At 46.6% G+C, this 130807-nt stretch overlaps 1 protein-coding gene and 2 non-coding genes across 4 annotated transcripts; 1 reads left to right on the top strand and 2 right to left on the bottom strand.

Annotated features, from left to right (window-relative positions):
* Window positions 1-9658: 9658 nt before the first annotated feature.
* On the bottom strand, window positions 9659-65507 carry KLHL25 (kelch like family member 25). Of its 2 annotated transcripts, XM_027083125.1 has the most exons (4): window positions 65390-65507; window positions 27774-28048; window positions 25175-26979; window positions 9659-11236 (listed from the first exon to the last, which is right to left on the bottom strand). In XM_027083125.1, the coding sequence occupies exons 2-3, from the start codon at window positions 27895-27897 to the stop codon at window positions 25199-25201; spliced, it is 1905 nt and encodes a 634-aa protein (XP_026938926.1). In that variant the 5' UTR covers window positions 27898-28048; window positions 65390-65507; the 3' UTR covers window positions 9659-11236; window positions 25175-25198. The 2 variants fall into 2 exon arrangements, with proteins under 2 accessions (XP_026938926.1, XP_026938928.1); XM_027083127.1 differs by lacking the exon at window positions 27774-28048 and having other exon boundaries at window positions 65390-65506.
* Window positions 65508-87816: 22309 nt separating this feature from the next.
* On the top strand, window positions 87817-87921 carry LOC113607679 (U6 spliceosomal RNA). Its single transcript, XR_003428030.1, has one exon. It is a non-coding gene; the product is annotated as a U6 spliceosomal RNA (small nuclear RNA).
* A 17571-nt stretch (window positions 87922-105492) lies between these two features.
* On the bottom strand, window positions 105493-105598 carry LOC113607676 (U6 spliceosomal RNA). The gene has a single exon (XR_003428028.1). It is a non-coding gene; the product is annotated as a U6 spliceosomal RNA (small nuclear RNA).
* Window positions 105599-130807: the final 25209 nt, after the last annotated feature.

Here is a 130807-nt window from a genome sequence, read left to right as displayed (position 1 = left end):
TTTTTTTTTTTTTTTTTTTTTATTTATTTTTTGTCTGTGTTGGGTCTTCATTTCTGTGCAAGGGCTTTCTCTAGTTGCGGCAAGCGGGGGCCACTCTTCATCGCGGTGCGCGGGCCTCTCACTGTTGCAGCCTCTCTTGTTGTGGAGCACAGGCTCCAGACGCGCAGGCTCAGTAGTTGTGGCTCACGGGCCTAGTTGCTCCGTGGCATGTGCGATCTTCCCAGACCAGGGCTCAAACCCGTGTCCCCTGCATCGGCAGGCAGATTCTCAACCACTGCGCCACCAGGGAAGCCCCCCTACACATCTTTGCTGTAAGAATTTTTACCACATAACTAATTGGCCATAAGGCAATTTTGCTGTAAAAGATAAAATAATGCAAAATAAGAGAGGAATGTTTAAAAGAACATAATAAAATATGAGAAATGAATAACAAAATTAAAAGCGTTGTGAAATACAAAACATTTGAATACATTTAAAATGTGTGTAGATTCATGGCAATACTGCACAAAAAACTGATTTTATTTTGTGAGTTGTATCTAAGCCGTTGTCCTCCAAGTCATAGTATTTTATACATATTTTTATTTGCTGGTTCATCTGTTTTGTTGACATCACACTTTTTCATTAAAATTTCTTCCTTCATTAGGAAAGTATGTTTTCCAAGTACTAAGAGCGTATTCATAGCTGAGCTCTGTGTTGTGTTGTGAAAGCCTCTTTCACTGCTCTTTTGTTTTTTGGCATTTTGTCATATGTCTGCTGATAGACGTTCCAAAGTTCTACGGGAAATGTGGGTTCAACTCTGGGCCTTCAAATCACCGAAGGATTTACGAACTGATATGTTATCATTTCCTAGTATAGCAGGCAGTGTGGCTTTACACTTTGTTATTTCACGCTTCCAGTAAGTTTCATCACCGTATTTCCTATCACGTCCACATACATAATGGTTATCATCCACTATTTTAAGACCCCTGCATCCACCCGTCGCTGTATAAGGCTATTATGAAAATGCTAAATGCCAGAGGTTCCTGAAAATTCCTAAGATTTATGTCATATGTAAATGGGAGTATTGTGTTAATGGAGAAGTGAAACCAAACTGTCAACCAGTTATTTTATCTTTTACAGCAAAATTGCCTTATGGCCAATTAGTTAGGCAGTGAAAATGCTTGGGACAAAGATGTCGATGCCAAAGATTCTTATGGAGAAAGTGCCCAGAACCGCCAGGAAGGCCCTTTGGACCAGGGGGGGCTGGCGGAAGAGCAGTTAGGGGAGGAAGTCAGTGCCCCTCCTCGCCCTGGGAGACGCAGCGTCTCCAGGGACGCTGACCCTCCAGGTGGCCTGTCCTGTTTCCTGCATCGGGAGCCACAACCCACGAAAGCTCTGCTGGTCCTCTTGGGACCGAGGTCCCCAGGATCCCTTGCCTCATCACTGATGGGAAAGCTCCCTGTCTCACCCCAGAGTCGGTCTGGCCCCTGGGAAGCCAAGGAGCCAGTGGGTCAGTGACTGGGTGTGAATCCCACTCACTGCACCCACTCACTGCAATGGTGGTGGCCATTCCCACTGTATCCAGGGCTCTCCAGGTGTTTAGTGCTTTACAGAACTTGACCATTGTTAAACCTCTATCAGAGAATCCAATGGTTTATCCAAGCCTGCACACAGATGAGAGAGCTGGGACCCAAACCCAGTGGGCCTAGCCCCAGAGACCACGTTCTGCCCATTGCAGCCTGGTGCCTCCTACCAGTGTGAGCCTGTGGTGAGCAGCTTTAACCTCTTGGCCTGTTTCCTCACCAGCAGGGAGAGGACAAAGATGCCCACCTCCCAGGGGGTCACTGTGAAGATTAAAGGAGGCAGTTATGCAAAGCACTGGTCAGGGGGCAGCAGAGTTGCAGATGACAAATGCTATAGTACACACGCAAGGGCCGGGCTCTTGAAGTGGCCTGAGAGCTGGGCACGCATGTCCCGCTTCCCCAGCTCAGAGAAGGGGGGAGCAGGTCGGTGTAGGCAGGTTCCACTCCACAGCAGGTGGAAAGATGGAGAGGCTGCTATTGTCTCTCGATAGCCTCCCTCCCCTTTGCTCAGCAATAGAGGTTTACTGACACTTCCCAGCCTCCCTTGGGAGTGTGCAGAAGTTATGTGTCCTTAAAGAGGCTTGCTAGTCATGTCATCTTCTTCCCTTCCCTCTGGCTGGAATGCAGATGAGATGGCAGGGGCTAGGTGACTGTGTTGGGCTAGGAGGTGGAAGCCTGCATGGAAGCTGGCAGAGCCACAAGATAGAAGGAGGCTCCAGCCAACCCTATGCAGCCACTCCAGCCTTGGCTTGTTTACACTCACGTCACGGCTGCATAAACGAGAAATACACCCTTACTTCCTGTCTGGGCTGTTTCTATAGCAGCCCAACCAGAGGCTGAACTCAAGTGACCAGATATCAGGCCTGGGAGGGAGTGGTGCTTGCCTTGGCTGTTCTCACCACTGCAGCAGGAGTGGACAGTGTGATGTAGCCAGGGTGTCCCTCCCAGGGCTGGGCCTGGGGGCTGTGAAGGGCATCTCTGCTCTTGGCTCTTCTACCAGCACCATACTTTTGAGATCCACTCATTCATTCAGGTGATGATCAATTTTATGAGAAATGTGCTGTAATACCCCTACTTCAGCACCTGAAGCATTAATTCACAGTGTTAAAGCCCAGTTTCGGCTTTGGGGGCCTGCACACTGCTGAGGTATAGAGCAGAGGTGCCCTCACCCAACCACTGGGCTGCCCACCGAGGGGCCCCTTGAGATCAGATCACAGACACTGCCCAGCGGCATGTCTTGCCTGTGCCTACACTCTTTTTTTTTTTTAATTGAAGTATAGTTGATTTACAATGTGGTGTTGTTTCAGGTATACATCAAAGTGATTCAGCTATGTATGTATATATATATATTTTTCAGATTATTTTCCATTATAGGTTACTACAAGATATTGAATATAGTTCCCAGTGCTATACAGTAAATCACTGTTGCTCATCTATTTTATGCATAGTAGTTTGTATATGTTAATCCCATACTTCTAATTTATCCCTCCCCCACCTCTCCCTTTCCCCTTTGGTGACCATAAGTTTTCTACATCTGTGAGTCTGTTTCTGTTTTGTATATAGATTCATTTGTATTATTTTTTGGATTCCATGTAAAAATGGTATCATATCATATTCGTCTTTGTCTTACTTCACTTAGTATGATAATTTCTAGGTCCATCCATGTTGCTGAAAATGGCAATATGTCATTATTTTTTATGGCTGAATAATATTTCATTGTGTATATATACCACATCTTCTTAAACCAATCATCCATTGATGGGCACTTGGGTTGTTTCAGTGTCTTGACTATTGTAAATAGTGCTGCTAATGAACACTGGGGTGCATGTATCTTTTTGAATTAGAGTTTTCATCTTTTCTGGGTATATGCCAGGAGTGGGATTATGGGATCATATGGTAGCTCTATTTTTAGTTTTTTAAGGAACCTCCATACTGTTTTCCATAGTGGCTGCACCAATTTATATTCACACCAACAGTGTAGGAGGGTTCCCTTTTCTCCACACCCTCTCCAGCATTTATTATTTGTAGACTTTTTGATGATGGCCATTCTGACCTGTGTGAAGTGATACCTCATCGTGGTTTTGATTTGCATTTCTCTAATAATTAGTGATTTTGAGCATCTTTTTATGTACGTGTTGGCCATTTGTATGTCTTCTTTGGAGAAATGTCTATTTAGGTCTTCTGTCCTTTTTAGATTGGGTTGTTCTTTTCATTATCAAGTTGTATGAGCTGTTTGTATATTTTGTATATTAACCCCTTGTCATTTGCACTGTTTACAAATATTTTCTCCCATTCCCTAGGTTGTCTTTTTCTTTTGTTGGTGGTTTCCCTTGTTGTGCAAAAGCTTTTAAGTTTGACTAGGTCCCATTTATTTTTTCTTTTATTTCTTTTGCCTTGGGAGACTGATCTAAGAAAATATTGCCACAATGTATGATGGAGAATATTTTGCCTATGTTCTCTTCTAGGAGTCTTATGGTGTCATGTCATATTTAGGTCTTTAAATCATTTTGTTTAATTTTGTATATGAAGTATTCTAATTTGATTTATATGTAGCTGTCCAGCTTTCCCAACACCATTGCTGAAGAGACTGTCTTTTCGCCACTGTATATTCTTGCCTCCTTTGTTGTAGATTAATTGACTGTAGGTGTGTGGGTTTATTTCTGGGCTCTCTATTCTGTTTCATTGAACTTTATGTCTGTTTTTGTGCCAATACTCCACTGTTTTGATTACTGTATCTTTGTTGTATTGTTTGAAATCTGGAAGGGTTATGCCTCCAGCTTTGTTCTTTTTCCTCAGGATTGCTTTGGCAATTCTGGGTCTTTAGTGGGTCCATGTAAATTTTACAATTATTTGTTCTGGTTCTGTGAAAATATCATGGATAATTTGATAGGGATTGCATTAAATCTGTAGATTGCTTTGGGTAGTATGGCCATTTTAACTATATTAATTCTTCCCAATGCAAGAGCATGGGCTATCTTTCCATTTCTTTGAATCATCTTCAATTTCCTTTATCAATGTTTTATAGTTTTCAGCATATAGTTCTTTCACTTCCTTGATTAAGTTTATTCCTAGGTATTTTTTTTAATGTGACTTTAAACAGGACTGTTTTTTTACTTTCTGATTTCATTGTTAGTGTAAAGAAATGCAACAGATTTCTTATCCAGATAAACTTGTATACAGATTAATCTTTTATCCTGCTACCCTCCTGAATTCATTTATTCGTTTTAATAGGTTTTTTTTTTAACATCTTTATTGGAGTATAATTGCTTTACAATGGTGTGTTAGTTTCTGCTGTATAACAAAGTGAATCAGCTATATGTGTACATATATCCCCATATCTCCTCCCTCTTGCGTCTCCCTCCCACCCTCCCTATCCCATCCCTCTAGGTGGTTACAAAGCACCAAGCTGCTCTCCCTGTGCTATGCAGCTGCTTCCCACTAGCTATTTTACATTTGGTAGTGTATATATGTCAGTGCTACTCTCTCACTTCGTCCAGCTTACGCTTCCCCTCTAATAGTTCTTGTGTGGAGTTTTGGGGTTCTCTGTATGGAGTATCATGTCATCTGCAAATAGTGAGTTTTACCTCTGTCAGTTTGGATACCTATTATTTCTTTTTATTGTCTGATTGCTGTGGCTACGACTTATACTATGTTGAATAGATGACAGTGGGCATCCTTGTCTTGTTCCTGAATTTAGTTAGCAGGAAGACTTTTAGCTTTTCACCATTGAATGTCATATTAGCTGTGGGGTTATCATAAATTGCTTTGTTCCCTCTATACCCACTTGGTGAGAGTTTTTTTAATCATGAATGCATGTCGAATTTTACCAAATGCTTTTTCTCTATCAAGATGATCATGTGGGTTTTGTCTTTTCTTTTGTTAATGTGGTATATCACACTGATTGATTTGCACATGTTGATCCATCCTTGAAACCTGGCATGAATTCAACTTGACCAGGGTATATGATCCTTCTTATGTATTGCTGAATTCAGTTAGCTAATTTTTTTTATTTTAAATATCCCTGTATTTTTATTAGTCTTATTTATTGATTTTTTTTTTCATTGCAGCAGCAGTGGGGGAAAAAAGTAAACTTTCTCCACACACAAAGGGTGTCCAATTGACAGAAGTTTATATATGAAGGACGTCCTTCTGTTGCTGAAAATTCCTCAGTGTGCTTGTGCTGGCTGAAGGCAGCCCCAGCAGGATGCTGCGGTGAAACTTTGAAGTGAATTCTGGTGCCTGGGACCAGCCCAGCATGGACCAGGAGGCATGTTGGAGAGGAATCAGCCCTCCCTGCCCCCACCTGGCAGTTGTACCTGGCTCAGGAACGTTTGAAAACAAGTTGCCAAGTCCCCTGTTCCTGATCCCCAGCCCCAATCCCAGGCCAAGAAATGTTTACCAGAAGGATTGGGACCACGCCATGTGCCTGGGGATACCACGAGTCCCTGCTGCCCAGTGATCCTGATGCGTCCTGCTCACTAGACTACCGGTTGCCAAGGTAATATTTTGTTGAGGATTTTCACATCAATATTCATCAAAGATATTGGCCTGTGATTTGTTTTTATAGTGTCTTTGTCTGTTTTTGGTATCAGGGTGATAATGGCTTCACAGAATGACTTTGGGTCTGTTCCCTCCTCTTCCATCTTTTGGAAGAGTTTGAGAAAGATTGGCATAAGTTCTTCTTTGTATGTTTGGTAGAATTACCCAGTGAAGCCGTCCAGTACTGGATTTTTGTTTGCAGGGAGTTTTTTCGTTTTTTGTTTTTTTGTTGTTTTTTTTTTTATACGTTCTATTTCACTTCTAGTGACTGGTCTGTTCAAATTGTGTTTTTTCTTGACTCAATTTTGGCAGGCTGTATATTTCTAGAAACTTGTCCATTTCCGCTAGGTTATCCAATTTGTTGTCATTTAACTGTTCATAGTATTCTAGTATTTTTTTTTTTTTTTGTATTTCTGTGGTATCAGTAGTTATTTCTCCCCTTTCATTTCCTATTTTATTTGGGTCCTCTCTTTTTTCTTCTTGGTGAGGCTGACTAGAGGTTTGTTGATTTATCTTCTTTAAAAACCATCTTAGTTTCATTGTTGTTTTGTTTTCTTTTTAATCTCTATTTTCTCTCTGATCTTTTTATTTCCTTCCTTCTGCTGACTTTGGGGTTTGCTTTTTTTTCTAATTCTTTTAGGTGGTAGGTTAGGTTGTTTGAGATTTTTCTTATTTCTTGAGGAAGGCCCGTATCGCTATGAACTTCCCTCTTAGAACTGTTCTGCTGCATCCCATAGATTTTATAAGGTTGTGTTCTCATTGCCATTTGTCTCAAGGTATTTTCTGATTTCCTCTTTGGTTTGATCATTACTAGCATGTTGTTTACTCTCCATGTATTCGGGTTTTTCCTGTGATTAATCTCTAGTTTCATACTGTTGTGTTCAGAAAAGATGCTTGAAATAATTTCTATCCTCTTAAATCTGTTGAGACTTATTTTGTGACCTAGTATGTGGTCTATCCTAGAGAATGTTCCATATGCACTTGAAAAGAATGTGTATTCTGGTTTTTTTGGATGTAGTGTCCTGTAGATATCAAGTCTAACTGTTCCATTGTATCATTTAGGTTCTCTGTTGCCTTGTTGATCTTCTGTCTGGAAGATCTGTTCATTGATGCCAGGGTGGGTGTTAAAGTCTCCTACTATTATTGTATTCCCATCAATTTCTTGCTTTATGACAGTATTTGTTTTATATATTTAGGTGCTCCTGTACTGGGTGCATATATGTTAACAAGTGCAATAGCCTCTTCTTGTGTTGACCCCTTTACCATTATATAATGTCCTTCTTTGTGTGTGTGTTTTTTTAATGGACTTTGTTTTAAAGTCTATGTTGTCTGATATGAGTACTGTGACCCCCCACTTTCTCATCACTTCCATTTGCATGAAAGCTTTTTCCATCCCCTCACTTTCCATCTGTATGAGTCTTTCACTCTAAAGTGAATCTCTTGTAGGCAGCATATTGTACTGTAGGTTGTCTTCTTATCCAATCTGCCACTTGATGTCTTCTGATTGGAACATTTAGTCTATTGACTGATAGGTCAATTACTATCAGTAATTACCGATAGTAATTACTGATAGGTATGCACTTATTGCCATTTTAAACCTTGTTTTCTAGCTGACTTTGTAGTTCTTTGTTCATTTCTTCTTATTTTTCCTTTTGTGGTTTGATGGTTTTCTTTTTTGTTATGCTTGAGTTCCTTTCTTTTTTGGCTTTTGTGAGTCTATTGTATGCTTTTCCTTTGCAGTTACCGTGGTTTTCAAGTATGTTAACTCATAGTTATACCTACTTGCTTTAGACTTACAGTCGTATAAGTTCAAACACATTCTAAAAGTTATAATCACTTCTACAAAAATTTTTTGATTGTATTTTAATGTATGTACTGGTTTATATAAATGATTTTAATCCTCTTATGTAATTTGCCTTTCCCATGGTGATTTTCCCTTTCCTATAGATTCTTGCTTCTTTTCTATTTAGAGAAGACCTTTCAATATTTCTTTTTGGTTAGGTTTAGTATTGCTGTATTCTTTTAGTGTTTGCTTGTCTGATTAACTCTTTCTCTCTCCTTCTAGCTAAATGATAATCTTTCTGGGTACAGTATCCTAGGCTGCAGGCTGTTTTTCTTTCAGGATTTTGAATATATCCCGCCACCCGCTCCCGGCCTGCAAATTTTCTGCAGAGGAATCAGCTGATAGTCTTACATGGGTTCCCTTGTAACTGACTCTGTTTTTCTTTTGCTGCCTTTAGAGTCCTCTTTAACTTTTGCCATTTTAGCTATGATATAACCTGGTGTGGGTCTGTTTGGGACTCGCTGTGATTCCTGTACCTGGATAGGTTTCATTTTTTCGGGTTGGGAAGTTTTCAGCCATAATTTCTTCAAATACATTTTCGATCCCCTTCTCTTATTCTTCTTCTGAAACTGCTATTATGTGTAAGTTGGCAGGTTTTACATTGTCCTATACATGTTTTCTTCTTTTTTTCATTTGTCTCTGTCTGTTGTTTTGATTGGGTGATTTCCATGATTCTATCTTCCAGATCACTTATTCACTGTTCTGCATTTTTAGTCTGCTATTCACTGCTTCTAGATTGGTTTTTATCTCAGCAATTGTTTAATTTTGATTGGTTCCTCTTTATAGTGTCTAATTTTTGTTACAGTGATCTGTATTTCTATCAATAACCTTTATTACTTTTTTTTATTACCTCCTCTTTGAACTCTGGGTCTAGTAGACTGGTTAGGTCTGCTTCATTATTTGTTCTTTCACAGGATTTCTCTTGTTATTTTAATTGGGATTAGTTCCTCTGCTTTTTCATTTTATGTTTGTCTCTACAAATTTAGAAGAAACAATTACCTACTGTGGTCTTGAAGGGGTGTTTTTATGTGGAGCATCCCTGTGTAGGCTGTGTGAATCTAATATTTTTGGTGCAAGGGCTGTTTTTGGAATGGATGCCAGCCTCGTCTTTCTCCAAGGTGTGTTGGCCGTTGTCCCCTTGAGAGGTGGTGTGTTTGATGTTGTGGTGTTCAGAGCCTGTAGTGGGATGTTGGGAAGGGCCTCCTCTTTAATCTGTGGCTGTCACAGCCCTGTGTCCACATTCTTGAGTTTATGGTTCATAATAGCTGTGAAAAGGTGTGAAAGGAGAGCAGGTGAACATGAGCATTAGCATTTGTGTCGTGATAACTGATGCTAGCCACTGGAGTATTGATGATTGTCTTAACGCTGCTTGTGTTATTTTCACACGATTGAGTGTCAACTGGGGGTTCACAGCACACGGAAGAACACATGGAAATCAACAGAACAGAATTACATCTTCAAGTTAGAGTCCACCCATGCATGAATTTTTCAGGAAAAAAGGTATGAGAATCAGTGTAAAGGCTTCTGCTGCTGAAACAATCAATTTGAGGACAGGAAGCCCTCTCCTCTGCGTGCTTGCAGGTGCTTGAGGAAGGTGGATCTCCCTTAACCCCCCAGAGGGGCAGACTGTGAGCCCTGGCTGGTGGGGTGGAAATCAGTCTGCTTGTGCCTTAATGTCCTGCAAGACTGGCCCCAGCACCCAAAGAAAGCAAGATTTTTCTTAACTCTTTTATTAAGTTAGAAACGGATAAAAGCAACACAACTTTTGGGAAAAGCACCACTGCGAGGTCCTCTGTGCTGTGAGATCTGTGCTTAACTCGGCTCAGCAATGCAACAGGCCACAGGGGCCCCTCCAGGCAGTGTGGGCTCGGGACCTGGGGCCGCTGCTTCCCCACCAGCCCCAGGGCCTCCCCAAATCTCAGGCAGAGCCATCTCCTGGGACAAGCCACCTGGCTTCTAGGTGGCTGAGATGAAGCACCAAGAGCAAGAGGGTGGCCTCTCATACAGGTGGGGTCTAAGGAACCTGGAGATGTGCCTTCCGCTTTTGGCTTTTTCCCAAGTGGCAGCTGATGGCCTTGCACTGGGGCAAGCGAAGGACCAGCCCAGAAACTCTAACACTAGGAGTGAGGAGGGCCGCTGGCAGGAGCCAACCTCTCCAGAACCCTAGATGCTGAGGTTGTACCTATGAGGTACCCAACGACTTGGGAGGTGGAAAAAATGAACAAATGGTTGGCAGTTTTCTTGGGACCATTGTTTTTGAGCTCAGGGGGCAAAGGGGCCAGATCCCATTACGCTGGAAGGGCAAGATGTCAGAGGACAGCAGACACTGGATGGGGGGCCGGAGTCATGGGCCTGGTCATCCTCCAAGTTGAGATGTGTCCAGCCTTGGTGGGATCTATAGTGGGCACCCTGGAGTCCCTCTGTGGTCCCCAGCTCATATCTGCTGCTGGTCTTGGAGATTAGTGCCATATTCTAGGGTGACCGTGCTCCTGTCAGGAGATGGGGTCATTGCTGCCTCTTGGGCTGGGCTCTGAGGGGAGGTGATGGGGCCTGGTCTCCACATGCATCTGCACCTAGGCACAGTATCCTGTGGCATAGCTGGCCTGACCAGGAGGTGGTGAGGTCACTGGGGGCAAGGCCTGACTCTGGGGAGGGGCCTATTAACCCTGGGGGTCTGGGTGTCATTTGCTAATGGAGACTGGTGGGCATCACTGAAGGGTTTCCTCCCTTAATGTGCTTTCTCCACAGCACATTCTGCTCTCAGCCCTGATGCACCTGTTTCCCAAAGGCCTGGGATATTATCTGTGGGGAGACATTACAACACCAATAGGGAAGCCCTGAGCCAAAGACCATGCTGTCAGTGCTGCCAACCCCACCCCTTCAGGGACACCCTCCCACCCACCCAGCCCCCCCATCCCAGTCCAGAACTTGCTGAAATAGGCGACCTCAAAGCTCTGCAAACATGTCCTTCTCCCTGAGGCTGAGGGAGTCCTGGCGTCCGTCCACACCCCCCCTTGAAAGGTCCTCTCCCCTGCAAACCACTGCAAAGCAGGAAAGGCCTCAGCCAGACACACAGGGCGCTGGAGATGGATTTTCTTCTCTGAAGCTCAGAGCAGCCCCCAAAGCCACTCAGAGCAGCCCCCGAAGCCACCCAGAGCTGGTGGGGCCGACTTCCAGCTGCTCAGAGTACTGGCCTGGGGCCGGGCTGAGCTTCCCGCCGTGGCAGACAGGGTCAGGGCCACCGTGCAACAGTGAGGGCTGCAGCCATGGGGTGGGGAGAAACACACAGCGTCTGTGGAGGAACCAGAGAGAGAGAATGTGAATCCTGCCGACAATGTTCTGTCCTAACCTGGAACCAGATGATGATCAAGAGGCCACAGGGAAGGGCTGGAGCTCAGGCCCCGAGTGGAAGGCCTGAGTGTGAGAACGGAGCTCTCTCATTTACCAGCAGTGCAGCCCCGAATGGTTCCGTAACCTTCCTGAGGCATGCTTTCCTCACCTAGAATATGGGAACTACTCATGGGTCCATTCAGCCCCTCCAGCCATGTGCACCTGAGCACCCTCAAACCGGCAGGCACCGTTCCAGGCCTGGGGAAACAGGAAGGGCAGACACAGCTACTGCTGTCTCCAAGGATCATCCTTCAGTGGGAGAAACTTCAGGCTCGTACGAATAGATGTATACAGTCATCACACACTAACAAAAGAGCTATATGTTAAAAATAAAAAGTTAGAGATGAGAGAGCCATTTCACACTAGGAACGCTTGTCTGAAGTCCTGGGTGAGAGGCCTCTGTACCGGCAACCTATGAACAAGTGAAACTGAACTAAGCGCAAAGGAAAAAAAGGAGCCAATAAAACATGGAAGAAAGTAGCGTATAAAACAGTGATTAGAGGAGACGGAGACAAGATGGCAGAGCAGAAGGATGGGAGCTCACCTCTTCTTACAAAATCACCAAAATCACAACTGCTTAACAACCGCTGACAAAAAGATGCTGGAACCTACCAAAAAACATATCCTACATCCAAAGACAAAGAAGAAGCCACAAAGAGAGGTAGGAGAGGCGCAACTGCGATAAAATCAAATACCACGCCCACCAGTGGGCAACCCACAAACTGGAAAATAATTATACCACAGAAGTTCTCCCACAGGAGTGAAAGTTCTGAGTCCCACATTGGGATCCCCAGCCTTGGGGTCTGGCAATGGGAAAAGCCCCCAGAGAATCTGGCTTTGAAGGTTAGCAGGGTGTGTTCACAGGAATTCCACAGGACTGGGAGAAACAGAAACTAAACTCTTGGAGAGTGTAGACAAGGTCTCATGCAAAGCAGGATACAGAAAAAAAGCAGTAACCTCATAAGAGCCTGGGCCAAACCTACCTGCTGATACCAGAGGGTCTCCTGTGGAGGTGGGGGTCTGTGGCTCACTGTGGGGACAAAGACACTGGCAGCGATAGTTCTGAGGAGTGCTCATTGGCATGAGCCCTCCCAGAGGCCACCATTTCCTCACTAGGACCTGGCCCCACCCAACAGCCTGTGGGATCTAGTGCTGGGACGCCTCACGCCAAACAGCCAACAAGGTGGGAACACAGCCTCACCCATAAGTAGGTGGGCTGCTTAGAGTCTTCCTGAGCGCACAGTTGTCCGCTAAACACATCCCCTTGACTTGGCCCTGCCCACCGGAGGGACAAGACCCAGCTCCGCCCACCAGTGGGCAGGATCCAGTCCCTCTCACCAGGAAGCCTTCACAGGCCTCTTAGACAGCCTCATCTACCAGGGGGCAGAGAGCAGAAGCAAGAAGAACTACAACTTATGAAACAGAAACTGCAGTCACAGAAAGCTAGACAAAATGAGATGGCAGAGGAATATGTCCCAGATGAAAGAATAAGATTAAACCCCAGAAGAAAAAGTAAGTGAAGTGGAGACAGGCAGTCTACCCCCTAAAAAATTCAGAGTAATGATAGTAAAGATGATCCAAGATCTCAGAAAAAGGAGGTACAGATCGAGAAGATACAAGAAATGTTTAACAAAAACCTAAAAGAACTAAAGAACAGAGATGAACAATATAAAACTGAAATGAAAAATACATTGGAAGGAATCAATAGAATAACTGAGACAGAGGAACAGGTAAGTAAGCTGGAAAGACAGAATGGTGGAAATCAATGCCACAGATGAGAATAAAGAAAAAACAATGAAAAGAAATGAGGACAGTCTAAGAGACCTCTGGAACAACATGAAATGCACCAACATTTGCATTTTAGCGGTCGCAGAGGGAGAAGAGGGAGAGAAAGGACCTGAGAAAATATTTAAAGAGATAATAGCTGAAAATTTGCCCAACATGGGAAAGGAAACAGTCACCCAAGTCCAGGAAGCACAGAGAGTCCCAGGCAGGATAAATCCAAGGAGGAACACACCGAGAAAGATAGTAATCAAATTGACAAAAATTAAAGACAAAGAAAAAATATTAAACAACAAGGGAAAAATGACACATAACATACAAGGTACCTCTCATAACGTTACCAGCTGATTGTTCATCAGAAACTCTGCAGGCCAGAAGGGAGTAGCACCGTATATTTAAAGTGATGAAAGGGAAGAGCCTACAACCAAGAATACTCTACCCAGCAAGGCTCTCAGTCAGATTCGACAGAGAAATCAAAAGCTTTACAGACAAGCAGAAGCTAAGAGAATTCAGCACCACCAGACCAGCTTTGCAACAAATGCTAAAGGAACTTCTCTAGGTGGAAAAGAAAAGGCCACAACTAGAAATAAGAAAATTACAAATGGAAAAGCTCACCGATAAAGGCAAACATACAGTAAAGGCAGGAAGTCATCTACACACAAATATGATATCAAAGCCAGCAACTGTGAGAAGGGGAGAGCACAAATGCAGAATATTGGAAATGCATTTGAAATTAAAAGAACAGGAACTTAAAACAATCTTGTTTATATATAGACTGCTATTTCAAAACCTCACGATAACTGCAAACCAAAATCTACAATACACAAACAAGAAAAAGGAATCCAACACAACACTAACGTTAGTCATCAAATCACAAGAGAACAATAGAGGAAGATAAAAGAACTAGGAAAACAAATCCAAAACAATCAACAAAATGGCAATAAGAACACACATATTGATAATTACCTTAAATGTAAATGGATTAAATGCTCCAACCAAAAGACAAGGACTGGCTGGATACAAAAACAAGACCCATATATATGTTAGCAAAGACCCACTTCAGATCTAGGGACACATAAAAACTGAAAGTGAGGGGAGGAGAAAAGGCAAATATTAACAGCCATAAAAGAAGAAATCAACAGTAACAATAATAGTGTGGGACTTTAACAGCCGACTTTCATCATTGAAGAGATCATCCAGACAGAAAATCAATACGGAAACACAGGCCTTAAATGACACATTAGACAAGATGGACTTAATTTATAGAGTATTCTGTTCAAAAGCAACAGAATACACAGTCTTCTCAAGTGCACATGGAACATTCTCCAGGACTGATCACATGCTAGGCCACAAAATGAGCCTTGGTAAATTTAAGATAATTGAAATCATATCAAGCATCTTTTCCAACCACAATGCTATGAGATTAGAAATAAATTACAGGAAAAAAACCTGTAAAAAACACAAACATGTGGAGGCTGCAACAATATGCCACTAAACAACCAATGGATCACAGAAGAAATCCAAGAGGAAATCAAAACATACCTAGAGACAAATGACACCGAAAATACGACGATCCAAAACCAATGGGATGCAGTAAAAGCAGTTCTAAGAGGGAAGTTTATAGCAATACAATCTTACCTCAGGAAACAAGAAAAATCTCAAACAACCTAACCTTACACCTAAAGCAACTAGAGAAAGAAGAACAAACAAAACCTAAAGTTAGTAGAAGGAAAGAAATCATAAAGATCAGAGCAGAAATAAATGAAATAGAGATGAAGAAAACAATAGAAAAGATCAATGAAACTAAAAGCTGGTTCTTTGAAAAGATAAACATAATTGATAAACCTTTAGCCAGACTCATCAAGAAAAAAAGGAATAGGGCTCAAGTCAATAAAATTAGAAATGCAAAAGGAGAAGTTACAACCAACACCACAGAAATACAAAGGATCATAAGAGACTACTACAAGCAACTATATGCCAATAAAATGGGCAACCTAGAAGAAATGGACAAATTCTTAGAAAGGTACAATCTGCCAGACTGAACCAGGAAGAAATAGAAAATATGAACAGACCAATCACAAGTACTGAAATTGAAACTGTGATTTAAAAACTCCAAACAAACAAAAGTCCAGGACCAGATGGCTTCATAAGCAAATTCTATCAAACATTTAGAGAAGAGTTAACACCTATCCTTCTGAAACTAATCCAAAAAACTGCAGAAAAAGGAACACTCCCAAACTCATTCTATGAGGCCACCATCACCCTGATACCAAAACCAAAGATACCACAAAAAAGAAAATTACAGGCTAATATTACTGATGAACATAGATGCAGAAATACTCAACAAAATACAAGCAAACCAAATCCAACAATACATGAAAAGGATCATACGCCATGATCAAGTGGGATTTATCCCAGGGATGCCCAGATTCTTCAATATCTGCTAATCAATCAGTGTGATACACCACATTAAAAAAATGAAGAATAAAAACCATATGATCATCCCAATAGATTCAGAAAAAGCTTTGACAAAGTTCAACATCCATTTATGATTAAAAAAAAACCTCTCCAGAAAGTAGGCATAGAGGGAACATACCTCAACATAATAAAGGCCACATACAACAAACCCACAGCTAACATTCTCAACAGTGAACTGAACACATTTCCTCTAAGATCAGGAACAAGACAAGGATGTCCACCCTCGCCACTATGATTCAACACAGCTTTGGAAGTCCTAGCCACGGCAATCAGAGAAGAAAAAGAAATAAAAGGAATCCAAGTTGGAAAAGAACTGTCACTGTTTGCAGATGACATGATACTATACAGAGAAAATCCTAAAGATGCTACCAGAATACTACTAGAGCTCATCAATGAATCTGGTATAGTTGCAGGATACAAAATTGATACACAGAAAACTGTTGCATTTCTATACACTAACAACAAAAGATCCAGAAAGAGAAATTAAGGAAGCAATCCCATTTACCATCACATCAAAAAGAATAAAACACCTAGGAATAAACCTACCTAAGGAGACAAAAGACCTGTACTCTGAAAACTATAAGATGCTGATGAAAGAAATCAAAGCTGACACAAACACATGGAGAGATACACCATGTTCTTGCATTGCAAGAATCAATACCATCAAAATGAGTATACTACCCAAGGCAATCTACAGATTCAATGCAATCCCTATCAAATTACCAATGGCATTTTTCACAGAACTGGCACAAAAATTTTTTTAATTTGTATGCAGACACAAAAGACCCCAAATAGCCAAAGCAATCCTGAAAAAGAAAAATGGAGCTGGAGGAATCAGGCTCCCTGACTTCAGACTATACTACAAAGCTACAGTCATCAAAACAGTATGGTACTGACACAAAAACAGAAATATAGCTCAATGGAATGGGATAGAAAGCCCAGAAATAAACCCATGCACCTATGGTCAATTAATCTATGATTAAGGAGGCAAGAATATACAATGGAGAAAAGACAGCCTCTTCAATAAGTGGTTCTGAGAAAACTAGACAGCTACATGTAAACGAATGAAGTTAGAACACTCCCTAACACCATACACAAAAAGAAACTCAAAATGGATTAAAGACCTAAATGTAAGTCCGGATACTATAAAACTCTTAGAGGAAAACATAGGCAGAGCACTCTTTGACATAAATCACAGCAGTATCTTTTTCAATCCATCTCTCAGAGTAATGGAAATAAAAACAAAAATAAACAAGTGGGACCTAATCAAATTTAAAAGCTTTCGCACAGCAAAGGAAATCATAAACGTAAAGACAACCCACAGAATGGGAGAAAATACTTGCAAAGGATGCAACCAACAAGGACTTAATCTCCAAAATTTACAAACAGCTCATGCAGCTCAAAATCAAAAAAACAAGCCAATCAAAAAATGGGCGGGGCTTCCCTGGTGGCGCAGTGGTTGAGAGTCTGCCTGCCGATGCAGGGGACACAGGTTCATGCCCTGGTCCAGGAAGATCCCACATGCCGCGGAACGGCTAGGCCTGTGAGCCATGGCTGCTAAGCCTGCGTGTCTGGAGCCTGTGCTCCGCAACGGGAGAGGTCACAACAGTGAGAGGCCTGTGTACCACAAAACAAAAAAGGGCGGAAGACCTAAATAGACATTTCTCCAAAGAAGACATACAGATGGTCAAAAAGCACATGGAAAGATGGTCAACATCACTAATTATTATATAAATGCAAATCAAAACTACAATATCACCTCACACCAGTCAAAATGGCCATCATTGAAGTCTACAAACAATAAATGCTGGAGAGGGTGTGGAGAAAAGGGAACCCTCCTACACTGTTGGTGGGAATGTAAATTGGTACAGCCACTATGAAGAACAATATGAAGGTTCCTTAAGAAACTAAAAATAGAACTACCGTATGATCCAGTAATCCCACTCTTGGGCATATAGTTGGAGAAAAACACGGTTCAAAAGGATACATGCACCCCAATGTTCATTGCAACGCTGTTTACAATAGCCAGAACATGGAAGCAACCTAAATATCCATGGACAAATGAATGAGTGAACATGTGGTATGTATATATAATGGAATATTACTCAGCCATTAAAAAGAATAAAATAATGCCATTTCCATGGATGGACCTGGAGATTATCATACTAAGTGAAGTAAGTCAGATAGAGAAAGACAAACATATGATATTGCTAATATGCAGAATCTAAAAAAATGATACAAATAAAACTTATTTACAAAACAGAGCCACAGACTTAGAGAACAAACTTATGGTTACCAGGAGCAGGGAAAGGGCTGGGGGAGGGATAGATTGGGAGTTTCGGGTTGACATGTACTCACGACTATATTTGAAATGGATAACCAACAAGGACCTACTGTACAGCACAGGGAACTCTGCTCAATATTCTGTAATAATCTAAATGGGAAATGCATTTGAAAAAGAATAGATACAAGTGTATGTATAACTGAATCACTTTGCTGTACACCTGAAACTAATACAACATTGTTAATCAACTATACTCCAATATAAAATAAAATTTTTAAAAATAATATAATAAAAAAAGAAAAAAAATAGAGATTAGAAGGAGGACTTTCTTTTACTTTGGTGGAGGGTATGGGAAGGAGGTAATATTTAACCTAAGACCTGCAGGACAGACGAGTTTTCTAGAAAGGCAAAAAGCACTCCAGGCAGAAGGAATGGCATGTGCATAGGCCTGGGGGTAGGAATCTGGTATTGATATTTTTGAGAACCTGAATGTAGGCCAGTGAGGTTGGAAATGGTGAGAGAGGGAGGGCAGACATGGTCAGAGAGCAGGGGGAGCAGACATGGTCACGTCCAGTCAGGTCACCAGGAAGAACAGTACAGCTGTGGGCAGCAGCCAACACATTCATTCCTGCACTTGACGTATATTTACTGCACAGCCTATCAACCCAGACCCTGCAGGACAGATGCAGTGGTGAATAAGGTCAGACGGTCCCCATGATCATGAAGCTCACACTCCAGTGCTGGGTTCTCAATCAGTGTGGCATCTGCTCTGAGCTTCGCATTTTCCTGTGGAAAATAAGGACAGATACCTGCCTTCTCCCAGAGAAGGATGGAGCCATCTAATGCACACAAAAGGCTTAGCGTAGAATGTCCTGGAAGCAACGAAGAAAACGCAGTTGGCCAGTGTGATCATTTCTAAAGCCCAACCCACAGCGACAGCTTGGCATAACCTAGCCCAACTCCAAGCAGAGACATGGCCGTGGACGTGTGTCCAGGAGGTGGTGCCCTTGGCTGGGGTAGCAGCTCCTGAGTTGATCACCTAGTGGAGAAAGGATACAGCAGGCGCAGGAAGGACCTAGAGGGGTGGGGAGTGGGGAACACTCAGGACAGCGATGGGCGGACTGCCCACTCAGCCTCCACAGGCAGACACACACCCCTGTGGGATTCTATTTTAGAAACAGGTTCTCTGGAGTACCAGGGGAGGGAGCTGGGGGTTCTTGCCAAGGGTGTTCCCCACTCCCCACCCATCCACAATGCCAGACAGCACACTTACTCTGGCCAGCTCTCTGAGTGCCATGGGCTCAGAGGCAGCCCTAGACCAAGGAGGCAGGTTTGTGCCAGGGGACACAGATGATGTGCCCCCACCTCCACCCACACTGAGCTGCCCAAAGGGGTCTCACGGCGGTTCCAAAAAAGAAAAGAGAAGGAGCCCCCTGCACAGGTGGGCTGAGCTCTCCATAAACCTGCATATCCAGCCATCCAAGAGGCAGAGGGAGGCAACACAACTTCCACAAAGCATCAGTTAGCGGAGACTGCATTCTCGGTCTTGCGTCTTTGGGTGTATTTCACCTGTACAATTGTTAGAGTTGCAGCTGTGAAAGAGCTACAAACACAGGGAGCTTACATCTAGTTGTAAGTCTGTACATATTTAAGTAACATTATAATGAAAAAAATTCAAGCCAGCACTGGGACCTGTGGACCTGTTTCCTTCAAGTAGGATGCGCCCCTCATTCCCAAGGCTTCTGGAAGGCGGACTCAAGTTCTGCTGGAAGCTGGTCGAGCCCAGGGGGTCAGCAAGCTCCCAGATGCGTGGGCTGTGCAAGGCGACCACTGTGCTCTCAGTGGGGCTGGTGAAAGGCCCCCAAATCCCTCCAAGCTCCTCACAGGCCCCTAAACGTCCTGAGAAGCTCTAAGGCGGTGAACCCAAAGCTTGGGGGCCTGCCCGCCCTACCCACCCCCCGCCAGAACACCAAGCAGACATGGGGTTCCCCTCGGGGCAGGCCCCAAGCCAAGCCTCAGAGCCCCCTGTGCTGGGGGTGAGGGACTGTGGGATCCTGACCTGGGGAGTGGCCCTTCTGGGCTGTCCCGAGTTGCTGAGGAAGAGGTGGCACCCTGAAGGCAGAGCAGCTGGGAAGCCGCACTGCCTGGATCACTCAGGCGCGTCCCATGGCCGTCCTGGTCTGCGCCACCCTGATTTCTGGCAGTTGCTTCTCTGAGGCCTGGTTTCCTCATCTGTGAAATGGGATCATGCATCAATGCAAAAATGGTGCCCGCCACGTCAGTAAACAAAGGATGTTGCAGCCGCCCCCGACGGTGCACCCTGAGGAGACTCAGGATGGGAAAGTACAGGATACTGGTCCCCTGACAGCTGAAGTGCATCGTAAAGGAATGACTTCAGTGAGCCCAGACTCTTGCACCTTCCCATACACAGAAAAGCGCTACATGCCTTAACTTGCGATGCCTGGTTTCTTTAACAATATTCTTTTGATGTTCTGACTACCTGGTCTTCGTTGCAAGAACTCCTATATGTGCTGGTTCCCCCCATGACCTCTTGGGAGCAGTCCCTCAGAGCTATCTGAGAAGCTGCGTCCCAGGCTTAAGTCTTCAGTTTTGTCCGCCAAATAAAATAAAACATAATTCTCAACCTTTAGGTTGTGTGTTGTTTTTTTTTCAGTCAACAGGACACTTGTCTAGCCCACCGCCCGTGCACAGTGGCCCCGGCCAGCCCCGTGACTGCCCTCGCTGTCCCGTGGCGTGCTGGTGGGGGCCTGCCATGTGGACCACAGCCACTAACGCCGTCCCCATTGCGGGCCTGGCATGGGGCGGTCCTGCTTAACACGGACAGAACGGGAGGCCGTGCGTGTGCAGGCGGATGGGTGGACGCGGGGTGTTGCAAAAGGCCTGCCCCGGGCACCCCCCCGGCCACACCAGCCCAGCCCTGAATCCTGTGCTCCGGGGTTGCCTCTCGGGCGCAATCTCTCTTAAGGCAGGACAGGATGTGCTGAATCAGCCCTCCTCTGGTGGCAACTGAGTCCCCTGTAGGGCCCCCAGGGGACTGACGGGCTCAGCCCTTCCCAGAGAGGGGCTGGAGCCCGTGCCCCGGCACCCCAAGTGTCTGGGTTCCAACAATGCCCGTGAGGAGAAGACGGCTCCCGGCAACCTGGACCCCTGCCCCGATGTTCTGAAGCCCTCAGGCCAGAGGCAGGCTGGGGGAGGTGGGAGCTCAGCGGGAGAGAACAAGAGAAAAGAACGTTCACAGCTAGTCTACACTTGGCGGGTAACCCGGGGAGATGGGCGCCCACCCCAGCTCCAGGGGCCTCCTGCCACCGCTGGCCACTGTCACCTAGGGACAAGGATCAGATGTGACACGGGAGCTAAGGGCTGTCCCTGGAGGTCCTGCCGGCGTTCAGCTTCCAGCACAGCACTCCACCCCCACTGCCGGGCAGCACCCGTGTGGCCCACCCTCGGCACCAGGGTGCAGATGTGGGGTGCCCAGTGCCCAGGTCTCCAGAGAAGCCTGCAGGCCTGAGGCAGCTCCAGGGCTCAGATGCCACTCCAACCCTCACCAGCTGTTAGTGTGATGCCAGCCACCTACGCTGAGTCTCAGGTGCCAGGTCCATAACAGCAGCCACGATGACAAATGCTTCTGAGAGGGTTAAATGAGCGCACGGCTGGGGCACCTGGCGTGGATGCAGGTGCCACCCAGAGCTCACGAGTGGTGTCCGAGATGGGGGAACAAAGCACTTGGGGACGAATGGGGGAAGTCACTCAGGGTGACGGGGAGGGGCTGCAGAGCGCAGGGCTCTGGCTGGTGGTTCCTGAAGCTAAGTGGAGTCTTAAGAGATGGACGTGGGGTTCGGGGACCAGAGAGGCACTGCAGATAGGACCCCAGGCCGGTCCTATGCCTGCAGGAGGGACTGGGACAGTAGAGCAGGGAGGGGCACTCGGGGGACGCACTGGGTACAGACCCCATTCTCTGGCCCCGGCACTGGGTGGAGAGTGGGGGGCCCATACCGGAGGGGCAGCAGGCGTGCTAATCTCTGCTCGTCACGACCTGCAGCCTTGTCGAGGGTGCGTGGGCCCAGCCCCTTAGCCACCACTGCTGTCACAGGCCCCTCCCATCCCCCCTACCTGCCGTAGCCCCCTGGCTCAGGACCACCCGGTCTGCGGCCTTCCGAGTAGAGCTGCTCCTCCAGCGGGTCCTGGCAGCACTGTGGCGACTGCCCCAGCAGCAGCAGAGCGAGGGAGACTTCCTGCCACAAAGCCCCGCTTCCCAGGAGCTGAGGGAGGCCTGGACGGGCCCAGGCATCAGCTTCCTACCCCAGTGCCCGCCACATCCTCATTCCTGAGACCACAGCACCCACGCCGTGGGCTGGGGAGCACGGAAGGAACAAGGCCCGTGTGGCACTCAGCCAGGCAATGGCAAGTGCGATCCCGACTGTGAGGGATGGACCCTTCCAGAAGGAGGGGCTGGCCCAGGGACATCCAGAGGTCCCTGCGCCCAAAGCATCCCGAAACCATTATCACCACCGTCCCCTCCTCCTCGCAACCTCATACAAAAGCGGACTCTGAACCCAGCCCCTCACTTGGTCTCTCCTCCTCAACTACTGTGAGTAATAGTTTTTATTCCCGTTTTCCAGATGAGAAAGCTGAAGCTCAGAGAAGTTAAGCAACCAGGGTCAAGCAGCCAGCAAGAGTCAGAGCCGCCCCTTCCACGGTCCCTGAAACGGGGGGAAGTCCTGGAAAAGTAAAGGGCTCACTGGGTCCGGCTGACCTACCCCCCACGCTCTCCCGCTTGGGGAAGAACTGCCCTCCAGGGTCCCGGGGATGGGCAAACACCAGACAGGGTCAGAGCCACCTGGGCTGGGTGGCCCGAGATGGGAGGAGCCTTTGGGCCCCACAGGTGACCAGCCTAAGTTCCCAGAGTGTGGGAACAGGGACTCAACAAGGAAACGCCAGTGTTCTCTTTGAAGCCTATTCCCCAGGACCAAGATATTTTGCTGGTCAGATTTTTCTCCCAAAGAGGAAGACAGCACATTAAAACAAAAAGCAGAGAAACCTTAAAGGAGAACAAAGCCTATTCTCATCCAGGCTGGCCTTTATGAGGCCAGACACCCCCTACGGCACACCTGATGCCTTCGCTGGGTCCTGCCCTGCCTGCCTTGCCTGCCAGAGGACATACCTCTTTAAGGGCCTCGAAGGCACGGCTGGATTTGATTTAATAGCTGAGACATCAGATTCCATTCAGAAGCAATCCCAGCTAAGTACGATTGCTTTCGCCGTGCAGAGCTTTCAGCGTTCTTGTCACCAGCCGCCAGGTCATTGAGGAAATTAATTTCTCCGCTCTGGCCAGCTCCTGACGGGGTTCCTGTGACCTGAACGGCACGGGGCTGGCTCCTCAGAGCTGCAGGAGCACAAGGCAGGTGTGGGCAGGGAGGGGCTGGGCCAGCCAGGCAGAGAAGCACTTTGGTGGACAGGACAGCCCGGGGCCAGGTGGGAAGGCTCCCCCTGTGTGACCCTGGGATCTCCCACCGACCCCGCTTCTTAGAGCACCCAGGACCTATGCTTCCTGACTCCCATCCACCGGGGGTCCCCACACCTCACCACCCCAAGGGCCAAGGACCCGAGGAGGGCTAAGAGTTGGGACCTGACCATGGACGGCCTTCTCCAGTGCCCATGAGTCCACCACTCCATTCCAGCCCCTGCCCCTGCGCCCCTGCCAGGCTGGCTCAGGACACCCTAATCCAACCTCAGTGCCTGCTGTGCATCCTGCCCCAGCGGAGCTACAGGAAAGGTCCCGCCCACCCCTCAGAAGAGGCCCTCCAGGACATGCTGGTCCTTCCTTCCACCCTCTCCCTTCCCCTGACTCTGCACCCGTCCTGGGACCTGGGCAAGTCCCTCTTCCTGTCTCCCTGTTCCTCTGTCACCCACAAAGAGTGCCTGAATGTGTCCCTTTGCCCCTGGCATCCACTGTCACCTTCCCTTTTCAGGCAATGATTTCATATAATGATGGCGCTAAGAACAGAGCAAGATAACTTGGGGTAACTGGGGCAGCACTGCAGCAAGCCCTGCTAGGGGCTATTCCCTCACGTAATTGTGACGCCCGCTCTGAGGAAGGCCTTCTCTCCATCTTGCGGAGGGATGGGAGACAAGAGGTTCCTTCGCACACCAGTGAGCACACAGCTGCCCCCAGGAGAGGCAGGACCCAATCCCAGGGCCGTCTGGTCCCAGAGCCCTGGAACTACCGGATGTCCACAGTGGCACCCGACCCCAGGGCGCCAGCTCCCGCCTCCCTTTGAGCCCTCCATCCACTCCCCTCCTGCTGCCTCTCAAGGGCCCCCCATGGTGGGGCTCTCACCTTGGCTGCACACTGGACTCACCTGGAGCTATAACGACTACTGAGGCCTGGGCCCCAGAGGCCCCGAATGGCCTAGGGAGAGGCCTGGGCTTAGCATCTGAGTAGGACAGAAGTTGTGGCCTTTGCCCCAACAGAGATCTGGCCTTTGCCCTTGGCTTCTGGGAGGTGATCTGGGTCACACCTGATAGGAGTGTCTGTTTAGGGTGGGGGCTTTGGGTCACACTGGACCAGCTGACTTGAGAGTAACCACGGGGACATGAGCAATCGGTCATGCCCACGTGATGGGGCCCCGCTAAAAATTCTGGACACCGCAGCTTCTGTGAGCTCCCCTGGCAGGCAGCATTCCGTGCGTGCTGTCACTCACTGATGCTACAAGAGTGACAGTGTCCCAACTCCATGGGGAGTGGACAAGGGATGCTTTGCATTTGGACCCCTGTCCAGGACTCTGACCCATGCATCTCTGCCCTCTGATCTTAAGCTGTATCCTTTGCCCATAATAAACCATAACCGTGCACATATGCCTTCAGCACATTCATGAGTCCTTCCAGTGAGTGCTGGATCTGAGACGGTTCTGGGGAACCCTGACCTCGCAGCTGGTGTCAGAGGGAGGGTGCCCTTGTGTGGAGACTGTGCCCTTAGACTTCACAGGTTGGCCTAGACTCCACATAGGATTGTCAAAAGGCCCCCCGGGGACTCTGACCTGCGGCCATGCCTGGGAACCACCGCCCCAGTCTAAGATTGTCACCCCCATTTGGCAGAGGGGTTATGTGTTTTGCTCAAGATCAACTGCAAGTAAGGGGCAGAGCCAGGCTCCGGCTCCAGAGTTGAAAAAGGGTCCCAGAGCCCCCCAGTCACCTGCTGTCCTGCCTCGCCCGGCCTTCTGCGGAAGATGCAGCCTTTACCTGGGGTGGGATCAGGCCTGGGGTGCGGGGGCTCACCTTGTTGGGCTCTACAGGTGCGCCTCATGCGGGCAGGTGCTTCCAGGTGCTGACGAAGGCCGTGGGGATGAGCGAGTAGGGCACGGTGGTGATGCAGTTCCACGTGTCCGAGGTGGGGTCATAGCAGTCCAGGGTCTTACACCGCTGGGTCCCGAAGTAGCCCCCCACCACGTAGAGCTTGTTGCCCGAGGCCAGGGCGTGGCAGGACATGCGCTTGGCAGTCATGTCCCCGATCCGCGTCCACTGGTTGGTCTCGCAGTCGAAGCGGTAGGCCGAGGCAGCTGTGTACTCCGTGTCGCCTCCCATGATGAATATCTGGCTGCCCAGGACGGCGGCAGCGGTGTACCGCCAAGGCTGGGGACACTCGGCCTTGATCGTCCACCGGTTCTCTGCAGGGTCGTAGCACTGGACTTTGGACACCATGTCCCGGTGGATGCTGGTCCCCCCGAAGACAAAGAGCTTCAGCTTGGCGCTCACGACTGCGGCATTGCTGACGCCATCCCTCAGCGGGGCCACCATCGTCCACTTGTTAGCCCCGGGGTCGTACTTCTCCACCTGCTTCAGGGAGACAGACGGCGAGGCCGGGAAGACGCCAGCCAGGGACGTGTGCCCTCCGACCACGTAGAGGCAGTTCTCCAGCTCGGCCGAGCCGTGGCCGAAGCGGGCGATGAGCATGGGCGCCGCCTTGGACCACTCCTCGTGGACGGTGTTGTACACCCACACGTCCTTAGAGACCCCGTTCTCGGAGCCCCGGCCCCCGGTCACATAGACCTTGCAGCCGATGGCCGAGGCGCTGAACTCCTTGCGGGGGCTGGGCAGGTCCGCCTTGGGGATGATCTCCTTGGCCTTGTGGTCCACCTGGTAGATCTTGTCACACATGAAGGTCTGGCCCCCGAGGATGAGCAGCGTGTGTCCGGCCCTGCGCGGCCGGGCACAGGGGCTGGTGACCACGCCGTCGTTCTGTAGGATGCGGGCCTTGCAGCGCAGCGCCTCGTCCACGATGAGCCGGGTGCGCTCGTCGGCCATGAGCAGGGCCTCACCCGACACGGCCTCCTTCAGGCAGTCGGATGGCAGCAGGGCCAGCCGCACGCCGCGCAGCAGCTCGGGCAGGTGGGCCTTGCGCCGCTCCAGGTCGTGCCTGACCCACTGCAGGATGGCCTCAAAGACCACACGCTCGTCCTCCGCCTCCAGCTCGTCACTCGAGATGAGGTCCAGCAGGGTGTCCTTGGACAGGCTGTTGAAGTCCTCGCTCTGCCGCACGGCCTCGAAGTGCACCAGGCACATGCGCCACGAGAACTCGTAGAGCCGGCGGCACTGGTGGGCGTCCGACAGCAGCATCATGCCCAGGCAGTTGGACGGGAACAGGTTCTTCTCCAGGAACTCGGCGGCTGCATCACGCACGTCATGGAACTGCAGCATGTCACCCGCCTCGAGCAGCGACTCTGCGTTCTCCTCATTGATGACGATGCGGGACGAGTAGGCGAAGTCCAGCAGCAGCTCCAGCACCTCGGGGTGCAGGTTGTCCTGGAAGTTGACCGTGTCGTCGCGGCTCTCCCGCAGGCCGTGGCTGAACATGGCCTCGAAGTAGCGGCTGGAGGCGGCCAGCACGGCGCGGTGGCAGGGGAAGGCGCGGTCGCCGGCCCAGAGCGTGACGTCCGTGAACATGCGGTGCTTGCGCAGCGTGTTGAGGTGCGCCAGCACGCAGTCGGGGTGCGAGGCCTTGTGGAACAGCGTGATGTTCATGGAGCCCGTGCTGCTCCGCGACTTGCGGGTCTCATGGACGCTGACTGACATGCTGAGCCAACCTGCCGGGGGGGGACAAGGCCACAGGTGAGAGGGGCCAGGGCCTGGCACCCCCGCAGCTCCCCGCTCAGCCCCCAAGCATGGCCGGCCCGCCCCCTCCACCCCTGCTCTCTGCTCAGCTCTGCCAAACCCGGCCCAAGCCCCACCCCTCAATCTGCCAGCCAAGGACGACTCAGGTGGTAGAGGCTGGGGTTCAGACCAACCGCTTTTGCACCAGCTCTGGATACGAGCCTCCTTGGGTGACCTCGAGCTGCAGCTGCCTCCCGTGGTTGCTAGAACGTGCAATAGTGTCCCCAGCCTGGTTAAGAAGCCAGCAGGGCAGTGCTAAGGAGCATGTGCTCTGGACGCATTCCACCGTCCGGGGCTGCTACTGTGTGGCCCCATTCTTCAGCCGGGGAAGCCAAGGCTCAGAGATGCAAAGTGGCTGCCCCACGTGCTGCAGCCAGAATTCCCTTGTGGGCTGTCTGGTTCCAGCCCAATCTCTACCCCCCATTGGCCCAATGAGACTGGGATTCCTGCAGGGAGACTTTTGAAAGCCATTCCCAAGGAGCCACAGACCCCAAGCAGAGCCTTACACCCCCCTCTGCTCCCAGCGCACCCTGTCCTGAGCTGGGCTCCAAGCAGCCCTGGCCACACCCCTCACACCCCTTGCCCTTGGAAAGTTCCCCAAGAACTGCTGTCACAGCCCAAGCGCTCAGCATAGACATATTCTGCAAATCCAGGGCTCTCCAGAGGCCTCCGGACCCAGCTGCGATAAGCAAGGTGTGGAGATGAGGCCAGCTGGCCTGTGGCTCACCCTCTGGACACCTGCTCGATTCCGAGGTCCCAAGGGGAGGCCAAGACAAGGTCCTGGGTGACAGCGGGACGCTAAAGCAATCCAGATTTGCCTCAACCAAAGCAGCAGGAAAACCTGTAGCCATCGGAGCCTCCCTGGTCCCGACAGGCGACTCCAGGCTCCCGGGCCACAGTGAACGCTCCACCTGCCCCCTTGTCTGGCGTCCTCTGCCGGGCCCGGGACTTGGGGCTCAGAGTGTGGGTCCCCAGAGCAGACAGACACAGGCTCGTCGCCAGCTGGAACGTGGGGATTCCAAAGCACTTGAATTAAAGTCTGGCCGATGGCATGACCCAAGACCCCACTGTGGTACTATGGGAAAGAGGCTCAGGCGGCAGGCAAAGATCCTAGGCCTCAAGAGAAAGGGGCCAAAAAGTAAAATGCATTCAGCATCCTGACCCCAGAAGCCTGGGCTTCCTCCTTCCCACTGGTAAGGAGGCCAGAAAAACCCCCTTCTGTTTCATTTTTATTTTCAGAAGTGTAAACTCCCCCCACTCCCCACTCCAAGTCAATTTTGTACTTAAGTAATAATCTGGTAAAGGAAGGCTGCGATCTCATGCGTCACTGGATTGTAAATTATTGTCCAAGTGCACTGCTCTCTCCCTTGCTCACTCCTCTCCTGGCAAAGAGCCAGGGAAGCCACCGAGTGACGTGATCAGAGCTGCCCGGGCAAGGCCCCTGCTCCCGGGCTGGGGCAGGGAAGACACAGGGGCTGGGCCTGGCCTTGCTGCTCTGGCCCCCGAGCTCCAGGCGGACTGCGGGCCGATGACCCGTCAGTGTCCCTCAGTGCAAACCTGCCACCGCGGAGCACTGAGCTCCAGGTTAGAGGTTCGCCTGAGGGGGTCCGTGTGCAGCCCACAGGGGCAGGAGAGTGCTGCACCCGACGTCCAGGCTGTACACGGTGGTCCCCACTCTACCACCTGCCCTAGGGCACCTCTCCCCTCCTCTGCAACTTAGTTTTCTCTATTGTGAGACGAAGTCCCTGCTCTGCTCAGGCCTCTGAGAGTCCCTCACTCGTTGGCAATTGTTTACAGAGCTTGACCCCCGAGCCTGGCCCTGGAGCCAGGCACTGCAGAGATGAGAGACTGCGCTGACCTGGCCATAGAGGCCTCCTGAGAAGCGCCCCCCGCCCCCCGGTCTGAATTGCCCAACCTGAATTCCAGCCTTGCAGCACAGCTCCCCAAATCTCACGTGACAGCTAAATCCTCATTCTGGCTTCTGCCTCCTTGATCACCGGGCACTTTCCCAAATGTGGCCATCCACCTGGTGACTGTCCATCTGGCTCCCGTGTGTCTGGGCTGTTGGAGGGACGTGGCCTGTGATCTGTGTGCCACCTGGGGGACTGGCTCCGAGGTCTCCAGTTCAGGGCCCTGATGCTGAGGCTTGACCTCGGTTCCTGCTGTTCCACAGGCCCCACCTGCTCTGGGCCCCTGAGCACCTCACTGCCCTCGCCCTGTGCCCCACCCCAGCCAGGAAACCAGGCTGCTTCTGAGCTCCACGTGGACGTAGCCTTGAATGCTGGGGCTTGCACACCCATGCATGGTGCCCAGCTCCTCCTGGACTCACTTTACAGACAGCCCCGGGTTGGAATGCCAGCTCTCTGCCATGCAAACAGGACGTCACTAGTAGCTGCTCCTGGGGGGCAGTAGGCTCAGAGGCTGCCCACAGGGCCTGGCCCTGGGGCTAGCCAGAGAGTGGACGGCCCTGCTTTCCTCCCACAGTCACATGTGGACACACACTCTCAGCCCGTCAGGCGAAGGCCCTCTTGGGTTTTCTGGCCCCGCGTGGCACGCTTCCCTCCCTTGCGGGCCCAGGTCCATGCTGAAGCAGCTGGCACTGAGGCTGTGGGAATGGGCTGGGCCCCCCTCCACTCTGGGGGGCTGCTAACAGGGCCGCCCTAGGAGGGATTCAGGGGGAGACTCCCTTTGGAGGGCGTTAAGGGCAGGACGAAGCAGGACTCAAAGACTGAGAAGGTGCCAAAAAGCAGGGCAAACCCCAACAGAGCAGCCACGTTTGCCCTGAGAATGAGGTCAAGTTAAGTGGGCAGCCCGGGGCCCCCGAGCTGACTCTGTCTCGCTCAGCACCAGGATGCCTGCCCGCTGACGCCAACTCCCGCCCCGGCCGAGGGCCCGCGACGCACGGACACACCCAAGCGGGTTCCCACCCCCAGACGGCTGCCGGCCCAGGCTCCTCTGAGCAGAGCCGAGAGCAGCAGCACCTGCCAGGAGGGCCGCCTCCCCGTCTGTCCCGCCTCCTCCCAGGAGGCGCCCAGACCTGAGCCAGTCTTCCAGGGACAGCCCCGAAGCACCAGGATTCTGGGGGGGTTGGAGAATCTCACTGGCCCCAGTTAACAGACAAGGAGGCAGAGGCCCAGACACAGGGAGGGGGCTGCAGAGACTGTGAATCGAGTCTCCACCCAGGCCCACGGGTGCCCAGGGCTGCCCTTCAGCTCCAGGCCAGCAGTGTGGGAGGACAGGCCTGAAAGCCAGGGGCCCTGGACGCCGTGCCCCACCTCAGGCTACTCACCTCCACCAGAAATATACCCGGAAGCCGAAGCATTACCTCAGCCGTAACATGTCCAGCATTTCCCCCAAACCTGCTCCTCCCCCGATCTGGGAAATGCCACCAACACGCTCCTTGGTGCTCACATCCCATCATCCCAACAACCAGGCCACCACATGTCCTGTGGCCGCGCCTCCTACACAAGCCCTGGGCCTGACCCTCCCCCCAACCCGTCTCTCCCCTGGACTAACAGAAACGCCCCTCACCAGCCTCTGCTTCTGCTTGTGCCCCCCAGGGTCTGAATTCATCCAGACACCAGAACCTTTTAAACAGCATCACCTGGATCACACCACGCCCAGCTCAAAACTCTCCAGGGCTGTCCCAGCACCCTCAGTAAAATCCCAGGTCCCTACTGTGGCCTCCAGGTCTCCACTGGCTACCCCTGTGTCCTCACATCCTGCCACGTCCCAAAGAGCTGCCCCTCAGGCTGCGCCGGGCTTGTCACTGGCCTCAGGACCTTTTCACGTGCTGTTCTTCTGCCTGGAATGCGCCCCTGCCCACCCCATTTTTCCTGAGTGGCTCACTCTCGCGCCTCCTGAGAGCGGCCACCTTGTTGAGGTCACCCCCTCCCACACCTCCCCTACTTCTGCCTTCGCAGCACCCGTCACAACTTAGCATCATGCGCTTATCTGCCTCCTGCGTCTCTGGCCCCTGAAGGCAGGGACCGTGTGTGGTGCTGATGGGACCCGGCACAGAGTGACCACTTGACTGGACTCAATGACGAAGCTAAGACGCATATGGTGCATAAAGCTCACCTCACTAACATCCGCTGCGGTGCTCGCCCAGCTGCCCTTCTCCAGGCCCAGAGGAGATGCAGGCTGAGACGGCGGTGGATGCTGCCGAGGTAGGTGTGACCATGGGCGGGCGTGGCGGACACGCAAGCCAGCACGGCCCCCTCCTGCTTGCCCCAACATCCAGCTGTTCTCAGGAACCACCCTCCTCCACTCCAGGCTGTTTAGACACGGGATCCAAGGCAGGGCACTGGGCTGGCCAAAGTGGTGCATCCCTGGGCTCCAGCATCCTCCCAGCCATTGTGACGGGCCCACACCCAGGATGGGCCCAGGAGACTCTGACAGGCCCCACACCCAGGATGGGCCCAGGAGACTCTGACGGGCCCCACACCCAGGATGGGCCCAGGAGACTCTGATGGGCCCCACACCCAGGATGCGTCCAGGAGACTCTGATGGGCCCCACACCCAGGATGGGCCCAGGAGACTCTAGTCTACGATGTTTACTCAGCTGCAGGGGGTGAGGCCAGCTCTGTTCCTGGGGCTGCTGACAGACTGAACCGAGGCTGGGAGCGGAAGTGCTGCCCGAGGTGGGAGCTGCACAGAGGAGGAGAGCGGGGCCCTCATGCCTGCTGACCCGAGCCAGTCCGCCCCCTTCCTTTCTGTCACTTGCCACCAGGAGTCCCAACTAGTAAAAGGATCACTGGGACGTCAGTTCCTGAATCAGGGATCAGGACTGCTGGCCTTAGTAAGGGTTCTTAGCTATGCGAGTCCTGCCACCCTTTCCACCTCCAGGGGAGGCCACCCTAGACACCAAGAACGGGTTTCATGAGGTGATTTCCAGTGTTCAGTACCAGTTACACACCCAGCCCTATGCAGGGGCTGGGGGATCCAAAGAGATTATATAAGACAAAAGGTTCCCAGTGGCAGGAAGGGTGAGCACCAAAAGTGTGTGTGCAGTCAGGTCTGTCCAGACTCTTGGAAGCCTGTCTCCATGGCCCCCTGCCTTTGGGGGCCCCCCAAAATCAGACACTCTCAAGCTGTACGTATCTCAGGACTATTTTGATGACCTAAGCGTCATCCCAGGTTTTGATGGATTTAAGGCACATAAATTAACTGCATGACACTGCCACGCTCCTGACGAGCAATTTATTATCCTGCCAAGAGGTACTGATCCACCTCCGACAATAGCTCCGCTTCCCCGACGGCAGTCCTTACCTACAGGAAAGAGGTTAAAACGCACCAGATAGAAGGGGTGGGATCAAGATGGCAGAGGAACAGGCTGGGGAGCTCACCTGCTCCCACAAAAACATTAAAAATACACCTACAAGTGGAACAACGCGCACAGAACACCTACTGAATGCCGGCAGAAGGCCTCAGACTTCCGAAAGGGCAAGGAAACCTCCATGTAACTGCATAGGACGAAAGGAAAAAGAAAAAGAAAAAAATCAGGATGGGGCTTGCGCCCCAAGGCGGGAGCTGTGAAGGAGGAAAGATTTCCGCACCTTGAGAAGTCTCCTCACTGGCAGGGAGATGAGCCTGGACGGAGGGGGAGCTTCAGAGCCTCGGAGGAGAGTGCAGCAACTGGTCTGCGGAAGGCAAAACGGAGAGTAACCTGCAGAGAGGGTCGGCACCGCCACCCTGCGCTCCCCAGCCTGAGACTCTCATCTTTCGGTGCAGGTGGGGGCTGGGTGCTAAAGCTCAGGCTTCAGAGGTCAGACCCAGGGAGAGGACCGGGGATGGCTGCATGGAGACAGCCTGAAGAGGCTGGAGTGTGGACACTGAGGGGGGTACTTGGAAGAAGCCTGGGCCTGCCAGAGAGGCAAGGTGCTATTATGGGGAGGGGGCATGAGGAGAGGAGTTGGACCACCAAAAGAGCTGCTTTCCCTGTGAGCGCTCCCAGGCAACAGGACACCGCCTACCGGAGTTCCAGGGGTGGGCGTGAGTCGCTGCTATGAGACACACAAGTGGGTGCCAAGCGCTGCCCCCAGTCTCCCAGGAATACACGGAGAGCAGCTACTACTACGAGACCTGCGGACAGGCACCAAGCACTGCCCCCGCCATCCCGGGAGCGCACAAGGGCCACGGCACCTGCACACCCCATATCAAGGGGATAACGGCCAGCACACGCTGGAGAAAGAGACAACAAGCATCCAAACTAAAGGAAGCCCCTCTCTTCTGGAAAACATGGTGGAGTAGAAGGACCTGAGCCTACCTCCTCTCACGAAAACACCAAAATCACAACTAACGGCTGAATAGCCATCAACAAAAAAGACAGGGACCCACCAAAAAAAAAAGATATTTTAGATTCAAAGACAAAGAAGGAGCCACAACAAGATGGTAGGAGGGAGGCTTCCACGACATAATCAAATCACATACCCACCACGTGGGTGACCCACATATTGGAAAATAATTATATCATAGAGGCTCTCCCACAGGAGTGAGAGTCCTGAGCCCCATGTCAGGTTCCCCAGCCTGAGGATCTGACATCAGGAGGAGGAACCCCCAGAGCATTTGGCTTTGCAAGCCAGTGGGGCTTGAGTGCAGGAGCTCCACAGGACTGGGGCAAACAGGGTCCACTCTTAGAGGGCGCACACAAGATTTCACGTACACTGGGACCCAGCCCAAAGCAGTAACTCCACAGAAGCCCAGGCTCAACCTACCTATGAGTCTTGGAGGGTGTCCTGGGGAGGCAGGGGGAGGCTGTGGCTGACTGACGAGGGAGCAAGGACACTGGTGGCAGAGGCCCCAGAGAATACTGATCAGCATTACCTCTCCTGGAGGTCACTCTTTTGGCATCAAGACCTGGCCCTACCAAACAGCCTGCAGGCTCCAGTGCTGGAATGCCTCAGGCCAAACAAACAGCAGGATAGGAACAGCCCCACCCATCAGCAGACAGGCTGCCTAAAGCCGTACGGAGCTCACAGCCACCTCTAACCACACCACTTGACACAGCCCTGCCGACTACAGGGACAAGACCCAGCTGAACCCACCAGTGGGCAGGCACCAGTCCCTCCCACCAGGAAGCCTGCACAAACACCAGGACCAACTTCACCCACCAAGGGGAAGACACCAAAAGCAAGAGGAGCTATGATCCTGCAGCCAGCAGAAAGGAAACCACAAACACAGAAAGTCAGACAAAATGAGATGGTAGATAAATACGTTCCAGACGAAGGAAGAAGACAAAAACCCACAAGAACAACTAAATGAAGTGGAGATAGGTAACCTACCCGAAAGAGAATTTAGAGTAATGATAGTAAGGATGATCCAAGATCTTAGAAAAAGAATGGAGGCACGGATTGAGACGATACAAGAGATGATTAACAAAAAGCTAGAAGACTTAAAGAACAAACAAACAGAGATGAACAATACAATAACTGGAATGAAAAATACACTAGAGGAATCACTAGCAGAATAACTGAGGCAGAAGAATGAATAGCTGACTGAAAGACAGAGTGGTGGAAATCACAGCTGTGGAACAGAATAAAGAAAAAAAATGAAAAGAAATAAGGTCAGTCTCAGAGAGCTCTGGAACACTATTAAACACACAAACATTTGCATTAAGGAGTCCCAGAAGGAAAAGAGAGAAAGAACGTGAGAAAATATTTGAAGAGATAATAGCTGAAAACTTCCCTAACATGAGAAAGGAAACACTCAAATCCAGGAAGCACAGAGTCCCATACAAGATAAACCCAATGAGGAACATGATGAGACTCATATTAATCAAACCGACAAAAATGAAAGACAAAGGAAGAATATTAAAAGCCATGAGGGAAAAGAAACAAGTAACATACAAGGTAATCCCCATAAGGTTTTCAGTTGATTTTTCAGCAGAAATTCTGCAAGCCTGAAAGGAGTGGCACCATATATTTAAACTGATGAAAGGGAAAAATCTACAACCAAGAATACTCTATCCAGCAAGGCTCTCATTCATATTTGATGGAGAAATCAAAAGCTTCACAGACAACCAAAAGCTAAGAGAGCTCAGCACCACCAAACCAGCTTTAAAACAAATCCTAAAGAAACTTCTCTAAGTGGAAAATAAATGGCCACAACTACAATAGAATCAAGAAAATTGTGAATGGGAAAGCTCACCAATAAAGGCAAACATAAAGTAAACATCTACACACAAATATAACATCAAAGCCAGCAATTGTGAGAAAATAAGAATACAAATGCAGGATACTGGAAATGCATTGGAAATTAAGAGACCAGCAATTTAAAACAATCTGGTATACATATAGACTGCTATAACAAAACCTCATGGGAACCACAAACCAAAAATCTACAATAGAAACACACACAAAAAAGAAAAAGCAATCCAAATACAACACTAAAGATAGACATCACATCATAAAAGAACAAAAGAGGAAGGGAAGAAAAAAGACCTTCAAAAACAAACCCAAAACAATTAACAAAATGGCAATAAGAACATACATATTGATAATTACCTTAAATGTAAATGGATTAAATGCTCCAACCAAAAGACATAGACTGGCTGAATGGATACAAAAACAATATCCATATTTCTGCTGTCTACAAGAGACACACTTCAGATCTAGGGACATGTACAAACAAAGTGAGGGGATGGAAAAAGGTATTCCATGCAAGTAGAAATCAGAAGAAAGCTGGAGTAGCAATACTCATATCAGACAAAATAGAGTTTAAAATAAAGACTGTTACAAGAGACAAGGAAGGTCACTACATAATGATCAAGGGATCAATCCAAGAAGAAGATATAACAATTGTAAATATATATGAACACAACACAGGAGCACCTCAATATATAAGGCAAATACTAACAGCCATAAAAAGAGAAACTGACAGTAACACAATAATAGTGGGAGACTTTAACACCCCACTTTCATCATTGGACAGATCATCCAGACAGAAAATCAATACGGAAACACAGGCCTTAAATGACACATTAGACCAGATGGACTTAACTGATATTTATAGAACACTGCATCCAAAAGCAACAGAATACACTTTCTTCTCAAGTGCACATGGTACATTCTCCAGGAGAGATCACATCTTGGGTCACAAATCAAGCCTTGGTAAATTTAAGAAAATCGAAATCATATCAAGCATCTTTTCTGACCACAACACTATGAGATTAGAAGTCAATTACAGGAAAAAAGAAAACTGTAAAAAACACAAACATGTGGAGGTTAAACAATATCTTACTAATCAATCAATGGATCACTGAAGAAATCAAAGAGGAAATCAAAAAATACCTAGAGACAAACGAAAATGAAAGCATGATGATCCAAAACCTATGGGATGCAGCTAACAGTTCTAAGAGGGAAGTTTATAGCAATAAAATCTTAACTTAGGAAACAAAAAAAATCTCAAATACACAACCTAAACTTACAGCCAAAGCAACTAGAGAAAGATGAAACAAAACCCAAAGTTGGAAAAAAAGAAATGATGAAGATCAGAGCAAAAATACACTTGATCTTAGCCAAAAGGCCAAGAAGTAATCGAGACCAGAAATAAATGAAATAGAGAAAAAAACAATAGAAAAGATCAATGAAACAAAAAGCGGATTCCTTTAAAAGATAAACAAAATTGATAAACCTTTAGCCAGACTCTTTGAGAAAAAAAGGGAGAGGGCTCAAATCAATAAAATTAGAAATGAAAAAGGAGAACTTACAATGGACACCACAGAAATACAAAAAGATCATGAGACTACTACAAACAACCACATGCTACTAAAATGGACAACCTAGAAGAAATGGACAAATTCTTAGAAAGGTACAATCTTCAAAAACTGAACCAGAAATAGAAAATATGAACAGACCACAAGTAATGAAATTGGAACAGTGATTTTAACACTACCAACAAACAAAAGTCCAGGACCAGACGGCTTCACAGGTGAATTCTATCAAACATTTAGAGAAGAGCTAACACCCATCCTTCCCAAACTCTTCCAAAAAATTGCAGAGGAAGGAACACTCCCAAACTCATTCTACAAGGCCACCCATCACCCTGATATCAAAACCAGACAGAGATACTACAAAAAAAGAAAATTACAGACCAATATCACTGATGAATATAGACGCAAAAATCCTCAACAAAATACTAGCAAACAGAATCCAACAGCACATTAAAAGGATCATACACCATGATCAAATGGGATTTATCCCTGGGATGCAAGGATTCTTCGATATCCACAAATCAATCAGTATGATATACCACATTAACAAACTGAAGAATAAAAACCATGTGATCATCTCAATAGATGCAGAAAAAGCTTTTGACAAAATTTAACACCCATTTATGATAAAAAGTCTCCAGAAAGTGGGCACAGAGGGAACTTACCTCAACATAATAAAGGCCATATACGGCAAACCTACAGCTAACATCATTCTCAATAGTGAAAAGATGAAAGCATTCCCTCTAAGATCAGGAACTAGACAAGATGTCCACTCTCACCACTTTTATTCAATGTAGTTTTGGAAGTCCTAACCACAGCAATCAGAGAAGAAAAAGAAAAGGAATCCAAAGTGGAAAAGAAGAAATAAAACTGTCACTGTTTGCAGATGACATGATACTATACATAGAAAATCCTAAAGATGCTATGAGAAAACTACTAGAGCTTATCAATGAATTCGGTAAAGTTGCAGGATAGAAAATTAATACAGGACTTCCCTGGTGGTGCAGTGGGTGAGAATCCACCTGCCAATGCAGGGAACATGAGTTCGATCCCTGGTCCAGGAAAATCCCACATGCCGTGGAGGAACTAAGTCCGTGGGCCACAACTACTGAGCCTGCACTCTACAGCCTGCGAGCCACAACTACTGAGCCCTCGTGCCACAATTACTGAAGCCCACGCGCCTACAGCCCATGCTCCACAACAAGAGAAGCCATCACAATGAGAAGCACGTGCACTGCAACGAAGAGTAGCCCCCACTCGCCACAACTAGAGAAAGCCCACGTGCAGCAACAAAGACCCAATAATAAATAAATAAATTTATTTTAAAAAAGAAAGAAAATTAATACACAGAAATCTGTTGCATTTCTATATGCTAACAACAAAAGATCCAAAAAGAGAAATTAAGGAAACAATCCCATTTACCATCACATCAAAAAGAATAAAACACCTAGGAATAAATCTACCTAAGGAAACAAGAGACCTGCCTGTACTCTGAAAACAATAAGACACTAATGAAAGAAATCGAAGATGACACAAACACATGGAAAGATACACCATGTTCTTGCATTGGAAGAATCAATATTGTCAAAATGACTATACTACCCAAGGCAATCTATAGATTCAACACAATCCCTATCAAATTACCAATGGCACTTTTCACAGAACTAGAACACAAATTTTTTAAATTTGTATGGAGACACAAAAGACCCCCAATAGCCAAAGCAATCCTGAGAAAGAAAAATGGAACTGGAGGAATCAGGCTCCCAGACTTCAGACTACTACAAAGCTACAGTCATCAAAACAGTATGGTACTGGCACAAAAACAGAAATATAGCTCACTGGAACAGGATACAAAGTCCAGAAATAAACCCATGCACCTATGGTCAACTAATCTATGACCAAGGAGGCAAGAATATACAATGGAGAGAAGACAGCCTCTTCAATAAGCGATGCTGGGAACACCGGACAGCTACGTGTAAAAGAATGAAATTAGAACATTCTCTAATACCATACACAAAAATAAATTCAAAATGGATCAAAGACCTAAATGTAAGGCTGGACACTATAAAACTCTTAGAGGAAAACAAAGGCAGAACACTCTTTGACATAAATCACAGCAATACTTTTTGGATCCACCTCCTACTGAAAATAAAAAAATAAAAAAATAAATGGGATCTAATTAAACGTAAAAGCTTCTGCACAGCAAAGGACACCATAAACAAAATGAAAAGACAGGGGACGAGGGGAAGATGGCAGAGGAGTGAGACGCGGAGATCACCTTCCTCCCCACAGATACACCACAAATACACCTACATGTGGAACAACTCCTACAGAACACCTACTGAACGCTGGCAGAAGATCTCAGACCTCCCAAAAGGCAAGAAACTCCCCACGTACCTGGGTAGGGCAAAAGAAAAAAGAATAAACAGAGACAAAAGGATACGGACGGGACCTGCACCAGTGGGAGGGAGCTGTGAAGGAGGAAAGGTTTCCACACACTAGGAAGCCCCTTCGCGGGCGGAGACTGCGGGTGGCAGAGGGGGAAGCTTCGGAGCTGCGGGGGAGAGCACAGCAACAGGGGTGCGGAGGGCAAAGCAGAGAGATTCCGCACAGAGGATCGGTGCCAACCAGCACTCACCAGCCCGAGAGGCTTGTCTGCTCACCCGCCGGGGCGGGCGGGACTGGGAGTTGAGGCTCGGGCTTAGGTCGGAGCGCTGGGAGAGGACTGGGTTTGGCGGCGTGAACACAGCCTGCAGAGGGTTAGTGCACCACGTTTAGCCGGGAGGGAGTCCAGGGAAAAGTGTGGACCTGCCGAAGAGGCAAGAGACTTTTTCTTCCCTCTTTGGTTCCTGGTGCGTGAGGAGAGGGGGTAAAGAGCTCTGCTTAAAGGAGCTCCGGCTAAAAGCGCGGACCCCAGAGACGGGCATGAGACACTAAGTCTGCTGCTGTCGCCACCAAGAAGCCTGTGTGTGAGCACAGATCACTATCCATACCCCCCTTCCGGGGAGCCTGTGCAGCCCGCCACTGCCAGGGTCCCGGGATCCAGGGACAACTTCCCCGGGAGAACGCACGACGTGCCTCAGGCTGGTGCAGCGTCATGCCGGCCTCTGCCGCCGGAGGCTCGCCCACAGTCCGTGCCCCTCCCTCCCCCGGCCTAAGTGAACCAGACTCCCCGAAGCAGCTGCTCCTTTAACCCCGTCCTATCTGACCGAAGAACAGATGCCCTCCGGCAACCTACACCCAGAAGCGGGGCCAAATCCAAAGCTGAACCCTGGGAGCTGTGCAAACAAAGAAGAGAAAGGGAAATCTCTCCCAGTAGCCTCAGAAGCAGCGGATTAAAGCTCCACATCAACTTGATGTACACTGCATCTGTGGAATACATGAATAGACAACGAATCATCCCAAATTGAGGAGGTGGACTTTGAGAGCAAGATTTATGATTTTTTCCCATTTTCCTATTTTTGTGAGTGTGTATGTGGTATGCTTATGTGTGAGATTTTGTCTGTATAGCTTTGCTTCCGCCATTTGTCCTAGGGTTCTATCCATCCGTTTTGTTTCTTAATAATTATTTTTTATTTTAATAACTTTATTATATTTTATTTTATGTTACGTTATCATCTTTCTTTTTTGCTTCCTCCCTCCCTCCCTCCCTCCTTCCCTCCCTCCTCTCTTTCTTTCTTCTAATTCTTTCTTTCTACTTTTTCTCCCTTTTATTCTGAACCGTGTGGATGAAAGTCTCTTGGTGCAGCAGCCAGGAGTCAGTGCAGTGCCTCTGAGGTGGGAGAGCCAACTTCAGGACACTGGTCCACAAGAGACCTCCCAGCTCCACGTAATATCAAACAGCAAAAATCTCCCAGAGATCTCCATCCCAACACCAACACCCAGCTTCACTCAACGACCAGCAAGCTATAGTGCTGGACACCCTATGCCAAACAACTAGAAAAACAGGAACACAACCCCACCCCATTAGCAGAGAGGCTGCCTAAAATAATAATAAGTCCACAGACACCGCAAAACACACCACCAGACATGGACCTGCCCACCAGAAAGACAAGATCCAGACTCATCCACCAGAACAAAGGCACTAGTCTACTCCACCAGGAAGCCTACACAATCCACTGAACCAACCTTAGCCACTGGGGGCAGACACCAAAGACAACAGGAACTACGAACCTGCAGCCTGCAAAAAGGAGACCCCAAATACAGTAAGAAGACAGAAAAACACACAGCAGATGAAGGAGTAAGACAAAATCCCAACAGACCTAACAAATGAAGAGGAAATAGGCAGTCTACCTGAAAAAGAATTCAGAATAATGATAGTAAAGATGATCCAAAATCTTGGAAACAGAATAGAGAAAATGCAAGAAACATTTAACAAGGACCTAGAAGAACTAAAGAAGAAACAAACAATGATGAACAACACCATAAATGAAACTAAAAATACTCTAGATGGGATCAATAGCAGAATAACTGAGGCAGAAGAACGCATAAGTGACCTGGAAGATGAAATAGTGGAAATAACTACTAGAGAGCAGAATAAAAAAAAAAGAATGAAAAGAACTGAGGACAGTCTCAGAGACCTCTGGGACAACATTAAACACACCAACATTCGAATTATAGGGGTTCCAGAAGAAGAAGAGAAAAAGAAAGGGACTGAGAAAATATTTGAAGAGATTATAGTTGAAAACTTCGCTAATATGGGAAAGGAAAGAGTTAATCAAGTCCAGGAAGCACAGAGAGTCCCATACAGGATAAATCCAAGGAGAAATACGCCAAGAAACATACTAATCAAACTGTCAAAAATTAAATACAAAGAAAACATATTAAAAGCAGCAAGGGAAAAACAACAAATAACACATAAGGGAATCCCCATAAGGTTAACAGCTGATCTTTCAGCAGACATTCTGCAAGCCAGAAGGGACTTGCAGAACATATTTAAAGTGATGAAGGAGGAAAACATGCAACCAAGATTACTCTACCCAGCAAGGATCTCATTCAGATTTGATGGAGAAATTAAAACCTTTACAGACAAGCAAAAGCTGAGAGACTTCAGCACCACCAAGCCACCTTTACAACAAATGCTAAAGGAACTTCTCTAGGCAAGAAACACAAGAGAAGGAAAAGACCTACAATAACGAACCCAAAACAATTAAGAAAATGGGAATAGGAACATACATATCGATAATTACCTTAAATGTAAATGGACTAAATGCTCCCACCAAAAGACACAGATTGGCTGAATGGATACAAAACCAAGACCCATATATATGCTATCTACAAGAGACCCACTTCAAACCTAGAGACACATACAGACTGAAAGTAAGGGGATGGAAAAAGATATTTTCTGCAAATGGAACCAAAAGAAAGCTGGAGTAGCAATTCTCATATCAGACAAAATAGACTTTAAAATAAAAACTATTAGAAGAGACAAAGATGGACACTACATAATGATCAAGGGATCAATCCAAGAAGAAGACATAACAATTATAAATATTTATGCACCCAACATTGGAGCACCTCAATACATAAGGCAAATACTAACAGCCATAAAAGGGGAAATCGACAGTAACACATTCATAGTAGGGGACTTTAAAACCCCACTTTCACCAATGGACAGATCGTCCAAAATGAAAATAAGTAAGGAAACACAAGCTTTAAATGATACATTAAACAAGATGGACTTAATTGATATTTATAGGACATTCCATCCAAAAACAACAGAATACACATTTTTCTCAACTGCTCATGGAACATTGTCCAGGATAGATCATATCTTGGGTCACAAATCAAGCCTTGGTAAATTTAAGAAAACTGAAATTGTATCAAGTATCTTTTCTGACCACAATGCTATGAGACTAGATATCAATTACAGGAAAAGATCTGTAAAAACTACAAACACATGGAGGCTAAACAATACACTACTTAATAACGAAGTGATCACTGAAGAAATCAAAGAGGAAATTAAAAAATACCTAGAAACAAATGACAATGGAGACACGACGACCCAAAACCTATGGGATGCAGCAAAAGCAGTTCTAAGAGGGAAGTTTATAGCAATACAATCCTACCTTAAGAAACAGGAAACATCTTGAATAAACAACCTAACCTTGCACCTAAAGCAGTTAGAGAAAGAAGAACAAAAAACCCCAAAGTTAGCAGAGGGAAAGAAATCATAAAAATCAGATCAGAAATAAATGAAAAAGAAATGAAGGAAATGATAGCAAAGATCAATAAAACTAAAAGCTGGTTCTTTGAGAAGATAAACAAAATTGATGAACTATTAGCCAGACTCCTGAAGAAAAACAGGGAGAAGACTCAAATCAATAGAATTAGAAATGAAAACGGAGAAATAACAACTGACACTGCAGAAATACAAAAGATCATGAGAGATTACTACAAGCAACTCTATGCCAATCAAATGGACAACCTGGAAGAAACGGACAAATTCTTAGAAATGCACAACCTTCCAAGACTGAACCAGGAAGAAATAGAGAATATGAACAGACCAATCACAAGCACTGAAATTGAAACTGTGATTAAAAATCTTCCAACAAACAAAAGCCCAGGACCAGATGGCTTCACAGGCGAATTCCATCAAACATTTAGAGAAGAGCTAACACCTATCCTTCTCAAACTCTTCCAAAATATAGCAGAAAGAGGAACACTCCCAAACTCATTCTACAAGGCCACCATCACCTTGATACCAAAATTAGACAAGGATGTCACAAAGAAAGAAAACTACAGGCCAATATCACTGATGAACATAGATGCAAAAATCCTCAACAAAATACTAGCAAACAGAATCCAACAGCACATTAAAAGGATCATACACCATGATAAAGTGGAGTTTATTCCAGGAATGCAAGGATTCTTCAATATACGCAAATCAATCAATGTGATACACCATATTAACAAATTGAAGGAGAAAAACCATATGATCATCTCAATAGATGCACAGAAAGCTTTTGACAAAATTCAACACCCATTTATGATAAAAACCCTGCAGAAAGCAGGCATAGAGGGAACTTTCCTCAACATAATAAAGGCCATAGATGACAAACCCACAGCCAACATCGTCCTCAATGGTGAAAAACTGAAAGCATTTCCACTAAGATAAGGAAAAGACAAGGTTGCCCACTCTCACTACTCTTATTCAACATAGTTTTGGAAGTTTTAGCCACAGCAATCAGAGAAGAAAAGGAAATAAAAGGAATCCAAATCGGAAAAGAGGAAGTAAAGCTGTCACTGTTTGCAGATGACACGATACTATACATAGAGAATCCTAAAGATGCTACCAGAAAACTACTAGAGCTAATCAATGAATTTGGTAAAGTAGCAGGATACAAAATTAATGCACAGAAATCTCTGGCATTCTTATACACTATTGATGAAAAATCTGAAAGTGAAATAAAGATAACACTCCCATTTACCATTGCAACAAAAAGAATAAAATATCTAGGAATAAACCTACCTAAGGAGACAAAAGACCTGTATGCAGAAAATTATAAGACACTGATGGAAGAAATTAAAGATGATACAAATAGATGGAGAGATATACCATGTTCTTGGATTGGAAGAATCAACATTGTGAAAATGACTCTACTCCCCAAAGCAATCTACAGATTCAATGCAATCCCTATCAAACTGCCACTGGCATTTTTCACAGAACTAGAACAAAAAATTTCACAATTTGTATGGAAACACAAAAGACCCCAAATAGCCGAAGCAATCTTGAGAACAAAAAATGGAGCTGGAGGAATCAGGCTCCCTGACTTCATACTATACTACAAAGCTACAGTAATCAAGACAGTATGGTACTGGCACAAAAACAGAAAAATAGATCAATGGAACAGGATAGAAAGCCCAGAGATAAACCCAGGCACATATGATCACCTTATCTTTGATAAAGGAGTCAGAAATGTACAGCAGAGAAAGGACAGCCTCTTCAATAAGTGGTGCTGGGAACACTGGACAGGTACATGTAAAAGTATGAGATTAGATCACTCCCTAACACCATACACAAAAATAAGCTCAAAATGGATTAAACACCTAAATGTAAGGCCAGAAACTATCAAACTCTTAGTGGAAAACATAGGCAGAACACTCTATGATATAAATCACAGCAAGATCCTTTTTGACCCACCTCCTAGAGAAATGGAAATAAAAACAAAAATAAACAAATGGGACCTAATGAAACTTCAAGTCTTTTGCACAGCAAAGGAAACCATAAACAAGACCAAAAGACAACCCTCAGAATGGGAGAAAATATTTGCAAATGAAGCAACTGACAAAGGATTAATCTCCAAAATTTACAAGCAGCTCATGCAGCTCAATAACAAAAAAACAAACAACCCAATCCAAAAATGGGCAGAAGACCTAAATAGACATTTCTCCGAAGAAAATATACAGGCTGCCAACAAACACATGAAAGAATGCTCAACATCATTAATCATTAGAGAAATGCAAATCAAAACTACAATGAGATATCATCTCACACCAGTCAGAATGGCCATCATCAAAAAATCTAGAAACAATAAATGCTGGAGAGGGTGTGGAGAAAAGGGAACACTCTTGCACTGCTGGTGGGAATGTGAATTGGTACAGCCACTATGGAGAACAGTATGGAGGTTTCTTAAAAAACTACAAATAGAACTACCATTTGACCCAGCAATCCCACTACTGGGCATATACCCTGAGAAAACCATAATTCAAAAAGAGTCATGTACCAAAATGTTCATTGCAGCTCTATTTACAATAGCCCGGAAATGGAAACAACCTAAGTGTCCGTCATCGGATGAATGGATAAAGAAGATGTGGCACATATATACAATGGAATATTACTCAGCCATAAAAAGAAACAAAATTGAGCTATTTGTAAGGAGGTGGATACACCTAGAGACTGTCACACAGAGTAAAGTAAGTCAGAAAGAGAAAGACAAATACTGTATGCTAACACATATATATGGAATTTAAGAAAAAAAATGTCATGAAGAACTTAGGGGTAAGACAGGAATAAAGACACAGACCTACTAGAGAATGGACTTGAGGATATGGGGAGGGGGAAGGGGAAGCTGTGACAAAGTGAGAGAGAGGCATGGACATATATACACTACCAAATGTAAGGTAGATAGCTAGTGGGAAGTAGCCACATAGCACAGGGAGATCAGCTAGGTGCTTTATGACCACCTGGAGGGGTGGGATAGGGAGGGTGGGAGGGAGGGAGATGCAAGAGGGAAGAGATATGGGAACATATGTATATGTATAACTGATTCACTTTGTTATAAAGCAGAAACTAACACACCATTGTAAAGCAATTATATTCCAATAAAGATGTAAAAAGAAATAATAATGAATAAAATAAAATAAAATTACAAGCAAAAAATAAAATAGAATAAAAACGAAAAATAAAAATGAAAAGACAACCCACAGAATGGGAGAAAATACTTGCAAACGATGCAACTGACAGGGATTAATCTCCAAAATATACAAACAGCATATGCTGTTCTGTATCCAAAAAACAAACAACCCAATAAAAAAGATGGGCAGAAGATCTAAATAGACGTTTCTCCAAAGAAGACATATGGATGGCCAAAAAGCACATGGAAAGATGCCCAACATCGCTAATTATTAGAGAAATGCAAATCAAAACTGCAGTGATGTATTACCTCACACCAGTCAGGATGGCCATCCTCAAAATGTCTACAAACAATAAATGCTGGAGAGGGTGTGGAGAAAAGGGAACCCTCCTACATTTTAGTGGGAATGTAAATTGATACAGCCACTATGGAGAACAGTATGGAGGTTCCTTAAAAAATAAAAATAGAACTACCAAATGATCCTGCAATCCCACTATTGGGCATATATAAGGAGAAAACCATAATTCGAAAAGATACATGCACCCCAATGTTCACTGCAGCACTATTTACAACAGCCAAGATACAGAAGCAAACTAACTGTCCATCAACAGAGGAATAGATAAAGAAGATGTGGTACATACCTATAACGGAATATTACTCAGCCATAAAAAAGAAGGAAATAATGCCATTTGCAGCAACATGGATGGACCTAGTGATTATCATACTAAGTGAAGTCAGACAAAGACAAATATATGATATCACTTATATGTACAATCTTTAAAAAATGATACAAATGAACTTATTTACAAAACAGAAACAGACTTACAGATATCGAAAACAAACTCATGGTTATCAAAAGGGAAACGTTGGGGGGGGGGTAATGGTAAATTAGGAGCTTGGGATGAACATATACACACTACATATAAGACAAATAACCAACGAGGACCTACTGTACAGCACAGGGAAGTCTACTCAATATTCTGTGATAACCTATATAAGAAAAGAATCTGAAGAAGACTGAATATATGTGTACGTCTAATTGAATCGCTTTGCTATACACCTGAAACTAACACAACATTGTAAATCAACTATACTCCAATATAATATATATATAGTTTTAAAATTGCAAAAAGGGACTTCCCTGGTGGCACAGTGGTTAAGAATCTGCCTGCCAATGAAGGGGACATGGGTTCGAGCCCTGGTCCGGGAAGATGCCACATGCTGCAGAGTAACCAAGCCCATGCGCCACAAGTACTGAAGCCCACGCTCCTAGAGCCCGTGTTCCACAAGAGAAGTCACCGCAATGAGAAGCCCGCGCACTGCAACGAAGACCCAACATAGCCAAAAATAATTTATTTAAAAACATAATAATAAAATAAAATTGCAAAAAAAAAGCACCAAATAGCAAGGTGCCCAGCTCACCTTTCATCCTCCTTGGAAAGTTAGCCAAATACATAAGTAAACAAACTAGCCAAGGGGCAAGACCTTCAGAAGAAAACTTGCCAAGCTCTCTGAAGATTCCAGTGACTAAGATCTAAAGACCTCCACTCTCAGAGTAAAAGGCATCAGAGGCAATCAAAGCTGCATTTTGGGGGTCACTCTCTGGGAGGCCCAGCTCTGTCCTGCAGCGCTAACGCCCTCCCCCACTTCCACCCCCAGCCAGGAGTTAGCAATTTTCTAAATGAGTGTGTCAACTCCATCACTCTTTGTTGGTGGCCAGAGGGAGCCGGAAAATCCCAGGGCCCAGCTGAGGGGTTGCAGGTAATGTGGTTCTGACTCGCTCATCCACCAGAAGCTTCCCGAACAATTCCTACGTGCCAGGCAGGGAGACAGTGATGCACAGAGACAGAGTTCCTGCCCCCATGGACCTGCACTCTGTGGTTGGCGGTATGGAAGGGGGCAGACAGACCAGCGATAAGCAACCAAACCAGTGAACAGGACACTTTCCCTTCCTGGGAGTTCTATGAAGAAAATAAAATGGCAATGGGCCACAGAGGGACAAGACGACGGTGGGCTCATTTAGGTCCCTGTGAAGAGGGGACACGTGGGATGAAACTTAAGTGATGAGCGGAGCCCAGATGTGATGGCAGGGAAAGGAGGGTTCAGGCAGAGAAGCAGCAGGTGCAAAGGCTGGGTGGAAACCATCGGCCCTTCAGGGAAGAGAAAGGCCAGGGACAGGCAGGGGCGCTATCACACAGGGCCAGTGGCATGTGAACCCTGGGGCCAATCGTGTAAGTGAAGAATTTGCCTTGGACATTCCAGCTGCAGCAGGTGGACCCCAGCCCGCAGAGGGGAGGGGCAGCAAGAATTTTGAATCTGTATCTCCCAGGGGGTTCTGCCCCAGCTGCACTGACACACCTGTGACAAGGCAGCCCCGGGGAAACTCACAGCTCCTCAACGCCAGTGCACAGGAACAGGGCCCCTGAAGACAGCTCAGCCCTTACTGGTGACCCTGAGAAAGTTAATTCACCTCTCTGGGCTATTTTTCTCAATCATAAAGTGATGACGAAAACAGCTGCTACTTTATAGGTTTGTTTGAGACTTAAATGAGGCCGTGGATGACAAGCATATGGGACGGCCTGGCCCTCTCCTGCTTACTTGGTCAGCTGTTTTATTATTGTTGCTGTTGTCATTACCACCGTCACTGAATAAAGGACACAGCAGACATTACCCCAACCTCCACTTTGAATAAGGGGATTTTCACTGTCTACTCTAATCATTTTTAAGTTATTTGATTTTTTTTAAATGAGTATGTAAAACACTAAAGGAAAAACACTAAAGGTTTTCTTCAAGGCTGCTGGATCTGGGTTACTCCAGAACTGTGATAATGAAGGATTCCAACACTATCAGATATCAGGGCTATGCAGGGCGGCGTGCTGCAACAAGGTTCCCAGGAGCGGGGTTCCAAGAGGACGCCCCGTGATACTGCAGCTCAAATCCCCACCCTGCCCAAGTCTGGGGGACACACACACCTCGGGGAGCCCACGGGGTGCAGGGGCAGCCATCCGTCCAATTTTCAAGTGGAAAACAAACTAAGCACCGTATGAAGCAGACAAATCTAATTGTTAAGTGAAAGTAAAATCAGTATGACCACTGTAACTGAATCAGAGCCACAGATCATTCTAGATACAAGTGAATTATCAGACAATGGGTCCTTTTCCTAGATGCTTCTACCTTCCAATGGCCCTTTCTTTTAAAAAGAAAACAAAAAACAACTTCATATATATTTATTCAGAAGTCGTATTACCTGAATTTTTATTGAAAATCCAACAGGTTAAAACTGTTTATATTTTTTACTATGTATTTATTTATTTTGATCTTGTTTTTCAGCTTTTGATTTTGAAAGACTTCAAATCCGCAGTAAAGTCGCGGGAATTGGGTAACGCACGCCTCCTGCTCTCCCGTGGTTAGCCTGCTGGATGCTACTCCACCCTATCCCAGCCCCCAGCCTCACCCCATCCCTGCCTCACTGCAAGCCCGGGCCCTCCTGCAGGCGAATGTGCTGGCCATGCGGGTGGTGGTTCTAGAATGGAGTGAGGTTCAGGGAAGGGGTGACGGTGTCTGCTTCATCCCCTGCTTGGTAATAAATGGGGTTCTCTTCAGGCAGTGCCAGAATGTCCCACGAAGGGTGGAGCCCGCCCCTGAGCTCACCCCCTCTGGACAGAAGCCCAAGCCTTCCACACCCTCTGACAAGGCACAGTGTGAGACAGCCCAGTTCCCACCTGCTGTCCTGAGGGCATGAGCAACAGTGCAACTGTACCCTCTCAAAAGGGTCACGCACACTCACACACACAGTCCCAGGTGGGCACTGAATCCTACACATGGCCCAACTTCCTGCACCCAAAGCCAGGAAGGGGAACGTGGTCCCAGCAGACCCCGAGGGGCAGGCAAATGCCTCGGTGCCTTCTCCATGCGCTCCAGCCTTTTTACTCAACGCACACGAATGTTAGGCACACTCGAGGAAGGGCAGCCACTTTAGCTCCTGTGAGTGATAGCCAGGTCTCAGGCTGCCAGCAGCCTCTGGTCAACGGGGAGCCAGAGCTGTTATTCCGAGTTGATAGATGCTATGGGGATGGATGCCAGCTCTGCCGGAGTGGGCGGGCCACTTCTAGAGGAAGGGTCTGGGTGGTGCACTGCCCTGGCCTTTCCCAGGCAACAGGCTCTGCCTTCCCAGAAAAGGCAGAGGACAGGGGTAAGGGCTCAAGGCCTGTGAAACTCTGCTGTAGGAAGAAGCAACACCTGCTGCAAAGAATCAACAGGGAATTCTGGTTGGGAAGGGAGCCACATGGAGCACATGACTACCATGTATCCATACTGTGCTGGGCATCTTACATGGAAGATTTCATCCTCACAACCAAGCCTGACAAGGTTATGACTCTAATGTTTTAATCAAGATGAGCTAGGTTGTGCTGCAGCAACAAACACCCCCGAATCTCGGTGGCTTTGAGGACAGAGACATTTCGCTCTTATGCTACATGCGCTGTGGGTTAGTTGGTGGTTGAGGGGGGAGGGGAGGAGAGAGTACTCTTCTCATCACTGTCACTCCCAGGGACCCAGATGACAGAGTAGTCGCCATGTCACCAGTCACCATGCCAATGGGAAAATAGAGAACGCTCTGGAAAGTGGCACTGCCAATTCGGTGCTTGGCCTTAGAAAGACGCACATCACTTCTGTCCCCATCTCATTAGCTAAAACGAGTCACGTAGCTTCGTTCACCGGGACAGCACCAGAGGTGCAAGCCTGCCATATGCCCTATTAGTTTTGTAATTTACAGATAAGAAAACAGCAGCTCAGAGATGAATGGTAATGACAACAGTACTACTACCAATAAGTCATAGTGACTGAGCACTTACTATGTACTAGGCACTGGTCTGAGTGCTTTTTTCAGGCTGGGACACCGGGCAGGGATATGTGGGAATGACTCCCTGTAATGACTGCCCAGCCATAGGCCCAGCCCAGCAGATGCAGCCACGGATGGTTGACGCCCCCTTTTCTGCCCAGGACCACCTCTTCTGAGTGTGAGCTCCACGAACCAACTGAGATAGGCCAACAGGCATACCCAGGAGCTCAGTCATTTTTACTGAGAAGAGAACACAAAGGTGAGGGCACGACACAAAAGACGACAAATCCCCAGGAATCACAGCCCCGACACAGACGTCCTCACGGGGGCTGAGGGGGTCAGGAGGTGGTGGGCAGAAACACTGTCCTAAGGAGGCAAAAACTGGTTCTTGGAAGACAGAAAAAAATCTTACTTGTTTTAGGTACAAAGCACAGACATACATACAGACAGACTTAGAGCGTATCTGGTATTAAAATTTATGGCGGGGAAGGGGGTTGAGTGCAATTAGGAATAAAAGGTCCAAAAAGGTTTGTGGGGGGAAGTGATAAGGTTGAGAGGCACTGCAAACACAATGACTATTTTCACTTTGGCTTATTATTTTCTGCTTTTATCCCAAAACAAACATTTTACATTGTTGCAACTACAGAACACACTTTCACATTGTTTTTACCATTCACAGAGTTTGCATGCTCCTATCCTTCATTCACCACTGAACACAGATTGATCAGGGGTCTCCTGCATGCAGACACTGGGATGAACCGGTTGGTTTATCCCAGCATCTCTGGGGTTGTCAGCTATAATTTTTAATGTCTGTGAAGTATATAAGCACCATGACTTACTAATTCATTCATCCACAGTTTTGCATTTGTATCCAATGAACAAATAACGTCTTTGCTGTGGTGTATTATGAATCACTGTATTCTCTTGAGATAAAAATCTTTGGAGAAGAATTACAGATGTGTGACGTCATACTGTCATAGAAGCTCTGGTTACCATGCTTAACGAAACCACCGCTGCAACAAAGAGGCTTCTTTCAGCTACGGGAGGAGTGGCTCAGATGCCTCCAAATTCGGCAGGGAAGGGCCGAGAGAAGCTGCCACCTGGCTTCCACTGCCGCATCCTGCTGCCCCTCAGCTCAGTGGGGCCGCCTGGACTGTCTCTGGCCCCCGAGGCTGGGGGTCTGCAAGCCCAGCTATTGCTGCAGACGGGAGTGGGGCCAATGAAATGGACATCCCTGGTCTAACCACAGAGGGGACAAAGCACTTGGTGCTCAGGTTCGCCCATCTGTTGAGATCACTTGTTTCCTTTCATTTATCCAGAGCGAGACAGAGAGAAACAAGCAGGGGCAGAGAACAGCCCCCGTACAAAGCAAACACCGCCTCCTGGTCCTAGGTTCCTCCCTCTTCAGCAGGACTGGCCGGGCCCCTGGCAAACAGAGGGAGGCTGGGGGCCTGGAGGGAGGCTGTCTCTCTTCCTGTCTGGTCCCCTGAAAGAGTCACAGAGGCCCACAGATGGAGTCATTAAAAGCACTGTGGCCTAGATATCACTTTCAGTGAGCCACCTGGAGTGACAGCCTGGGAGGAAAATGCACACGCAGAACAGGACAGAAGGAAAAAAAAAAAAAAAGTCAAGCACCAGCTACTTGTTCGTGGATTTCTTTCTCCCTGTGCTCTAGAAGCTTCGTTCTACTCCAGGCTGCCAGGGCTGCTGTCGAACCAGAATGGGAATGTGCCTCAATTGCTAAAGCCCAAGACACAGCTCTGTTTCTCCCCTCCCATGGAGAGGGAGGAGGGCAGGGGAGTGTAGCTGGAGAGCACTTTGGTAAGATCTTTCAAAATGACAAAAGCCCTCTGCCCCAGCCTCTCCACGCCCAGGAATCCTGCCCTCCATCACACTTGCACGCTCTTGGCTGCAAGCAAAAGGCTGGAAACAGGCTCAATGTTCACAGGCAAGAGGCCCAGTTAAAGAAATGGTGGTTCATTCATACAATGGAGTACTACAGAACTATATATATAAAAAAATAAGCAACTGGCTTTCTCTGCTAAAACGAGAAGTGCTATGAATAGGATGCCATCTCTTACATCTGTTAAAAACCGACTACCTAGTCATACACATAGACACGTAATACACACACACATGCACCTGCTGGGGTTGCAGACTGTCTCTGGTAGGTTGGGTGAGAAATGGGTTGATAGCCACCACTGGAGAGGAGGGTGGGGAGGCTGTCCCCACCACACACACCCCTGAACCTGCCGGACACTGTGCCAGATGCAGGGTCACTTTTTTGTTTTTGGTGGGGGGGTGGGTCATGCCACACAGCATGTGGGATCTTAGTTCCCTAGCCAGGGGTCGAACCTGTGCCCCGTGCAGTGCTGAGTCCTAACCACTGGACCACCAGGGAAGTCCCGGAGTCACTTTTTTTCGAACCTGGCTGTGAACAAGCTTTTGCATCAGGCCCTGCACGTGCCTTCTTTCATTTCATCCTTACGGCACCTCTTTGAGGCGTCACGGTCCCTATTGTACAGGTGGGCAAACTGAGGCTCAGAGAAGGTAAGAAACGCGCACACATCCTCAGTATTCAAAGTTGTTTTGCTCCAAAGTCCCTGCTCGAAAGGCATAACGTGGGCTGTTTAGAAAGAACCACCTTCCTGGCTGCAAACGCCGTGTGTGCCTGAACAGGAGATGCTGTTTTTAATGAAAAACACTTGATTTCCCAAGTGCCTCCCTGCCACTTAGCAAACCTGAGTCTGCCTTCCTGGGCCTCAGGAAAGGAGGAAGTGTGTGGAAGTGTGCCTCCCCGCCTGCCAGGCCCCATGCCACCCTGAAGAGCTCGCACTACGTCCAACGGCTCGTAACTTGAGGACACAGACCAGGCCTGCATTACAAGCTCTCTCTCAGGCGCCTGCCTTCCTCCCTGCCTGGGGAACAGGGAGGTCGGTCTGGCACCTCCCTGCTTGCTGGCACTGCCACCTCTATACTGCGAGGCCTGTGCTGGGTATTCAAATGCTCAGTGCCTCGGTTTCCACATTTGTAAAATGGACGTGAAAATAATCACACCAACCTCGCAGGATTGCCAAGGGACTAAAAGGGGAAAACAGATGAACAGAGCTGGGTTCAGGGCCCACACCCAGGCCCCAGCTTGCAAGGGCTTTGCCTAGCACTCCTGTTCTCAAATGGTTTGGTCTCAGGATCTTTTTACAATTTGAAAATGATTGAGGACCCTAAGGGGCTTCTGTTACATGGTTTAACCTACTGAAATTTATCACAGACAAAATTAAAACTGAGACAAAATTGAAATGTATACTAGTTACCTGAAGAACAATAATAAACTCATTATATGTTAGCATAAGTAACAGTTGTTTTTCATAAATCTAGTTTCAAAAAAAAAATTTATTTTATTGAGAATAGTGGCCAGACTCTCTAACTGCTTCTGCATTCAATTTGTTGTAAAATGTCGTGTTTTTTTTTTAATTGAAGTATAGCTGATTTACAATATTGTGTTAGTTTCAGGTGTACGGCAAAGTGATTGTTATATATATATTTTTAGATTACTTTCCATCATAGGTTATTACAAGATCCTGAATACAGTTCCCAGTGCTATACAGTAAATCCTTAATGCTTACCTATTTTATATATAGTAGTGTGTAAGTGTTAATTCCATACTCCTAAACATTGTAAAATGTTTTCATTGTGAAGACTAGAAGAAAATCCAGCCTCATACAGACAGGGAGTTGGAAAAGGGAACAGATTTTAAGAGCCTTTACAGATCATTTTGGATATTCCTCTTTGACAAAACACTAAGACTTGTCAAGCACTAGTTTCTTAAAGATTAGCTGCAGTGTGGGACCTGAGCCCGTGCGGTGCCCTTGTGTACTCCATGACCTGCCCGTCTCCTGGTCTGTCTTGCACTCTGGCTCACTTACACATGCATGATTTAGTAACTTCATGCAATGGTCATCTGGAAAACATTGGGTCACGGGGTTATGCACTTGGAGGGAATGGGAAAAAGGGAAAAAGGCAAATAAAAAGGCAAATAATATCTGGGTGTTACTATGAAAACAGTTTTGACCCCCATGGACCGCGAAAAAATCCCAGGGACCGTCCGGGACCACACTGTGAGAACAGTGGGTCAGCAAAACTTCCTCATCCTCCACACATTAACCATGTTTTTTTTAAAAGTACTCGAAAAAGAAACTGCCATGGAAAGTGAAGGGCAGTGAGAGTGGAATCACCTGCCCGGAGGGTCTCAGCCCCTCCCCAGCTTGCATGGACATGTGGGCACAGGAGCTGGCGCCCTCTGATCCCCGCTGGCCGGCCTCCCCTCGAAGAACCCAGCCTGCTCTGCGCCTCCCTCCATCACCAGATGCTTTCTTCTCACCACAGGACCCCTCATTTTCCCCCAAATAACAGACCTTGGTGGTTTGCAGAAGGCGCCTGAAACGGCAAACTACAGGGGGCACGCATGGGCTGCTGCCCTTGGGCTTTGCAGTTGATGATTCTTGGTCTCTTGAAATTACATATGTAACGTGTATTTATAGCCAAATACATGGGTGCCCAGAAACTGCAACTCATTCATACATACATTTTTAGCATATCGTTCGGCCACCAAGTTCCATTAAATCCTCCTTCCTGGGTCCCTTGTGTGGCTAGTCCTACGTCAGAAACAAGGTGAGGACTTCACAGCTGCGGAATGGGCTATGAACAGGCCCTGTCCCCAGTCTCTCTCACTCCAGGCAATCCGGTCTTCACTTTTGACCACCATTCTCTCCTGCTCAAAAGCTTCAAGGAGGCTTGGACATCCAAGTCTTGTGCAATCTGGTCCCCAGCCCCTCTCCCCCACCACTCGCTGGGGCACATGCCGGACTTTCCAGCTCTCCCATCCCCACTCCCTCTCTCCATAAGCCCTCTCTTTTCACGCTCACACCCTCCCCTGGACTTGGCATCTGTCTGGCGTGTACAGGGCCTCGTACATAGTAGATACTGAAAAAATTAACCTGACAAGGAATTTCTGAGCACCTACCATGTGCTGGGTCCTGTGCTATGCACCAGGAACATGGCAGAGAGTAAAGAGAACATTTTTGTCTTGTCTCCTACAATTAACATTCTAATACCCGTTGGCCCTTTGCTGCGGTGCTGTGAGGGTTCTTCTCTAGTCCAGCATTATTTATTTCTTCAGGGCATTGGGTACTCTGCCTTTATTTCTATTTTGACTCATCGAGGACACTATTCTGTGTCATCTTTGCTGCCTGGAATACATTAGATCGATAATATTGCTGAATGGGAAGTAGATTAACCACAAATACCCACTGGAATAAGAATCAAAAAGATCCACGTGAGAGGTCCTCAGTGTCTGCTGTGTTAACCTGCAATATGATTGGTATGTTTCATATTTAAGTATTTTAAATGCTGGATGGGAAAGAGCAACCCTCATCCCTGTCCTACACGATATTCTGCATATCACAGTAATCAAACTGGAGATGCTGGCCTCGAGCACCCTGAGGGGGTGGTTAGGCGCTAAGGTCCTGGTCTCAAATCCCAGCACTGCTGTTTCTACCTGTATGACTGGCCCAAGGTACTTATATTCTCTGAGCCTCAGTTTTACTCATCCGGAAAATGGGGCGGGTGGAATAAGTGTCAATGTGCTATCCTGAGAATTAAATGAGAAGGTCCATGTAAAGAGCCCAGTACAGTGGGACACACAAAATTCACTCTATTCATGAGACCTGCTGTTATCAATACTGTTGCTGTTGTAGCCCCTGTTGGCACAAGCTCTTGGCAGGAAAATTCAAGGATGGCACCCTGATCTCCACCCCTGGTCTTACTCCTGTGACCATGTTACCTACATAGCAAAGGGATTTGCAGATATAATTAATGATGTTACTAACTAATCAGGTGGCCTTAAAATAGGGAGATGCTCTGAGTGGGCCTGACTTAATCACGTGAGCTCTTTAAAGCGGAGTTTTCTTCAGCTGATTGCAGAAGTTGATGTCAGAGATCTGAAGCAGGAAAGGATCTGACACTCCACTGCTGCTCAGAGATGGGGTATCTGGCATGGAATGCAGCAACCTGTAGGAGCCAAGATCAGCACCTAGCTGACAGCCAGGGAGGAGAGAGGGACCTCAGTCCTACAACCACCAAGAACTTGATTCTCCCAACAACCTGAATGAGTCTGGAAGCAGATCCTCCCCCAGAGCCTCAGGATAACAGTCCAGTCCAGCTGGTACTTGACCTTGGACTTGTGACAGCCTAGGCAGAGAACCCAGTTGAGCCAGCCCAGGTTTCTGACCTACAGAACTGTGAGCTAATAAATAGGTATTGTTTAAGGCACTAAGTTAGTGGTGATCCGTTAGGCCACAACAGAAGCTAATGTAAGCCCTGCTTGGCCTCTGGCCATAAGGCATATAAATTAAAAACATACCAGGTGCTTGTCCAAAGGGTTCAGGGATGGCACATTCTGCATCCTTAATGCTGCATGGGTGATGCTCTAGGGCGGGGTCTGTCTGATCCATCTCTACCTCTAGCACTTAGCAGTGTGGCTATCACACCGTAGGGTCTCAATAATTTCATTTAACAAAATTTCAGCTTCCTGAGCAGTCCGGAACAGAATGGCTTACAGCTCCCCAGATTGGCTTCATAATCTCATGACCAGCCAATCATAATGTGTTCAGGTGCACTAACCTGGACAAATCCCAGCAAAGTCCTCTTTTCTGCCTAGAGGAAAACTATATAGACACTGCAAGCAGTTCACAGGAAGCCACCGGGCACCCAGGGTAGGGGTGTGTCCACGTGCAAATGTCTTGCTTTACAGACCCACCGACACCACCATCGTCCCTGCCTTGGCCTGTGGCAGCCTCCCAGGGATGAGCTGGCCAGCCAAACCCTGACATTTTGCTTGTAATTGTACCTTCCTGTAAAAAGTCCTAGTTGGAGCAGTAAAAATAGCAGCTGCAACTTCCTGCAACACGGACAGACCAGTCGATCCTGGTGCCTGAAACAAAACCTGGCGACTCGACCTCACTCTGACTCCACAAACCCCTGCAGGCTGGGCTGGGGGTGGCAGTGGGGTGGGACCCAGTCTGCCCCTGCCCTCACGGACTGCCCTCGAGCCAGCTCCTGAGTGAGATGCTCCCCTCACTCCCTTCATGAAAAACCCAGCCCTCAGAACCATGGGATGCCTAACAAATGCAAAGATGTGCCTGCATCCAAGGTCTCAGCCTTCTCTCCTCCCGCCCACTGGCTGCAGAGGTACAAAGGCAGGATGCCTCCCGACCAAAGCCCTCTGTCCACCTGCTTGTTCGTTCGCTGCTATCACCGCCCCCCCCGCCATGTCTGTCCACCTTCCTGTCTGTGGCCTAGTCCCCCCCAGCTCCCCACAGCTGTCCCAACCAGGTCAGGCTGGTGGGGATAACAGAAGCCTCCACCAGGGCTTAGGTCCCAGGCGGCAGCAGGGCAATCGCAGCCAAGTCTGGATGCTGCTCCCCAAGGTGTGGACCCGCTGTGTTAGAGCCCACTTGGGGAAGGACAGGAGAGCCTAGCTATATATACCCCAGGCACCTGAATCCCAGCAGTGATGAATTCCTCCGGGGCCCAGCCCGCTCCCTGGCTCCTGCATCATGGGGCCTGAGGCCGCCCAGGGACCACATGGGCCTGGTTTTCCTTGGCCCTGATCCCACCTTTCCTTTATCAATCCCCACAGCTTCCCCTCCTTCTGTCTCCAAATCAAGTACAAAGGCCCTTTTGTCAATCTTTTGCTTATCTTAAAGCCTTCTGTTACAAGAAAACAGACAAGGACCCCCAAAGTAACAAACATGGAAATACACAAAGTTCTAGGAGCCCCAGCCTTTGGTCTCTACCAACAGATAAATGGGGGATCAAGTCTGTGGTGACCAGTGCCCCTTTCTGAGCCTGTCCCTAGACCAGCTAGAGAACCAGCTAGAGAACTTTCTCTGCCCTCCTGGCTCATTTATTTGACTCGGCTGGGTGAGGCCCTCCCCATCTCAGGGATGCAAGGCAGACGTCCCACCTAAAGCCAGCCTAGTCCCTCCCCTGGACACACTGGCTGTTTAGAAACACTCACATCCATTCAAATGTTCCAGGCTCCAGACATCTGCCTTTCACTAGTAAAACCCATGATGTCTGCAGAGCTTTTCAGCATAAAATGAACTTTCAGGAATGTTTTCCCATGCCCAAAACGCAGCAGCCTGGCAGGGGGCAGGGCGGGGATTAAAAGGACCTCATTTCACAGATGAGTACACAGGGCAAAGGCTTCGCTGAGTCCCCAGCCGCGGTCAGACCAGCGAGAGGCAGCACTCGCTAAACCTTGATCCTCTGGGAAAAACAACGATGGATTACAATAAAAAGAGAAAGCCTGAATAAACTGGATCACTTTTTTTTTTTTTAAGGAATAATGAGATCCTTTTCCCCCATCACAGTAGCTAAAAGGGGAAATGTGGATAATAACAAGCGTGGTGAGGACGTGGGGAAGTGGGCTCCCAGACACCATCAATGGGAGAGAAAACTGGCTTACTAGTCTTCGCAAACAGCACTTGGTTTTGACAATGAAAATTTAAAGACCAGAAAGACGTATGATCAAGGATGTGCATGACTTCATGGATTGTATAGGGGGGAAGAAAAATCAGACACAACCAAAACGTCTCCTGTTAGGAGACTATGAGCTGAAAGATGGTGGCCTGGCCACACCATGGAATACTACACTGCTGTGAAAAGAGAAAGAGATTCACCACACAGTAAGTGATAGACACTGTACTGAGTGTGATCCAAATTACATAAGCACAAAATCTGTATATGAAAAGGGGGACGAGAACAGTATGCCCCAAACTGCTGACAGATACCAAGGATGGGGCCACTTTCATACCATGCTCCGTTTCTTCTTATATTGTTTGTTTATAAAGGGAACCTACTGATGTATGATTGAAATTAAAGACAATAAAACAACTTAAAAGGAACATGTTTTCCTCAGGCTCCCTACGCATCAGAAGATTCCAGGATGGAATGGCTGCAGCCTATCTCTGGGTCTCGTCTCAACCCCCTCCCCAGCCCACAATGTTCCCAGCCTGTGCACTTGCTGGGCACCCCCTTCCTCAGATCTTCCCACAGCTGCCTCTTGCCGTGTTGGAGGTCTCGGCTCAAATGTCACCAGCCCAGAGCCCCCTCGTCTAAGCAGATGCCCCACCTTGATCCTTTTCCTCACACCTCCCCGTCCGCTTTCTGCAGCCCAACCGCAGCTCTATTTATTTTATCCATCTGTGGTCTGCCTCCCCCAGTTGAATGGGGGCCCCAGGATGGTGGGGACCTTGCCTTGTTCTCTGCTGCATCGCAGATCCTGGCAGAAAAACAGACGGCAAAAAACATTCGTTGGGCACATTAGGAATTGAGACACAAACGACAGTCCATTTCCTCACGTGTCCAATGGCTCTGGCCACGCCGCTCACAGCCTAGTGCTGACCCCTAACCACCTGACTACTTGTCTGTCTCCCAGGCCAGAGGCCGAGCTTGCAAGTACAGACCCTCTTTGAACCTGACTTTCCCTTCCCAGTTTCTTGTCCAGGGTGAGCCATTCAGAAGGTGCTGAATAAATGTCTGTTGCCTGAATGGAGCTGTACGTCTCGCTCCCTCGGAATTCCAAAGCCGCAAATAATACAGGTGCTCACGGGTTAAGGGACTTGCTGCCCAGGGTCTCGCAAGCCCAGCTGGGATGCAGCAGAACTTGAACTCTGGATGCAGGATGCAATCGCCATGGCTTTCTAGAAAAAGAGCTCCTCCGTCTCTTGGCCCTCACTCCTGACCAGACAGATCTGACCTGGCCAACTGCAAATCTGGCAGGCAGCTCATCCTGGGGTTTGAATGAGCCAAGCCTTCCTTATCTTAATTAGGAAATTAATTCCTTTCAGCCTAGATTGATCTGTGGTCAGCCTCTCCCTGGGGGCCCAACAGGAGCAGGCAGAAAATAAGCAAGTCTGAGTTTGAGTTTTCATCCTATCCCCACATCCTACTCTGACGGGAGGGCGGCTGACAGTCCAAGGTGACTTCCTGGCAGACGGAGGTGGGTGGGGAGCGACAAAGGGGTCCTCCCTTCGGCAGCCGCAGACACAGTTCTCCCACGGCCCTGCTCAGCCCCCGCCTACCGCCTCCTCGCAGGAGGAGCCATCAGACTGGTCTTGCAGGCGCCTCCTTGGCAAAGTGCTGCGTGCAGAAGGCAGGGAGACTGGCGTCCTCCTCTGTCTCCCTGGGCTCCCTCAAGATCCCTCTTGCCCCCTAGGAAGCCTTTGTCCGTCTCTCCTTTCAGAGGTGGCCCTAGGCTCTATGCCCAGCGGACACTCCGCAGGCGAGGTCTCACCCCATCTGTTCCAGGCTGGGTGGGGGGTGTCAATTTAAGTGCTCCCACACCTGCTGCCCTTCACACCTGGGCCCCAAACTCCAAGGCAGTGGACAGAGGCAGGGGAGTTACCGGGAAAGTCTGACTCAGTTTCCACTCACCAAGAAAGGAAAGGAAATGGGGCGCCTGCCTACTACACCACTTTCATTCTACAGGTGGAAAAATGAGGGCCCAGAGACGGAAGGTGACCTGCCCAAAGGCCAACAGCACCCATCAGAGGCGGAGCTGGAGCTAGAACGCCAGATTCCTGCCTTCTAATTCAGCCCCTCTGCACTCTACCGGCCACCTCTCCCTCTTCCTGCCCAAGAGAGCTATGCAAGTAACTCAAGCCTTATAAAACTACTTAATACCAGAGGACACAAGACCTTTTGAGATTTTACAGCAAGACATTTAGTAGAAGCATTGTACCGAAGAACATCCACCCATTTCACAGAAGAGCAAATCGAGGCCCATGGAGGTAAGGGGACCTACAGGAAGTCGTACAGCAGGTAGGGGCAGAGCAGGACTCCCAGACCCCCACTTAAGTGCTCTTTCTGCTGACACGGTCCAGGTGTGAGGGTCCCATCTGTGGGATAGCTGGTGAAGAGGTGCAGCTGGCCTTGGGCCTCAGTCACGCTGAAACAAGGTGGGGCCCAGAGAGCCTCATCTAAACCCTGTCCCAGAGGTGCAGGAGACCATCGTTGGGGGAGGGAATGGCTTGGGAGATTTTTATGTATTTGCAGAAAATACAGTGAAATTTCTCAACTAAGCTGGATTTCTGAGACTACAGAGCTGGCACTTTTAAAAACAGGTTAGTGAGCCACACACGCCTACCATTTTTCATCCAAAAGGTCACTGACAGGGCTGGGAAGGAAAGGTTTAGCAGTAAGAAAGAACAGCATCTACTGGCACCAGAGGGAGGGGGCAGGGTGGGTGCAGGTGGCTGGGACCCCCGGAGAGGGCTGACCACAGACACATAAGCAACATCTGAACCCGAGTCCAGTTCAAAGAGCCCATGCTCTTCCCCCCATCCCCCAACCTGGTGCTGAAGAGACTTAGTAACAGGGAACCCTCCCATCCCTGAGCCCTCTCTCTGCCCTCCATCCCACAATCCCCCCTCCATGCTCCTAACAGCTAAGGGAACTGGAGTAAGTCTGGCAAGGTGAGTGCCTGAAGGTGACAGGTATCAGCTTTAGCTACATATCAGATTGGGGTGGGAGCAGTGCTGATCAGGGGCCAGATGGTCTACAAAAGGGGGTGGAACCTACAGGGTACGCTGGGCTGACTTCCATCACCTGGGGACAGACCCAGATTCCTAAGGGAAAAGGCCTGCTGGGATGCTGTGAGTAAAAGCTGTGGATGCATACACTCTCCCCACCCCACCCCCCGCAGCTGTCCCAACTAAGTGTTTTCTGGCTGGGAAAATGCTTCAACAGCCCTGGTTGCCTAAGGCAATTCAATTATGAAATTTACCACATCAGATGAAAAGGAGCATCTCAATCAGCCAATTCATAAAAGAAGCATCTCAATCAGCCAATTCATTTGTGTCTGGCCACTCTGTTTTCTTGTGCCAGCTCTGCTAGGGCCCTCCGTTTTCAGGCCACACCCACACTGAGGGCTGGTACCGCGGCACTAAGGGCTCAGGCGATGGGTTGGTGTTTGGGGCTGGTGGGGTGGGGTCTCCCATGATCCCCTGAGCAGATCTGCTGTATCCAGAAGCCACCCATCTTCCTGGGGGACTCCTGGGCCAGACCACCACAGTCCCAGGTGAACCTTTCCATCACCTCCCACCTGCATGCTCTCTGCCCTCAACCTGCACCTGCCTGGAGGCTGGCAATGAAGTGGCCTCTGGGAGAAGTGTGAGTGGATGGGGGGAGGTGGTAGCCCACCACATGCCTTTCTCATCTTTACTTAATCAAGGCATCATCTCTCCAGGAAGCCTTCACCACCCGCGCACCTCCTGTGTCCCCTCAGCTCCCCTTGCTGCCTTTGTTACTGGGGTACTGTGCACACCTCGATGTGTCAGGGCCTCTAAGCCACACGCATGCCAGCACACCTGGTCCAGGAGCTCCCCGAAGGCAGGGTCCCAATCAAGCCCTTTCAAACCATGAATCAATTAATCGGTTAACGAATGAATGAACAAACCACCACTCCCTTTGACCACCTCCCCCCCAACCGTGCATCACGGTAATGGGATGGGAAGAACCAAGCCTGCTTTCGCTGCAGACCAGGAAGTCCAAGGCCCGGGTAATCGTCCTCTTTCTTCCTGCTCTCCTCTCCCACACTGAGCGCCCACAGGTTTAAGATGCTATTAAGGGGCATCAGGCTGCAGAAGCCACCTCTGAGGTGGAGTGTGCCAGTCGCCCGCGGCTCCTCTCTCTGCACCACATACATAAATCCGGCTGCAGCCTGAGCCCCGGGAGGAAGGTCTCTACCATTTCTCTCTACCTTCCTTTGAGTAACCTGCATGGAGTCACTTCCTGACAAAGGGAATGGCTCAAGACGGAGATAGCTGCCAGGCACAGAAGACTGATTCCGTCATCCTCCAAAGGCACGGCTTGGGGACTCAAGGACCCCGTGTTAGAAGGACACCAAACCTGCCCCCGGTGGGGTGGACCTTGGGTCCTACTCCTCCCAGTCCCCAAATGCAAGCCTTCACCAACACCCCCTTAGCAATACTAACAGCACACCTGGGCTCAAAGAGCATCGGTTCCACCTGTGAATGGGCAGACTGAGGCTCAGGGTCCCAAAGGGCCTGAACCAAGTCAGAGTCACCAGAGTCTGGCCTGTGATCAGACTGTGGGGTTCCTGCCTCCTCTCCCCCTGGCAACTTCCCTCCCTCAGTCACGCCGCCAGAACCAGAGTGAAACTAAAAGGCCCAGACACCTGGCCTTCTCTGCCCTGACTCACCAGGGAGGGCCAAAGCTCAGGGAGCCTTCCCCCTGCTCAAAGCAACCCAGCAGGACCAAGAGTGGCTGCGTTAAACCTGCGGGGTACCTGGGTCGGCCCCCACCCCACCCCCTTTGTTAAGATCTCTATAAAGATTTCTCTGCTCAGAGACAGTGGAAATGAACTTTGGGCTCTTTGAAGCACCAGCACAAAAATGTCTGGTGCCCCTGGGGGCACAGAGTCCCAACCAGAAAGCTTCTCAAGCAACCACGAGGGAGAAAAGGAGTAGGGGGCGTGCCCAAGTACTGCGGGGTCCCGGAGCCAGGGCAAGATGGGGTGAACAGGACAGCCAGGGCCAGAGAAGGCTTGCTCTGGACCTGCTAGGGTGGCGGCCACCCTGGGGGGCAGGTGGGCAGGGCTTAGGACGGGTGACCATTCCTCTGCTGCTCCACAGCTCTCTAAACAGAGACAAGGGGCCCTGTCAGGTGGGACGTAAACGGCCGGGGCACAGGAGACTCCGGGCCGGGCTCGCGTGGATGACCTTTCCCTTGGTTAAAACCCTCGGCCCTCGCTCTGCACGAGGCAGGCAACCATCTGGCCCTCGGCGTCAAGTGCGCGGGGACTTCGCCCGGCCCGCGGCGCAAAGCCGGACTGCTCACATCCTCAAAGACAGGCAGCCTCCACTTTCTAGGATCGATAGTAATTTTTTAAAAAGAGAGTCTGCGGACTCAATGAATCAAGCACTCCCAGGGGAAAGAGTTGCAGCTCCCGCGCGCAACATCCATTTGCAAAACAATTCATTCTCTCGCTCAGAGCTTTCAGCAAATACCCTCGCCGGGTCCCCCGGCACTCGCGAGGAGGGAGGAACGGGGTTGGGGAGGAGACGGCTCTCTACAGACCTCCACTCCCCACCATTGTCCCCGACTCCAGCCCTCCGAGACCCCGAGGTGGCCGAGGCGGTTCCAGACACTCGAGCCCCGCTGTGCTGATCGCGGGGCACGCGGTCCCGCGAGGCTCACTCTGCCGGGGGCTCCCACGGCGGGGCGCGCAGGACCCGGCGCTCCCGATCCCGGCCCGGGGTGAGGGGTGGTGACAAGTGCCAAAGCCGGCGGCCGGGCGCGCGGCTAGACCGGCCCGAGGACGGCGCCCCCAGCCCAGCCCGGGTACTCACCACTCGGGGCGTCGCCACCCGCCGCGCTCAGAGGCCCCTAGCCGCCCGCGCGAGGCTCCGCAGCCCTCGCCGCCGCTGCTCCCCTCCCCCAGCTCGCAAAAGCCGCTGAGCGCGTTGCTACTGAGGTACAGCCCGGGCGCCGCCAACAAACTAGTTTCTCCGGCCTTCCCGCCCCGCCTCCCGGCTCGAAGCCAATCAGAGGCGGCGCCTCTGTGACGGATGGGCATCCGAACCCGTAGTTAAGCCAGCAAGAGGAGAAAGGGGTGGGCGCTGGGCTTCCCCAGCACCGCGAGTGGGGGGGGGGCAGGGAGAGAAAAAGGACTTCGACCAGATTCTTAAAGGAACAGGCCCCTGCCCGCCCCCGCGGCCGAAGTTTGCGAACAAAACCCGACTGTGTTCCAGAGCTTTCCGAAGGAGGGAGCTCTGTAGATTGCAAATGCGTCTTCTGTACCTGGTCTGCGGAGACACACCTTTCACCTAGTTGTGAAAGTGTTAAGGAAACCGTTTCTTTTTATTTGGAGCTCGTTTCAGTGTTTGGGATTTTCTTCAGCCACTGAACCCCATCTGTGCTTGGATATGTATTTAGCTCTCCTACCAGTGTCATTTCTCACTAAGTTCCTTTGTAAGCCGACCTTCAAATATTCATTCATTCATTCATCCATTCATTAATTCACTCCACAAACATTTGCTGGATGCCTGAGCGATGGGCTAGTCTCAGAGTGGGGAAAATTATAATTTCTCCTTCTTGCTTTCTGAGTTTGCATCTCATTCCACCACTTCAGGTTGCTGTATATCTAACTTCATCTATAACGTGGCAGGTAAAAAGTGCTCATCGGATTATCTGAGGGATTAAAGGAGAAAAACTCCTATGACAAAGTAAGTGTGCAACAAAATGTCCTTTCTTTCCTCCCTCCCGCTGAAAATGGATAATTCAGGTAGGATACAAAAAGGATGCAAAAAGCCCTGGTAAAGTACAGAAAATGATAAGTGTTATAAGAGCCAAGCATGGGGCAGGGAGAATTCCCAGGAAGCACAGTTCACACTGATGGGAGGTGCAAGGAAGTTTATTGGGGAGGTGATTCGACTGCCCAAAAGATTTGGATGAGGTGTAGGATTTTGACTGGTGGAAACTGGAAAGGAGAGCCCATGGGTAGGAAGCTGTTTAGATTGGACAGAAGAGATTCCAGGCTTAAAAGTCTGTAAGATGACAGGGAAGACACTAGGCATTTTGGGGAGAAACAGCATGGTACAGAGGAAAGGGTTTGAATCCCAGCTCTACCCTCAAGAGCTGTTTAGGACTGGAGGCAGAGTGCTCAGGCTCTCTGGGTGTTGGATTCTTACTGGTGAAAGGAAGATTCTAGAACCTATTTTGAAGGGTTATTGTAAAGATTAGATAAGAGCACGCATGTAATGGGCCTGGTACCTAATAATTGCTCAATATAGATTTGTGTCTCCATTTGGCCTAGATCTGGAGATGGGTAAGACACGAAGGTTCTGTTAGTCAAGAGCAGTCTTGGTCAGAGGTAAGAAGCTAGCCAAGTGTGCTGCTAAGGTGCCTTCCAAGGAGAAAAGGAGGCATCAAAATAATTGGTCCATTAAAGAAATGACATCGATCACATTTGTAATTTTAGCCTCCTGCCAATTTTCTAGAGCTTGAGTATTTATATAATTGTTAGTTGGATGAAGCTCCACATACCAAATTGATTCTTAGCAAGTTCATAACCATTGCTTATTATTCCATTGAGACTCTCTGTGAAATCATAAGTGCCAACCATCTAAAATCTGGTCCACATTATCATTTTTTCCCCTCCTCAACTCCAAGCTTAAATTAGGTACTGGAATAAATTAAAATTAAATGTAGGCAAGGGAACAAAATCAGACCAAGAACACTTGTTGAGTCATTGAATTTAGATATGATTTGAAAGGAATAGAGAGGACGCAGCTTGCGTTGCCATCTGTCTCAGTTCTCACTGTAGACCCTGGAGCACAACCACCATCATAGCCCCTACCAGCCAATGCTGTAATGACCCATGTTCCTGTTAGCCCTCCCCACCACACAGGGAGTCCTGGGAGGGCACAGACCATGACAAGCTGTGTAGGCAACTTGGTTCCTCACACAAGTTGTGCACACAGTTTTGAAAACCTATGAATAAATCTCAGCTCAGTTAGAATCAGATTTTGCAACATTATGACAGAGAACCTAAAATAACTGTGAATTTTAAAAAGACAGAAGTTTGTTTCTTGCTCATGAAAAATAAATCTAAAGTTAAGTAATCTATGACTAGTTGGCAGCTCCACAGTTTTAAAGAGCATGGGCTCCTGTACTTCCATTCTGCCATCCTTAATGCTTGGTTTCCTTTTGCTGATGCCTCATGATTCCAGATGGCTGCTGGAGCTCCAACTATAACATCTATCTTTCATACAGCAGGAAGGAATAAGAGTAGAAGAGCAGATGTGTGCCTCCCAACCGTGTTAGCTCCATTGAAGCAAGCTGCAAAAGTCCCACATGATACTTCCATTTATATCTTATGTAGACGTTTATATGAGTACATTGCCTCTCCAAACAGAGTCAGGTTTCTTTTATCAAGAAAGAGGGAAGAAATTCCTGGTGTCAACGAACAGTCTTGGCCCACACCTTTTTTTCCCCTCCTGGCATTGCCATCTGTCCCATATTTCAGCAGTTCAGAATCTAAGGTCTTAGAAATTCTGAGGTGATGTTCAGAATTCAATACATATTTGTTAATAGATGATTGAATTCTTGGTTCTCCTACCTCTCTGGATGTTCCTTTCCAGTCTCCTCTGTTGATTTCTCCTCACTTCCCAGATTTCCAAATATTGGAGTGCCTGGGAAGTGAGTGCAGATAAACAAAACCTCTTCCCTCTGTACACTCAGATCTAGGTGATTTCATCCAGGCCCATGCCTTATGCTCAGATAAACATAAGACAGCTCCCATATCTGTACTCCCACCAAACTTCTCCAGGAACTTCAGGCCCACAGGTGCATCTGCTTACTCGACACCTCAGCTTGGATTTCTAGGGACACCTCCTCACCTTAGCACACCTCCATTGAGCTCCCGCTGCACTACTTTGCAAAAGACATCCTGCTCCTTCAGTGGGCTTCCCTATCTCAGGAAAGGACAACTCAATCTTTTGCTCAAATAAAAAATCTTGGCACCATTCTGTTTTACCCTACCTCCAATCCATGTCCAGTCCGAGCACTTCATACCACTGTATCTGCCACCACCAGGCTGGTCCAAACCACCATCATCTCTCCTCCTCTGGGCCATCTCAGCAGCCTCCTGAAGCATTTCCCATCTCTGCTGCCTAGAGTCCAGTCTCAAAAGCAGCCAGAGGGGACTTTTTATTATATAATCTGACTGTGTCCATTGTCCCTGCAAAATCCTCCAATGGCTCCCATCTCACTCAGAATGAAGGCCAAATTCTTCACATTGGTCAACAGGCTTGACCCCATCTGGCCTGGACCACCCCTCACACTTTCTCTTCCACTGCCCTGCCCCTCACTCACTCTGCTCCAGGCCCACTGGCCCCCTTTCTTCTTTATAAATTTATTTATTTTCTTTATTTACTTTTGGCTGTGTTGGGTCTTTGTTGCTGCATGCGGGCTTCCCTGGTGGCACAGTGGTTAAGAATCTGCCTGCCAATGCAGGAGACACAGGTTCGAGCCCTGGCCCAGGAAGATCCCACATACCACAGAGCAACTAAGCCCGTGTGCCACAACTATCGAGCCTGCGCACCTAGAGCCCGTGCTCCGCAACAAAAGAAGCCCCCTTCAAACAAGCCAAACCCACTCCCACTGTGGAGGCCTTTGCTGACTCTAGCCAGGAAGCTCTTCCCCGGATGTCCACGTGGTTCTCTCCTGGCTTCCTCAAGTTTTTGCTCAGACACTACCTTCCCTAAGGCCTCGCTGACCACCTGCTTCAAAGTAACCACGTTCCCCACGCTGGCAACTCCTAGCCCTCTCTATCTCCAAAGCACTTACTTCCGCCTGAAGTTACATATATATTATATACAGAGTGAGAGAGAGCTTGACAGAGAAGCAGCCTTGACATCTGGGAGCTGGCCCTGCACGCACAGCTAGGCTTTGCCCTTCTCCCGTTGAATGGAAACAATTTAGTAGGATGTCACCATCAGACAAGGTCCCTCTGTGACCACGATGTGTCAAGACAAAAACAAGATCACTCCGTTATCACGTCTGAACACAGCAAAACATGAGAATTGTCCAAGCCACAAAATACCCAAATCTGTGTCTCCTGGGTAATAGGAGTGACTGCTGTTTCTTCATTAATTACAGCTTTGACCTCCATCTGGTCTCTCTCCTTTTATATGAGATTTACTAAGATACCCTATCATAGACTCATCACTGCTTTCTGGCAGCACCCAATCCAGGTCAAAGCCCCACTTTCTTAGGCCCTGTCCCACGCCACCCAGCCAAAGTCCAAATCCTGTTCTACGTTCTTCCTAACACCCTTGTGCTGAGGTGCCCTCGGTTCCCCTATGGTGTGTGGGCTCCTTTGTTGCAACAAGTAATAAACCCTACTTGTTCATCTATAGGTATTCCTGGTTGACAGTACAAATACACAAATATTGGCAGTACACACACACACACACACACACACACACACACACACACACACACACACACACACACACCACACTTTATTTGGTGTGGGAGGATCTGATTGGCGGCCTGCTCTCCCAGGATGTAAGTTCCAGGAGAACAAGGGTTTGTATTCACTGCTCCATTTCCAGACGTAGAACAGTGCCTGGCTCATAGGAGGCTCTCCATACATATGTATTCAATCAATTCAGAATGAATTGCAGGTGGTTTTAGGGGCAGTATTAGCCACCATGAAGTCAGTAGTTTCTGATCTCAGTGTTGGATAAATTCAATCAAATCTTCCATTTTTGGTCAAGCTCCCCCGAAATGGCGGGTCAGGTGGGGCCCGCCCAGGGCCAGGCTGTGGCAGGAGATGGCTTTGTCAGCTTTGGTTCCCAAGGGAGAGGCTGGGAGGCGACGACTGCTCTTCTGAGGGAGCAGCTGGGATCAAGGTCACTGGTGAGTCATCACTTCAGCTATGGGTGCACAAAGGAGCAGGGCAGGGCTGTGGTGGGCAGGGACAGAAGCTGCGGGAGGCGGACGGTGTCCTGCCCTCACCTGGTGGTAGTGTGGGCGCTGCATGAGGAAGAAGCTTTCCGGATTTGCTGTTCCTTCTACCCCAAGATGCTGCAGCCACTTGCCGAGCTCCATTGGGCAGTACCCATGAAGCCCCTTCCCCAAAGGCTCTCTCCCCACACTGCCAGAAACGCCACCATTAGCTCTTTACTCGATACAGGGGGACACTCATGCTTCCGTACCAAGCAGTGCATCCTGGGGGTGTGGGAAGGACAAAGAGGGTAATGGCTTTGGTCGGGCACGTGCAGAGCTGTCAGGGAGGATGTTTAGACATCCAGGGCCCAGCAGTGGTGGAGCTGGACCAAGAGGGGTGGGAATGAGCTGCAGGAAGGAAGCTAAGAGAACATCACAGAACAAATGCCTCCTTTGAGAAATGTTGCCCGGGGCCTGCCCTACTCCCTTCCTTCCCACAAACCAGAGGCAAAACACAGTATGGAACAATGGTTCATAAACAACTGTTGAAAATGCAAAACAGTGTGGACAGTGTGCTACCTTTGGGGCCCGAATTGGGAGAAATCAGAAAGGACACTTGTCCATGCGTGGATGTAAATGAAGATGCTCTGGGAGGACATGGGGAAAGTGAGCCCAGTGGTCCCCTGTGGGTGAGGACGGAGGTGGGGATGATGCAGGGCAGAGATGGAGAGAGTGCTGGATAGTTAGAGTTTGATTTCTGAGCTGTGGAAATCTATCGCTTACCCCCCAAAAAGAAAAAAAATCATTTAAAAACCAGTCAGACCCCATGGGGTGAACAGGAATCCACACCTGTCTCTCACTGTCTCCGGACCAACTTCCACAATGCAAGTGGTATAGGAAAAGCTAGCACCCTTCATCACTAGGCTGTAGTCACCAGCCCAGCATCTGGAGCAGCTGAAGAAAGAGCTGCTTCACGCTGGAGCAGGTGCTGCAGGAGCTGCAGGCTGGGCTGCTGCCCCGCATCAGCATGAGAGCCGGCAGAACGGTGACTTCACATTTGAGTTGCGACAGTCCCAGAGCCCTGCACCAAACTTCCTAGCGTTAAAAAAAAAAAAAAAAAAAGGAAGCTGCTTTATTTCTGTTTTCCAAATCTTATGCAAAATGTCTCTATGGCTCACCCTAACAAGAACTAAGCAAGGAAGAAAATTCTGGAAAATAGAAACCTAAGTAGACACAGTGCAAATCCACCACAAGGTTTTAGCATCTCCTCAAAAAGCTCTTCTCCACAATCTAATCTCTGGTTAAGGTCCCTGTATCATCCTTATTCCTACATCATCTCCCCCAGTCCTCTGTTTGTTTCTTCCACTACATTTATTAAAACTTTTAATTATTGTCCTGCATGTTGATTGGCTTAATGGTTTATCATGTGTTTCCATACTACTTGTCTATCAGCTCCCTGAAAGCAAGGACTGTGTGTTATTTACTTCTGAATTTTCAGGACCTAATGATGATGATGATAAACATAATAAAGGCAGTTACTTATATAGCTCAGAAAAAACCCAAACAGTCAGAGGGGACTTCCCTGGCGGTGCAGTGGTTAAGAATCCGCCTGCCAATGCAGGGGACACGGGTTCCATCCCTGGTCCGGGAAGACCCCACAAGCCGCGGAGCAACGAAGCCCATGCGCCACAACTACTGAAGGCTGTGCGCACTAGGACCTGCATGCCGCAACTACTGAGCCCACGTGCTGCAACTACTGAAGCCCGTGCACCTAGAGCCTGTACTCTGCCACAGGAGAAGCCACCACAGTGAGAACCCCGTGCACCACAACAAAGAGTAGCCCCTACTTGCCGCAACTAGAGAAAGCCAGAGTCCAGCAACGAAGACCCAACACAGCCAAAAAACAAAAACAAAACCAGTCAGAAGCTTCAAAATGAAATAAAAGCCCTGTATTTCTATGCACAGATTAGGATGGGAGAAGAGGGAGGATAATAAAGATTTGTACTCTAGGTATATAGTCTGGAATTTTAGAAAAATATATTCAGGTTTTCTTTGTATAATAAAAAATCATGTTTAACAGAAAGGGAGGAAGAAAAGAAGGAAGGGAGGGACAGAGGGAAGAAAAAAGGGCATTTGGAGACAGCACAACCACCTGGGTTTGTATCCTGGCTCTGCCACTTACTGTGTGATCATGAGTGGGATATTTTGCCTCATCTGAGCCTCAGTTTCTTTATCAGTAAAGTGGGGATACTGCTACTGCTACTGCTACTACTGGTACTGCTACTACTACTGCCACTACTGCTGCTGCTGCTACTACTACTGCTGCTACTACTACTGCTGCTACTGCTACTACTGCTACTACTGGTACTGCTGCTACTACTGGTACTGCTACTGCTACTGCTGCTACTGCTACTGGTACTGCTGCTACTACTACTACTATTACTATTACTACTACTGCTACTACTACTGCTGCTTCTACTACCACTGCTGCTACTACTGCTACTATTACTACTACTGCTACTGCTACTACTACTGCTGCTACTGCTACTACTGCTACTGGTACTGCTACTACTGGTACTGCTACTACTACTGCTACTGCTACTGCTGCTGCTACTACTACTACTGCTACTGCTGCTACTGGTACTGCTGCTACTACTGCTACTATTACTACTACTGCTGCTGCTACTATTACTGCTGCTTCTACTACTGCTACTGCTGCTGCTACTACTACTGCTGCTGCTATTACTACTACTGCTACTATTACTACTGCTACTGCTGCTGCTACTACTACTACTGCTGCTACTGGTACTGCTGCTACTACTGCTACTATTACTACTACTGCTACTACTGCTGCTGCTACTACTACTGCTGCTACTACTGCTACTACTGCTGCTGCTACTACTACTGCTGCTACTACTGCTACTATTACTACTGGTACTGCTACTACTACTGCTACTACTGCTGCTGCTACTACTGGTACTGCTACTACTGGTACTGCTACTGTTGCTACTAGTACTGCTGCTACTACTATTGCTACTACTACTACTGCTGCTACTACTAGTTCCTACTACATAGGGTTCTTGAAAAGGTGAAATGAAGAAAAAAAATCTGTGAGGAGCACTTAGCCCAGAGCCTTGGACCTAATAAATCCTAAAATATTAGCAGCTGCAAGTATGACCAGGTGTTTGTCAAGTGCCAAGGGATGTCCCTGGGTTACTTACCCTAAGTGTTCAATTAATTGTAATTATTATTTGGGAATTCCATAACTTTACAGGTGGTCTCTGGTGACTCCCCAGCTAGACGGGCAGAAGCCCTGTACCTCTCGCTTGCCACCCCTGAAAATCTGTCCCAATTAGGGGTCTGATCCCTTTGGGTTTGGGGGTCAGGGGCCTTCCCCCCTCAGGCCCTCACCCGAGCATCCCTGAAAGCAGTGGGGGCCACGGCCAGGGCAGGCCTGGAGGATTCCTGAGCCTGGCTCTTGAACAGCTTCTCCAGGAAAATAGACAATATGCCCTGTGGGATTTTATTCCATGCTCAGATGAGTCCATGCCTAGCCGAGTGGGAGTGGTCTCTATAAGTTGTTTAAAGGCTACAGGCTTTGTTCATTGATGTGCTGATTTAAAAAAATGTTGATTGAATGCCCAGCAGATTCTAGAACAATGCTGGGAGCTGAGTAGATCTGGAGGGAGATGGGGCACAGAGGTGAATAAATCATAGTCCTTGGGGTGAGGAAAATTCAACACGGGTAGAGAAAGCTTCCCAAGGTATAAATAAAGAGTTGGCATGGAAAAACTGCAAAGACAGATTTCAGAAAAGAAGAGGAGCCCCGGGAGGAGTATGGCGTTTAGTGGGGAGGACAGGGAGAAGGGAGATGGGTGGTGTGGGGAGAGGAGAAAAGACCAGAAGGTAGGGAAGAGAGTGACTAACTCTCGCTTAGCTGTCCTGCCAACTGTTCGCCTACAGAGCCTACCCAGGCCCACAGAATAATGAAAACTCAAGACAGGAAAAACCAGGCGTGGGAGTGGATAAACTGTTAATGTGTATTCACACAAAAGGCTACTGCACAGCAGTTAAAAGCAATGAGGTATCTTTATGTGTCAACATGTATACATCTGGAGAAGATGACGTTGAGTGAGGAAAGCAATTTGCAAATGGATACAGAGGGTACAATCACGTTTATGTATATTATAAAATCTTCCAAAGCAACGCTATAAAGTACATATAGTGTTTGCACATAGTTGTTTATATTATGTAAATATAAAAATACCTTGTATGCATAGACACACACAATATGCTTTGGGACAACAAAATATTTTGAGAACTTCAATGCCATTGAAGATTTTCTGGGAAAATATAGGTTATTAAAACTACCTCGAAGAGGCGTAGGAACCATGAAGGGCTCAATGACAACAAAAGGAGTTTAAAAAGTTATTAAAAAGGATCAATCCACCAGAAAGATAGAATGACTTTAAATGTGTATAGGCCAAACAACAGACCCTCAAGATAGGTGAAGTAAAAACTGATAGAGCTGAAAGGAGAAACAGACAAATGCACAGTTATAGTTGGGGACTTCAGCACTCCCCTCTCAGGAACTTATAGAGCTACTAGAGTTCTGGTCAGCCTCTAAAATCAGAGATATAGGAGACCTGAACAGGATAACCAATCATCAGGCTCTAATTCATATTTATAAAACATCTCACCCAACAACAAAGTATAAATTATTTTTCAAGTGCCCATGAAACATTCACCAAGATAGATTATCTCTTAGGCCATAAAATAAACCTCAACAAACTTTTTTAAAAATGAAATCAATTAAACAATAGATAAATAAAATGAAATCATACAATGTTCTCTGACCATAATGGAATCAAACAAGGAATCAATAACAGAAAGACAATTAGAAAATTTCTAAACACGTAGGAATTAAACAACTCAGTTCCAAAAAACAATGGGTCAAAAAAGAAGTCTCAAAGAAAATAGAATACACACACCCACACCCACCCCCCCACACACACAATCGATTTCCATAAGACATCTTTTAAGACATCTTTTCAATGTTAAAAGGCACAGAAATCCAATTCCCTGTAAAAGTGTTATAAGCAGAGGACCCAAGGTCTTGGTAAGAAGCTTTTTGGCATAATGAAAAGAGGATTGATTTGATGTGCACCAGTTAGTAAATGCCCCATATTTTCTCCCTCACAGGAGCAGAGCAGATCTTCAGGAAATGCACACATGGCTGGACTGACAGCATCTGCTACACCCCCTTCTTCCCACATAATTTCTTACTGACTTTCCTCCAAGGTTATCATGGTATCTTTGAATTGTTTCCAGATGCACACTTGACTTTGAGAGCGTTTCTACTTTTTGTTTGTTTGTTTTTTCTTTTTTACACCGGACATGGCTGAGAACTGTTTGTAAACTGAAGTTCTTCATGGCATCATTTGTATAAGAGTGAATCATGAACAATGAATAAAGTACACTTCTGACAATTACTTGTTATAGAACTGAATGAAAACAAAAAGTACAATGTATCAAAATATGTCGGGATGACGCAGAAGTGGTGCTGAGAGGGACATTGATAGCGCTGAATGCTTATATTAGAAATGAGGAAAAGTCTCAAGTTAAAAACCTGAGTTGCTACCTCAAGAGATTAGAAAAAGAAAAGCAAAATAAACCCAAAGCAAGAAGAAGGAAGGAAGGAATAAAGACAAAAGCAGAAATCAATGAAATGGAAAATAGGAAACAATAGAGGAAATCAATGAAACAAAAATCTGGTTCTTGGGGAAAAAAAATCAATAAAATCGATAAGCCTGTAGGAAGACTGATGAAGAAGAAAGAGAGAAGACATAAATTACCAATAATAAGAATGATATAGGGGACATCACTACAGGTTCTGTCAATCTTTTAACATTCAACAGAGTAACAAACTTTTTCCCCCCTTTTTGTTAAAGAAATAAGGGATGAGTTTCTAAAACTCAGTATGGAGTGTTACAGAAATAATTAAAGGAAAGAAATGATAATCACAGAAGTTATAATTCTTGTTTGAGGCTCCAGAATAATAATAACTTAAAAAAATTCACTGATACCATGCTTACAGGGTACACACCTTGGTGTGCCTGTGAGCAGAAGTTTTAATTTTTAATACCAAACAATTCCAAGATAAAACCAATTTTGAATTATGGCAGTGCCATATAATACAAGGTGCTTGTTGGCATATGTCATCTTTAAACTGCATTCCACAATCTATAATTCTTTTGTAACATACAATAGAGTAGCAAACTCTTTCTTTCTCTTTTTTTAAAAACAAGGGGCACTGTAGATCTTTTACTATGAGGATAATAAGGTTATACTATGAACAACTTTACAGTGATAAATTTGACAACTTAGAAGAAATGGACCATTTCCTCAAAAAAACCACAAACTACTCAACCAAGATGAAATAGACAATTTGACTAGTCTTGTAGCCACTAGAGTAGCCACTACAGTAACGGAATTAGAAATTTCAAAACTCCTGAAAAAGAAATCTCCAGCCTCAGATAGATTCACTGGCGAATTCGACCAAACATTTAAAGAAGAATTAATACCAATTCTACATAATTTCTTCAGAAAACAGACAAGAAGGAAGCACTTCCCTATTTGTTTTATGAAGTTAGTATTACGCTGATACCAAAAACAGTACCAAAAATGAAAACTATAGACCAGGATCTCTCATGAACTCAGACACAAAACTCTTCAACAAAATACTAGCAAGTAGAATTTAGCAAAATGTAAAAAGAATTATGTACCAGGACCAAATGGGATTCATTCCAGGTATGCAAGGCTGGTTCAACATTCAAAATCAATCAATGAAATCCACTATATCAACAAGCTAAAAAACAAAAATCATATGATTATAGCAATTGACATAAAAAACATTCAACAAAATCCAACACCCATCTGTGATCAAAACTTTCAGCAAGTTCAGGATAGAGGGGAAATACTACAACTTGATAAACAGCATCTATGAAAATCCTACAGCTAACTTTAAACTTAATTGTGAAAGACTGGCTGCTTTCCCTCTAAGATCAGAAACTAGGCACGGATGTCCACTTTCACCACTCTTACTCAGCATGGTACTGGAAGTGCTAGCCACTCCACAAATCTAAGAAAAAATAGATAAAAGTCATACAGATTAGGAAGGAAGAAATAAAACTACCTTTATTTGTAGATGTCATGATTGTCTGCATAGACAATTCCACCCCCCCTCCCCCATTACAAACCCTCTGAGAACTAATAAGGATGTTTTCCAAGGATAAGAGATCATTCATAATAATCAATTGCATTTCTATATAATAACAATGAACATGCAAAATGGAGTGGAACATGATACCATTCACAGTCACTCTAATGAAAATGAAATACTTAGATTATACACTTAACCAAACATGTACAGGATCTGAATGCTGACAGTTGCAAAATGCTGATGAAAAACATCAAAGAAGAATTACATAAATGGGGAGACATACTGTGTTGTTATTGATTGGAAGACTCTATATAGTAAAGATGCCAACTCTCCCCAAACTGATGGATAGGTTTAACACAACACTTATCAATATCTCACAAGGTTTTTTGTAGACAAAGACAAGCCTTTTCTAAAATTTATATGGAAAGCCAAAGAAAGTAGATAGCCAAAATAATTTTTTAGAAGAAGAACAAAGTGGGAAAAATCAGTTTACCTGATTTCAAGACATTATGTGGCTACAGTATTCAAGACTGTGTGTTGATGGCAGGGGGATATACTTAAGATCATAGGGAACCCAGAAATAGACCCACAATGCTCAACTGTTTTTTGACAAAGGTACAAAAGCCATTCACTGGAGGAAGGACAACCTTTTTAACAGATGGTGCTAAAACTGTTGGACATCCAAAAAGAACCTCTTTCGACCTAAATCTCACACTTCATACAAAAATTAACTCAAAACGGATTATAGACTTTAAATGTGAACATAAAGCTATAAACTTTTAGGAAAAAATAGGCAAAAATCTTTAGGATTTAGAACTAGACATAGAGTTCTTAGACTTGACACAAAAAGCATGAGCCATAAAAGGAAAAATTGCTAAATTGGACTTAATTGAAATTAAAACTTTTGTTCTGAGAAAGTTCACGTGAAGAGGAAACATTACATACTGGGAGAAAATACCTGCAAACCATATCCAACAAAGGACAAATTTCTAGAATGTATAAAGAACTCAGAACTCAACAGTAAAAACAACAAACAATCTAATTAGAAAATGGGTAAAAGACATGAATAGACATTTCATTGAAGAGGGTATGAGATGACAAATAAGCATATGAAAAGGTGTTCAACATCATCAGTCATCAGGGACATGCAAATTAAAACCACAATGAACACCTGAAACTAATATATTATTGTATGTCAATTATATCTTAAAGGAAAATAAAAACCACATGACCTCTTATTACCTATCTATCATAACGACCAAAATAAAAAATAGTGACAACACCAAATGCTGGCAGGGAAACAAAGAAACTGGATCACTCCTACATTTGCTGGAGGGAACATAAAATGGTACCATCACCCTGGTAACAGTCTGGCAGTTTCTTACAAAATTGAATACACACTTACCATACAGCCCATCAATTGAGCATTTATCCCAGAGAAATGAGAACTTACATTCTTACAAAAACCTGTGTGCAAATGTTCATAGCACCTTTATTTGTAATAGTCAAAAACTGGAAAAAATTCAGATATCCTTCAACGGATGGATGGTTAAACAAACTGTGGAACATCCATACCATAGAATACTACCAGAAATGAAAAAGGAACCAGCTGTTGCTACACACAATGACTTGAATGAATAGCCAGGAAATTATGCTAAGTGAGAAAAGCCAATCCCGAAAGGTTACACACTGTATGGTTCCATTCATGTAACATTTTTTAAGTGAAAAAAAAAAAAAAGAAATGGAGGACATATTAGAGATTTCTAGGGATTAGAAAAGGGGAGAGGGAAGGGATATCAGGAGGGTTGTGGGTTTGATTATAGAAGGGCAACATTGGGCCTCCCTGGTGGCGCAGTGGTTGAGAGTCCCCCCGCCGATGCAGGGGACACGGGTCCGTGCCGTGGTCCGGGAAGATCCCACATGCCGCGGAGCGGCTGGGCCCGTGAGCCATGGCCGCTGAGCCTGCGCGTCCGGAGCCTGTGCTCTGCAATGGGAGAGGCCACAACAGTGAGAGGCCCGCGTACCGCAAAAAAAAAAAAAAAAAGGGCAACGTGAGGGATCTTTGTGGTGTTGGGACTGCTGAGTAGCCTGATTGTGCTGCTGGATACACGAACACACACAGGTGATAAAATTGTATACAGCACGCACACATGCGCACGCACAGACACAGACACACACACACACACATACATACACAGAGTACAAGTAAAACTCAGGAAACCTGAATAAGACGGTGGATTACATCAATGACAATATCTTGGTTCTGGTATTATACTATTATTTTGAAAATGTTACCCGGGGTGAATTGGCCAAAGTGCACAGAGAACCTCTGTGGACTATCTCTTACAACTGCATATGAATCTACAATCACCTCAACAGAAATTTCAATTTAAAGGGTTTTCAAAAAGTTACTGACCCTTTCACTCTTCCGCCTGTTAAAAAGATCTGATTTCATATGATTTTACAGAACAGATAATTTCCCATGCTATTTAAAGTGTCTCAGCAAATATGAACAGATTGAAAACCACCCAATTCATTTCACTCAAATAATGTCAACTCTAAAACCACACATGGAACCCTAGTGTATAAAAAAGATTTTAAAAACAAAGCATTGGGCTTCCCTGGTGGCGCAGTGGTTGAGAGTCCGCCTGCCGAGGCAGGGGACGCGGGTTCGTGCCCCGGTCCGGGAAGATCCCACGTGCCACGGAGCGGCTGGGCCCATGAGCTATGGCCGCTGAGCCTGCGCGTCCGGAGCCGGGGGTCCGGAGCCTGTGCTCCGCAACGGGAGAGGCCACAACAGTGAGAGGCCCGCGTACGGCAAAAAAAAACAAACAAAAAAAACCACGAAGCATCTCTGGTTGAGGAGGAGAGGAGAGCTTGTACTCACCTACTTGCTTTTCCGTCTTCCCTCCACCCCAATTCCTCACCCTCAAATACATTTGGGGCCTCCGTGGAAACTAAGGGCCATACAACTCACTGTTTGAAAATCACTACTATTGTAATGCCCTAATTATTGAGAATCATAGCTGTGAAAATTCCTAACAAACTGAATTCAATTTAAAACAATTATCTGCTATGACAATGAAGTAGGGTTTATCTCAGGAGGGTGAAAATGGCATAAAAATAGAACACATATTAATATGATATGGCATATCAGTAGATCCAATAAGAATTCCACATGCTAAGTTAAGAGCTACTAAAAAATTTTAGTAAACTTAATGCTTATTGCTGATTTTTTTAAAAAATTATTTATTTATTTATGTAATTGAGGTATAGTTGATTTACAATATTGTGTTAGTTTCAGGTATACAGCAAAGTGATGCAGTATATATACTTTCAGTATATATACTTTTATATATGTATATACACATATATTACATATACATATATACATGTATATATATATGTATACATTTTCAGATTCTTTTATAGGATATTACAAGATATTGAACATAGTTCCCAGTGCTCTCTGATTTTTAAAAGTTGCTAATAGAAGAAAATTTCCTTAACCCGACAGTCGATCAGGTAAGGAACTATTTCTGGCTCTTAATGACATGAACTTGGGCTTGGGAAGCATCATCTTTTGGAGTGTCTGGTAAGGACTTGTATGGATAGGGCTCCAGGTTGGGGGACCAATCACAGGGCGAGGATTCACAGCATTGCTTGCCGGGGAGAGGTAGTTCACTGGAGCGGTACCTGACATTGGCTTGATCCGTGAAGGTAGAAGAGATGTTGAAAGTAACTGCAAGGTTCAGAGGGTGAATTGATGAGCAGTTTCAGACTCAGAAATGGAGCAGAGGAGGAAGAGCAGGTTTGGTGGGTAGGGAAGAAAATTCCTGTTTTTGTCCATACTTCCACAACTCCACAGGTGATATGAAGTGTGGAGAAATACTACTTCCTCAAAGAACACCCATTGTTTTAGATTCAAGGTCTTCTAATACCCCAGGGAAATTTTTTTAATCATGAGCAAAACTTGGATTAATCACATGTCCTCTAATAAATGCTAGAGTTTGAGAATATGGATTCTAAATTCCAAGTGGCTGCTGGAGAAATCTCAGACACAAAGTGCGGTCTTGCATCCCTGAAAAACAACTCTACTACGTGAGGCTGCACAATCAGAACAGTGAGAAAATTAGGACAGTAATTACTAGTATCATAATTATCATTACCATCCTGTGCCCATGAACTAACAATAATGAGAGAATATACTGCTTTTGCTGAAAAGCAAAAGTCAAAAGATAGGGAGGAAAAGAGAAAGAAACACACTTTTTCTTCAGTCATGGAGAAAATTGGGAGCTAAGTATGCCAGGAACATTTTAGGGGTAAAGGGAAGGGTTCCAGTAGGACAGATGACAATGGGCTAAGGGCACTGAGGAGACCCACTTGTCCCCAAATTTGCCCCTATTAATCCTGGTTCCCAAATCTTCCTAAATCAATTGTTAATACTTTTGGCAAGGGTGGCATAATAACATTTGTGAGCCTTAGAAAAATCAAGTTTCTATGGAGCACAAGAAATGACAGAGAAAATTTCCCTTACTTAGATTTTGTCTAGGCTCCGGTGGCAGATTTAGAGTGGGATTGGATTAGCGGAGGAAACAGGAGTAGGAGTTGGGGATGGAAGTGGCTCTGGGGAATCGTGACTCATTCTCTGATATTGGAAAAGGAGAGGATAAAAGAATGACAGAAGAGATCCTCAAAGAACCTAAAAAATCTACTTTCAAAGTACTTTATTTTCTGTGATCTCATTTAATCTTCAACTTGTGAAGTTCCCTGCAAGTCCACCTTGGAAGGCCATAGTATAAGACTTCAGAAGGCCACTGGGCACTCCTAATTTTAGAGAGACCACCTCCCCGCAAAGCACATTAAAATCTATCCATGAGCCAAACAAAATGTAATTCATATAAAGCTCAGAAAGGGCTGAGGGGAGTTGAAATTGATGCCTAGGTTCCATCTTATAGACATTTAAACACATATTCATATTGATATTTGAGTTGCCTTTTTCTATTTTAGAGCCCATGCATTTCCCCTGGCTTCTAACATGTCAGTAGGTCCTTTAAAGCTCATCAACCTTAGTTAAGGAAACCAACGTGCCTTGTAGATAAAATGACCAGGAGCTCTAATGTGACAGCACAGGCTCCTGAATTCCCAGAGAATGTCCTGGCAGAATGTGACAAAAATGTGGGACCAATGGTGGCAACACCAAACTTAGAAGACTTACCTTAGGCAAACAAACAAAATGGGGCTGTTGGCAAAACGAGTGGAGGGTGAGAGGCAAGGGATTTGGGGGGGAAAGTGGGTGATGGTACTCAAATAGTTTGCAACCAACCCCAGGGAAAACTTCACCCAAATTCCTCAAAAAAAAAAAATAGTTTTCTTTTGCTGTGGGTGAGAAAAGCTCTTCTCCGTTTTGACTGACACAGCTGTAGAGCAGATTCTCCCAATACCAAGCCTGAGTGGAAAGAAAGGAGGGTCAGAAGCTCCACCACTCAATTTGTAAAGCTTCTCACCTCTTCTTTCAGATTCTGGCCTCCAGGTGCACTTCCAGTGTCCAATCCCACCCAGGGAGCATCTTTGGCTTTTCCCAGGAGGCCTTCAGAGTGGTCTGGTGGCATTAATTCTACCACTCATATTTATCTTTCAGTTTATAGAACAGGTCTTAGCACCTTTTCAATCACACCTCCCAGGGAGGGATACTACTTTACACAGGACCTGGGCTAGGCTGGAGGGAAATTTACAGCATGAATGAAATGAAACAGAAATGGAAATTAACAGCTCCAGAGCCCATTGGGCATTGAGTATTTTTGTTTTGTTTTGTTTTTTTGCTTTTAAGTAATCAGCCTTGAGCTGCTCATCCATGGGCGCCAGAGCCAAGCAACGTTTGGTGTTTTTTAGTGTTGTTGTAAATGACATTTTTTTAAATTTTTCATTTTCTATTGGTTTGTTGCTCCCATGTGGAAATAAAATTGATTTTTAAACAGACCCTTTTTTCCTCCATGGTCCCTTATAAATTCACTTATTAATTCTAATAATTCATCTATAGATTCTTTTGAATTTTCAAAGTACACAACCATATTCTCTGTGAATGATAACAGCTTTATTTCTTCCTGTCCAATCCTTATAGTTCTTATCTCCTTTTCATGCTTTATTGAACTGCCTCGGAACCAGGTACATTGTAAGTAGAAATGGTTCTCATAGCAACCTTGTTTCCTTTCTGACTTCATGGGAAAAGCATTTGATACTTCACATTTAAGTGTACTGTTTAGTGTAGGTGTTTATTATTTGTTTATTTTATTTATTTTTGATGGTGGCAACTTTCCATTTTATTTTATTTATTTTTGAAAAATCAAAGTGTAGTTGACTGAAGATGGTGGTGTGGGAAGACACGGAGTTAGCATCTCCCCAAAAACAAGGGGCCTGCCAGCGGCTGGTGGAGGACTCTGATGCCCAAGGAGACAGTAGGACCCCCAAAGTGAACCGCTGCCCCACACCGCTTGCAGGATCTTGGTTCACGAGCCCAGGATCGGGCCAAAGCTCCTGCTGTGGGAGCTCCAAGTCCGAACCACTGGACTAACAGAGAACCTCAGACCCCAGGGAATATTCATCGGAGTGAGGTCTCCTGGAGGTCCTCATCTCAGCACAAAGACCCATCTCTACCCAACAACCTACAAACTCCAGTGTTGGAAGTCTCAGGGCAAACAACCAGTAAGACAGGAACACAATCCCACTCATAAAAAAAAAAAAAAATGAGATGGCAAAAAAATATGTTGCAGATGAAGGAGCAAGGTAAAAACCTACAAGACCAAATAAATGAAAAGGAAATAGGCAATCTACCTGAAAAAGAATTCAGAGTAATGATAGTAAAGATGATCCAGAGTCTCGGAAATAGAATGGAGGCACGGATTGAGAAAATACAAGAAATGGGTTTTTTTTGTTTGTTTTAGGTCCCATTTATTTATTTTTGTTTTTATTTCCATTTCTCTAGGAGATGGGTCAAAAAGGATCTTGCTGTGATTTATGTCATGGAGTGTTCTTCCTATGTTTTCCTCTAAGAGTTTTACGGTGTCTGGCCTTACATTTAGGTCTTTAATCCACTTTGAGCTTATTTTTTGTGTGGTGTTAGGGAGTGTTCTAATTTCATTCTTTTACATGTAGCTGTCCCGTTTGCCCAGCACCACTTATTGAAGAGGCTGTCTTTTCTCCATTGTATATTCTTGACTCATTTATTATCAAAGATAAGGTGACCATATGTGTGTGGGTTTATCTCTGGGCTTTCTATCCTATTCCATTGATCTACATTTCTGTTTTTGTGCCAGTACTGTACTGTCTTGATTACTGTAGCTTTGTAGTATAGTCTGAAGTCAGGGAGCCTGATTCCTCTAGCTCTGTTTTTCTTTCTCAAGATGGCTTTGGCTATTTAGGGTCATTTGTGTCTCCATACAAATTTTAAGATTTTTTGTTCTAGTTCTGTAAAAAATGCCACTGGTAGTTTGATAGGGATTGCACTGAATCTGTAGATTGCTTTGGGTAGTATAGTCATTCTCACAATATTGATTCTTCCAATCTTTAGTCATACTTATCAAGAAACGAAGGGAGAGGATGCAAATCAATAAAATTAGAAATGAAAAAGGAGAAATCACAACTGACACCACAGAAATACTAACGATTATAAGAGACTACTACAAACAACTATATACCAATAAAGTGGACAACCACAAAGGAATGGACAAATTATTGGAAAGGTACAATTGTCTAAGACTGAATCAGGAAGAATTACAAAATATAAACAGACCTATCACAAGTAATGAAATTGAAACTGTAATTTAAAATTTCCAACAAACAAAAGTCCAGGACCAGATGGCTTCACAGGCAAATTCTATCAAACATTTAGAGAAAAGCTAACATCAATCCTTCTCAAACTCTTCCAAAAAATTGTAGAGGGAGAAACACTCCCAAATTCATTCTACAAAGCCACCCATCACCCTGACACCAAAACCAGAAAAAGATATCACAGAAAAAGAAAATTATTCATATTTCCTCCCTTCTTACACAAAAGGTAACATACTCTAAACATTTTTCTGTACTTTGCTTTTTCCTCCTGTTGGCAATGTATCATGGAGATAAACTCATAGCAGTATTTTTTTAAACTAATTAATTCATTTATTTATTTTTGGCTGTGTTGGGTCTTCGTTGCTGCGTGCGGGCTTTCTCTAGTTGCAGCGAGCAGGGGGCTGCTCTTCGTTGTGGTGTGCAGGCTTCTCATTGCAGTGGCTTCTCTTGTTGTGGAACACAGACTGCAGGCACCTGGCTTCAGTAGTTGTGGCACACAGGCTCAGTAGTTGTGGCACACGTGCTTAGTTGCTTTGCGGCATGTGGCATCTTCCCGGACCAGGGCACAAACCCATGTCCCCTGCATTGGCAGGTGGATTCTTAACCACTGCTCCACCAGGGAAGTCCCTCATAGCAGTTTATAGGCAGTTTCCTCATTTCTCTTTATGGTTGTAAAGCTCCCCATTGTTTAGATGTACCAGTGTTTATTCAACCTGTTCCTATGGAGGATATTTGGGTCCAGTCTTTTGCTATTACAATACAGTTGCAGTGAACATCCTTGTGCATGTGTCTTCTTCATATTGTTTGGATAGATTCATGGAAGTGGACTTGCTGGTCAGAGAACAAATGCATGTGTCATTTTGCTTGGTGTTGCTAAATTCCCCTTCATAAGGATTATACCCTTTTGCATTTCCTAGGTGAGGCTTCTCGAGGAAGATGATCAAGAGAGCTGTTGTCCATTATCCTGGGCCCTTAAATACAAGAACACAGAGTTTTTTCCCCCTGGAACATTCCATTTCTTTAAGGAGAAGTTGTCTGATTGTTTGCATGAAGGGAATACGTATTGCTTCCAGGTGTCTGTGTTTCCACGTGGGTGTGTGATAGGCGGGGTGGTCAGGGGATAGTGGCAGTGAGTCCACTGGCTCTCTATGTACATCTTTGAAAATATTCTATTTCAGCCTAACATTTCACTTGCACCAAGCATTTCTGAATCCCGAGCCTCTCTAAGTGTCTGCAAGACAGGCTGAGATCCTCTCAGAGTGTAATGCTGTCTAGGTTGCTCTTGGTTGGGACGTCTGCTCAGCCAGTAGTTACTCTGGTGTCTCAGTGGGCTCACCATCTTGCAGGACTTTGCTGAAATCTCTTGTCTCTTTGTGTCCCACCTCTTAATCTCTTTTCTATTGAGTGTTTGCGTCTTCTAAATTAATTTAGGACCATCTTATTGGCTTGAGGATGGAAAGGAGATGCAGTTGTGGTATTATTTCACCACTGTGTTCCAGAAGTGCACCAAAAATGTGTAGAGGGTGATGCTGAAACATTTGTAGGATATGAGGGATAGGGTTAGGAAAAGAGAGGATTTTCTAATAAGGGCTTCTCTGGACCATACATTAAGCTGTACTTTATGGTTTCTGAGAAACACTAGTGAAGGATTTGACTTATTTTGAAATTGCTTTTGGTTGCCAGATGGGTGTATCATTGGCTGGGCCACCCGGGTTCTCAACACATAAAGGATTAATGAACAACTGAGTTAATTCTGAAAATAGAGCAGATTGTATGCTTAAAATTTGGGACCTGCTGAAATGTTTGATTCAGCCATCCTGTTACCGACATACATAGGAGGTTTGAATTTTACTATAAAGCAATAAAACAACCCCCCAAACAAAAAACCACAAGGCATCTGCAGAATTCTTTTACACTCCTGACAATTTGCTTGGGCCCCTGCATATGCCATACATTTTCTCAGACAACTTGCTTCTTCTAAGACTAAGATACGAAATGAACATTTGTTATTATGGACAATGCACGCCTCATTTACACAATCAACGATCTAACTACTGTCTATCCAGGGTCATAGTTGTATCAGCTTCTGTGCTAGGTACGGGGAACAAGACAGTCCTTGTTGTTAGGGAATTTACAGTCTGGTGGGGGAGGAATGGGAGACAGGCCACAAAGAGATAATTATAAAATGTTGTGATATATGCTATTATAGTGGAATGTACAGAGGAGTCCAGGATTTCATTATCATAGTTAACAACGTACATTTTTATACAGGCTCACTTTGACAGTGCATACATTAAAACTGGAGAAGTACAGAGAAAATTGGCTAGGTTCCTGAGCACAGATGACTTGGAAACTCATGAGGCACATATATTTTTGTGAAGCAGCCTGTTGTGGTGGAAATTTGTCTGTACTTAGTCTCCAAAGGTCTGGGTTTGATCCCCATTTCTACCTTTGGTTCCTATTAAACAAGTCCCTTAACTGTCTCTGGTTGTCAGCTTCCCCACTTTTAAAAACAAAGAGGAAGGTTAAATGATGACTGAGGCCCTTTCTTGTTGAACATCCCGAGGGATGAATTCCAACTCTTCCCTGATGTGAACCCAATAGCCTGGTGAGGACATCACTGATCGCATTGCAGAGTTGGGCTAGATGTATCCAAATGACCAACCAGGGTCTTCGTTAGGCGTCAGTGTTAGATACACAAAGTACCTTTTTGGAGGATAAACTTGACAAGTTTAATGGCAGTGGGGCTATGTTGCGCTTCATTTCTGAAGCCAGAGTTGCAAGGCTGTCTGGACCATACACGCAGAGCAGAGAAAGTGCACGCTCCCCAATATTCATTGGCCAGGACAGGTTACCAACTCCAGCTTAGGCTGGGGAATCAGTTGGCTGTTAAAACATCCTGATCTCTCTAGATGTGTGGATGGAGGCTCAAAGAAAGGTTGGGAACCTGGTGCTCAATATGATTTAGTCACTTGAAAGGTAAAATGTATACTTTGGTTTAAAAAACATTTTTGAGGATTGAGCATCTACCTTGCCCACATCCATGCTCAGGTTTATGGGAAACTCAGAGGTGAACCCAGGTCTATCTCATTTCAAAGTATATGCTCTTAACCATTCCTTAGTAGTCTAGTTGGGGCAGGAATTGAATGATGCTCTCAGTGGAGACTTATTTATTATTTTAAATTGTAGTAAAATACACGTGACATGAAATTTTCCATTTTAATCACTTTTAAGTGTACAGTTCAGTAGTGTTTAGTGCATTCACACTGTTGTGCAAACTGTCTTCAAAACTCTTTTTATCTTGCAAAACTGAAGTTCTATATCCATTAAACAATAAATGCCCATTTCTCCCTTCCTCCCAGCCCCCGGCAACCAGCATTCTACATTCTGTCTCTGTGAATTTAACTCTCTGGTTACCTACTGTAAGTGGCATCATACAGTATTTGTCTTTTTGTGACTGCCCCAGTTTCCACACTGCAACAGAGAAGAGAAAAATCTGCAGACACAAAGATTGAAGCAAGCACAGTTTCATTTGGCCACTTCTCGAGATCCCTTTTCCACGGGGCGGAATGCCATCAATTCATCATTCCAGGCAGACAGCATGGGGTAAGGACCATCAAATTATTTACTTTATAAGATGTGCCATTATTCCTTCCAGGAACACTGGGGTCCATCTTCTCCTTGACATTGCACATTGCCAAAGTTTTCCATTGGTCAGCCTAGATATCTGGCTTTTTAAGATTCAGTGTTATTTCTACATTTTACCCCATTTTTCATTGACAGATATGCATGAAAATACTAAAGGACAGATGAACATGGTCCAGAGAAGCCAGTATTTCTGGAATAATGATTTAAGGATATCTGCAGTGGACACTTGATACTCTAGAAATTCTCCTTTATCCCTCTTTCTCATGGCTACTTTGGGAGCTGCCATCCTGGTGCGATGTCACTTTCCCTGTGGCCACAGTGGATTGGCCTAGATTTATCTACAAAGTTAAGCTGGGCCAGTTTGAGTTCTTTCCCAGAGAATTTCATTGAAGAGACAGAAAGGACTGATGCACTCTCTCTCTCTCGTTGTTTTCATGTGGACCATTTTTAAAGTCTTTATTGAACTTGTTACAGTATTGCTTCTGTTTTATGTTTTGGTTTTTTGGGTCTGAGGCATGTGGGATCTTAGCTCCCCGATCTACACCCCCGCCCACACTGGAAGGGGGATTGAACCCACACCCCCTGCATTGAAGGTGAAGTCTCAACCACTGGACCACCAGGGAAGCCCCTGACTCTCTTTTTTGAGGCTTGATTGACAAGTGTCCAATCTGCAAGCTATTGGCAGCTTGGTGGATTAAGGGGTAGAGGGGTTGATCCGTAGTGGCCAGATGGAAAAGAGAAGCCAACATAAGCAAGAAGAGTAGAGGGTATATTTGTCTCCAAGGGCTGCTGTAACAAATTACTACAAACTGTGGAGCTTAAAACAATTGAAATTTATTTTTTCACAGTTGGAGTTTAGAAGTCCAAAATTGAGATGTTGACAGGGCCATACGTCATCCAAAGTTTCTAGAAGAGGATCCTTCCCTTCCTCTCTTCTAGCTTCTGTTGGCAATCCTTGGTGTGTCTTGGCTTGTAGACACATCATTCCAGTATTTCAATCTCTGTCTTCACATAGGATTCTCCACTGTGCGTCTTCACAACATCTTCTTTCTGTGTCTGTTCTCCATGTCTTATAAGGACACCAGTTATTGGATTAAGGCTCACCCTAACCCAGTGTGACCTCACCTTAATTTTAATTAATCACATCTCAAAGATCCTATTTCCAAATAAGATCATATTCTGAGGTTCCAGGTAGACATGAGATTTTGGGGACACTACTCAACCCAGTACAGAGTGGGTGGCCTGAGGGCATCTGGAACCTTGATTCCAATGTGATCACGAGATCAAAACCACACTCCACGCTTTGGGTGTTGTCAGACAGGCCCATATTCTGACAATATATTCTCATTTGTGTTTAAACCTTGCTCAATTTGGGTGACTGTTACATGCAACCAAAAGAGTTTTTAATATGCATAAAATAATACAGACCCCCATTGTTACAATTCTGTTAGCTGCCACTATAAATAAAGTAATAAGATCTTTTCCTATGGGCCCTAGTAGGAGTGGGCGCCATATTAATCAACTTGACCAAGCACACATAGTGTATCACGCAGATGCCTGCACGCCCAACCTCAACTCAACCAGCGTAATAGGAGGGTCATAGGCAGGACAAACCCAGGGTGACACCGGGCTCCCGTTCTGTTTCTCTGTGAGTCTCTTGGCTTTGCGCCTCTCCATGTGTCTGAACCATTCGTGGGCTGGAGTTCCTATGTGGTCACAGGGCGGCTGAAGCAGGTCCAGGCATCATACTCAGGTACAAAGTTCTGAGGCAGGAAGTGGCCATCTCTCCCTCAGGTCTCTTTATAAGACCAAGGAGAACTGTCCCAGGAGTCGCCAGCAGGGACAAGTTTCCCACCCCTGGCCTGCCCCTCCGCCAAGTGACTTCCCCCACCCCAGTCCAGAGGCCCTTGACCCAGCCCTGCAGATCACAGGAAAACTGGGCTGAGGCTCCCCCTGTAAGGACTGGGTCCAAAGGAGATTCTCTTCCTGTTGCCGGGACTTAATGGCTTCCCACAAATTGACATAACAAGGCCTGAGGTATCATTGTGGTGACTCATTTAGAGCCTCATTTAGATGGAGACTGACCACAAAGAACAGAGAGGTTTGGTGGACCTTTGCATGTAACAGCTGCTTACCACCTGATTTTATGGCGGTAAACCAACTGACCTGATTGGAATCATCCTTTCAGGCCCTTTTGCCCAGCTGAAAAGGCAGTGAGTGGGGCTTCCCTGGTGGCACAGTGGTTAAGAATCTGCCTGCCAATGCAGGAGACACGGGTTCGAGCCCTGGTCCGGGAGGATCCCACATGCCGCGGAGCAGCTAAGCCCGTGTGCCACAACTACTGAGCCTGCGCTCTAGAGCCTGTGAGCCACAACTACTGAGCCTGTGCACCCTAGAGCCCATGCTCCGCAACAAGAGAAGCCACTGCAGTGAGAAGCCCTTGCACCACAACAAAGAGTATCCCCCTCTTGCCGCAACTAGAGAAAGCCCGTGCGCAGCAACGAAGACCCAACGCAGCCAAAAATAAATAAATAAATAATTTTTTAAAAAGGCAGTGAATGGGATTTTCTGCTGAGGGGCCTACATGGAGGGCATCTGAGAGGATCTGGCCAAGGAAAGCAGCTGTTGAGTCCCTCAGGAGGTTGGGGGGTGCATTGTCTGGGTCCTGGTCCATGGACTTACAGCAGGAAAGTGTGCCTCTTCTTTCATAGGTCTCCTAAAACCATCTTTCACAAAGCCGCTTCCAAAGTTATGCAACCATCAGGAAAGCTGACTGAGCTGTTTTCATCCTTTATGCTACTGACATCAGAAGCACAGATCCGAACACTGGTGGGATGCTACATTATGGTACTTCCTGCCAAACTTTGCCTATGACACACAGATGGGTGTTTAGGTGTGATCTAAAAAATCTGGTGGAAAGAGCCCTGCGGCCATATGGTATTTGGGGACGATAAGCTTGCCAGGTGTAGCTGATACTGCTGGCTGCCCACTCGACATGCATTTCTCGCCCAGCCCCCTCCCCTTTGGATTCAGAACACGCATCTGTTCTCCTTCACTCAGCTTTGGGTTTCAAGGGGTGTTCATCTGAGCCCCAGCCCAAGGGCAAAATCCTGATAGGTCCAAGTCAGTCATGGGTTTCCAAACCCTTTGTTGGTGATGTGTGTAGATACGGGCATATGGCATATTTTGGGCCAAAAAGACTTGAGAGAACGTCTGCTGGGGATTCCTGGGACAGTTATAAAGATGTAAAGGAGAGATGACCCCTTCCTGCCTCACACTCCATCCTAGAGATTTCCTGCCACTCAGGAAAAGAGAAAGAGACTTTTCTATTGATCTCATGGAATCATCCTAACTGCCAATGATATGGCCGTACTGCCCTCAACCCCGCCCCACCAGTTTATATTTAAGGAGCCTGAGGTTCAGACAGGATGAGAGGTATACCCAGTTCACACTGCCACTGAATGAATTCAGAGTCCACGCGAGTCCTGAGGGAACGGGACATGAGAGACAATCACATGATGGAAGAGGAAGGTCAAGGGAGACCTGGATTGCTACTCGGGAGGGCAGGCTGAGTGGTCGCCGAAGGAGAGGATAGCCTGGGGGCACAAGAGTTAGCAGGAGGCATTGCACTGGGAGGACAGAGGGGCGAGGAGGTAAACGGCGCCCGCCTATGTTCGTTTCTGGGAAAACATGGCGCCATCAAGGCTGAGTTCTCTCACCAGAGCAGCAGAGCTAGCTGGCTGGCTGGGATGGCAGACAGGCGGGGAACGGTTCTCGGGAAGCAGGAAAGCCCTAGGGGATGCTGGGAAGTGGGCGGAGTCTGGGTTGCAGTTACCTGCGGATGGGGGATGCAGTACTGGGTCGGGGAGGGGAGTCATGGCCGGGGGGAAGCCAGGCGTGGTCAGGAAGATAAAAGCATGCATCAGATTTAAGGAGTGAGGCAAGGACGGACTGGGAAAAGGAACAGTGAATTGGAGGCCCAGTTGAGGAAGAGTTGGGCCAGCCAAGAGGTGAAGGCTGGTCACGGGGGGCGTGGAGGCTGCTTGAAATCCCCTCAGTACCCTGAACAGCTGGGCCTGAGGTTGCTGCATGAATCAGTGAGGATCTGGGCAGCTCACAGAGGAGGGTCCCCTTTGCATGTTTAATTTGAAGAGGTTTCATGATCTAGGTTTCAAATTCTCCATTTTATAGCCAACTCGCGGGGGGGGGGGGGGGGGGGGGGGGGGCAATGGGGCAGGATCCCAGGGGCTCCCCCACGTGGAGATTCCACATACGTACAGACGTGAGCCTGTGCTGACCCCATCCCTTTACCCACGTGGGAACTCTAGGGAGAGCTGGTGGGGTCTTTGGGCCTAAGAAGGCTGGCTTCCCTTATGTCTGAAGCGAAACAAAGAACCTCTGGGCCAGATGGAAACTCAGTTCCTTTTCTGGCATGGCCAAGGGACACCTTTAATTGCAAATTTCAAGACCAGTCCTTGATGGAAATTGCAACGAGGCCAAGGCCGTATGGGAACATTTCTTGATGGAAATGAGCATCTGTTCTCTATAAGAAATGCAAATGATGCTTAATTGTGCCTTCAGAGGGATGTGTTCCGCCCCCAGCACGCTGCCCACAGGCACGGTAATCTGACTACCCTTCAAAGTCCTCAGCTCCTACCCACCAGACTGAGGCAGCACAAACCACATTAGACCAGGCAGCGCCCTCTGTTGATGGTCCATCCAAATACTCAGGGTACAGAAGGGGACCAATGCCTGCTGGGTTCCTACCACGTTCCAGGTTCTGGGCAAGGTATTATTGTTTCGTTTAATGTGGGCAACCCCCGCGCCCCCTCCCCCCCCGTGGGATCTGCTGCTTTACAGACAAGGAATCCAAAGCTCATAAAATTTATGTAGTTTGCCTGATGTCATATACTATGTGGTGGGACAGAAGCACAGGCAGGGCTGACAGCGTGAAAAGCCCCACAGCGTGCTCTAATATTTATTGAGTGCCTAGGTCATGTCTTTAGCAAACATTCTCTTATTCTGTCTGTCTCTCTCCCTTCTCACTTTCCTGTAAATGGCTGAATAAAGGGGGTCTGCAGAGGCAAGCGGTATTCCTTCATAATGAACACCTCATTTCCTTCCCAAAACATTAGAGATGTCTCACACAAAGAGCACGTACAGTAGGACAGGCAAAATGCAATATAAAAGGGTTAAGAGAAAGCAGCCATTCCCTGCAGGATGCTGAGGGATAAGAATTTCTGCATTATCATCACCATCATTAGATTTGACGGCTCTGGAGTCAAGAATACTAAACCTTGTACTTCACAGTCTCCAAGGAGCTCACGGGACAGCTCAGCACAAGTCCTGGCTCCGGAGTCAGCTCATCTGTAAAATGGGATGATAGTTCCTATCTCAGGGGGTTGCTGCCAGAGTTAATGTGCTCATGTTTTTAGAAGAGCATCTGGCCCATGGTAAGTGGTTAATAAACACTAGCTGTTATTACTTTTCAAGATCTTACAGTTAGCCCTGCTCAGGGTTTGAAAACTCCCTGGAGGTCCTGGGGTGCTGTGTGGTTACGGCTCTTTCTTCTGCAACCAGAGACACCAGAGCTTTTATCTTTTAGACACAGCAAGATAGGCTGCCTACAAGATATTTGAAAACTACCTTGGATTATAAGGGTCATATAACCTCTCTGAGCTCCCAGAAACAGTAGGGAATTTTTCTTACTTAGGCAGTGTTATGGGCTGAATTGTAACCCCCAAATTCATATGTTGAAGCTTTAACCCCCAGCATCTCAGAATGTGACCGTATTTGAAGATGAGGTTTTTAAAGAGGTGATGAAGTTAAAATGAAGCTATTAGGGTGGACCCCAATCCAATAGGACTGGTGTCCTGGAAGAGACACCAGGGACGATTGTGCACGGGAGTGACTATGTGAAGAAGCAACAAGAAGGAGGCCGTCTGCAAGCCAAGGAGGGAGAACTCAGAGGAAACCAAACTGCCAATGCCTTGATCTTGGACTTGTAGCCTCCAGAACTGTGAGAAATGAATGTCTGTTGCTTCAGCCACCCAGTCTGTGGTATTTTTTCTGTGACAGCCTTAGCACATTAAGACATAGTACATCTTCAATGCCTAGAAGATGTCTGGCATGAAGTAGATGCTCAATTAATCCACGCCGAATTGGATGCAACCTCATTTTCCTTTTCTATGAAATGCAAAAGGACTCCTGGGTTCCAGGACTCGTGACCCCTACAAGAGAGACACCCTCCAGGAAAGTGTCTCATGCACATTCAGAGTCTCTGTGCAGATGCTCTGGAAAGTGGGCGCGAGACCCTCGATTGCTCCACTGTCCTGGGTTCTTCTCTAACCCCTACCCTCCCACCTTGGGCATGTTGCCTAGCTGAGGAGAGGAAACCAAGTCTTTCAGGAAAAGTAGACCCTGGTTGTGGCAAGGAAGCCAGAGGGAGTGGCAGGTGGGGCAGGAGGAGAGAGGAAGGGGCCAGTGTGCTCAGAGCTGGTAAATGGGAGCAGAACCTCCAGCTGGCTCTCAGGAGGACAGGCAGATGTCCCTGGCTGGTGCAAAACGCGATCATGCTAAAAGAAGAGACTTTGTAGCAGCGGCTCCCCACCTCCCCAGCTTCATCCCACTGGACACAGTTTGCGGGAGAAGAAATCATGGCATTGAAGTTACTGCTCGTGATGCCACTCAGGGGTTTTCCTGGAGCTTTGAAGACTCTGTACTCAGAATGTCATTCCCCAGGGACTTCCCTGGTGGCGCAGTGGTTGGGAATCCACCTGCCAATGCAGGGGACACAGGTTTGAGCCCTGGTCTTGGAAGATCCCACATGCCACGGAGCAACTAAGCCCGCGTGCCACAACTACTGAACCTGCGCTCTAGAGCCCGCGAGCCACAACTACTGAAGCCCGTGCCTAGAGCCCGTGCTCCACAACAGGAGAAGCCACCACAATGAGAAGCCTGTGCACCGCAACGAAGAGTAACCCCAGCTCACCGCAGCTAGAGAAAGCCCATGCGCAGCAACGAAGACCCAATGCAGCCAAAAATAAAGAAATTAATTAATTAAAAAAAAAAAGAATGTCATTCCCCAGAGGAAGGTTGTGGGGATGTTGGAGGTCAGGGTGGATTGGATACATAGACCTCTCCTCCCCTTGTTTGCCCTGAGGAAGAGAATACTTCTGTCTTACAGATGAAACAAACCAGGCTCAGAGACGTTAAGTGACTTATCTATGTCACACAGCTAGGAATTTCAACCAAGTCTGGATGAAACCAAAGTCTGGGCATTTTTTTTCTGGACACAACACAGCATTGCCTGCTCTCAGACCCACAGGTTTGTATTCTGTTTATCAGGCTCTCCCTTCCTGGATAAAAACCACTTATAGAGTGAAGGCAAACCCACTTCCTCCATCCTCATGGTCTGCTCTGGGGCTCCCTGGACTGCCTCATCATGCGGATTCCAGGCATTGAGCTCCCCGGCCCCAGACAGCAGAGATTTGGAGAAATACAGAACTCATGGGCCACGGGGACTCCTCTGTCCACCTGTCCGTGATTGTGAAATGGGGCCACATTTACGCTGATGCCCAAATGACAGAGGCCTCAGGCCGCTTATCTCCCCAAACAAGAAAGTTATCTACTCTCTTCGCCCCGCCCCATCCAAGTGCCTCTGGTCATTTTGGGGAGACTCAAAGGGAGCTTCACTGGTGCCCAGGCTGTTGGGGGCACCGCCAGTGTCCACCCCTTTTTCCTTTCCTATTCTGGTTTCCACTTGCCCACTCCTCACAGCTTTTCTGCTGTGAATTATTAATCATGTTCTGGTTATAACCACGTTACTATTAATCATGGAAGCGGACCACCTGAAGAGTGATGTTTGTGCCAATGTCTGTGCCATTGGGGCTCATCCACTGCCTGGAAGGTCCTCGTTCATTGGCAGAATCTCACAATGACTCTCATGGGGATACTTGGAGCTCCCACCTCAAAGGTCTTGTCCAGAGGGCTAGGTGGGCACAGGTGCTCTGCCATTCTCCCATTAACCTCCAACCTCCTGATGGCATCTAGCTATAATCACACTCCCTCCCATGGCTGATCAGTGGATACAAAGAAATCTTAGGGGACACATTGTTAAGGTCTACACAGGTCTCCAGAGTTTTTTTTAATTGCACATTCCTATCAGTACATCTAAGAATTGTGTACCTCTCCAAGATGCAAATCTGTTTATTCATGTGTCACATACACATAGCACTGCATTTATATATAACGTGCACTGCATTTATATATAACGTGCATTAAAACCATGCACAAAGTAGAAATGCACAAGGATGATGTTTCTTCATAAATTAGAAACATTTATGTATTTCTGTGCTATGTCCATGAAAACCATATGTAAAAATAGAAATGTAAAGGGAAGAGGTAGAGTAAATAGAAAAAGAAGTTCTTATCTTTTCTTCCCCCTCACCCCCCATGCATCTGTTCCCCTCTGCACCCCAGGTACATGCACCTCATTTTAGAGATTACACTCTGTCCACATCTGCACGCTTACTAGACGCCCATGTCACATGCACGAGTCACTCGAGCTGCTGCTGCTCTCTGTTTTATGCATCAGAAGTCAGGCTCCAAGACGCTGAGTCCTTTGGGACCCAGTGAGGAAGTCTGGAGCCTGAGGTTGACTCCTGCTCAGGCTGCTCTAACAAAATACCTTAGACCAGGTGGCTTAAAGAACAGACATTTAGGCTTCCCTGGTGGCGCAGTGGTTGAGAGTCCGCCTGCCGATGCAGGGGACGTGAGTTCGTGCCCCGGTCCAGGAGGATCCCACATGCCGCGGAGCGGCTGGGCCCGTGAGCCATGGCCGCTGAGGCTGCGCCTCCGGAGCCTGTGCTCCCTTCCCTCTGTTCTCAACAGCTCCCTTCCACCCCACCTCCCCCATCTCCACCTACCAGTGTCCTATCTGTCCTTCCAGCAGACTCAAGGGCTTCTCCTCCATGAAGCCACCCATAGGGAAGCAGGCTGAGTCCTGCACCGGGATGTCCAGCTGAGAGGATGAGAAGGATGGTGTTCAAAGCCAGCTTGCTCCTTGTTTGCCAAACCCCGGGGCTGTTACGCAGTCCATCCTCCTGTGTGGCTTGCTGCACGGCAGGCCGATAAATTGAGAGATGAGTTTCTGGGGCAAGGAATGGCGACTTTATTTGGAAAGCCGGCTGACTGAGAAGATGTCACACTAGTGTCCCAAAGAGCCATCTTCCCTAAGTTAGAATTCAGGCTTCTTTTATACTAAAAGGAGAGGAGGGGAAAAGTCCTGGTTCCAATGAGACTCCGGATGAGAAGGAGAGTTTGTGTTAATTTCTTCCCACCTACAGCCAATCACAGGTGGGCCTGGTCAGGAGGTTTCCTGGGAGTCAAACAAAGGTATTTTAGCTTAACACGCATTACCTGGGAGGCAGTGGTTCCCAGAGATGGGCTATTATGTATAATTCAAGCTTGTAGGCAACATCCCTGTAATAGAGTACAAAGGTTCTTCCCTATCACAGACCCAGGGTGCCGGGCCTGTCAAGGTGGACTTCTTCCGATGTGCACCAAGACTCCTATGGGCTGGGAGGGCCCTGACACCTTGCACCAAATGGTTTTTCTCTCTCCTTTTTCATTCCCATAGAATTTTATGGCATCTCTAATACACAGCTGTATCACAGGTGTTTTGCACTTGAATCATCTTCCTGTCTAGGTGAGTTCGGAGCATGCAGGGATTCTATTTGTCTTATCCGTGTCAGTACAGTAAGTCTTTTCCCTGTGTCTAGTCCAGGAAGTCCCCCTACCCATGAACCTTCAAGCTGCGAACTTTCAAAGATGCGAACGTGCGTTCCATCAACGTCAGGCACGAGTGACATTGCAGCTCGCCCTCTGTCTCCTATTGTTGACGACCCTTCAGCTCTACCATCTCCCACCTCCTCTCCCTCCTCCAGTCAGTAACTCTGCTTGCCTGTTCACTCGATGCCAGCCCCTCGATGACAGCTGTTGTACCGTACTACTGTACTTTTCAAGGTACTGCACTGTAAGATTAAAAGTGTTTATTTTTTGTGTGTTTATTTTTTATGTGTTATTTGTGTGAAAAGTTTTATAAACCTATTCCAGTACAGTACGATAGAGCCAATCTTGTTAGTTGGGTACCTAGGCTAACTGTGTTGGACTTACGAACAAATTGGACTTACAAACACGCTCTTGGAACGGAACTCGTTCGTATGTAGGGGACTTACTATACTTTGTCATTCATTTGCTCACCCATTCCATACATATTCTTGAAACTCAATTGTGTTAATTCAATTCAAGTTTGTTGAATGAACGGGTGAATGTAATGTTCCCTCTGGAGCACGTGTTCTTCCCGTGTCCCGCCTCCCCAATCCTATCTGCTCTTCTAGCCAGTCTCCAGGATTAGACCCCTCCCATAGAGCTGGCCTCAGGTGTGGGCGGATAGGCAGCGTCTGAGGTGCATGAACATGGCCATGCCCAGGGGCTCCTCTGGCCTCTTCGTGACCCTCAGGTGCACGCTTTCCCCAAGCTGACCCACCCTCCTCTAGGAGCACTCCATACCAATGCTCCACCCACCCTTCCCACCTCCTAGGGTAGGCAGTTTACAGCAGGTGAGCTAGATAGAGCCTATACAGTCCCTTGTTCTTTCAGAGGGTGGGCAGAAACTTGTGGGAGTGGGAGCCACCCCTTAAAGAAAGGAAACAGGCAGAGACGTCTTGGGGTGGGATCCTGGCTAGGAACAGATGCACCTCAGCTATGACTGGGAGTTACTAGGAACTACTCCCAGCTGCTAGCCTTGGGGCGGGGGGTGGGGGGTTGGGGGGGAGAAAGGGGTGGGGAGAGAGAGAGGGGAGGGGGGAGAGAGGGAGAGAGGAGAATTGCACTCTGAGTTAAGAGAAGTGTGTTAAAAGTCCCCCATCACTCCCACCCTCCTGCCCAAAACCAAACAAAAAACAAACCAATAAGGAAATTGATTTTGTTCAAGCCGTTGCAATAGGTAGAGTACCCCAGATCCAAAGAGAGTAGAAAAGTCCCTTAAACTTGTCTAGGAAGGAGCAGACAATTTATCCATGGGGTAATTGTACAGTCAGTGTTGTTTTGTGATCAGGGGGAGTGTCAGTCAACCAGACAGAAAATGTTCACCTCTGTGTCTAGCTAGTTTCAGGGGGACCAATAGTTTGGGCAATCACTTCTGAGACAAAGAACAGGAGGTTGGAGGGACTGTGTCTGGCCTCATCACAGGTAATTAGGGGGGTGTCTGCGACTCTTATGAGGAGTCATGGGAGAGAGTGGACCTCAAGTCTTATCTAAGTCACATGGGGAAGGTTGTCCTTTGTGGTAAGCTGTTTCCCAGAATGCAAAAAGATAGGTGGACTTTGGAACACATGGGTTTGGGGGGTTTCTTCACCATCTTTGTTTGTTGGAAGAAAAGGGCTTGGGTAAATTTCAGATTGTCAAATTCTCCCAGTGACCTTGCCTGATGGGTGTTATCAGACTAATTTTATAACAGGCTTGGTAGGATTGAATAAGACCCCCTAGATCTCTTCTCAGAAGTGCTGGGAAATCACTCTAACTGGGAAGAAGTAGGGGTGGGAAAACTTAGGTCTCAAGGCACCAGTGGTCTGAGGGACTCTTTTCTCTCTGCTTCTGAGGAGAGGGTGCTGTGGGGGGGAGAAGTTCTGTGTGGTTTTGGAGATGGGGAGGGGAGGGTGTTATTAGGAGCAGACTATGAAAGAAGGAATTTGCAGAAATAATGGCTTAGGTTGACTTATCTGCACATTTGTTTGAATTCTCCATTGACTTCACACCCTGTAGTCTTTTCCTTCATTAGCAAATAATTTTACCGAGAAGTGGAATGAAATTTCTGTGCAAGAAATCATTTCTTGCCAAAGGAGCTGTTAAAAATTAATAAACAGAAACCTCAATTAAAATAGAGTCAGGAGAGCAGAGCGGGGAGCTCTCAGGCTCTGCGAAGAAGAAAGAACTCACTCTTCTTGCCTGCAGGAGCACAACCGATGAGAGACAGTCACAACTTAGTAAATGAAAAGCCACAGACTCTGTTTACAGCCCTCCCACTTCCTTTTCCCTCTATAAAAGGGTTCTCCTCTCTGTTTTTGCTGGGGACTTGCATGTGGCTCACCACGGTTGCAGACCCTGAACTGCAATTCTTTGATGATCCTAAATAAACCCATTTTTGCTGGAGAAATAACTGGCAGTCTATTTGTTTTACGTCAATAGCGCATAAAATCTCTGAATCTTAAATCAGACTTGAGAGAGTTTGGACTTGAGGGAGGATTCAAAGTGGGTTAGAAAGATGCTTATAAAGGCCATTTGTCAACAGGCAACAGACACCTTGGAAATCTGCACATCCTTCCACAGTTTCATTTCTAGGAATTTATCTGAAGGGATGAATCAGATAATGTTCAAAGATGTTTGTAGTGAGGGAACTACCCCAGCATTGATTATACTAATGAAGAATTAGAAGTCCAATAACAGTTTGCTAAATAAATTATAGAAACATCAACATAATAAAAATGTGACCATTAAAAAGAGAGCATGGACGTATATTTGTTTATGCAGTGTAGTGTTTATGTGTACCTCAGTTGAAAACTAGGCCTTGTGTGGAGCACAGCCACCTGGGTTAGGTGATTCTGATTCTATGGGGTTCTTCACCTTTCATGGCCTTTGGGCTATTTTGTATCTCCACAACTGATAGCAATGCAAATAATTCTTTATAGACATGCAACTAAATTCTGTCTGGTGGAGGTTCATGTGTCTAGCTCCTCCCCAGTGGAAGAAGCCACTTTTGTGTTCATTTGTAAATCCATTTCAGTATTCCTCATCTATAAATGTCTCTGCTATCTTGACTCCTCTGTTATAACCTCTTAATTGTCCCCTCGTTAATAATGAATTAAATAAAAATTTTAACATGTGTTCATTTTATATATGTAGGAGAGTCATAATTTCATCTTTAAATAATTATCCTTTAACCATTGAATGGTACTTGTGATCATTATTAAATAATAAAAACAAGTTACAAATAGTGTATCAAATAGTGTATCTTATATCATTCAAAGAAAAATGGCATGTTTTAATTGATGCACGGAAATAAAAAGTTCAGTGCAGTACACACCAAAATGTAGGAGTGGTTAGCTCAGGATGGGTTCATGGATGAATTTAATTGTCTTCATGCTTATCTTATTTCTTAGGCCTAACACGTATTATTGTGAATAAAAGTATTTAAACACCAAAGAAGCATTAATCAAAATCTGGGACATACCAGCCTTTCTAACCAAATTCCCGTGGGATTCAGATCTCCCCTTCTCCCAATCTGGCAAGTCTAAAGTCAGGAGGTAACTTTTCTGGAATAGCCCTGCTTCCCTTCTAGGGGAGGGTAAGTTGGCTGACATTTAAGAAGCCCCAAGGAACATTTAGGGCTGGGGCCCCCTGCTGGGCTACACGCCCAGAGGCTGTGGGTTGGTCTGTTGGGTGGGGACATGGGGTAGAGGCTTCTGAAGATAATATTTGAGACGTTTAGGCTGTGACTATGCAAAAAAGAAAATCTGAGGAAACTACTGGTTTGTATAGAGTGGCTTTGAATGATTATGATTGAAAAATACCGAGGGATTGATAATTTATGCCTACATCTCCGGTAGCTAGGGTACCAGATAGTCTCAGAAAGTGCTTCCATTAGAGGGAGCTGTGGATGGTTTGAGCTAAGGGTTCAAGGTTAACACTCCCCACCCCCTTCCCCAGTCCCACAGGAAGAAGCTGGTGGGCAGATCTGCGTGGGGTGGCCAATCTCCTTGAAGATGCTGGGTGAGGTCGCCGGAAGCCACCACGAGGTGCTATGTCAGCCCAGGGGACACAGCTACTCTGAGTCCCTTTGCTGGAGAGGGGTGCGGTAGGGAGGAAAGTTGTCCCCCGAAAAGCTGCTCTCCCCTCGGAGAACCAGGAATTCCCTGGGCAGTCTCTACCAGGAGTGAAATGTAGATCCTTTGCACTTCAACTCCTGTTCTATTTTCAGACTGATTCATAACTAAAACATGAAATAAATGATGGAAGGCACGGAGCACTGTCTGACACTTGCTCAACGCACGTTACTTTCTTCCCTCCCTCCTTCTCTTCTTCATCAGAATCTGCGGGGCCAGACTGTAGGCGCTGACTCAGACTGTCCTGTCTGAAGGGCTGTTTTCTGCAGGTAATTACAGAGGCGGCGGGTCCCTGGGCTGATTCTGCTCGAGGGGAGGAACCCGGCTTCCTGCCGCGCTGTCCACGCCGCCTGTCGAGCTCAGGACGCCACGAGACCGCCCTCTGGCGGCGACAGCCCCGCATGTTCTCAAGCGGCCAAGGCTCCGCCCCGCCGGGGCTTCACTGCAAAACTTCGTTCCTGACGCCCGGTCACTGTCCCCGCACAGTGGACACATGTCCCGCTTTGGACCGAATTACTAGGCAGGACCGCAAGGTAACTTGCTAACGCCATCAGACAAGAAAGGAGAGCATGTGAAGCTGGAGAGGGAGGGGAGAAGCATTTGCAAATTCCTTAAATTTTACAGTGAACAGACATATATCTATCACCCAGATTCGTTAACATCTATCACCCAGATCCATTAACATTTTATTCTACTTGTTTCATTACATACCTACCCATCACCCACCCTCTCTCTCCACCCATCAAAACAGCTTACTTTTCTGATGCATTTCAAAGTAGGTTGCAGACACTTCCCTCTAAACATCTCAGCCCTCAGTTTTTAAAGAAACACATGGAAGAGGTTGCTAATATTTATTTTCCTGCGCAGTACATTTCTATTTTCATGTTGTGTTCTTATAACCCTGTGAATGAGTTATTTATTCATTAAACTGAGATATAATTGACATATAACATTATTTTAGTTTCAGGTGCCCAACATTATGCTTTGGCATTTGTGTATTTGTATATATTGTGGAATAATCACCACCCTAAGTCTAGTTAACATCCATTACCACACGTAGTGACAACTTTTTTTTTTCTTGTGATGAGAACTTTTGAGATCTATTCTGGCAGCAACTTTCAAATATACAATGAGGTAGGAATTTTTAATCCCATTTTACAGGCGTGGAAACTGAGGGTCATGATGGGTGAGTAATTTGATGGAGCTGTGATTCAATCTGTGTCTTTCACAGCAGATGTCCTCCCCTCCCTAACTTTGATGGCTTCACATTTTACTTGGAATAAAAGCAGAAGTTCTCATGCACATGACCATCCAGGACCCTGCACTGTCTGTCTCCTCCCTCCCTCACCAAAGCAGTCCAGTCTGCTTGGAGATGCATTCCCAGATCACCCTGTCTGAAGTTACCTCCCCCAGGGATGCTTTATTATCACCATATTTTATTTCTTTCTTAACACGTTTCACAATTAGGAATTACCTTGTTTTTACATTTGTTTGCTCATTATCTGATTCTCCGAGGAATGTAAGGATCTCCAGTACCTAGAAGTGGGCCCAGAATGAGTCAGCGCTGAAGGAATATATTCATTAAGTGGATGAGTGTAGAATTCTGCTCAGCTCACTAATTGCTAAGTCTCTAAGATATGAGATCTTGGGACATTAGGATGTCAGGCCTACAAGCACTGCTGCCATCTTGCTTCTGGTCTGAAGAAAGAGCTAGCCCAGGGAGGGGTAGACCCGAGCAGGAGGCCTGACTGGACCTCCTGGTCCCCACTGTCCTTCAGGACTTGCAGTTTTGTGAGAGTATTTTCAGTTATTTGCAGCTGAAGTCATCCTTTGCCGTTAGCTGACCACTTACCATGTACCCTCACTTTGCTTAGCATTTTAGAAATAATATTTCTAGGCTTTGTAACATTGGAGGCTGGCATTAGCTCCAAGGGTGCCCTTGTGACAATTAGTAGCAGAGACCCCCCTCTGAGCAGATGTAGCCGTGGCTCCCACTCACCTCCGCCCAGGATGTCCCTGGTGAAGACGCAGCCTGAACCCCATTACAAGGTAGCATAGGTGCCGTTGCTCCCGTTTTGCAGTGAGGAGACCCAGACCCAGAGCGGAATTGACTTGCCCAACATCACATGGTTTAGCCACAGGCAGAGCTGGGAATCAAACCATGTCTTTCAAAAGCTCATACCAACTTTTAAAAACAATGTTTAGTTTTGACTTTAAATGACACATTTGAATAGAATGAAATAAAACCAAAAAATAAACATTTAAAATTGAGCTGTGTTGGTGGATTCTTTCCTCAGGCAAAGCCTACCGAAACGTTTTCAATATTTAATTTTTTTTTTTTGGCTTCGACAATAGACAAAATATGGAATGTGTCATAGATGTGCGTGTCATCTTGCACAGGGGCCGTGATGATGTTCCTTGTATTGTTCCAATGTTAGTATATGTGTGGCTGAAGCGAACACAGTATGGGTTTTTTAAAAAGGCTTATTGAGATATAAGTCACACACCATACAGCTTACTCATTCCAAGGGTACAATTCAATGGTTTTTGGTATATACACAGAGTTGTGCAACCACCACCATAATGAATTTTAGAATTTCATCACTCCAAAAATAAACTTTGTACCCCTTGGCCCAGTCTTCCCTCCCCCTGGTCCCTGGCAACCACTAACCTGCTTTCTGTCTCTACAGAGTTGCCTGCTCTGGACATTTCACGTAAATGGGGTCACACACCACGTGGTCCTTTGTGACTGGCATCCTTCACATAGCATAAGAATTTCAAGTTCATGTGTAGCTTGTATCCGTACTTCATTCCTTTTCATGGCTGAATAATATTCTACTGTATGGGTATATCCCATCTTATCTATTCATTCATTGGTTAGTGGGCATTTTTTGTGTTTCCACTTTTCTGGCTGTTATGAATAATGTTGCTATGAATATTCATGCCCAAGTTTTTGTATGGACATATGTTTTCATTTCTCTTGGGTACATACCTAGGAGTGAAATTGTTGGATCATACGATGAATCTATGTTTAATCATCTGAGGAACGTCCAGATGGTTTGCCAAAGTGGCTTCACCATTGTATGTTCTCACCAGCAGTGTCTCAGGGTTCCAATTTCTCCACATCCTCACAAACATTTGTTACTATCTGACTTTTTGGGGGGTTTGTTTGTTTGTTTGGGTTTTTTTGGCTGTGCCGTGCTGCTGGCAGGATCTCAGTTCCTCAACCAGGGACTGAATCCAGGCCACGGCAGTGAAAGTGCAGAATCCTAACCACTAGGCCACCAGGGAATTCCCTGCTATCTGACTCTTAATGACAGCCCTCCCAGTGGCTGTGAAGTGGTATCTTGTGTGGCTTTGATTTGCATTTCCCTGATGGCTAATGATGTTGAGCATCTTTTCATGTGCTTAATGACCATTTGCATATCTTCATTGGAGAAATGTCTTTTCAGATGCTTTGCCCAGTTTTTAACTGGGCTATTCATCTTTTTATTATTGTCTGGGTGTGGGTTTTAGTAAGGGAATACGGGGCTGGCTGAATTAGCTCACTGTCTGAACCACCTGGATATAGTGTATTGGAGAGCACTGTCTCTCATCTTAGAAAATCAGATTTTTCACATACAGTCTCAAGTAGATCCCAGGTCAAATAAAGAAAATCGGAGTAGGATACGCCAAGCCTTGGTAACACTGAGGAAGAACGCTTTCTGGCTGTGTGATCCTGGGTAAATTACTTAACTTTTTTGAGCCTCGGGTTTGGGTCCATTTCATAGGCTGAGACTCTTCCTCTCAATCTGTGCGTGTCAGATGCTTAGGAAAGCAGCACCTCTCACTCAGCACTAGCCCTGCGGCAGGCAATGCGGTCAGTGCCGCTCCAGGATGGATGAATGCCGTTTCCCTTCTCTTCCTGCTTCTCAAAGCTCAGCTCCACTTCTCAGGGCTCAGAGGCTGAGATCACTTGAAGGAAAGTCACAGTTATTTCATCAGATTAACCACAATAGCTAGAGCTCACAATGGTTGGAGGAGAGGATGACATATCCAGATCTGATTTGGCCATGAGAGGCACTGGAGCCCTAAGGATGTTTCAGCAGCATCTTCTGAGAGAGGAGACCTGGTGGGCAGAGCTTCCTGTACCAGGGTCTTTTCTTTCCACTAGGGATAGCCTGCAGGGGATGCTGGCCGCCCTGGGGAAATGCTGGCCCCCACCCCCTCCACCTATAGCCTGTTGGAAGGAAGGGCAGAAGAGGAGGCCACAGGGATGTGCACAGCGTGTGGACACACGTCACCCTGTGCGCTAGCACACGCGACTCAGTCAACGCCTTGGAATCGGACTCAATAAGATTTTACCCCTTTGTGAGGAGCATTCAGGGAAGCAAGAGATGTGCAGGCATTTCCTCTGTTCCCTATAGACTGTTTCTCTCATCACCCCAGCCTGGATTTAACTCAGCATTCCTTCCTTCCTTCCTTCCTTCCTTCCATCCTTCCTTCCTTCCTTCCTTCCATCCTTCCTTCCTTCCTTCCTTCCTCCCTCCCTCCCTCCTCCTCTTTCTCTCTCTCTCTCTTTCTCTTCCTTCCTTTCTTCGTTCCTTCCTTCGTTCCTTCTTTCCTTCCTTTATTTCTTTCTTCCTTTCTTCTTTCTTTCTTTCTTTCTTCTTTCTTTCCTTCTTTCACGTTTGTGGAGCATTTCCTCTGTGCCAAGCATTGTTCTAGCCACTGGGGATTCAAATATCAATCCACCTCCAATGTGCTCATCACCAAGGAAGGGAGAAGTAGATGTTTGTGTATTGAGGTACCAGGTGAGCTTGGATTTAGAAGCTGTGCCAACATCTTCAATGTCTAGGCAGATAGAAAAAGTCACCTCAAGATGGGTTCTTCTGATCAGGGAAGAGCCACGGGCATAATTCCTATAGATATGCAAGGGGATGGACAGTGGTACTCACATCCTGGGGGAAGAAAGGACAGGAGGCTCGTCTGACCCCCACCCCCGGGCTGCCTCCCCCTCCAAGCACAGGTCTGTGGGGGATGCAACTGGGGCAGGGACAGATGTTGGGAAATGCACCAACTTGCCTTAGAAGCCTGGAAGCCTTGCAGAAAAAGAAGGACTGACATTACAACCCTCTCTGGAGTTCAAGGACAGGGAAATTGAGGAGGAGGGTCTAACAGGGGGTCCCGACCAAGGCCTGTGAAAGGAAGGACACCAAGGGTGTCAGAGTGGGAGCTCACAATGAGGGGAGGAGACACAGTGCCTAGTCCTGCCCCAGGCCCTTGGAATTTGTGAGCAGGTTCAGGCTGTCCCTGAATTGATGGTGACTGTGATCCAACCTCCCCAGTGTGTCCTTGTGCTTTGGGGAAACGGTGGTAGAGCTTGTGAGTGTGAACTAGCACAGTATGACCTTGAAGTTCGAGTGTGGAACCCCACTATTTTTTATTCTATTTTATTTATTTTTTATTCAGCATGTTCTTATAAGCTATACATTTTATACATATTAGTGTATATATGTCAACTCTAATCTCCCAATTCATCCCACCACCACCCCCCCTGCCACTTTCCCCCCTTGGTGTCCATATGTTTGTCTTCTACATCTGTGTCTCTATTTCTGCCCTGCAAACTGGTTCATCTGTACCATTTTCCTAGGTTCCACATATATGTGTTAATATACGATATTTGTTTTTCTCTTTCTGACTTACTTCACTCTGTATGACAGTCTCTAGATCCATCCTCGTCTCTACAAATGACCCAATTTTGTTCCTTTTTATGGCTGAGTAACATTCCATTGTATATATGTACCACATCTTCTTTATCCATTCGTCTGTCAATGGGCATTTAGGTTGCTTCCATGTCCTGGCTATTGTAAATAGTGCTGCAATGAACATTAGGGTGCATGTGTCTTTTTGAATTATGGTTTTCTCTGGGTATATATGCCCAGTAGTGGGATTGCTGGGTCATGTGGTAATTCTATTTTTAGTTTTTTAAGGAACCTCCATACTGTTCTCCATAGTGGCTGAATCAATTTATATTCCCACCATGGAACCCCACTCTTGCTTGGACAGATCTGGGCTAGCAAGACTCTTAGCTGGAAACAGGCAAGTGTGCCTTGCAAGCGTGCAATGGGTCAGTGTCCTACAGGGACAGCAAGTGTCAGTCCAGAAGCCATTGTGCCAGTGGGCCAGTCGGACTCCGCATTCTCTCCTCTCCTTTCCTCTTCTCCTTGTCCTCTTTTTTTTTTTTTTTTTTTTTGCGGTATGTGGGCCTCTCACCGCCATGGCCTCTCCCGTTGCAGAGCACAGGCTCCGGACGCGCAGGCCCAGCAGCCATGGCTCATGGGCCCAGCCGCTCCGCAGCATGCGGGATCCTCCCGGACCGGGGCACGAACCCGTGTCCCCTGCATCGGCAGGCGGACTCCCAACCACTGCGCCACCAGGGAAGCCCCTCCTTGTCCTCTTATTCCTCCTCCACAATCACCTCTTTCTCCTCCCCTCTCTCTCTCTCCCTGGTATTAGAAGTAGAATATCCCTTTGGATCAAGTAAACCCTTAAGTCCTTGGGCAGTTTAAGCCAGGGGAAGGGGAGAATGGGGGTGAGCCTCAAAAACAGATGCTGGAATTCCAGTAGGATCAGGTGGATGCTTAAATGGGTCATTAGAAAGGCAAAAACTAAATATAACTGTTGTTCTTGTCATCTGTGAAATGATTTTGCCAGAAATCCAGGCCTATGATTGAGTAACTTGGCCACTCTATTAGTCAGAAAATGTTAATTTCTTTAACAAAAAATACTCAAGTCAGTGGGGTTTAAAATATATATACATGTAATATATGACAATAGTGGTACAAAGAACTGGAGGTGGTTAATGGAACCATAATGTTGCAGGTTTCCCACATTTTATGTGAAACCACTAAAAATGTGGTTTTTAAAAGCCAATAGGGGAATTAAAATGGAATACTAAAAAATAATTGATTAACCCAAAAGACAGTAGGAAAGGAGGAATAGAAGATCAAAAAAGAGATGGGACAAGTAGAAAACAAATAATAAAATGGTAGACCTAAACCCAACATATCAATATTTGTATTAAATGTAAGTGGACAAAGCTGACCAATTAAAAGGCAGAGATTGTCAGATTGATGGAAAAGCAATATAGGTATTCCCACTTTTGGAAAGTTCACTTTACCCCACTTTGCTTTTATGAAAGCCCTGTATTAGTACATGTTTCTGCTAACTGAAAGAAAGCTGAAGAGGATTTTCGCTTTTATGAAAAAAGGCAAAAAGTGATAATAGTGTTCAGCATTTGTTCTGCAGTGAGAAGTTATAGAGGCAGCATGCACCCTGAGCAGTGACAGGGGCACTGCCAAGCTCCTTCCCTGGAAGCTATACTCAGCACCTCAGCATCAAGCTGCCACAGCTTTGAACTGTGTCTGTGAGCACTCTGTGTTTTATCTCAATTTATCTTGTGCATCCGTTAGCAAGATGTGTCCTGAGGTAATTGCTTCTTTGCTTTATGCCATTTCAGCTTACAAAGGGTTTCATAGAAATGCCCTACTTTTGGATAGCAGAGAAAACCTGAATTCCTCTTTATGCTGTTTATGAGAGACACTTTTTAAATGGTTTATTACAGGATATTAAATATAGTCCCCTATGCCATACAGTCGGGCCTTGCTGTTTATCCATTCTACATATAATAGTTTGCATCTGCTAATCCCAAACTCCCAGTCTATCCCTCCCTGACCCCTCTCCCCCTTGGCTACCACAAGTCTGTTCTCTATATCTGTGAGTCTGTTTCTGTTTCATAGATAAGTTCAATTGTGTCATATTTTAGATTCCACATATAAGCGATATCATATGATATTTGTCTTTCTCTTTCTGACTTACTTCACTTAGTATGATAGTCTCTAGGTCCATCCATGTTGCTGCAAATGGCGTTATTTCATTCTTCTTTATGGTTGAGTAGTATTCCATTGTATATATATATACCACATCTTCATTATCTGGTCATCTGTTGATGAACATTTAGGTTGTTTCCATGTCTTGGGTATTGTAAAGAGTGCTGCTATGAACATAAGGGTGCATGTATCTTTTCTCACACTTTTAATTTAAAGAAATAGGCTGAAAGTAGAAGAATGGAAAACAATACCTTATGAAAACAGTAGTAAGTATAAGAAAGCTGGAGTGCCTATAATAATATTAGCCAAAATAGATGTCAAGGCAAGGAGTATTACAAGGGCTTCCCTGGTGGCGCAGTGGTTGAGAGTCCGCCCGCCAATGCAGGGGACACGGGTTTGTGTCCCGGTCCGGGAAGATCCTACATGCCGCGGAGCGGGTGGGCCCATGAGCCATGGCCGCTGAGCCTGCGCGTCCGGAGCCTGTGCTCCGCAACGGCAGAGGCCACAACACTGAGAGGCCCGCGTACCGCAAAAAAAAAAGATAACAAGGATCATTTCATAATGATTAAAGGACCAATTCATCAGGAAAATGTACCCATTCTGTATGTGTATGTGCCTAACGACAGAGCATCCAAATGTATGGAACACAAACCAGTAAAATTGAAGGGAGAACTAGGCAAGTCCACAGTTGAAGATTTTTAACACTCTTTTCTCAGTAACTGATAGAACAACTAGACAAAAATATCAGTAATGATACAGAAGATTTGAACGCTATTAATTGCCTTGACCTAACTGATATGTAAAGACACCACATTCAACAAGAGCAGAATACACATTCTTTTCAAATGTATCGGGAAAATTTCAATAAAAGTCAAAAGACTAGAACAAAATAAAAACTCAGCAGTGCAGGTTGCTGGGCTGATATTCAAACAACTCACTGGGTCATGACCTCAAAGCAAATGTGGGAGAGATGTGTAATTGGAAAGGGACGTTTGCAAGTCATGAGTTGATTCAGGCAGCATTTTGCCTAAGAGATGAGTGGACATAGAAACTGGATTTGAAATAAATCCCTCATATTGTCCAGTCTGCCTGTTTCAGTCCCTGAGAATATTTGATAATTTACTTATCACTGATTCAGGAACAAAGGGAGCTTAAACTGGCCTGAACCTCAAATTTCCAGCTCTAGACTTTTCAGGTTTTTTTTTTTTCCCCCAGCGTCTGTGAAGAGTACTAATTATTCATAAGGAATCAGTCACGTTGACACACAATATTAAATAATATATGTTCTACTGAAGGGGCACATTGGGTTATAAAATGTGACATTCCATATCTCTCTATATGCAGACCTGATGTCTTGTAACTTCTAGTCATGGTAAGCCTGCGCAGGTTAGGGATGGTTGATAACTGCCTCTTTCTTCCAGAGTGGGACTTTTCTGCCCCAAATCCCACCCATTTCCTTATCTTTCTGTGCTTTAATATCATCATCAGTGTGACTGTGAAAAGTGCTTTGGTTGTTTTAGTAATAAAACAGCTCAGTGTGATTGAGGCCATGAAAACTAATTGTTAAGGTTACTGGAAATTCATAGGACCAGCTCCTTGGAGTAACTGTAAAGAACAATTTTATTCTGACACTTGAGTATCACATTCTGTCTTCTTTTTCTCCAGGTTTCTCTTTCTCCATCTATGCCCTTCCTACCCCCACCAGATGCAGACTCCTCAGTCACTGTGATAATGTGGGAAAGTGATAGCAGGGAAAAGTAGAAGTTCAAAGATAATCTCCCACCTGGGGGGTCAATCTGTCTAGTACTGGGGAGTTTAAAAAGGTAGGAAACAAAAGGAGAGTCTGAGTGTCTAATATTTTTTTTTTTTTGCAAAAAGCTTTGGAATTTGCCTGTGGTGGGTGCAGGATAACCTCAGAATGTCAGCTCAGCTGTTCAGCCTTGGATCTCTTCTCTTAAAGATGCTTTCCCTGTAAAGTGACTCCACAGATGCCTTGTGCTTGATTCTTTATCATCCATGGCACTGGTGTCTGAGAGGTACTTGTCTCTTCCATGACCTGTCTGAGTCTTATTCAAAGTCATTTGCAGTAGCTATAATATGATCTATGGACTATTTCCAAATGTGCATAATTGATATCATGGTGGCCAAAGAATGACCAGGTTACCTCAATGATTCCTTTTCCACACACACTCTTCAGGATCGTGTAGACTCTACCATTATTGCCATGTTAACCCAGACTTCAAGTATAGCTCCCTTTTGGAGGCTCCAGTAGTAGGTAGGAAACTCACATGTTATCACAATAATCGCCCAAACCTATTGTCTACCTAGGCAAATTTCTTATTTATTAGAATATATCAAATGAACACAGGGCAAATTTTCATTATGTAAATGAAGTATGTGGCAAATGGTACAAATTAGACTATTAAATGAAATAAACTTCTCTCATTATGTTTAAAAAAATAGTTCTCTTTTTTTTGAGTTCAGGGCCAGCTTCTTAAGCTCAGAGTGTTAAAGTGGCATTATCCTCATTTTACAGATGAGAAAATGGAAAGGCAGGGAGTTTAAGTGATTTGCCAAAATTCACCTAGTAAGTTATCAACTTATCCAGACTCCTTGCTTTTTCCACCACACCATGCTGTCTCAAAGGGTTAAAGTGGGAGTTTGTAAGTTTTTTGTTTTTTTTGTTTTTTTGTTTTTTGTGGTACGCGGGCCTCTCACTGTTGTGGCCTCTCCCGTTGCCGAGCACAGGCTCCAGACGCGCAGGCTCAGCGGTCATGGCTCACGGGCCCAGCCGCTCCGCGGCATGTGGGATCCTCCCAGACCGGGGCACGAACCCGTGTCCCCTGCATCGGCAGGCGGACTCTCAACCACTGCGCCACCAGGGAAGCCCTGTAAGTTTTTTGATTACACAAGTCAGTGGACATGGCCCTTGATGAATTATGAGTCATGAACTCTCATCTGGCAATTCAAGCCATGAAATGTTCCAAGATAAGATATGAGTTGGTAGGGTCCTTACTGTGCAGTATTTGTGCATTTGATCTTCACTGATGTGCCCAGCACTGTTAACCCCTTTGTGACAAATACAATGAACCCTATTCAGTCTATGAACTCATGCTGTCCTGAACATCATTTTGATTGTTATCTGTAGTTGGGGTTTCTTAAGCGGAACAGTGCACATCCCTGAAGATGCGTGTGATCTGACTCAGCTGCTCAGTCGACCAAGAGAATCATCCAAAGGTGCAGAGTTGTGCCTCTAAAAATGAACGGTGGTCCTTCCACTTCTTTTGCCACCTGCTTCAAAGCTTCACTGCCTTGATTCCATTTTAGCATTTAATCTTCCATCTTTCTGCATAAAGAAAACACAAGCCAACAGTGTGATTTCCCCCAACTTCCTGCCCACTTCATCTCTACCCAAGACACATCTGCATCTCCACTCATTCTTGCTTCTTTCTCTCTAGTCAAAGTGAAAGAGGTATCCCTCCTCCTGGATGCATCAGTAGGGTCCAGACAGGAAGTGGAGTTCATTCAGATGGTTTAAACGAGGAGACTTTTAAGGAAGGGTCTAATTATAGAGGGCATTTGTGGACAGGGTTTAAAGGAATAAACAAAAGATGTTGAAACACCCAGAGCTAGCAAAAATGAAAGTAATCACATTCAGCCCTAGGGTTGAAGACACCATGGGAGGAAATTTTGTTACTAGAGTCTCTGAGACCTGGAGTTCTTTGAGGGGTCATAGTCATGGGGGGATGGGGTGCTGCCAGAGGGAAGGGGCAGAGGCAGGTCTTGGCTGACATTGGCAGAACCCAACTGAAAGGTAGCTGTATTAGTCAGAGGAACAGAACATTTATTTACCTACTATAGGAATTGGTTCTCACGGCCATGGAGGCTGAGAAGTCCTGAGATCTGTAGGAGGCAACCTGGAGACCCAGGAAAGCTGATGGTGAAAGTTTTAGTCTGAATGTAGGAGAGGACTGCTGTCCCAGCTCAAGCAGTCAGGCTGGAGAAGTTCCCTCTTATTCAGCCTTCTGGTTCTATTCAGGCCTTCAACTTGGATGAGGCCCACCATATTGGGGAGGGCAATCTGCTTTACTCAGTTGATTCATTCAAATGTTAATTTCATCCAAAACTGCCTTCACATACACACCCAGAATAATGTTTGACCAAAGATCTGGGCACCTCCTGGTCCAATCAAGTTGGTAAAATTAAATCATCACAGTGGCCATCTTGGGAGACAATATGCTGCTCTCTGTAGGAATGAGTCTCTGGGAGCCCTGAGCAGAGCAGGGAAAGACACAGGCTGGATCCCAGTGGAGAAGACCCAGCATAACTGTTTTACTAAATGGATTGAACTCTGTAGACTGGTTTCCGTTCTCCTCCTCACTATTTTCAGTTATGCTCCAACTGATCTTGGGCAAAGCCTATTCTTTTTTAGTCACTTTGGGGTCCAATTAGCGTCATTTTCAGGTATTAAAAATCCAGTCCAATCTTAAACAAGACAGTGATTTCTCAGGCTATTCAAATATGCTTCCTTCCTTTCCTGACTCAGCTTCATCAGCCATCAGGGGGAAGTGGGCTCATGCCTGCCCTTTCTCTCTCCTGTTCCGTGTCACACCCTCTGCCTCATGGCTGGCTTTCCCAGGGTGGGTCCCAGAGGAAAGACGCGTGGGACGCTGGTCAAAGGTCTTTTGACTTAGCTGAGCTTTTGTTCCTAATTCTCCCTTGGCTGTTGAATGCCCTCTGTGAGTCACATAGCTTGTATGAGGCATGTATTAGCTTCCTCTGAGACACCCCGTGGTGGCCCTGGATCTACCATTTCCTGATGCAGACAATGTACCCTCTGAACTTCTTCTGACTCTCCCCAGCTCCTGTCCCCGCAGTGGTACACTCCACAGCCTCCTCTGTTGGGGTTTCCTCTCTGCAGCCGGAAGTTGATCAGAGCAGGGTCCCTTCAGCACTTCTCTGACCCATCTCCTCCCTCCAGCCTACACCTGGCCTGGGGGAACCCGTGTACCCCTGTTTCCCAAATGGTGGTGGAGAATGGGCCCCTCAGCTGCCCCCTTTCAACTGTTCCTTGGTGGGCTGCTGTAGCCAGGCCTGCAGGAGACTTCAGTCTCTTTACCTCCAAATACCGGGGCATACAAGTCAAACTCTCCCTTCTACTTTCTCAAATTAAAAAAAAAATTCTCTCTCACCATAAGGAAATCCTCTTTGAATCTCAGCCCAGTCTCACACAGGCTGTTGAGGGTGATATCAGCTGACTGGCATGTACTCTCTAGATCAGCAGTCCCCAGCCTTTTTGGCACCAAGTACCGGTTTCATGGAAGACAGTTTTTCCCTGGATCAGGGTAGGAGGGATTGGTTCAGGCGGTAATGCAGCGATGGCGAGCGGCAGACGAAGCTTCACTCACTGGCCCGCCGTCACCTCCTGCTGTGCAGCATGGCTCCTAACAGGCCGTGGATGGTACCGGTCCATGGCCTGGGGGCTGGGGAACCCCTGCTTTAGAAAGTAGAGGCAGGGCTGGGGCTAGCGTGAGGTGAGTGAGGCACTGTGTGGGTATAAAATTTAAGAGAGCACCAAAAACTCGGTGATCCAGGTAAGTGATATTTATTTATTTATTTATATATTTAAATGGAAGTATAGTTGATTTACACCGTTGTGTTAATTCCTGCTGTATAGCAAAGTGATTCAGTTATACAAACATATATATATATATATATATATATATATATATATATATATACTTTTTAAAAAAATTTTCTTTTCCATTATGCTTTATCATAAGGTATTGAATGTAGTTCCCTATGCTATACAGGAGGACCTGTTGTTTATCCATTCTGTATATAATAGCTTCAGGTAGGTAATACTTTAATGCAGTTACCAAAAAATCAAAATTAATGCAAAAAATTCCATGATGAACAAAATAACAAAAATTTGAAAACAGGATCAGAATGGCTGATTTTCCCGTTTGCCTCAGGCTCCGAGGTGTCTCATCAGGGCACCATAACTGATCCTGTCTTTACTTAGAACTTTGGTATTTGGGGTCTTAATTTTGAATTTTTAAACACTACGCTATCTTGATTCCTTACTGATCTTGATTACTGAGTTTCTGGCACCCCCTTCGGTTTTGCCCAGAGCCAGTGTCTTGCTTGCTTCATCCTAGCCTCTGTTCTCTGTCCAGGGCACCTAGCACACTGTCCCGGGCTTTGAGGTTTGGTCAAGTTCCTGAGAAAATGCTTACATTTCCCTTGCATGGCCTGGTCCATGTAGCCATCCCCGCTTTAGAGCTGGGCTGCCATTCGGCTTTCCAGACTCCTCTTCCAGCCTCCCCTGCCCCCGGGCCTGGTCATGCCACGGTCCTCCTAGTGCATGGGCACGCCCTGTGCTCCCCTGCCTCTGTGTCTGTGCTCGTCCTTACCTGCTGCCTGGAATGCTGTTTGGAACTCCCCTGGCTTCGAGACTTCTCCTTGGCCTTTGGGAACATTTCAGTCACCTCCTCTGTGAGGCCTTCTGTGGCCTCCCCAGAAAGAGAGACCCTCGCCCTGTTCGTACTCCCTGAGTCACCCACATACCTCTGTTCCAGCAATGCTGACCATGGGCGAGGGAGTGTTGATAGTTTACCACAAACTGAGGGCCTTACAACAACCCGAATTTATTCTCTCTTACGGTCTGGAGGTCAGAAATCTAAGATCCAGGTGCCAGCAAGGCTACGTTCCTTCTGGAGGCTTCAGAGGAGAATCCATTTCATTGCCTTTTTCAGCTTCTAGAAGCCACCTGCATTACTAGGCTCACAGACCCCTCCCTGCATCCCTCTAACCTCTGCTACTGTCATCACATTTCCTGCTCCTGACTCAGACCCTCCTGCCTCCTCTTGTCACCTTTGGAATGACACTGGGCTCATCCTGATAATCTAGGATCATTTCCCATCTCAGGGTGCTAGGCTTAGTCCCCTCCGCAAAGTTGCCTTTGTCATGTAAGATCACGTGGTCACAGGTTCAGGGGATTAGCAGGTGAGCGTCTTCGGGGGGCCCTGTTTTGCCTCCCTGAGCTATCCATCCTGCCATGCTGGCCACGCCAGAATTGCAGTCATGGTTTCACCCTCCCTGCTTAGCACAAGGCTGAACGTGAAGTTGGTCCTTCACGTGGTCCTGCTGCATTGAAGGGAATTCACAAAGCTGGAGCCTTCCTACCTGGAAGCTTTGCTATTAGTGCCCGGGGGCAGCCCTGGGAGTTCTCTGCAGGCCACAGCCCAGTCCCTCTGAACTTGAGTAGACGCCATCGTAGAATCCTTCCCAGTTGGGGTGGCGGGGAGGGAAGCATCCCAGATTGACCATCTTCCTCCATTTTACCTCGGTTTCTTTTCCTGGGTCTAATCACTTTCATTAAAATCCACCGCACGTTTCCAGCGTGTTAAATATATATTTGGTTTGATGCTGTGCGTGTCTTCAAAACCTGGGAAAAAAACCCACGTTGAACCAGTAATATGGTTTTACTTTCCCACGGTTTGTAGGAAATAGAGTTCCCAGCAGTTCAGGGTGATTTATCCAGCCTCAGAGAACAGACCTGTTCCAGAAATATCCCCATTCTGCTGAGTCCTCCCCCGGCTCTCCGCATTGCCTCAGCATCTATTTACAATGCAGGGGGTGGTTTTGTCTGCCAATTTCTGAGCAGGCTGGGAGGCAGGAGCCTGAGCAGAGCGTGGCCTGCCCCTTAGTCCAGGCAAGTCCTTTTGGGTCTTATATTCTGGATTTTGGATCCAGTCTTTCTGGGTAAGTGTGGAAGAAATGCCGAAATGGAAGCCACATTTAGCGATGGAGGGGCGATGAATGTTCGTGGAAGTGTTTGCACGCAGTGCCAAATGAATGTGTTTTAGAAGATTTATGGATCAGCTAAATATTTTGACAGAGAAGCAAAAATAACTGTGGAGACCCTTCCATCTGGCTCCCCCTGTTTACTGCATGAATATTTACACTGCTGCTTTGGGAGTTTCAGCAATTCGAGAATGAACGTACAGAAACAGATTCTGTCTCCTGGCCAGAGTAGGAGACAACTTTTTATCCTGTGAGTTGAGGATAAGGAGAGAAAAATACAAGCACAGGCCACCCTGAGGGGTTTTGTCTCCTCTCCCTTTCTTTTCATGTACAGGACTAATGTCACACCCTCAACCCTCCCCCCAGAATTCTTGATGCATGTGCTGCTGTTATTATCACTAGTTGCAGCTGTGGTTGTACTTGTAGGGGTGTGAGTGGCTGTCATTGAAAAGCCTTGAATAGGTGTTAGAAAATAGTACCAGGGAGAGAAGATGTTGCTTGTGCTTAAGGAATTTCAGGTCTATGGATCAAAGAGGAAACATATGGAACTTTTTTTGGAATGTCAATGCAACTCACGTAGGGGAGGGTGGGCGGTCAGGGAAGGCTTCCTTCCAAGGTGGAATTTTGAGGCAGGGCTGGGGTGTCCAAGATTTGAGGATCTGGCTTGGAGGTCCTGGCACACTGACTGCCCTGACATGCTGGGCTGCCCTCACCTGGGTGCCTGTACCTGGCCTCCCTCCATCTGCAAGGCTGCCACCTGGCTAACCGGCCAGCTCTCACTTCCTGATCTCACCTCAAAAATTTTTCCTTTTTGATACTAAACCTCATTTGGTGGCAAATCCTTCCTGAGCTGCCATGAGGACTTTAAACCTGTTGATCGTCTTTATTTCATTTTTACTCCTCCTGAGTTTTGCTGCAAAAATCGGTGTGGTTGACTGCAGGTGACATCCCAGACCCCTGATGGAGATAGTAGGAAATATGCAACCTATAGACTGTTTATTTTCCTAATATCCAACAAATTCAGAATTGCAAACCTATCTGGCTCAAGCATGTTGATTAAGGGTTTGTGGACCTGGGTCTTCCTTACAGTAACTGCTCCGAGCATTCCTGTACTTTGTTGGAAAATCTGTCTCCCCAGGAGCCCATGGGCTTAAGAAAGGAGTCTAGTTTCTTCTTTATATACCAGGACCCCCAGATGGGTCATGCCCATAAGCATGATAAAAATTGGTTGACAGATTATTAACTGGAGATATTCACTGAGGGTGTCCTTCTTTTACAGTACCACCAGGGAGGATGACAGGGCAGAGCTGTACGGGGTGACTTTGGCCATGAGATGTTGCACGGCTGGACCAGGCAGATGTAGCACGCTCTGCCTGGGGGGGTCACAGCCTGAGATGGGCAGGAAGATTGGGGTTTGGACCCTGCAGACCCACCCCTACCCTGACCTTAGACTCAGGATAAAGTGGGGGCAGGAGATCCTGAATTTACTGATACCAATTCTCTGCTCCACGATGGAATGAGTAAGTTCATTTATAGAAAAACAGAGAAAATCTCCTTCTTGCACATCTACGTTTGTGGAGTAGAAGCCACACTGGCTGAACAAATGAATAAAATGATAAAGGAGGACTTCATCATTTATTTTAAATCCCCAATGAGCTTTGTTCTCCTACATGTCAGGCATTGGTTTACATTTGTCATTGTATGTGACATCCAAGGGACCTCCACAGCTGGTCCTGACTTATTTAGAGCTAGGTATGCAATAGTGGGGCAGAGCGTCCAGGAAATGAGATGGAACACTAGTGCCAGCTCTGACGTTGGAGTCTATTTCTGCATGTGGGAGGCAAACAGCTTCAAAAAACTTGGTTGAACAAACAAACTCACAGAAAAAGAGATCAGCTCTGTGGTTACCAGAGATGGGGGGTACAGGGAGGGGGAATTAGATGAAGGTGATCAAAAGGTACAAACTTCCAGTTATAGGATAAATAAGTACAAGGGATGTAATGTACAGCATGGTAAATATAATTAACACTCATGTATGTTACATAAAAGTTGTTAAGAGAGTAAATCCTAAGAGTTCTCATCACAAGGGAAAATACTTTTTTCTTTAATTTTGTTCCTATATGAGATGATGGATGATCACTACACTTATTGTAGTAATCATTTCATGATATATGTAAGTCAACACCTTGAATTTATACAGTGCTGTATATATGTCAATTATATCTCAAATGAAACTGGACGGAAAAAACCCTTGGTTTAAATAGATATTGATTTAAGATATCTCTAGAAATCTTGAAGGGGAACCCCAGATAGCTAAAAAAGAACAAATGCAAAAAGAAAAAGGAAAAAGGAAAAAAAAATCATCTCTCATCCGACATTGTGGTTGGGGGACTGCAGGATAACCAGTAACCCACTAGGCGGCACTGCTGATCCACACTTGAAGCACCCCAGCGCCTGTCTCTATGGTAACAAGTTTACAAATTTATGGGGAGAATTGGCCTTGCCCTCTGGGTGTGTGCGTGTGTGTAAGAACCAGTTTTGAGTGTTCAGAAAAGTCAGCTCTGTGCAGCAGCGACTGTTGATATGTAGCTGTCAAAGAGATACAGAATCACTCTATGCAAGGCAATAAGGAACGTGCAGAAAAATCGCTCCTTCTAATACACTTACAGCCTACTTACTACCTTCCCTGACTCTGATGCTCTTTAATGCACGCGGCTAGGGAGCAGGGATCGAGGCATGCTGGGAGCCTGGGGGTAGGCTGCAGGCTGGATTTGCTTTTGTGCAAGACAGCACTGCAGGAGCTCAGCCTGGGGAGAGCTGGGGTTGCTTGAACTGTGGGTGTTCCAGGGTGTTCTATCACATAAAATATCACATAAGCCCAGACATCCAGTTCTACGTGTTATTTTATGTCTAGGCTTTTATGATTGCTCTCTGTCGAATGTGGGTATCCCACACTCTCTGTATAAAATGTGCTTCCAGAATGCGGCTCTGCTAGCCCTCGAGACCCCTCCTGCGTGATCAAAAGCCCAGCTCCCTGATCTTTCTCTCCCTGGTACTGTACTTTATCACCGCAGAGTGCCAGGCGCTCCCTATTCACTATGTGCTGTCAGGACTTCTTGGATTGTGGACCAAGATGGGGGGCGGCTCTTACACCTGCAGGGATGCAGAGATGCTTTACATGCTGACAATGAGTAAACGCTGCTCTGGAGGAAAACCACCCACCCCAAATACAGTTTCTTAGCAGCGAGGAAGGTTTTTGGAGGTGCCTCCTGTGTGGGCCCTAACTGGTGCCCCACAGGTGACCTGCAGAGGGCTCGCTTGCCTCAGTGTAGAATTTGTGTTGGTTTTCGGCCATAACAGCCTATTCAGTGGAGCCAAATTATTCTTTAATTTTAGTTTTCATGGAGAGAAGGGAAAGAGAAAAGAATGACAATACAGGACCTGAGCAATATTTTTGCAGACCTTTGCAAGACTATGCTCATCATTGGAGTTTTGTCTGGAGAGCTGTTCTAGATAGTTCCTAGAATATTTTTAAAATTGCAAATATTTTGAAGTAATTTCAGAGTTAGAGAAAAGTTATAACAGTACAAAGAATTGCCATGTATCCTTCATCCATAGCTCCCCAAATTTGCCTACATCATGAAATAGTTATCTAATGCATTTTTTAATACTTTTAAGGGTACGTTACAAACATGATGTCTTTTTACCTCACCGTTTCCTTAAAAACAAGGACATCCTCTCACATCACCACAGTACAATTAGCAAAAGCCAGAAATTAGCATCAATGCAATACTGTTATTTAATCAATGGGCTTTATTCAAATTTCATCAATTGTTCCACTAGTGTTTCTCATGTCATATGGGAACATTTTTCACAGTTCAGGAGCCAATCCAGGATCGCACATACATTTAGTTGTCATGTATATATGTATCTTTAAAAATGATTAAGGTTAGGGCTTCCCTGGTGGCGCAGTGGTTGAGAGTCCACCTGCTGATGCAGGGGACACAGGTTCGTGCCCCGGTCTGGGAGGATCCCACATGCTGCGGAGCGGCTGGGCCCGTGAGCCATGGCCACTGAGCCTGCGCGTCCGGAGCCTGTGCTCCACAATGGAAGAGGCCACAACAGTGAGGGGCCCGCGTACCGCAAAAAAAAAAAGAAACATTAAAGTTAAAAAAATGATTAAAGTTGCTTTTTACTTGAGAGTGGCGTTTGTTTTCCTTCTCTTGTTATTGTGAGTCAGTGGCTTGCAGTTGAAAGTTGTCTACTTGGGGGAATCATGACCGTTTCTTAAGTGGCTGGCAGATGGAAAATACATAAATTCACACAAACCTGGATTCAAATTTCAAACTAGCCAGTTCCTAGCTGGGCTACCTGGGGAAAATTTCTTCACTTGTCTGAGCAGCAATTTCCTTTATAAAATGTAGATAATAATCTGAGTCTTGGAAAGTCAGTATAAGGATAAGTGAGACAGATAATGTCCAATAAAGACTTATCCACCACAGGTCCTGGTGGAGGAAGCTCTATATGCAATTTCCCCTATTCCCAGAGGAAATTCTTTTATATTAAAAATATTCAAGAATATTCAAAATACTTGAAGATGTGTTTTCATTTTCTTAGAGTTAAACCACAAAGTAGTTTAAGTAAACTTTTAAAGACTGTTCGTTACCTCAACTTTTTCAACCATTGTAAACATCCAAAAGATCTCTAACTTTTTTTTTTTTTGGTATATGTTAATCCCTCCCTCCTTTCCCCTTTGGTAACCATAAGTTTGTTTTCTAAGTCTGTGAGTCTTTTCTGTTTTGTAAATAAGTTCATTTGTATCATTTTTTAGATTCCACATATAAGTGATATCATATGCTATTTGTCTTTGTCTGACTTACTTCACTTAGTATGATAATCTCTAGGTCTATCCATGTTGCTGGAAATGGCATTATTTGATTCCTTTTTATGGCTGAGTAATATTCCACTGTGTGTGTGTGTGTGTGTGTGTGTGTGTGTGTGTGTGTGTATACCATTTCTTTTTTATTCATTCATCTGTTGATGGACATTTAGGTTGCTTCCATGTCTTGGCTGTTGTAAACTGTGCTGCTATGAACATAGGGGTGCATATATCTTTTCAAATTACAGTTTTCTCCAGATATATGCCCAGGAGTGGGATTGCTGGATTATATGGTAACTCTATTTCTAGTTTTTTAAGGAACCTCCATAGTGACACATTTTTTAAATTAAAGTTTTTATTTTGAGATAATTGTAGATTCATGTACAGTTATAAGACATAATACAGAGAGAGCTCATGTATGCTTTACCCATGTTCCCCCATTGGGAACATCATGCAAAACGCTAGTACAACATTGTAGCCAGGATACTGGCATGGATGCAGTTGAGATGCAGAACATACCCATCACCACAAGCATCCTTCCTGTCGTGCTTCTATAGCTACACCTGCTTCTTTCCCTCCTCCATCCCCTCCTTCACTCTGGTCAGCCATGAATCTATTCTCCATTTCTATAACATTATTTCAAAAATCTTATATACATGGAATCACACAGTATGTGATTTTTTGGGATTGGCTTTTTGCACTCAGCATAACTCTCTGGAGCTTCGTATTGCACAGAGAAACAGTTGTTGCTTGTTTATTGCTGGGTAGTATAGCATGGTGTACCACGCTCTATAGCTTCCTTTGTAGAGCTTAATTGACTTGAGTTTCATTAAGTTGGTCACACATTAAGGCACACAGACTTCTTCAGGCCAGAAAGTAGTCAGACTGGTGTGTATTTCCACCAAAAGTACAACACTTGAGAAAAAAAAATTTTGGAAAAACTTTTCAAAATTTGAAATCAGAAATTCTAAGATGTTTATTATTTCCCAATAGTGAGAGAATTAAAAATAAAAACAATTCTCAAGAAACAAGATTGTTGAAATATGAAAATTTCCCAACAATTGATGAGATATAGTTCTGGAGTGTCACCTCTAACAATATGTAACATTGGGACATCATGATTTTTCTCAAAATTGCTGATTCTGTAAAATTAAGAAAAACAAACCCAGGGAGAATTGTTTGGCAAGTTCCACGAATCTATCTTAGGTTTTGCATTTTTGGTGCTTATACCTTGCACTTCCTTCAGCTACAGGACCTAAGAAAGACACCATCAACCCCAAGTATAAGTAGCTCTAAAGGAAGCTGTGATTGGCAGACGGATGAGTGGCCATGAAGGAGTTATGGCTCTGATTGCAGGCTTACATGATAATACATGATGTAAAAACTCCAGTTATGCCATTGCAGGACATTTAGCACCTAAGTGAATAGGTGAACTACTTGTAAATATGCACATGTGACTCTTCCTTCCAGATGCCTAGAAAGTTTGCATATTCAAGTTGACCCCAAACTTTTTTTTTATTAACATATCCTCATTAGGAAAGTGGGAGATCACTTTGCATTTGGCTCTCAGGGAAAGGCTTCTGACCTTCTCTGCTCTGGGATAAGAATTTAACTACTTCTCCTACGGCCATTCAACTTCCAACACAGCCAAGGCAGCGCTAACAGAAATAAATGTGGAAGCAGGGCAGCGGGTTGGGAGCTGATTTACATTAGAACTTCCCCGAACACCCTGAGTTTGCAATTTTTAGGATGCCCTGAGTTGATCTGCAGGAAGGTAATTTGACTCTAGTTTGCTACCCATTCAAACCTCAGGCATGTTTAAGCTATACTTTCTTTTTTCTCATGAGGATTCTAACAGTGTAATTTATTTTCTCCCTTAGTGTTCACTCCTGAATGCTGGTTCGGATGCTTCTTTCTCCACCCTGGGAAGATGGAGCCACTTGACAGTGTGGGTTTTGGCTTTGCCGCTCATTAAATTAGTGGCCCTGGGAACCAGACGGTCTTTCTGATCATCAAGTTTTCCCATTTGTAAGTAGGAAGGTGACTGTACCCTTCAATATCACTTCAGGTGAGTGAGTTGATGCATGTGTGGCAGGTGTGTCCTGGGATTGAGCAGAGTCCCCAAGGGCCCATCACCTGTCCTTTGCCCGCAGAGCTCTGGTCCCCACCCCGGGCTCTGTCTGGCCTTCCCTCCTGCTGAAGACTCACTGGCAGAAGGAGAAAGAGCTTATGTTTCTTAGGCCAGCCCTTTCCCAGAGTTCCCAGCAGGATGCGTGCATGCAAGGGGTGTGTGTGTGTGTGTGTGTGTGTGTGTGTGTGTGTGTGTGTGTGTGTGTGTGTGTGTGTGTGTCTAGTGGCTGAGTCCTTTCCTCAGAACCCAGTCCTCTTCTCCCCAGACTTGCAGACACTTGCAGGTGCAGGTGGAGACAGTGACCATCTGGCCAGCCTCGCTGCACCTGGCCTGCCCACTCTTAGCATCCTGGCCCTGCTCTCAGCCAGACATCTGGTGCACCTGGGCTCATTTTTGCCTTGGGTCCCGAGGTCAGCCTCACCTAGGGGCATCCCCAGCCCCTACAGAAGAAGATCTGTAGGGGTCTGAACCCCAAATGTGAGACAGGCTCAAATCTTTTCCTGCAGAATGCCCAGAACTCCAAGCACATCAGGGTAGTGGCGGCCCCTGGGTTTCGTCTCCAGGATTCAGTGACAGTCCTCAGTTGACCTCTAGGGGGCAGTGTGGCCCGACTCCTCCTGCTGCCTTGTCCCCCTTGGCCCAGGCCCTCATGGCTGAACGCACTGGGTATTGCAGCTCAGAGCCACAGGACGACAGTCGTGATCACAGCGGCCACAACTGCTACAGTTACTATGTCCTTCTTCTCCCTGATCCATTGCAATCACAGGTCAGAAACGCCTTCCTGCCTCTGAGCCCCGGAACCTCTCCTTCATTGGGACTCCATAGCGCTGAGCATCTGGAAATCTTGCTTGACATTTGGCATATTCTGGTATTTATTGCGGTTTTTGTTTTTAGTATAACTTATCTCTACATTTAGTTTTATGTCTCCGGAGGGAAGGAATGCATTTTCAGTTTTCTTTGATTCATCCCCGTCTCTGCCAGCCAACAGTCCCCCACTGGCCGAGCAGCAGTTAGCTTGGCACTAGGTCCAAACAGGGTCTCGATGCATACGTGTAGTCATGGGGTGATGGTGGCAGCGGCGGGATACAGAAACCGTGAGGGCCAGGGCCTGCGCTCTGCCTGGTATTTCTGGGTACACCCAGGTATTCCTAAATCCATGACCCTTCTGTCCTGACTCACACCTCACCTTTATTCCTCCACCCTTCTGTTTCCTCATCTATTGAATGGAGGCAGTGCTAAGTCATATTTGCCTCATTGCCCACAATTTGAAAAGGACAAAAGACCTTCACCATAACCTCTTCAGGGGCTGTAGGATTAAAAGAACAGTCAAACACAGCAGTTAGCAGTTGAGGGCCCAGGAGGCGACCAGGCATCCCTTTCGAAAGCTTCTTGCCTCCGGTATGACCACGTCGATGGGGTCATGAGCTGCGCACACAGCATGGCTCCTCGGCAAGTGTTGGGGGCTTCTCTGGATCCCTGATGGTGACTGATGCCAAGGGGCCTGTGCAGCTGCTCGTGAGAGCAGGGCCCAGCAAGGATGCTGCGGGCAGCATGTTGCCCTAAACCTCCGAGTTGGGTCGTGGTTCTTTGGGCTTGCAGTGTGCCTCTGTTTTGTGATTTTTTGACACCCCCTCAGATCTCTTTTTCTGTTAGCTGGTATCCAGCCTGTCGTGGCAGCTGGGACGTTTGTCAGTAAGACCCACCCGGAGTCACTGAGCTGACAGTGGAGGAATCAGGAGGGGAATGGGAGCCTCTTGACACCTTCCATGCTCTTTCTTCTCCGTTTCACTCCCGCTCAGAAATGGACGCTGTCCTCAGGGCAGGAGGGCACAGTGAGGCAGTGCCTTGGGCACCGTAACAGTGCCGTGCCTGTGTCCCTGTCACCCACGTGACTGGCCGGTCGCTTCATCATTTGGTGGCTGCTGAACTGGCTTCAGTAACTCAAAGTGTGGTCCATGGACCAGCAGCAGAGATGTCAGCTGGAGTGTGTTAGAGCTGCAGGGTCCTGGCCGCATCCCAGGTCTGCGCCAGTTCCTAGCCCTCCTGTGCTCACTATGCCTGCTTTTCCCAGGGACTGCCCTGCCGGCACGAGACCTGTGTCGTCAGAGCTGCCTGGTGAGCGAATGGTCATCAGTCAAGGTATGTGTGTCAGTGGTCCAAGGGGCCCCCTTCCCAGGCACTCAGTGATTGAAGGGCGGACCCCCAGGTGGGCAGCCTTGTGCTCTGAGTGCAGGGGTCAGAGTCACTGCATGATAACACCCCCCCGCACACACCCAAGGGCCTCCTTAAGACCCACGGACTGACTCTAGGCCCGCATGGCAGGCACTGAAACCCAGTGGGGCCCACTGCCCTGAGGACACCATGTCTGTGGCCTCTCCCCATTCACAAGACCACCTTTGACCCTTTGTTCTCCTGGTGACCCTGTCCTCCAGGTGGGCAGTCTTCCACAGAGCTGATCCAAGCCAGACACTCAGCTGAAAGCCTAGTCATTTCCCCTAATGCAAAGAGAAAGGAACCTGCTTTATTAATAGCATAAATTCCAGAGGGCGTTCATCTTCAGGCTTAACGCCTAAGCACTGAGGGCCCAAGTGTTCTTAAAAATGCTCTCAAGAGGTGCCAGGAGCCCCTCTACCATTGGGGACATTCTCCTGTAAACACACACACGCCTAGGAGTGGAAAGCATTGTCTTAGAGAAAATGGCGTCAGCTGGAACCTAAACTGAATTCAGCCTAATGCAAAATTCATGCCAAAGGATGGCAAATGAAAGATCGTTTATTAATCCAGCTTATTCAAGGTTCCTAAGAAACGCTCAGGCGGAAGGAGCAGCCCATGAATATTCTCCCTGCTAATTGGAACTGTGCTTCAGGCCTCTGCTGGGCAGAGGCAAGAGGGGGCAGAGGGTTCAAAATCCCCTTTGGAAGCAGAAGAGTGGCAGGCTTCTGTGCAGTCCACCTCCTGTTGTGTCCTCGCCCCGTCTGGAACAATTGGATCTCGGACCTCTGGGACACGCACTAGTCAGTCTGTCCCGTGCTCCCTCCTACAGCTGCTCACACGTGGGCAGGATCTGTATGGAGATGCTGTCTTGACGAGGATCAGGGACAGGCGTCCATGGCAGTGGGCTGGGTGCTGGCATCCCGGCTCTGTACCTACCAGCCATGTGGCTTCAAGGACATGTTTCCCTTGTTGGTTTTAGTTTCCTCATCCATCACAATGTTCTAAGGACTACATGAGTTAGGAGTGCAGAGTTCCTAGAAGGGGTCTGGTGAGTGCTCAGGATGTGGTAGCTGTGTCACGTCGACTCCCATGATGGTCCCCACTGATCCCCTTTCTTGATGGTGGCCTAGGCTAGCCACTTGCTTTAAAACGTTTTCTTAGACTTTTTTTAAGATTAGTTTTAAGGTCTCAGCAAAACTGAGAGGAAGGTGCAGAAATTTCCAGAGACACTCGCACCCCCCCCACCGCATTCATAGCCTCCCTGACTATCAATATCCTGCACTAGAGTGGCGTATTTGTTACAACTGATGATGCTACACTGACATGTCATTATCACCCAAAGTCCAGAGTTTACAACAGAGTTCACTCTTGGTGTCGTACATTCTGTGGGTTTGGACAAAGGTGTCATGACATGTATCCATCATTATAGTAGCGCACATGGTATTTTCCCTGCCCTAAAAATCCTCTGTGCTCAACCTATTCATCTCTCCCTTCCTCCTAACTCCTCACAACCACTGAAAGGATCTTTTTACTGTCTCCATAGTTTTGCCTTTTTCCAGAATGACATACAGTTGGAATAATACTTATGTAGCCTTTTCAGATTGGCTTCTTTCACTTTGTACTATGAATTTAAGGTGCCTCCATGTCTTTTCATATCTTGATGGCTTATTTCTTTTTGGCACTGAATAATATTTCATTGTCTGGATATATCACAGTTTTTTGTTTTTGTTTTTGCGGTACGTGGGCCTCTCACTGTTGTGGCCTCTCCTGTTGTGGAGCACAGGCTCCGGACGCGCAGGCTCAGCAGCCATGGCTCACGGGCCCAGCCGCTCCGCGGCATGTGGGATCTTCCCGGACTGGGGCACGAACCCGTGTCTCCTGCATCGGCAGGCGGACTCTCAACCACTGCGCCACCAGGGAAGCCCCAGTTTTTTGTTTTTATCCATTCATCTACTGAGGGACGTCTTAGTTGGTTCCAAGTTTTTTTTGCGGTATGCGGGCCTCTCACTGCTGTGGCCTCTTCCATTGCGGAGCACAGGCTCCGGACGCGCAGGCTCAGCGGCCATGGCTCACGGGCCCAGCCGCTCCGCGGCATGTGGGATCTACCCGGACCAGGGCAACGAACCCGTGTCCCCTGCATCGGCAGGCGGACTCTCAACCACTGCGCCACCAGGGAAGCCCTGCTTCCAAGTTTTGACAATTATGAACAAAGCTGCTGTAAATCTGTGTGCAGGTTTTTGTGGGAACATGTTTTCACCTCCTCTGGATGAATGCCAACGAGTGTGATTGCTCGATCATATGGTAAGAGTACGTTTAGTTTTGTAAGAAATCACCAAACTGTCTTCCAAAGTGGCTGCACCATTTTCCACTCTTACCAGCAATAAGGGAGAGTTCCTGTTGCTCCACATCCTCCCCAGCATTTGGTGGTGTCAGTGTTCTGGATTCTGGGCTTTCTAATAGGTGTGTAGTGGTCCTTTGTGTTGTTTCAGTGGCTCGATTTAATACATAGAACACCACAAAGGTGACAGGGTGCCCCTTCTGTGATTAGGTTACGAGAGACCGTGACTCCCATCTTGTTAGCTCTCTCTCTCTCTGGCTCTCTGTTCACCAGCTGCCCCCCAGGGAGGTCCATGTGGCAAGGACCAGGGGAAGGTCTCCAGGCAACAGCCAGTGAGGGACTGAGGCCCTCAGTCCAACAGCTTGAGAGGAACAGAATCCTGACATTAATCACTTGAGTGAGCTTGGAATCAGGTCCACCCCTTGGCCC

Source organism: Aethalodelphis obliquidens, unplaced genomic scaffold (genome assembly GCF_003676395.1).
Source record: "Aethalodelphis obliquidens isolate GAN/ISIS:26980383/991018 unplaced genomic scaffold, ASM367639v1 scaffold49, whole genome shotgun sequence".
NCBI classification, from domain to species: domain Eukaryota; kingdom Metazoa; phylum Chordata; class Mammalia; order Artiodactyla; family Delphinidae; genus Aethalodelphis; species Aethalodelphis obliquidens.
This window is presented reverse-complemented; position numbering and strand designations above follow the sequence as displayed.

Excerpts from the sequence above, each read along its gene's own strand:
- KLHL25 (XM_027083125.1), bottom strand. The coding sequence starts at position 27,897 with ATGGCTACAGGTTTTCCTGCTGCTTTGGTTGAGGCAAATCTGGATTGC. Across the intron at positions 26,980-27,773 it reads ATCGAGCAGGTGTCCAGAGG|GTTGGCTCAGCATGTCAGTC; the intron begins GTGAGCCACAGG and ends CCCCCCCGGCAG.